Source organism: Rhinoderma darwinii, chromosome 2 (assembly GCF_050947455.1).
Source record: "Rhinoderma darwinii isolate aRhiDar2 chromosome 2, aRhiDar2.hap1, whole genome shotgun sequence".
Classification (NCBI taxonomy): domain Eukaryota; kingdom Metazoa; phylum Chordata; class Amphibia; order Anura; family Rhinodermatidae; genus Rhinoderma; species Rhinoderma darwinii.
In genome coordinates this window covers 208,630,893-208,772,457 of record NC_134688.1, presented here as the reverse complement: position 1 = coordinate 208,772,457, position 141,565 = coordinate 208,630,893, and the positions used below count along the sequence as shown (strand labels likewise).

The window sequence follows — 141,565 nt, the reverse complement described above, 5'->3', positions numbered from 1 at the left end:
ACAGGAGCCTGTAAAAATGATATTCTACTGCAATACATTAGTACTGCAGTGTATTGTACCAGCGACCTAATGATCGCTCTTTCGAGTACCCTAAAGGGACTTTTGGGAGGTTTCCACTGTTTTGGTACCTCAGGGGCTTTGCAAATGCGACATGACACCCGAAAACCATTCCAGCTAAATTTGAGCTCCAAAAGCCAAATATTGTTCCTTCCCCTCTGAGTCTTGCCGTGGGTCCAAACAGCAGTTTATTACCACATATGGCGTATTGCTGTAATCAGGACAAATTGCTTTACAAATTTTGGGGTGATTTTTCTCCTTTATTCATTGTAAAAATTAAACATTTATATGTTTTTTCAGAAAAAAAGTAGATTTTCATTTTCACGGCCTAATTTCACTAAATTCAGAAAAAAAATGTGGGGTCAAAATGCGAACTATACACCTAGAAAAATTCCTTGAGGGGTGTAGTCTACAAAATGGGGTCACTTTTCGGGGGTTTCCACCGTTTTGCTCCCTCCAGGGCGTTGCAAACGCGACATGGCACTGAAAACCAATCCAGCAAAATCTGCGCTTCAAAATCCAAATGGCGCTCCTTCCCTTCTGAGCTCTGCCGTGGGTCCAAACAGCAGTTTAGTACCACATATGGGGTATTGCTCTAATCGGGAGAAGTAGCTTTACAAGTTTTGGGGTGCTTTTTATTCTTTATTCCTTGCAAATATCTTATTTTTTTATATTTTTTCAGAAAAAAAGTAGATTTTCACTTTCACAGGCAAACTCCAGTAAATATAGCAGAAGACCTGTGGGGTCAAGATGCTAACTATACCCCTATATAAATTCCTTGAGGGGTGCAGTTTCCAAAACCGTGTCACTTTTGGGGGATTTCCACTGTTTTGGCACTACAAGACCTCTTCAAACCCGACATGGTTTCCACTAGGTGCTCCTTTTGCTTCTGAGGCCGGAATTTCAGTCCATTATTGCACTAGGGCCACATGTGGGATATTTCTAAAAACTGCAGAATCTGGGCAATAAATATTGAGTTGCGTTTCTCTGGTAAAACCTTCTGTGTTACAGAAAAAAATGGATTGCAAATGAATTGCAGCAAAAAAAAAAAAAAAATTGTCAATTTCCCCTCTACATTGCTTTAATTCCTGTGAAACGCCTAAAGGGTTAAGAAACTTTCTGAATGCTGTTTTGAATACTTTGAGGGGTGCAGTTTTTAATATGGGGTGATTTATGGGGTCTATCTAGTATATAAGGCCCTCAAAGCCGCTTTAGAACTGAACTGGTCCCTGTAAAAATCGCCTTTTGAAATTTTCTTGAAAATATGAGAAATTGCTGGTAAAGTACTAAGCCTTGTAACGTCCTAGAAAAATAAAAGAATGTTCAAAAAACAATGCAAATATAAAGTAGACATATGGAATATGTGCAATAGTAACTATTTTGTGTGGTATTACTATCTGTTTTACAAGCAGATACATTTAAAATTAGAAAAATCATAATTTTTGCACATTTTCTCTTAATTTTGGTGTTTTTCACAAATAAGCAATGAATTTATTGACCAAATTTTTCCACTAATATAAAGTACAATATGTCACGAGAAAACAATCTCAGAATCTCTTGGATAGGCAAAAGCATTCCGGAGTTATTACCACATAAAGTAACACATGTCAGATTTGAAAAAATGGGGCTGGTCCTGAAGGCCAAAATGAGCTCGGTCTTGAAAGGGTTAATAAAAAAATTCTTACAATAGTCTGGCCATGTTAAAGGTCCATTTACATGTTGCGGTTAGTACCGCATCGAAAACCTGCATCTGAAAAACGCATTAATCTTATCGCAATTTGCTAAGTTGTTTTTTTTTTCTACCACAACTGCATTGAAAAACGCACCAAAGCGCAGGGGAAAAAAAACATGTGGTTTTCAGATGCAGTACTAACCACAATGCGTAAGTGGACCCTAAGGCTCTGTTCACACCTCTGTTAGGTTTCTGTCAGGCTTCAGTTGCTTATTGACAATTTAGAAAAGCAGCGTACTGCAGTAATGTATTCCGCATCAAAAACTGATACCTGACAGAAACATGACTGATCCATTATAAGTCAACAAGAGGAAGTAAAAAATAAATTTGTCTATCGAGATTTGTGAAATATATCATGCTACACGCGTCATTATGAGAAAACTTTAGTCTCATAAAGTGATACATCCCGGGCTTGGCCAGCAGACTTGATGGCCGCATAGATCTTGTGCTCCTGTAAACCGGAGCTCACTCACGACCTTTAAAGCGCCTGCCAGTGACTTTAAAGCTATCCTCGACAAGGGGAATGTTATTAGCAGCAATGGGCAGGAAAAAACCTGGGAAGGCTAAGTCCAGCAAGCCGCTGGAACACGTTTTTCTTCGACGGAGAAAACAAAGATGGTGCCGGCTCCGTGCCGACAGAGAAGAGGCCGCCTCTCCAGTGCCAGCTGTGCTGTGAGCAGGTATGGATACACCCTGCATCCCAGACTCAGAAGCTGACAGATGGAGCCAGTTCTCCTTGAATGGAGACTGGAACTTATCCTTGCCACATCTCCCATACAAGAGGGGGATTCCTCATCTCCCATGCAGGAGGTGGTAACCTCTTCGCCGATCCAACCAGTGCCCACGAGCATACCTCTGTCTCCCTTAGAGACCCCTCATCAACCTTCTCCCTTAGTTGTCAGCCCTGCCAAACAGCGGCAGCGATTCACTGATGCACTGGATGAAGATGGCCACGCTACAGTGTCTGACACTCAAGATATCTTCATGGCTTTTCAGACAAGATGGTGTCTGAAACGACACTTAAAGCTATGCTTCTGGCACTCAGGGGCTCTCTACATGTGGACTTTACAAACATCATTGCAGCTCTTCAATCCTCTTTACACAGTCTGGGTTGACTCTCATAATTCCCGGAAGAGAAGATTTCCTCAGTGCAGGCAAAACTGATAGACAGTGAGGATAGGAATCGCAGAAATAATATCACATTCAGAAGGATCCCGGAATCTGTACCTAATGTGGAACTTAAAAGCTATCTACAGCTATTCACCAAACGCATGCTACCGAATAGCGCTGAGTACGAACTTTGCATTGATAGAGCAAATAGGGTCCCGAAGCCAAAAATCCTCCCTGACTCTGTTCCTAGAGATGTTCTTGCCTGATATACTTTCTTCCATGGCCAGGAGGGCCTGATGGAGAAGGCGAGGAAACAACAACCGCTTCCACCACCATTTACCGCATTGAAGCTGTTCACTGATCTGTCGACGGCTACTTTGCAGGCCAGGAGGAATTTTGCAAATATCACTTAGTCTCTGAGGAAACACTCCATACCTTACCGCTGGGGCTTCCCGACCAAGCTACTGATTAACCGGGCCGGCGCCATAAGTGTCGTTCCTACACCAGAAGAAGACATCTCTCTCTTGGCAAGTTGGAATATTCAAGCAGAACAGTCCTCCACGTCCGTTCCAGCAAAGCGATATCCTCCACGTCACCTACACAAAGAATGGACTGTGGCGGACTGAAGCTCATTCTAAGTCGCTACTGTAATCCTATCTGAGTGAGTACCGGTTGTAGAATTTCTGAGTTATTCTCACTTTTGCCCCGTACCAGTGATCTTCATTGATACCACTTCACGTCAGTGCGGACATTTCTTTTGACCTTACAGCCTTAAATCGATGTTTGTTGATTTCTTGTTTTACAATGATTTCACAAAATTTTTATGTTTCTGTTCATATTTCACTTCTCTATCTTGCGCTCACTATTCACCAAACTGTGATACACTCAAAGCAGATATATTATTATTCACTGTAACATCAATAATATGCAATATACAATTGTTAAATTATACGCCCCGAACCATAAGCAACAAGCTTTTATGAAGAAACTTCTCAAAAAGATTAACAGTTGTAGATTATTTGTGGGGATTTCAATGCGGTATGTGACTTCTCTCTTGACTCTTCTTCTTCCATCACACCCACAGACGTTCTAGTGTAGGTGCTTTGAGATGGGACGAAAACCTTCATGCTATCTGGCGACTTTTGCATGGGAAGGGGATTATACCCACTATTCACCTAGACACAAAACATATTCCTGAATCGATATGTTCTGGATTGATCAACACCTGATAGATAGGATATCCTCGGCAGAAATCTGTTTGATACATTGGTTGGATCATGCCCCTATACTGCTGTCTGTTAGAGAACAATACCCTAGGTTCTCTGATATGTTTGGTGGGCTAACTCTTATATTATTTCTCATTCTAACCTTTCTAAGGAAATTCGTAAGTCGCTTTCTGAGTATTTCACCCTCAATAACACACCTGACGTAGATGCCTTCACGCTTTGGTCAGCTCACAAAGCCTACATTAGAGGGGTTTTTATACAAATGGGCAGCAGACTTAAAAAAACAGAGAGAGAGAAGGAAATGCAGGCCACTTTGACCAAGATTCATGACTTGGAACTACTGAACAAACGACATCACTCAATCCATACTTCCATACTAAACACGATAAAGCCAAGAGATGGTTTAAAACACATTATTATTCCCAAGATAATAAATCTGGTGCTCGCTTAGCTAAACGACTTAGGCCTCATGCACACGACCGTAGCCATGTGCACTGCCGTGATTTCCGGGTCGGTCGGCCATGCATTGACAGCCGCTAGGCGCCCACAAATCATGGGCTGTGCACATGGCCGCGGCCATTATTTTCAATGAGCCCAGACCGCAGAACATGGCCGTAATAAGGCTTGCCCATTCTTTCTGCGGTCCGGGCTCCGGGGCCATGCACGGACCGTGAAAACCACGGTCGTGTGCATAGCTCCATAGGAATGAATGGGGCCGTAATTCTCCCGTGGATTTTCAGGGGAATTGCGGCCGCAAAAGCACGTTCATGTGCATGGGCCTTAAACGTATGACACAGAAATCTAGAATAGTAACTGTAAAACACCCTTTCACACAGCATTCTGTAGCCACTCCCAGAGGTATTGCGAATGTGTTTAGAGATTATTATGAACACCTCTATAATTTACGTCTAGATTCTGCTACAACTTATCGAAGCCGATATCCACTCCTTTTTAGATCAAGTCCATTTACCCAAACTGACCATAGACCAACTTACCTTATTAAGGGTGAGTTCACACTGAGATTTTTGCAGAAGGAAAATCTGCCTCAAAATTCAGTTTGGAATTTTTAAAGCAATTTTCCACTGCCTGCACGCCGATTTTCGCAGCGTTTTTCGCCCGTAGCCATTGAGCGCCGCAGGCATAAAATGCTGCAAAATACGCTTTTTCTGCCTCCCATTGATGTCAATGGGAGGTCAGAGGCGTAAACGCCCGAAGATATGGCATGTCCCTTCTTTTTCCCGCGAGCCGGTTTTTCCGCTCATGGGAAAAAAACACCTCCCGACGTGGTTTCCGCATAAAAAAAACTCTGTGTGAACTGGCCCTTAATGCGCCTATTACTCCAGAAGAGATTCGTAAAACTATCATAGCAGTACCGCTCCCAGGTTCCGATGGACTCACAAATGAGTACTATAAAACCTTTAATGATATTTTAGTGGAGTCTATGAAGTCTACATTCGATCTAACTATGTCCACAAGACAATTTCCTAAGGAGATGCTTACAGCTCTAGTGGTAACGATACCTAAACCAGTAAAACAGTTGGACTCTACCTCTAATTACTGATTGTTGGGGATCGTTCCCTCGTTGGTTCATCGAGGCCAGACAGGTTTTACAGCAGGGAGACAAGCCCCGAACAATACTAGGAGATTGTTTTCTCTTCTACAGATTGCGTAAAAATCGAACCTTCCGTCTCTCTTTTTATCACTTGATGCCGAAAAGGCATTCGATAGAGTTAATTGGGATTATGCCTTTTCGGTTCTTTCTAAATTTGGATTTGAGGGACCCATATACTCAGCCATTCAAGCACTCTACTCTAGTCCAGCAGCCATGACTTATGTGAATGGGGCCCTTTCATGTCAATTCACTTTAACGGAACCTGACAGGGATGCCCTCTCTCCCCCATCTTCTTTAACCTCTCCATTGAACCCCTTGCGGAAATGCTATGCTCCAATCCCGCTATCTCTGGCATTCAGGTAGGAAAATTTACCCATAAAGTAGCGCTTTTCACTTATGATTTGATATTAATGTATACAGACCCAGTACACTCTTTAGCGGCTACGTTTGGCGTACTCGAGAGATTTAGTCAGGTCTCTTTTTATAAACTGAAAAAAGATAAGTCCCAAATCCTCCCCCTCAACATCCCCCCACGTCCTTGCAGGATTTGAAACTACGATATCTGCTTGATTGGCAGACAGGAGAAATATCCCATCTAGGAATTAATCTAACAACTCCGTCCACTAAAACCTATGAACGAAGCTTCCCCCCCTATCCTCGATACTCTACGAGAAGACATTACACACTTCTCTAAATATACTGTGTCCTGGTTGGGAAGAGCGGGTGCTTACAAAATGATGCTTCTCCCGAAGCTTCTATACCTTTTTCGGACTCTACCAATTCGTTTGCCAAATTCTTTCTTTTCGGCTGCACAAAAGATGTTAATGAATTTTGTGTGGAATAATAAACATCCCCGTATATCTACTTCAACTCTCACCAGACACAGAGAGGTGGGGGGGATATAGGGGTCCCGAACATTCGAGACTATTATAGAGCGTGTGTTTTAGATCAACTAACCCATTGGTTGCAAAACAATACGGACAAACATTGGGTAGATATTGAAACTCAACTAAGTGGGAATAAGACTCTGTAAACGGACCTTATAAACGCGATATGGCAACTCCATAATCGTCCTGTGTACTTAACCTCCATTTCTACCTCTCGTTTGGTGTGGTCTCGATTTCTTTCCTCTGTTCCTCATACTTGTACTATCCCTCTGCAGAAGCTCCCTCTCTTACTAATTGAAGACCATATCCCTTCCATTGATTTGTCAGTGTGGCAAGCTAATGGCATACTCTCCATTAATGACCTATGTGACCAAGGGGGCACCCTATCATTCCAACATATCTTCGAAAAGTTTCAAATTTCTAATAAAGATTTCTATAAGTTTCTTCAAATACGACATTTCTTACAACACAAAGTACCTACCTCTAATTGTATCACGAAGGAGATTGTACAACATGTCTCAAACAAATCTCCGAAACGTAAAGGTATATCCTTTTTCTACAACTTGTTAATGGGGAAAAACACATTTATAAAGACTCCCCCCTTGCTCAGGTGGGAAGGAGAGCTTGCCTCCACATTTTCTGTGGATCAATGGGAAACTGCATTTCACCTTGTACACAAGATTTTCCGAAGCACCTCATATCAGGAAGCAGTTTCAAAAACCAGTTTGAGATGGTACGTTTACTCTTCTAGATTGCATTTCATATTCTCTACATCTTCACCCTTATGCTGGAGAATTTGTGGGTCCGCAGGTACCCTCTTACACATTATGGAGTTGCTCTAAGATCCAACCCTTATGGAAAGATGCCCACAATATAATTCAGAACATTACTGATATGGAGTTCTCACTAAATCCTGAACTAGCCCTACTATTCATTGGCCTGGAAAGGTTCCCAGCTCCCTATACCACAGTAGTCATCCATGTACTCATTGCCACTAAATTGGTGATTACAAGACATTGGCAGAAACTGTCCCCTCCCCTTATCCAAGAAGTAGTGACTCTGGTCAATACTACTTATATGTATGAACAATTGCTGGCCAATCAGGATCTGCAACAATCAAAATTCAGGAACAAATGGGAGTGTTGGTTGTATAGTTCATACTTACAGAGCTAATCCTAAATGATTACCTCTCTGGTCCTGTTATGGGCCTGTAGTCCCTCTATGGGGTGCTGACTGTCTTCTGGAGGTTTGCTTGATTTGGAATGGTTTATAAAATTGCTGTTTACCAGTCGCAGCACAAGCTGAGCGCAGCTGGCTCCCCCTGCTGATTGACGGCTTTCTCCCCATTTCCATTCATAGAGAACAAAGCTGTCAATCAGTGGCGGTGGGTGGGATTAGCCCGCATCTAATGAATATGGAGGACTCCAGAATTAGCGCGTGCACATCATCGAGAGGACTCCTGGCTCGGCTTGCGCTGCACCTGATAAAGTGTGATTTTATGACAACTACACCTTATTGTAGGGATGTCACGATACCAGAATTTTGACTTTGATACCGATACTTCGTGTAGTATTGCGATTTTGATTCCAAAACGATACTTTACCACCAGTAATAAAAATAAAAAAAATCTTCCATTTTCTGATGTGAGGCGTGATGAATTTTGAATGTGCCTCACATTAATTGTAATTAACCCAATCATGTTTCTCAGTCATAATGGGTTAATGTGTGAGGTACATAATGGGGTTAATTACTATTAATGCGAGGCACATGGAGGTTTAATTCATCACACCTTGTGCCCCACAATAAGTGAAAGAAAGCAGTTTTTATTTTATTTTTTTATAGCGTACAGCCGTACACATCATAAATGACGCAAAAAAATTGTTGCAGGTTATTACGGCCGCCCCAATACTGAATATGTGTATTTTATGTATTGAGACTTATTTTAATGTTTATTGTAAAAAATGTATGTGTGTATTGTTTTATTTAATATTACTTTGTTTTTACTTTATTTTTAAACTTTAATGTACTGGCATATATCCTATATGCCAATACATTATCCTGTGTACGAATAGTACACAGACAATTGTTAGGCCTCATGCACACGAACTTATTTTTGTCCTCGCTTAAATACGGGTCCTTGGTCACACGTATTCAACCAGTATTTACGGACACGGGTCCGGTGTCACCAGTATTCCACCCGTATTTACAGGCACGTTTTCGCTGCAAAATTGCACTGCAGTAATCGGCAGCCCTTCTCTCTATCAGTGCAGGATCGAGAGAAGGGACAGCCCTTTCCGCAGAAAAAGTAAAAGAAATTCATACTTACCCCGGCCGCTGTCTTGGTGACGCGTCCCTCTTTCGACATCCAGCCCGACCTCCCTGGATGACGCGGCAGTCCATGAGACCGCTGCAGCCTGTGATTGGCTGCAGCGGTCACATGGGCTGAAACGTCATTCCAGGAGGCCGGACTGGAGGAAGAAGCAGGAAGTTCTGGGTAAGTATGAACTTCTATTTTTTTTTTTACAGGTTGATCTATATTGTGATCGGTAGCCACTGTCCAGGGTGCTGAAACAGTTACTGCCGATCGTTTAACTCTTTCAGCACCCTGGACAGTGACTATTCCCTGACATCGCCTAGCAACGCTCCCGTAATCACGGGTGCACACACGATGTCACCCGTAATTACGGGAGCCCCATAGACTTTTATGGGCCTGCCCGTGCCGTAATTACGGCCTGAAATAGGACATGTTCTATATTTTTCAACGGCACGGGCACCTTCCCCTTCCCGTAAGCATACGGGGAGGTACCCGTGGCCAATAGAAGTCCATGGGCCCGTAAAAATGTGCCGTAATTACGGGCGTATTTACTTTTGTGTGCATGGGGCCTTAGGGAATGCTTAGGTATGTCCAAACAGGAAATCTGGTCAGACAGCCCTGGGGTCCTTCAATGGACCCTGGGCTTTCTGCCCATATATGGTATGTCCCTCAATCGTGTCACAGGAATTACTGCGATGCGATTGAAGGGGCATCCCCCTCTTCTCATTTTCTCCTGAATGCTGCAGTCAGCTTTGATCGCAGCATTCAGGGGAATAGCGGCGGAGATGAGGTTTCTCTGATCTCCGCCGTTATAGAGCGGGGCTGCGGTTGTGTAATACAGCCATTGCCATTAAGTGCGTGCGCGGTCAGCATCAGGTGATGCGGCCGGCACTGCACTAATGAGCGGCGGTTCAGGCACTGAGGACAGAACATGGGGGTGTTTTGCAGTGCGCCCGCCATGTTCTGTCTTCAGTGCCGCCGCTCATTAGTGCAGCGCTGGCTGCATCACATCATCCTGACAGCGCACACTTGTCAGGACTCCGGAGCGGGGCAACAGCCGCAGCCCCGCTGTCATACATTTGTGTGTTACAATACTGAGCTGTGCGGCCGCACAGCTAAGTATCGAAATACATGAAATAACGGTATCGAACCATTTGGGGATGCACAGTATCGAAGTTTCAATGCATTGTGCATCCCTACCTTATTGACAAGTGACATCACAGAAATCAGGGTTGCTGGCACTACTTTATGCTACCCTCATATAGGGCAGTGTAAACCTGGTGACAGATTCCATTTAAAATTAGGTTTAATAGGGCTAGAACTTTAAAAATAAACCTAATTGTATTTATGTAAATGTGCCGTTCCCACATCACCAGAACCCTTACTTAATACGGCAGTGAATGGCTGCCACAATAATGTCATTGTGTAAGCAAGGTAAACAGGGGTACAGGCTGTGCGGGAATGGCGTCGTGTTATTAACCCCTTTGCGCACCCTTACGTGCCATTACGTCCGGGGGTGATGTTTGGAGCTCCATCTGCTGCAGGTGTTGGCTGTATTTGACAGCGGACACCAGGGACTAACATTTGGGAGCAGCGATCGCGATGCTCCTGGCTGTTCAACCACTCAAATTCTGCGATCAATCACTACCGCAGCATCTGAAGGCGTTGAAAAGAGGGGATGGCCCCCTCCAACAGCGCATCGCGCCCCCCCCCCCCCCCCCGAGTGAGATCGGGGGGTGACGACCCAGTGATGCCTTCACTCTGCCTCTGCCAAGACCTGCATGTGGCAGGGCTTAACAGATGCCTGTAAGAATGAAAATATACTGTAATACGTTAGTTGACTGCCCTGCCTCTACTTACACGAACAGTGATGTCAGGAGATTCCACAGGGTCGGAGTCCCTGCCAAGAGACAGCATCAAGAATCGCTCTGCCTGGGGAAGCTCCTAAAGTCACTGTCCATATAGCACCAGTCACATGGGACAAAAATCATCACATGAGACCGGCTGCACATAGACCAGCCGAGGAAATAGGAACACCTCGCTAAAGAACGATAACCGACTGAAAATGTGCACCAAAATAAAGACAATATGGTGTGGACTTTCGGATGGAATTTGGTGCGGAATTATGATCAACGAGAGTGTGCCGCAGTAAAAATTTTAAAAAACCCACATCAGACAACAGTCACCTCAAGACACAATGGTTGTATTGCATGGATAAAATGTTTAACCCCTTCCCGTCGTAAGAAACTTTAATTTTTTCCTCCCCACATTCCAAAAGCCATAACTTTATCATTTTTCCGTCTATATAGCCCTATATATTTATTGTTCCATATAATGTACTAGGAAACGGGGGAAAAAAAACAGGTGTTTTAGAAAACGAAAAAAAAACAGTGATTGTTCTGTTTTTTGAGCTTTGTTTTTACGGAATTCACCGGGCAATTAAGACACGTTAACTTTATCCTGTGGGTCAATATGATTACGGCGATACCATATATATATATATATACATTTTTTCCGTTTTACTACTTTTACAAGGAAAAAAAACAAGTTGTAAAAAATGTAATTTATTTTGCGTCGCCAAATTCTGAGAGCCATAACTTTTTTATTTTTCCATCGATTAAGTGGTAAGAGGGCTTATTTTTTGTGGGATAAGCTGTAGTTTTTAAGGATACCATTTTGGGGTACATGCGAGGTTGATAACTTTATTCCACTTTTTGTGGGAGTTGGTGACCAAAAATAGCAGCGATTCTGGCGTTTTTTTGTCTTTTTTTTTTTTTTACGGGGTAAACCGTGTGGGTTAAATAACGATATAATGGAATAGTTCAGACTTTTACGGATGCGGCGATACCAACTATGTTTGTTTATGTATTTTTTTACAATGCTTTAGGGGGAAAAATGTTTTGGTTTTTTTAGCTTTTAATTTTTGTTTTTATAAAATAAACTATTTTCCGAATTTTCACTTTTTATTTTTTTAATTAGTCCCTCCTAGGGCGCTGTAATGTAGATTACAGCAGTGTTTTTATTTAGAAAAACGATCATTTTTGACGGAGTTATAACCTATTTTAGCCAGAGGCAGGGCTTAATAGGAGCATAAAGATGGCAAATCTTCATTAGGCCCCCAGGCTACCATACCAACAATCGCCACCCCACGATTGCATTGTGGGGGGCGCAATGAGCTGCTAGAGGGGGGTCGCCCCCCTCATTCTAACAATTTAAATGCTGTGGTCGCTATTGACCGTGGCATTTAACAGGTTAAACTGGCAAAATCGCACTAGAGCATGATCCCGCTCGTTACTGTGAAGTGTCTGCTGTAAAGTACAGCCGACACCCGCATCGTATGGAGCGGGCTCACTCCGTGACCCTGCTCCGTACTTTCCCTTACCCAGCTATGACTTAGCCATACATCAAATGTCGGGAAGGGGTTAATCATGTAATGGTAAACAATGACCAGGCAGAATGTTCTTACACTGTCAAAGAGGCTATTCTAGCAAATGCAGATAGTCGTAAGAATGTGGAGGTACAGACGACGTATACATAGGGGGGGGGGGTGATTTGATACATCTCTCAGCATCGATTCAGACGCGGTTTCAGCATAACAAAAAACACTGAACAGACCCTTCACTCACGCACTATGACGCAAGTGCGCATCATGGTGCAGGGGGAGAAGTACGGAGAGGGCTCACGCACTGAGTAGTACACAGCTGACACCTGGCACTAACCGTTGAACCACTCAAACGCTGCGGTCAATCAGGACCACAGCATCTAAAGCATGCCCCCCACTACACGATCACGGGGTGTGTGTGTGTGTGTGTGTGTGTGTGTGTGTGTGTGTGTGTGTGTGTGTGTGTGTGTGTGTGTGTGTGTGTATATATATATATATATATACACACACACACACCAGAAAAGCTGTTTTTTTTTTGTCAACTTAGGTGGAAAAAAAATTAATAAAGTGATAAAAAAATGGTACAGAAAAAAACCCCTCTCAATCAATGAAAAAATAAAACGTTATGCCACAGAATGGAAAAAAAAGTTTATTCCATTAAAATAGCATTCTGTAAAAAGAGTAAACCATTAAAATACCTACCGTATAACATTTGGTAGACGTAATCGTATTAAACAGCCGAATAAAGTTCATTTGTCGTTTCTACAGCGCCATGAAAGACGCAAAAACTAAGCCCGAAAGAAAAATCGGTTTTTTTTAAATTCCACCCCTCATAGAATTTCTATTCAGTTTCCCAGAACATTATATGGTGTCAATAGAAATTACAACTCCTCCTGCAAAAAACAATCCTTCACACCACTCCATGAACAGAAAAAAATAAATAAAAATGGCTTGGACTTTAAGGTTAACCTCTTGACGCATCATCATGTACGTGATCAGTGTCATATGGAAGTATAGAGTCTGCTCATGGGCTGAGTGCCCTCCATACCCTGCGGGCATCAGCTGTGTTTAACAGCCAACAGCCCAGACGAACGGCTGGGAACAGCGATCGTGCCGTTCCTGGCTGCTTAACCCCTCAAATGCTGCAGCCAATTGTGACTGCAGCATCTGAAGCGTTGAAAAGAGCGGGCGAAAGCTCATCGGCACAGAAAAAGGAAAAATTTTATGGCTCTTGGAACGCGGAGGAAAAAACAAACAAAAAAATGAGTGGCTCGGTCCTTAAGGGGTTAAAGACAGAGCTTGCAGAGGGATTTATGGAGGGAGTAGGGCTGGGTGATTTATTTGAATCTAGATTCTTATTTATATTAAATAAAACTGAAAAAGTTACCAAGACAGGGTATACATTGTGCATTACTAGTATACAATGTACCGTGTATATATAGTGTGGCACATGTCTGAGAACAGTGAGATCTGAGGTAATACAAACACAAGGCTCTATTCACATTTCCCTACGGTTAGAGTGCACGCCAGGAAAGCGCCAGACATACACACTTAACGTGTACTTTGTTGGGCTAATCGTAACCTGAGGCCAAACGAGTCCTTGTGTCCATTGGGCCAGTATATATTGGTGTAGCAAAAAAAATACAGACATCTTTAACCCCTTAAGGACACAGCCTATTTTGGCCTTGTGGACACAGACGATTTTTGCAAATCTGACGTGTCACTTTATGTGGTAATAACTCCAGAATGCTTTTGCCTATCCAAGCAATTCTGAGATTGTTTTCTCGTGACATATTGTACTTTATGATACTGAAAAAATTTAGTCGTTAAATTCAATATTTGTAAAAAACACAAATTTTGAGAAAATTTGCAAAAATCTGCATTTTTCAAAATTGTCAATTATCTGCTTGTAAAACAGATATTAATACCACACACACACAATAGTCACTAGTTAACATCCCCCATATGTCTACTTTGTTTGCATAGTTTTTTGAACGTCCTTTTATTTTTCTAGGACGTTACAAGGCTTAGAACTTTAGCTGCAATTTCTCGCATTTTCAAGAAAATTTCAAAAGGCTATTTTTTCAGGGACCAGTTCAGTTCTGAAGTGGCTTTGAGAGCCTTATATATTAGAAACCCCCTATAAAACACCCCATTTTAAAAACTGCACCCCTCAAAGTATTCAAAACCACATTCAGAAATTATTTTAACCCTTTAGGCATTTCACAGGAAATAAAGCAAAGTAGAGGTGAAATTTACAAATTTCAATTTTTTTTTTACGAAATTCATTTGTAATACAGTTTTTTCTGTAACACAGAAGGTTTTACCAGAGAAACGCAACTCAATATTTATTGCCCAGATTCTGCAATTTTTAGAAATATCCCACATGTGGCCCTAGTGTGGTAATGGACTGAAATACCGGCCTCAGAAGCAAAGGAGCACCTGGTGGATTTTGGGGCCTCTATTTTATTAGAATATATTTTAGGCACCATGTCAGGTTTGAAGAGGTCTTGTGTGCCAAAACAGTGGAAACCCCCCAAAAGTGACCCCATTTTGGAAACTACACCCCTCAAGGAATTTTTCAAGAGGTAGAGTTAGCATTTTTAGTCCACAGGTTCTTTGCTAAATTTATTGGAACTGGTCTGTGAAAATGAAAATCTACTTTTTTTCTGAAAAAACATATGATGTTTTCGATTTTACAAGGAATAAAGGAGAAAAAGCACCCCAACATTTGTAAAGCAATGTCTCCCGATTACGGCAATACCCCATATGTGGTAATAAACTGCTGTTTGGACCCACGGCAGGGCTCAGAAGGGACCGAGGGCCATTTGGATTTTGGAGCGCAGATTTTGCTGCATTGGTTTTCGGTGCCATGTCGTGTTTGCAAAGCCCTGGAGGGACCATAACAGTGGAAACTCCCCAAAAGTGACCCCATTTTGGAAACTACACCCCTCAAGGAATTTTTCTAGGGGTATAGTGTGCATTTTGACCCTACACGGTTTTTGTTGAATTTATGGGAATTATGCTGTGAAATTGAAAATCTAAATTTTTTTCTCATAAAATGTAGTTTTAGCTCAGATTTTTTCATTTTTACAACAGATAAGAGAAAAAACACCAATATTTGTAAAGCAAACTCTTCTGAGCACAGCAATACCCCATATGTGGTAATAAACTGCTGTTTGGACACATGGCGGAAGTTAGGAAGGACAGAGCGCCATTTGACTTTTGGAGCTCAAGTTTTGCTGGAATGGTTTGCGGCCTCATGTGACATTTGAAAAAAGCCAAAATAGTGCAAACCCGGCAAAAGTGACCCCATTTGGGAAACTATACCCCTCGTGGAATTTATCTAGCGGTTTAGTGAGCATTTTGACCCCACAGTTTTTTTGCTGAATTATTGGGATTATGCAGTGAAAATGAAAATCTACATTCTTTCCACTAAAATGTTGAATTGTTTTCATTTTCACAAGGAATAAAGGAGAAAAAGCGCCCCAACAATTGTAAAGCAATTTCTCCCGAGTACGGCAATACCACATATGTGGTTATAAACTGCTGCTTGGATACACCGCAGGGCTCAGAAAGGCAGGACTGCTACTTGGCATGTAGATTTTGGTTGATTGTTTTTTGGGCGCCATGTCGCATTTGCAGAGCCCCTGAGGTACCCATACAGTAGAAACCCCTGAGAAGTGACTCCATTCTGGATTACCCCTCAGGGTAATCATCTAGGGGTGTACTGAGCATTTTGATCGCACAGGTGTTTCATAAATTGTATTAGAATGAGGCAGTGAAAATGAAAAAAAAAAATTTTCCCCAAAAATATGTAGTTTTGCACCCAATTTTTTTTTCCCACAAGGGGTAATAGGAGAAAAAACAACACATAATTTGTTACCCAATTTCTCCCGAGTACGGCAATACCCCATGTGTGGTCCTAAACTGCTGTTTGGGCACATGGCACAGCTCAAAATGGAAGGAGTGCCATGTGGCTTTTAGAGCACAGATTTTGCTGGACTGGTGTAGGGGCGCCATGTCACATTTGCAGAGCGTTCTTAGGTACCAGAGTAGAGTGTAAAACCATGAGAAGTGACCACATTTTGTAAACTATACCCCTCAAGGCATTTATCATTTGCCTGGACATATGACAGGGCTTAGGAGTGAAAGGCGCATGTGAGACCTATTTTGGTGATTTTCGCAGCATTAGCCCACAACGGCAGGGCCCTGAGGTCAAATAGTAAAACAAACCCCCAAGTAGTGACCCCCATTTTGGAAACTGCACCCCTCAAGGCATTTTGACCACACAGGATTTTTTTTTTCTATTAGAAATGAATTCTCAGTGGATGGTACAAAGTGAAAATTGCAAATTTCCACAGGTATGTGCCATTTTAGTGCACAATATTTTGTGCCCAGTTCGTGCCACTGAAGACAAATACCTCAAACTTAAGCGGGTTCTCTTGGGTATGGCGATGCCATATATGTAGACGGACACTGCTGCTTGGGCACGCTGCAGGGCGCGCCATTCGGCTTTTGGAGCGTGGATTTTGCTTGCTAGTTTTGTTTGGGGTTTTGCTGGTATTTCAGTTATGATGTGGGGGCATATGTAAGCTGTGTGGAGAACATCAGGGTATAATAAGAGAATATAATAATGGGGTAAATAAATAATTATCCACAGATATGTGGCCAGTGTCGCACTGATAAATGGCACCCGATCTTATCCGCTTTTGGACACTTTGCATCGCCAAATCCTGAGAGCCAAAACGTCTTTTCTCCACCGGAGCCGTGTGAGGGCTTTTTTTTGTAGATTTCATTGGTACCATTTTGGGGTACATGCGATTTTTTTTGATCACTTTGTATTTCATTTTTTTGGCAAGCAAGGTGACCAAAAACCTGCAATACTGATGTTTATTTTTTTTTTACGGCATTCTCCATGCGCTATGAATGACAATTTTACGTTATTCTGCGGGTCGGTACGATTACGGTGATACCAGACGTATATAGTTTTTCTTATGCTTTGAAGCGTCTGCACGATAAAATCACTTGTTTCAAATAATTTCTTTTTGGTGTCACCATATTCTGAGAGCCATAACTTTTTTTTTTTTCCCGTCAAAAAAGCGGTGGGAGGGCTTGTTTTTTTGCGGGGCTGCGTTTTTTAATGGTATAATTTTGGGGTACATGCAACTTTTAGATCCCTTTTTTTATTCTGTTTTGCGAGGGGTAGTGACTAACAAACAGCGATTCTGGAATAGTTTGTTTTTATAAAAAAAATTTACGCCATTCACCGTACGGGTAAAATAGCGTGATATTTTTATAGTTGGGGTCGTTACGGACGCGGGGATACCACATGTGTACTTTTTTTCCTATAATAAGACTTATTATAGGAAAAAAGGCTGTTAGTGTTTCATGAAACATTTTTTTTTACAACGTTTTTGTTAACTTGTTTTACTTTTGTGTCCCACTAGGGAACTTGAAGGCATGAAGCCCTGAACGCTATTCTAATACACTGCACTACCTACATAGTGCAGTGTATTAGAGCTGTCAGCTATTCACTGACAGCAAGCCTATTAGGCTTCGCCTCCCGGCAGGGCCTAATAGGCTTCCGTACTAGGAAGCGATTGTTAGGCTATGGTTGTCATTAGCAACCATAGGGTACGATCTAATCACTTAGATGCAGCGATAGCTGCATCTAAGGGGTTAAATCGGCCAGATCGGAGCCTTGCTCCGGTACTGGCCGTTAGGGCACGATGTCAGCTGTGACAAACAGCCGACACCCGTGCCAACCATCGTGGTTGCCGACAGCCTACAAGACACTTCGATGCATCGATCATGCATGCAGCTCCGGTCCTGGCCGTTCCAGAGGGGCGTCGGACAGCTGATTCCCGGCGGTGATAGCGCTGGCTCAGCTTCTGAGCCAGCGCCATCACATACACACGTCATGGAGCTGTGATTGGCCAGTCTGCTTTGACTGACCAATCACAGCGATCACCGGCAGGAGACTGCTGTGAATGGTCGCCTGCCGTCTTACTGTGCCGGTCAACTGTCATAAACAGTTGACGGCACAGTTCTGTCACCTTGTCCATTGACAGTATGAGGGTTTTTAGCCAGGACGCGCCGGTACGTCCCTGTGCCTTAAAGCACTTCAATGCAGGACGTACCGGTGGGTCCTGGTGCGCTAAGGGGTTAACATTACTATCACAACAATGCCCCCATGCACAAGGGAGTTCTAGACATTATGTAACGGTTTCAAAGCAAAAGGGACGTAGCTATCCACACGAATATGTATATACCTCTATTATAATGCAGAAAAGTACAGTATATCCACTATATGGGCATATTCTGTATATGTGCATTATATAAAGCTATATACTTACCTGCGTGGAATATATATATATATATATATATATATATTATATATATGACAAATCAAGGGTAGGAGCAGCACTGATTCCTTGCCTGTTAAGGCTGGTGCTCAGCTTTCAAACAGGGAGTGACCTCTCCCTGCACAAACGTGTATCCAAAAAAGAGAGATAGAAGCAGCACTCAAAAAAACTCTGGTTTATTCATCCAACATACACTGCAATGCTTCACCTTCTCTAGGACTACTTTTTCAAGTGAAAAAGCCTTCATAGAGGTGAAACGTTGCAGTGTATGTTGGATGAATAAACCAGAGGTTTTTTTTAGTGCTGCTTCTCTTTTTTGGATATATATATATATATATATATATATATACACACACACATACACATACACACACACACACTTCAGAGGTACAGTATGCAAGTATATACAAAAGGTGGGTGCCCGGCCTCAGGTCCTTGTATGAGTGGCATTGGCATGATGAGGGAGCATGAGCAGAGTATAAAGGTTTTTTTTTTTTGTTTTATTTATTCAACTGTCCAATGGGAAGGGTGGGGGTTAATCTAGTCAGGGAGGGATGGCAAGGTAGGTGCCCAGCGCAGACCTCTAACTTACTACGCCCCATAGTGAAATCTACAGCAGCTAGGAGCAGGCGTAGATTCGCTAATTTAGGCTAGAACACTGGCGTAAAGTCTAATAAATTTGTTAGCCAGTGGTGACCACACCCCTTTTCACAAGGCCACGCACCCGGTTCACAAGAGGCTAGGGTGGCGCAAAGGCACCAAAAAAGTTGGAATTTGTATGCCAGACAACTAGTGTAGGAAGGTTGTTAAATTACCCCTAAAGTCTGCTTGTGATTTATAACTGCTCTTTGGATATAACCTGTGGCATATATTTTAAAGACACTGTTTTACAAGATTCCCAGCAGTACTACACCAAACTAGTGAACCCCCGCTGAATCATATATCACCAGCAGTAAGGCTCCTCCACTGACACCGCTGTCTGCTATGGCTTTATCATAACTGACGATAACAAACCCACTTCATTTACCATCCCACCCTATAGCTTAACCCCTTAGTGACCAGCCCATTTTAGGCCCTAATGACCAATCTATTTTATTCGTTTTTCTATAGTCGTATTCAAAGAGCTATAACGTTTTTATTTTTTCGTCTACATAGCTGTGTTTTTGGGGGGCAATGGAAAAAAATTGCAATTTCGCCATGGTTTTTTGCGTTTTTTTTTTACGGTGTTCACTTTGCGGTTTAAATTACATATTAACTTTATTAATGGAGTCATTACGGTCGTGGCGATACCACATATGTGTACTTTTTTTTTTTTTACATTTTTACTAAATAAAACCACTTTTTATGGAAAAAAAATGGATTTTTTTACTGTACTTTTTATTAATAATCTTTATTTCACTTTGATGACTTATTTTATTAGTCCCACTAGGGGACTTTACTGTGCGATATTCCGATCGCTGCTATAATGCTCTGGTATACTTCGTATACCAGAGCATTATTGCCTGTCAGTGTAAATCTGACAGGCAATCTGTTAGGACGTGCCTCCGGCGCGTCCTAACAGGAATATGTCCAGGGCAGACCTGGGGGCTTTTATCAAGCCCCCGGCTGCCATGACACCCCATCGGAGACCCGCGATTTAATTCGCGGGCCGCCAATGGGTGACAAAGGGAGCTCACTCCCTCTGTAAACAAAGTTAAATGCCGCGGTCGCTATTGACAGCGGCATTTAACGGGTTAAACAGCCGCGATCGAAGTAAACTTCGATCACGGGCGTTGGAGCAGGAGCTCAGCTGTCAGACAGCAGAGCCCCGGCTCCTGCCTGCATGGGAGACCCGTGCAGGACTTAGACTAGGCTGACGTGAAAAGGCGTCAGCCTAGCCTAAAGCCCATTAGTGACCGACGTAAAAAGGCGTATTAGTGGTCACTAAGGGGTTAAAGGGAAGGTGTCATGAATTTTTTTTTTTATATATCATATTGCTTTTAATATGGTAACAAATTTTATTTATTTATATTCTCATGTTGTACTTTTTACTTTGTTCTTATTTTTACTTCTCTATGGGGGCTGCCATTTTTTTTCCATCTCTGTAGGTGTCGATTAACAACACATGCAGAGATGGAATACGACACATACAACCCCATAGAGAATGCGAGCGGGAGCAGTTCCATTTTCTGCAGCGTACGCCGTCTGTGTGTGTGTGAACGGCGCATGCGCCGCTCCCACAGACCAAAACTAAGCTCGTTCGCAGAGCGAAATGCGGCACCATTTTCATGTGGACAGGAAGCTGCTGCCGGACAGTAATATGACAACTTCCGGCCGCAGCTTCCGGCCATATGTTCAAGGAAGCGAAGGCGCAAGGAATAGGAGCGGAGGCGGCCGGAGCAGGTAATTTATGTTCGTGTACGTGAGGTGTGTATTATGTTAGTGTTATACGGTCTGCTGAGCCCTGTATCTAATCCTCCTACACTGTGAAGTCGCTAAGAAAATGGCATCACACAGTGTAGGAGGTTTGAAGATTCAAACCCCTCCTTTTCCTGGCACTAGCCAGAATAAGGGAGGGGGGAATTGTGCGAGGACACTAGAGAGTGTGTGTCTATCCCAAATTTGCAGCATAAAGCAATGAGGTTGCTTTACCACATTGACCATGCTGCAATTTTGGGAACTGCTCCCTCTAGTGGCCAGCACATGGAAAGGTTATAAAATTAGTCTAATTTATAATATTTCCTGACTTGTGAAAAAATAAAAACAAATGTGTAATCACTTAAATAATATTTAACTAAAAAAAACAACAAAAACAATTCTAGCGACACATTCCCTTTAAAGGAACAGTGTCATCACAAATTATTTTTTTATATGTTAAAGATGTTAGTGCTTTATTAAAAACGTTTATATTCATTTGTGTGTTTGTGTTTTACTTTTTCTTATTTTTACACTTTTTCTTCCCTATGGGGGCTGCCATTTTTTGTTCCATTTCTGTCTGTGTCGATTAACGACACATACAGACATGGAATACGGCAGCCACAGTCCCATAGGGACTGCGGATGGCTCCCGTCCCATTGACTTCAGTGTACGGCGTTTGTGTGGGAACTGCGCATGCGCCGCTCCCACACAGTCCAATTCGAAATTGGCGCCGTCCGGCGCCATTTTCCTGTGGACCGGAAGTCGCGGCCGGACAGTAATATTACTACTTCCGGTCGCGGCTTCCGGATTTGTGCACTTGGACCAGCGGCAGCAAACGGAGCGGACGGGCCGGAGGGAGCCGCGGCGGCAGGAGCAGGTAAGAGATTTCAATGTATGTTCGTGTTTGTGTGTGTTTACTACTGTATGTAAACCTACTACACTGTGTGTTAGCTCAAAAAATGGCGACACACAGTGTAGGAGGTTACACCGTTCAAACCCCTCGTTTATCCCGGCACTAGCCAGGATAAAGGAGGGGGGGGATGCTGAGAGCTCACTAGAGCGAGGGCTTTTAACCCAATGTTGCAATGCTGCAATTTTGGGAATAGCTCCATCTAGTGACCAAAAATGGGTAGTATTATAAATTTTGAATTAATTTATAATATTTCCTGACTCGTGAAAAAAATAAAAAAAATTTGGACAATGTTTAATCACCCACACACTAAATGTTTAATTTAAAAAAAAACAAACATGTTTTTCTGGCAACACATTCCCTTTAAAGAGAACCTGTCACCTCCCCATACATGTGTAGCACGTAATGGGGAGGGCTGCACAAACCCTGGGGCACTTTAAATTTTGTTTTCTAGCTCGCTCCGTTATTTAGATATTTGGCACCCGATACTTAACCCCTTCCCGACAGAGAGAGTGTGTAGGCTGTGTGTTACAGCAGACACTTCCAGGTAACGAGCAGGATCCCGTTTAAAATACTAAAATCAGGGGGCGACCTCCTGTAACGTCCCAACGGCGCCCCCCCCTGCGGCGAGCGAGATCGGGGGGAGCCGTTGGTTGGCACAGCTGCCTGGGGGCCTGATGAAGTCCCCCAGGTCCGCCATTTTTGTACTCCATTTTGTACTCCTGCCTCTGGCAGGGCTTCATAGGAGACTGTCAGAAACTAGATATACTGCAATACATTAGTATTGCAGTATATCGTGCAAGCGATCTAATGATCGCTGGTTCAAGTCCCCTAGGGGGACAAGTTAAAAAAAAAAGTTCAAAAAAACAGTTTTTTTAACAAATAAAAAAAATTCAAAGCGCGAAAAACCCCGCTTTTCCCATTTTCCCTCAAGCACAACGTAAAAAAATTAAAAAGCTAACAACTGGTATCGACACGTCCGTAAAAGTCTGAACTCTTACAATATATCATTATTTAGTCCACACGGTGAACGCCGTAAAAGATTAAAAACATCAGAATTGCTGTTTTTTTTTGGTCCCTTCTCCTACAAAAATGATCAAAAAGTCTCACGTACCCTAAAATGGTACCAATATAAACTGCAGCTCGCCCCGCAAAAAATAAGCCCTCACACGGCTAAAATCGACAGAAAAAAAAAAAAAAAAAAGTTATGGCTCTCAGAATGTGGCGACAAAACTCATTTTATTTATCAGTTTTTTCCTTGTAAAAGTAGTAAAACAATGAAAACGATATAAATTTAGTATCACTAATCGTATTGACCCGCAGAATAATGTTAACATGCCGTTTTCACCGTACAGTGAACGCCGTAAAAACAAAACCACCCAAAAGGTTGAGGAAATCGCTGTGGGGATGGGGGGGGGGGGGGGTATAGGGCCTGTAGCAATTTTACTATTCTGGGCAAATACAGTATTCTGCAGACTTGAAACAGCCAATTAATTTGAATAATCACCCAGCCCTAAGAGAACTAGAGGTCAGATATAAAGTGTTACTCCACATAGTGACTTATTCTGAAGTTTGGCCAGAGACAATAAGAACACTTCAATCCCAGATAATACCATATACCAATACTAACCCAGAACCAATACTCCCAACCACATTTCACTGTGAGGTTCTCATATGTTAGAGATGCGGTGGGCAAAATGGACCTTATAAATCATATAAGTGTGGATATGCTTACCATAATTATAACGCCAACTGTGTAGCTATGCTAGGTTTGAGGTGTGATTACTATTCTGGTTTGCACTGCGTAATATCTCCTAACCGCCATTCTCGTGTGGTTTTTATAAGCGTTTAAAAAGGGTATGTTCACGCAGGTCAGATACGCTGCAGAAAAATATGCAGCATGCCTGGCCTAGAACCCGCAGGGAATTACGACCAAGAGAATGCACCAAATGGCGTTGCAGCATTTCAGCCAGTATCTGCGGAAAGAAAAATACACATCGCTGGCATTCCCATAGCAAGACATCCCTGCTCCCCACCTTTGGTCTCCGTGCAGCCCGGAGAGGACGCTGCAGCCCATGGGACGAAATGTCATCCCAGGAGGCAAACGGCGCAGAGAACAGTTGGGGAACAAGGTGCCTTTTTAGGGTTTCAGATTTGTGATGGATTTGCAGCTTTACTACCTCAACATTTGCCATTTGTTGCTGCTTTTGCCTCCTCAATGAACAGAATTGGGAAAACCATTCCACAGCATAAATCAACATGCTGCAGATTAAACATCTACATGTTCTCTGTGGATTTTCTCTGCAGCATGTGGATGAGACTTCTATTATGGGAGTACTCAGATGTACCCTAAAACTCATTCCAGTTTAGAACAAGGTTCGTCTAGTCATGTACAGACCTATTTAAGATAGTGTGCCTTGCTGTCCAGAATTTGGGGTACAGAACAAATGGGGCTGGAATACCCATCACCAAACTAAACCAAGAATTTGCTTAACAAAAAGACTGAAAAGACATGAAGTTTACCACATTCCAAAAGATATATTAAGATGGCAAACCAAATACACAAGTCTCAGATTTTTCAAGACTAATTTATTAGCATGTCCAAATGTAAACCATTGCTTAGCGTTTTCCACCAACACGGGGAGCCTGCATCTTCACAGGTTTGGAAATCTTTTGCTTGGGTGCAGCCTTCGTTGGTGCCTAGAAGAGACATGAATAGCTTTTTTAATAAATCGGTTGACTCAGACTAACTTTTTATTAAGACTCAAAATCTGCACATTGCTCACATGATCAGGTCTTATGTATTAGACACTAAGCGATTGTTCCGCATAAAACTTTCGACCCAAGTGTCTATAAATCAGTGTCGTGATGACTTACTGTGTAAAACTGGAGTAGCATAAAAGGCACTTTCCAACTAAAAAGTTAAAGGCGTTGCCCCAAGATTAAAGGTTATCCCCTAAACACACAATAGGTGATAACATGCTGATCCATAGGGGTCCAACTGCCAGAGCCCTTCTGATCATGAGAACGGGGGTCCCATGCCTCAAAATGAATGGAGCAGCAGGTGGAGCATGCACTCAGATATCCCCAGCAGTCCCATAGACCGTGAAAGGGGCAGCAGTGCGCATGCTCAACCTGCCACTCCAATCAGAGGATTGGGACCCGATTGGGGCCGTGTATACGAGTGATCAGCGCTTGTTCGCTCTTTTCACAAGGAGCCATGTGTGGGGACAAACACTCGTTACTCCGATCGCTCGTCCCCATACATTTCTATCATGTCGGCAGCATGTCTACCTGTTTACACGCCAAGATGTGCTGCCAACAAAGATATCTTATGCTGCCTAAACGATGCAATCAGCTGACGAACAAACGTTCATCGCCGGGCCGTCGCCCTGTTTACACAGGGCAATTATTGTGAAAGAGCCGGTGTAAAGAGGGCCCTAAAGACAACTTTCAGTCTGTTTTTTTGCGATACGTTTTTTTACAGAAAATGTGCCACAGGGCACGAACATATATTTTGCCTCCTGCAGATATAATCTACCCACCATACACACATCTGTAGCAGAGGATATCATAACCCACACTCCACCCCAGCAAGTATTATCCCATCGTGACGATAGTTGTTTTTAATGGTACTATTTAACGTACCATTTAATCTACTGGAGAAAAAAAATTGATAGGTGGAAAGGGAAAAAAAACAGACTCCCCTATTGTTCTTTGGGTCTTGTTTGTTTACATGGATTTTATTTTCGTTCATACTTGCACAGCGGCTGGCTAAGAACATTATGGCGTGTGCAAGGTATTGCAGCACTTTCCATTCAAGTAAATGGGGCAGTGCTGCAACACCTTACACAGATGTGGCCCCTTCAAACCACCACCGATCTAATACTGAATCCTGTGGATATGCTATAAAGTCTCAGGAGACAACCCATTGAGTCTTAATCTAGAATTTCATAGCTATTAGGTAGACCAGTGAATCAGGTATTTTCTAGATGGCTCTGAACACAATTACTATAAGCATCACAGCCCTTACCTTGGCAGGAACAGTCTTTTTGGTAGCCTGCTTAGCCTTTTTTACCTCTTTGGCAGCCCTGAAAATAGAGAATCAACATTATTCAGTCGGTTTAACACTAATTGACAAGTTACGTTAATGTTTAAAGGGGTATTCCGATTGTGAAGTTATAATTGGATCCACCTATCCAATGGATAGGTGATAACTTGTAGATCGACTGTACAAGGCTTCCTATTTCCCCAGTCTGAATGGGGCGGCGGTCGAGCATGCGCGCTACTGGCCCTCTTTTCAAAATCTATGGAACAGGCAGATACCCGAGGACTGTACTCGGCTATCTCAGTCAGTACCACGAAATCTGGAGGCTAGCAAACTGGACTGATCCTGGACATGACAGCATGTCCTTTTATGCATTGTATGCTAAATAAATAATTAATAATATTATAATCTGAAGGCCCCTGCTGATTTGCGGCAGTTACTATTGTTAGCAGTGAAACGTGTAGGGCACACCGAGTGACTGGCACGAGTCACTAGCCCTTATAAGGGCTCATCAGCTGGCAACTGAACCAGCAATTACATGCTGGTATACATAGATTTACAGCACAGCCAGCTCAACAACATATCACAGCATCCTCGAGGATTACGGTGACCAAAAAGAAGTTTAACCTCGCAGCCTGGCAATACAATTCAGGATATTTACCCTGATTTCACGGACGAGGATAAACTATTATACCAACGGGGTAACACATCCCCGATGGTAAGGGAGCCCAAGTCCAGACTGCAATAGTACTATAAATAACCATTAAAAAATTTTTTTACAAAACATCTATTGTTAAAAATCCAAAAAACATATTCTATAGGTACCAGTATCTGGATCAATTAATAATAAAAATAGGCTCGTCTTGTCATAGAAACTTGGATCACCACCAACTCACAGGGTTAAGAGTGGCAAAGTGCTGATAGCACTAGAAAAGGAAAAAATAAATTACACTCTGCATTGTTTATCAGACAGGCAGATTGTGTTTGAATTAAATACAGTTGATATCGCTACCTATTTGATTAATTTCTTTAGGGATATGAAAGGTAGCGATTAAAAGTACCATGAAATCTGAGTGAATATCCGTCGTGTACATGGATGGCCATATGGAATTTCCCGTGAATAGGCCATAAATGTGTAAGATTAAAAACACTGTTTTAAAGAGGATAATTCAGGTCTGACATCAGTTTTCAAAACTACTTTTATTTCCCATTCAACAATTCTGAAGTATATTTTCTTAGATGTCCAAGTTGTGCCATTCCTGTTATTCCTCCTGGAAACGTATGAAAACATTGAGAACTGAGCAATTCGCATTCCCATTGTGACTGAGCAGAGTCAGTGCGTAGGGACATTTTACTCAGTGGTTAATTCATACATCTCCAGGTATAACATCAGCACAATGCAGAGTACCAAGAAGATACTCCAGCATTGTTTTTCACAAGGAATACATTTATGAAGATAGACATCAGAAGAGCGGACAGGTCCTTACTGGATTATGAAATTATATACATTAAAGCATAAGTAACTTTTCAGGTGACTTTCCATAATAAGCTGTGTACATGAGGAAAAACTATTTATGGCCATTATACGACTTGTTGCCATACATAGCACACAAGAGGAGAAATCTGCTATATACTAGTCCTTCTCAATTAATTAGAATATCAAAAGGTTAATTTCAGTAATTCAATTCAAAAAGTCACTCATTCTTATAGATTCATTACACAGTGATCTATTTCCAGCATTTTATTTTTTTAAATGTTGATTATGGCTAACAGTTAAAATATACCCAAAATTTAGTATCTCAGAAAATTAGATTATATAAGCCCAATTTCAAAAATGATTTTTAATAACGAAATGTAGGCCTACTGAAATGTACAGTATATGCCCTCAATACTTGGTCGGGGCTCCTTTTGCATGAATTACTGCATCAATGCGGCGTGGCCAACTCAAAACCCTTCTATCACTCACCTGATTGCCTGTTCCCGTTGAGCCTTTCGCACTTCAGGCTTCTGGTTTCTCTTAGCCATAATTTCAGCCAGAGAGGCACCAGTGATAGCCCTCTGGAACTTTACAGCACGCCGGGAACGTTTCTTCTGGATCTCTTCCTAAAAGGGGAATAAATCACTAGATATAAAACAATGAAACAATTTGTCTGCTTTTACAGGCCAAATCAATCAGTCCGACAATCCAAAACCATTAAAAACTTCCCTTAACACATACCGCTTCCTTTATGGTACAATTTTTTTTTTCAGTTTTAATGCTACTAGCCTAACCTTAATATTGTGGCACAAACATGTACAACCGATTCAGACACGACTTAGTGACTCCAAAGAAACTACATATACCCTGATGCTCTATGCTCCTCTCCCCAGCCAATCCCTTGTCCACTCCTTGCTTGATGGGCTGCGCATGCGCTAAGCTTCTCCCTCAAGAGTCAGGACTAAGAAGGGGGGCTGGCTAAAGAATGATGCAGACAGAGCCAGCCCCTTTCGGCCTGATTGACATACTGACACCAATAGACAGGCAGGCAGAGCTGTGTCGGTGCGTCATCAAGTAGAAGAAAACTACAGAGCTTTCTGCATCACGTGAGCTAGTTAAAGAGGCTCTGTCACCAGATTTTGCAACCCCTATCTGCTATTGCAGCAGATAGGCGCTGCAATGTAGATTACAGTAACGTTTTTATTTTTAAAAAACAAGCATTTTTGGCCAAGTTATGACCATTTTCGTATTTATGCAAATGAGGCTTGCAAAAGTACAACTGGGCGTGTTGAAAAGTAAAAGTACAACTGGGCGTGTATTATGTGCGTACAACTGGGCGTGTATTATGTGCGTACATCGGGGCGTGTTCACTACTTTTACTAGCTGGGCGTTCTGACGAGAAGTATCATCCACTTCTCTTCAGAACGCCCAGCTTCTGGCAGTGCAGACACAGCCGTGTTCTCGAGAGATCACGCTGTGACGTCACTCACAGGTCCTGCATCGTGTCGGCACCAGAGGCTACAGTTGATTCTGCAGCAGCATCAGCATTTGTAGGTAAGTAGCTACATCGACTTACCTGCAAACGCTGATGCTGCTGCAGAATCATCTGTAGCCTCTGGTGCCGATGTGTCCTCGCTCGTCTGACACGATGCAGGACCTGCGAGTGACGACACAGCGTGATCTCTCGAGAACACGGCTGTGTCTGCACTGCCAGAAGCTGGGCGTTCTGAAGAGAAGTGGATGATACTTCTCGTCAGAAAGCCCAGCTAGTAAAAGTAGTAAACACGCCCCGATGTACGCACATAATACACGCCCAGTTGTACTTTTACTTTAAACACGCCCAGTTGTACTTTTGCAAGCCTCATTTGCATAAATACGAAAATGGTCATAACTTGGCCAAAAATGCTCGTTTTTTAAAAATAAAAACGTTACTGTAATCTACATTGCAGCGCCTATCTGCTGCAATAGCAGATAGGGGCTGCAAAATCTGGTGACAGAGCCTCTTTAACACAGCCAGTCTGCAAAGAATTTAAAATGAAAGTTTATCGGCAAGTCATTTGGATTCATTTTCTAAGAATAGTGAGCAGTTTTAGGTCTCCAGATAAATCTATTAAAGGGGGTTTTCCCATATTGGGCTATGTAGAACGGGGCGGCCCAAACCTCATTCTAGTTTACTCAGCTCCGCTGCCCCCTTCCTGGTTAGGTGTTCGGGAGTTACGGTAACCAGAGTGCTCACTGAGCTACGCTGTTACCACAACTCCCATAGGAGTGAGTGGGAGCTACGGAAACAGCGTAGCTCACCATGCTATGCTTTTTCCGTAACTTCAATTTACTTCTATAGGAGATCAGGAAACAGCATAGCCTATATTCTAAACAACCAATGAGTCCAGAGACGTTATCACTCCTATAGATGTAATAGTCAGTCTATGCGAACAGAAGTAAAATTAATATACTGGATGAAAGCGCCTGAAGACCTATTCCAGAATGGATGCCAAGTATGGTAAAAACATTCAAAGCCCCCACGACATGCTTTGCCGAGATGGCGTCTTCAGGGGAACAATGGGGCAATGACCATACTAGGGCCACATGTGGGATATTTCTAAACTGCAGAATTGGGGAATAAATATGGAGTTGTTTCTCTTAACTCTTTACAGTAAAAAATGGATCGAGTGATTTTCTGCAAAAAATGTAACTATTACCTCCACACTGCTTTAAAGTGGTTGTCCCAAGATTAAATGCTATCCCCCTAACCGCAGGTGTCTGACTTCTGGGACCTCCACGATCATTTACTGTCTATGGGGCTGTTGGAGATACAGCACTTGGCTATCTCTGGCAGTGCCATAGAGAATAAATGGGGTGCACGCTGGACCTGCCACTCCACTCATTAGTGATTGGTGAGGATCCCAGTGGTTTGACCCCCACATTCAGTTTTTATCACCTGTCACGCAGTTTGGGGGATAACATTTTCTTTTGACAACCGCTCTAAATCCTGTGAAATGCCTAAAGGATTAAGAAGCTTTCTAAATGCCGTTTTGAATACTTTGAGGGGTGTTTTTTTTTTTTTAAATACGCCAATTTATTGGGTGTTTGTAATATATAGGCCCCCTCAACGCCACTTAACTGGTCCCTAAAATCCTGTTCTAGCTTACTTGCCTCCCGCTGCCACGTCGTGGTCGGGAGTTATGAGAGTGAGCTCTGCACAGCTTCGTATCGAAATACATGAAACGGTATCGAACCGTTTGGGGATGCACAGTGTCGAAGTTTCGATGCATTGTGCATCCCTACTGAGAAGTGACTCCATTTGGGAAACTATGCCCCGTAAGGCATTTATCTAGAGGTGTAGTGAGCATTTTATCCCAAAGTTTTATTGTGGAATTTACTGGAATTAGCCTGTAAAAATGAAGATATGCATTTTTTTACAATATTCTTACAATGGATAAAGGAGAAAAACTGGTCACAACCTGCTGTTTGGGCACAGAGCACAACTCAGAAGGGAAGGCGTGCCATTTGTCATGCAGATTTTGCTGGATTGGTTTTCGGTGCCATGTTGCATTTGCGGAGCCCCTGAGGTACCAGTACAGTGGAAGGATACCCCTTTTGCCCTTGGACAACATTTTCTCGCTTCAGACTGCCCTGCTCTCACCCCTTCAGAGACTGGTCAAGCTGTGTTTCAGGGAGGCCTCTTGGGTTTTTTTTTGCGAACGGTGCCACACGCTGCAGTAATTCTGGTGGAGGCACTTTTAGCTGGATGCTGGTATAGATGTTATCCACGTAAAGGCGGGATTCCATAGTCCAGCAAATCCCACACTAATTTCCCACTAACCCCCAGGAAGGGTCAAGAGGTTGTGTCAATCCTGAAGTCCTTCCCTTCGTAAACCCGAAACACGTGGGTGTATCCTGAGCTACTTTCACAGCTTACACATTTTTGTTCCATACCTCACCCATAGACTGATGCTGCTGAAGTTTGTTTATGACGATTACGCTGAGTGACTACACCGCAGGATGCAGAAGACAATCGCCAGCACGGGAGGCCTAAACACAGGTCGGTTTGGGTCAGAGGCGTTATGCATCCACTCTGCACACCGTTCCTAGCCAAATTAAGGCAGGCAGACGGGATGAAACACCATCCATGGCTTCAACTGGTCAGTCTGTACAGAGCGACCAATTGCAGAGGTAGTATCACCACCCCATGAATACATGGCAGGGATTGGTGCTGTACTAGACTGCACCAATCACCATTTCACTGTGCCCTGTGGTGCAGTGATAGTTTTTTTTTTTTTGCCGCAAAATTGACTGCCCAATTGCAGTGATAACCAATGCAGGGTGGTGCACGATGGCAGGCATCTCTAATTAAAGAGAATGTCACCACATTATAACTGCCCTATCTTCTACATAAGGAGATCGGCGCTGTAATGTAGGTGACAGTAATGCTTTTTATTCAGAAAAACAACCTATTTTTACCACGTTAGGAGCGATTTTTGATTTATGCTAATTCGTTTCTTAATGCCCAAGTGGGCGTGTTTTTACTTTAGACCAAGTGGGCGTTGTACAGAGGAGTGTGTGACGCTGACCAATCAGCATCATGCACTTCTCCCCATTCATTTAGACAGCGCATAGTGACACTGCGTTGTTCGCTATGTGCTGTCTTATGCTGACATTTACGTTACTGAAGTGTTTAGACAGTAACTAGACATTCCTTCCAGCCAGGACGGGATGTCTATTCACAATCCCGATACTTTGTTAACCTTTCTGTGGTACTTACAGCAGATCAAAGTGTAATCTCGCTGTAAATTACAGGTTACAGCGAGATTACGCTTTGCTGTGCTGTAACTCCCACACAAACGTTAACGAAGTGTCGGGATTGTGAACAGACATCCCGTCCTGTCTAGAAAGAATGTCTAGTTACTGTCTAAACACTTCAGTAACGTAAATGTCAGCATAAGACAGCACATAGCGAACAACGCAGTGTCACTATGCGCTGTCTAAATGAAAGGGGAGAAGTGCATGACGCTGATTGGTCAGCGTCAAACTTCTCTGTACAACGCCCACTTGGACTAAAGTAAAAACACGCCCACTTGGGCATTAAGAAACTAATTAGAATAAAGCTAAAATTGCTCCTAACGTGGTAAAAAGAGATCGTTTTTCTAAATAAAAAACACTGCTGTCACCTACATTACAGCGCCCATCTCCTTATGTAGTAGATAGGGCACTTATAATGTGGTGACAGAGCCTCTTTAATCACCCTTTCATTAGTCATGGTGACCACGTAAAGCTCCAACAACCATACGACTGATAGCATTAAGTCCATGGCGACAGTCCAACAGTCGTAGGGGGAAAAAACCCCTCATAAACAGGATATAGTTATCTAATGTGATAATGCCTAAAACTCATAATGAATCTTACATTTTCACCCTTCACTTAGATTTGTTCCCTGCTCAGTTGGTGGCTTGTGGGCAGCCGCTCCGGTCACACTCGTTCCCAGGAGTTACTTGCAGTTCTACTATTGTAACTGCCCCTGAAGCCAGAGCTTTGTTCTAGAGAAGCCAAGTATATTCAATAGGCCGCATCACAGAAAAGATCACTGTGCCGAGTCGGATAAGGACAGCAACAACATATGTGTGTCCACCTCTGCCTTATGAAGGTGGTCACAGAAGAAAAACTTAGGGGCATTAGTTGCTGCTTACATAAGATATTGCTGCACAGAAAAAAATTTCTAACATTTCGATCGCAAAATCACTTAGTTTTACAGGTTCTATAACTTTATATATTATACTTTGTGGGATAACCACTTTAGGCTACATGCACATGTTGCAGAAAGTCCACATCGAATCTGCAGGTAAACTCTGCACCCAATTGGATTTCCTGGTGCGTTTTTAGCATCTTGTTGCAGAAATAGGTTGACTTTTTATGCTGCGGATTTTGGTGTTTTAAAAAAATAAAATAAAAAAATAAAAAGTCAGCAAGCGGAAGCACAAGATAAATTGACATGCTGCAGATTTTAAAAGTCACTGCAGATCAATTTACATGCAGAAATTAAAATCTCCAACGTGTAGGAGATTTCTTGAAATATCATTTACTTTGCTGGTAATGTATTACTCTGGGTGTTTTTTTTTGCTGCACTAAAACACACGCGGCAAATCTGCACGTAATACGCAGGAAACATGGAAAAGGAATACTCTCTCCCAACAGCTGATGCTAGGAATCATTAGTGTGACCCCATGTACATTATACAGAACCCATTACCTTCCATTAAGATGCAATGTAAATACTTGGTAATCACGTTGGCACCATAAAACTGCATATGGTAGGGGGCAACCAAAAGACCACAAACCTTAAGAAAAAGCAAGATGCTAATAAATAGTGACTGGCACCATGGCTGTTAGCTCCCCAGGATGTGGCCGGGAGACAAGTAAGCTAGAACAGAGTTTAGGGTGCCCCGTTCTAGAGATAGGTGGCCTGTGGAGATGCCATAAAAAGCCCAAGATGGAGAAACCCCTTTAAAAGATAACAGTGGCCACTTCAATAGGGAAGATAAGGTGCCCACTCTGTATGTATACATAAACAATGCACCCCTTTAGAAATCCATTCTAGAGCCATTCTAGAGCCTGCTGAACAATCATATCACTCCAAACTAGAATAGAGGCGCAGCACCGTACATACCGACTGGCCCTTCTTGTGTTTTCTCCTGTACAGGACAGTCCAGTTGATCTGACGAGGGTTCCTCTTGGAGAGAAATGCAGACTCACATTTTGCATTAAGGAACTGGAACACCTGATGAAAACAGAGTTGACATTATACAGAGGTCACAGCAACGATCACCCTGAAGGGAATCAGTCAGCAGATTTGATGCCTTGAGCCTGCTGACAAGAGGGATATGGGGGAAGGGCATTGTAAACAAGCGAGATGCATGGCCAAAAAAACGATGTTTGATTCCCCCATCGCAAGTGCCACTCTCTGCTTTGAGTGACCGCTCTAGCAGCCAGTCAGGAGACCACTAGAGGGGCAAGGCTGGCAGTGAGAAGCCAGTAGCAGTTCCAAATGAAGTGCCCACCTCAGTGGCACTTGCGACCGCGGTGTCGGCAGAATTAAACATCTATTTCTTGGTCATGCAACTGGCACAAACGATCCGATAGGTTTAAAACGATCCCACCTCCCCAATATTGCGGTCAGTAGTTTTGAGGTCTCAACACTGCTGACGGAATCCCTTTAAGCAGAAGTGAACACTGTATTGCTGCGGAGCGGGAGCCGTACCATAGCAACGTATACAGGCATACATATACCAGACTTCTATACTGGATGCTTCTGTATGGAATAGCTCAGACTGCGCTATCCCATACAGCACAATAGAAGGTATACCAGCAGGATAGATGCAGAAAGTACACTTGGCATTCGTTGGGTATATAGGGGCCTACGGCTATGTATGGCATCATCCTGGTACATATGTGGGACAGACACTATGAACAGTGGCAACAGGCCCCAAGACTGAGACGACAAACAGGGGACTCTGCTATCAGCCCGGTTACATATAGAGAATACAACCCCAGTCAGCTCTGCTACATATACACAAACCTCAGGTTACACAGCAGCCCCTCACATGTGACGTGATCAGCCCTCATCACAGCCACCTCTATGGAGGAGGCGGAAGTCACCAGCGGCCTACATCACAACACAGGCCTCCGGAACCGCACACAAACGTATACTTCATAGAGCGCCCACCTCCCTGACACAACACACAGTCCTCAGCGCCATACCTTCCCGTCAGTCCTGGCATACCGCCGCCCGTGCCCCGGGTAGATCTTGTAACCGCTGAAGCTGCACAGCTCGACCCTGCAAACACAAAATGAAGAGCGGTCAGCGACTGGAGGGACCGGCACCACCACCTCCCCATCGCGGCGGAGCGAGGAACGGGCGAGGGGTGCAGGATGGCGGCAGATTTACACAAGACACCATAAAAGACAGTCCAGGCTTACTTCATGGCGCCGGCTAAGATGGCGAAGAGAAAGAGAGGATTATGGGTAATCGGTTAAATATAGTGACGCCAGGAGGGGCGTGGCTCTGCTGTAACACCTTCACTGCCGCTTTGGAAGGCTTATTGTAAGGCCGGTTATGATCTCTGGATTTACTAACGATCATCGATCAAAAATAATTTGGAAATTTTGGAAAAAAAAAAAGGGGGGGGGAACACAGAAACTTACAGATGCATCTGTGACTGGCACTTTTAGGTGTATTTGTGGACGGCACTTATGGGGGCATCTGTGGCTGGCAGCAATGTGTCAGCCAAAGCAGTCAGTGCCAGTCACAGATGGTTTTATTCCCAATCACATGCCTGCATCTTTGTATTGGCTCGGGATACTCTGCTTAGACATACTAAGGGTATGTGCACACACACTAATTACGTCCGTAATGGCTCCCTGCAGTGTGTTCGGTCCGGTACTTGCGGCCGAAATACGTCCGTCAATTACGGACGTAATTAGTGTGTGTGCACATACCCTTACAATTGAGTGCAACTTGCAATATAACTATGTTATTATTATTATTATTATTATATATCAGAATAAAGGAGCCAAGTTGACTGACTTGTGTTTTTTAATTCAGCTAACTTTTTTTATTATTATTATTATTACAAGAGCAACTTAAGGCTATGTTCACACGGGGTATTTTGCAGAGTTTTTTGACGCGGAAACCGCGTCGCAAAACTCGGCAAAAACGGCCCGAGAACGCCTCCCATTGATTTAAATGGGAGGTGTCGGCGTCTTTTTCCCGCGAGCAGTAAAACTGCCTCGCGGGAAAAAGAAGCGACATGCCCTATCTTCGGGCGCCTCCGCCTCTGACCTCCCATTGACTTCAATGGGAGGCAGGAGAAAGCGTATTTCTCGCTGTTTTATGCCCGCGGCGCTCAATGGCCGCGGGCAAAAAACGGCGCGATAATTGCCGCGAAAATCAGCGTGCAGGGAGAGGAATATCTGCCTCAAAGTTCCAAACGGAATTTTGAGGCAGATATTCCTCCCCCAAAATACTCCGTGTGAACATAGCCTAAGACTGCTGCCAGGAGTGATATGGAGGAAGGGCAATGTAAACTCAACACAATCTCTGCTTTCTTTTGGATGGGACCTCCCAAACTCGAATGTATTATCCAAATTTTTTAATAGCCCCAGTTTGACACGTATACGGCTAATGTGCCATCCACATTAATGGCCCATGATTGGCGGCCGAAGTCACATGGTAATTACAAAACTTCATTGCTGCAACCTAGTAAAATAAGACCAGTGGGGGCATGAATTCAGGTGTTTCATTTAGTCCCATTGCCTCAGGTGTATAAAATCCAGTACCTGGCCATGCAGTTGCCTCTGGCATTAACATCTGCACAAAAACTGTGCCCCAGCAGCTTCATGGCATGGGTTTCCATGGCCGAGTGGCTGCATGCAAGCCTTACATCACCAAGTACAATGCCAAGCGTCGGATGGTGTGGTGTAATTTTGGTGTTTTTCACAAATAAACACTGAATGTATCAACCAAATGTTACCACTAACATAAAGTACAATGTGTCATGAGAAAACAGTCTCAGAATCGCTTGGATACATAAAAGTATTCCAAAGTTATTACCACATAAAATGACGTCAGATTTGAAAAAAATTGGCTGTGTCCTCAAGAGGTTAAAAATAAAAGTCCATATTCATCTCCATACTTGGGCGTACTTTTACTTTCGACCAATGGGGGCGTTGTACAGAGGAGTGCATGACGCTGACCAATCAGCATCATGCACTCCTCTCCATTCATTTACACTGCACTAGCGATATAGATATATCACTATGTGCAGCTACATACACAATCCCTAACATTACTACAGTGTCCTGATAATGAATATACATGACCATCCAGCCTGGACGTCATGTGTACTCAGAATCCTGACACTTCTGACTCTTTTTTGTGAGATTCCAGCAACGGATACGAAATCCTGCGAGATCTCGGAGCTAAACGAGATTTCGTATCCGTTGCTGGAATCTCACAGAAAAGAATCAGAAGTGTCAGGATTCTGAATACACATGACGCCCAGGCTGGATGGTCATGTGTATTCATTATCAGGACACTGTAGTAATGTTAGGGCTTGTGTATGAGGCTGCACATAGCGATATATCTATATCGCTAGTGCAGTGTAAATGAATGGAGAGGAGTGCATGATGCTGATTGGTCAGCGTCATGCACTCCTCTGTACAACGCCCCCATTGGTCGAAAGTAAAAGTACGCCCACTTGGCCATTAAGATAGTTCATTAGCATAAACTTAAATCGCTCCTAACTTTGTGAAAAAAGATAGTTTTTTTTAAATAAAAAGCATTACTGTCACCTACATTACAGCGCCGATCTCCTTATATAGGAGATAGGGCACTTATAATGTGGTGACAGAGTCTCTTTAAATACAAAATGACATGGGGCTGTGTTACCATGTGTCCCCCAAGCAATTGCTATGGGGGGTCCTGACATAGTAACACAAACCCCAACATAGAATAGCACAGAATAAATAACAACGACAATTTTAAAAAATTGGAAAATATAGGCCGCGATGTTTATTAAGGGTTACCAAAGAATAAATAATTAAATACAACATAACCATAAAATTATAGAAAATTCATTAATCATCATAAAATTATTGTACCAAGTCCCCCCGGCATTAGCAGGGAGACTAAACCCCACAAGCCATGAATCAGCAATAGACGACCCCCCAAAAAAAACATCTCAGCCATTTTTCAATGACATTTTGCAGCCCTAGATTAAAATATCAATCCCAACTTCAGAAAGATGAATACCATCTGACCTATAAAGGCCCGAGGTAAAACCCTCCAGATCAATATATCTGTATGAAAAACCCCCTAAAGAGAGTAAATACTTTTCCATTGCTCGATTGACTCTCTTCCTTATTTTTTCTAAGAATGAACATACATTACCTGTCCATAATAATCTAGGAACTATTTCAGAAAAAATTAAAACAGAACTGGGAAAGATGCATTTTATTATAGTGAAATCCCTTCTCATTTCCCAAATTAAATCTAATGTCCTAACTTTTCCAATGTCATTACCACCGATATGAATTATTAAAACTTCCGGACATGGCCAAGACGCATTCAGTTTCTTCAATTTAGCCATAACTCTCTTCCACTGTAAGGCTATGTTCACACGGGGTCTTTTGCCGAGTTTTTTGACGCGGAAACCGCGTCGCAAAACTCGGCAGAAACGGCCCGAGAACGCCTCCCATTGATTTCAATGGGAGGCATCGGCGTCTTTTTCCCGCGAGCAGTAAAACTGCCTCGCGGGAAAAAGAAGCGACATGCCCTATCTTCGGGCGCTTCCGCCTCCGACCTCCCATTGACTTCAATGGGAGGCAGGAGAAAGCGTGTTTTCTGCCCGCGGCGCTCAATGGCCGCGGGCGAAAAACGGCGCGATCATTGCTATTCACACGGAGTATTTTGGGGGAGGAATATCTGCCTCAAAATTCCGTTTGGAGCTTTGAGGCAGATATTCCTCCCCCAAAATACTCCGTGTGAACATAGCCTAATCCTCTTACACCCCACCAAAAAATATTAAAAACATTCAGATCAAAAGACGAATTTTCAGAATAACTTCATTTGCTTGCTCTCTTCTGCGCCCAAAAGATAAAAGAGTGGCCAACTATGCAGACCACTAACTTTTTACCTAAAGGAAATAATAATTAATCCATAATCAACAATTCAGGTCTAACATATAGTCTAAAGCTGCTTGATTCCCATCTACCTATACGTTTAATTCTAGACTCATCTAAACCTAATCTAGCTGCTTCAGTAGCAGCGCCTATTCTGAAAGAGTGGGATGAAAATTTCAAATTACCTAAATCTAATAAAACGAAACATTTTTTTAAGATTGAATTAAATTGGAACCTGGTTAATGGAGACATATTTTGGTGTAACAAAAAAGGACCTTCAACTGAAGGGCTAATTATAAACCATTCCTGAAGATTCAGTACGGGACAAATTACAGAACCTTCAAAATTATTTAATCTTATCCAGAAACCACGACCAGACTGATCTGTTTTTGACTTTCTTAAGAAAATAGATACAGATGAACCTCTCAACTGAACATCTTTACAATCTAAACCAGAACTAACTTTTTTATTGATCGATACTAATTCACCTATTCTTAGTGCTACAAAAAAGGCAACCACAAACACTGTATGAAATAAACATACTTCAAAACTATCAAAACAAATTTGCGCCAAAGCAGACCACAACTTACTTAAAAGATTAACAGAAATAGGTCTCCTACTGTCTAAGAAAGCCATGATTAAGGACGCTTGCAGCGTCTGAAATGCGTAGGCTTTCCATATCATCGATATTTTTCCTCACACTACAGGATTTCACACTTCAACCCATGTCCTGATTTTTAACCAACTATTTTTTGTTCATTAAACTTGGAACTTCGTTCTATTTTATCTACAATCCATGCTGGATCAAACCCTCCTTTTTTCTATTGTTATACTTCAAAACTATCAAAACAAATTTGCGCCAAAGCAGACCACAACTTACTTAAAAGATTAACAGAAATAGGTCTCCTACTGTCTAAGAAAGAAAAATTACTCCGATAGCCCTTTAAAGGAAGTGTCACCACAAAAAATTTTTTCATGTCAGTTTAATGTTAGTGTTTTATTAAAAACGTTTGTATTAATTTGTGTGTTTGTGTGTTACTTTTTTCTATTTTTTCACTTTTTCTTCCCTATGGGGGCTGCCATTTTTTTTCCATTTCTGTATGTGTCGATTAACGACACATACAGACATGGAATACGGCAGCCACAGTCCCATAGGGACTGCGAACGGGTCCCGTCCCATCCACTTCTGTGTACGCCGTCTGTGTGGGAACTGCGCATGCGCCGCTCCCACACAGTCCAATTTGAAATGCGCGCCGTCCGGCGCCATTTTCCTGTGGACCGGAAGTCGCGGCCGGACAGTAAGATTACTACTTCCGGTCGCGGCTTCCGGACTTGTGCACTTGGACCAGCGGCAGCAGACGGAGCGGACGGGCCGGAGGGAGCCGCGGCGGCAGGAGCAGGTAAGAGATTTCTATGTATGTTCGTGTTTGTGTGTGTTTACTACTGTATGTAAACCTACTACACTGTGTGTTAGCTCAAAAAATGGCGACACACAGTGTAGGAGGTTAGACCGTTCAATCCCCTCGTTTATCCCGGCACTAGCCAGGATAAAGGAGGGGGGGGATTCTCAGAGCTCACTAGAGCGAGTGCTTTTTTCCCAATTTTGCAGCAAAAAGCAATGTGGTTGCTTTACCACATGCAATGCTGCAATTTTGGGAATAGCTCCATCTAGTGACCAGCAATGGGAAATATTATAAATTAGAATCTAATTTATAATATTTCCTGACTCGTGAAAAAAATAAAAAAAATTTGAACAATGTTTAATCACCTACACACTAAATGTTTAATTTAAAAAAAAAAAAACATGTTTTGCTGGCAACACATTCCCTTTAACTGCTTGACTGTAAAATAATTGATTGGTTGTAATCCCATTAATTTAGTAAAAAAAGAGATTCTTGCTAGAATTTTTGAAATGTTGGACGCAGAAAGTTCCTTCTGAATTAAATCGCAGATAAATAATAAAAACAAGCTAACATCGTTATGCAAATAATAAACTTCTAGATTTGAACAAAAAGAAAGCCAATCACTCCATGCAGCTGAATAGTCAGCCCATGTTCTTGGCGCTAAGAAATTTTTAATTTTAGAAGAAATCAATCCAAAATCAAATCCCATAAATGAGTTGGGCATGAGATCCCTTCTTCCTCTGCTTCCGGAGCCAGCTCTCGAAACTGACAACGAGAAAGAGAATCTGCTAAATTATTACTTCTTCCTTCAATATAACTCGCTTTCAACCATATATTAAAAGATAAACAACACAATACAAAATGTCTTAACAGCTTAGTGGTAAGATCACATTATGATGACAACGTATTTATAGCAAGTACAACTCCTTCGTTGTCAGTAAACAAACGAATTCTTCTATTTTTAAATTCAATACCCCAAATTACAATAGCAACCAGCACAGGAAAAAGTTCAAGTAACACTATATTTTTGTTAACTTTATTCATTATCCAAGAATCCAGCCAAGTCTCTGCCGACCATCTGCCACACCAGTATGCTCCATAGCCAATACTACCTGCTGCATCCGTGAACAAACAAAGCGAATCGGAATCTTTGAAGTCTTGTTGCCAGCAACTATGTCCATTGAATTTGCTCAAAAATTCAAGCCAAATTCCTAAATCATCTTTCACGCTATAGGGAAAAAGGAAACAAAGCGCACATAGTGCATGAGCCTGTATTAGGTGAGAACAAAAGGAAAAAAGTGGTCAATTGTGCTGACCTGATGTTGTTATGCTCGGAGCATAACATCCCAAGGTGCGTGTCCAAGTTAGACTTAGGTAGAGACAGTTGCAGCCCAAATTCCGGTTTGAAGATTGGTCAAAATCCACTATGTAGATCCAGGAGATAGGGAGATAAAAAATGGAATATCCGAGGGCGCAGCTGTACTGGAAATGGCTTTTATTTGTACAACAACAACAACAATGTGTTTCAAGGCCGTACCGGCCTCTTCGTCAGGTTAGGTACAAGTGTTAGGTCTATTCATGATGACTGTGCATTTATAGCTGGCCTAGGAATCAGTACCGGGTTAAGTTACAGGTCAAAGGTCAAAGGTCAATTGTGTAAGCAAGGTACGGCAGTGAGGTATAAAAATAAAAATTATTCATTTAGAAACAAAACAGTTTTTCATTCATATTAAAGGTATAGACAAAGATACAAAACAAGGATCGTAGGTTCAAAAATATGAATAAGCATTTTTTTACAGAATGATAATAATATAAAAATAATAATATTAAATAAAACAATGATTAAAAAACATTAATGACAATATGTATAAAAGTATGTATAAAAAGATCATAGATGCATTTCAAGTGGAATGTCTCCGCAGTGTGTTTATTCGTTAGTTGTAGTATGAAGTTTTTTATTATTGTTTTGTATTTTCAATTTAAAACATCGTTTATTCCAAACTGTCAGTGGTGTGTATCATCGTCCTGGTGATATGACGCTCCTAGGTATGAGTCATATTAGCAAAGTGCGGTAATGAAGTGTGTAAGTTGTTCCCTATCAGAGAGCAGACCCGTTTTACATTAATATTCAAAATTAGTGCAAAAAGATAGAATAAGCATCTCATATATAATCATGGAAAAAGTGATTTAGAAACATGTAGAAATATATGTAGAAATATATACAAAAGCCTATTAGAGATGGAGCATCTTTGAAATGTGTATTTATTCAATGGGGGTGTTTATTTTTTGTTTATATGTACTTCAAATGTTTGGTGCTTATATTTTAGAGTATCGTTCTTTCAGAGCTGTCAGTGGTGTGTATCGTTGTCATGGTGATTTGACGCTCCTGGGTATGAGTCATTCATGCAGAGAGCGCTGCTGCCGACTCAGAGAAGGGAGCCGTGCGGTTCGAGGAAGATTGATCGGAACAAGAATACACAGCAGCCACGGGTGAGAGAATTGCCTGTATTATAGCGCACAAATGTTGGTATATTCGTTTGTATATATATATATAGGATGATTCCTATATATGTTGCTCTTAGGGTTGTGAAAACGGAGTTACATAATGGTCTCTGTTACTTCATTGAGACCTGTTGGTTTTAATGTCTTGAGTTTATACATCCAGAAGATTTCTCTTCTGCAAAGAATATTATAACGGTCTCTTTGGTTTTCCTTAATGTGATCGATCGGGGTGATGGTGAAGCAGTTAAAATCACTATCATGTGCTAGTGTGCAATGTCTGGATATACTGTGGAGTAAAAATTTCTTTTTGCAGTTGGATCTATGTTTGTTTAATCGACAATGTAAGGGTTGGATTGTTCTTCCCACGTATTGAACTCCACATTTACAGTTTATGAGATAAATCACGAATTTTGACTGACAGTTTAAGTTTTCATTGATGTTAAATACTTTTCCTGTTTGTTGAGACCGGAAAGTGTGTGTTTTATCAGTAATCGATTGACAGCACAGGCACCTAGTTGTTCCGCATTTAAAGCTGCCTATTTCAGATGATTGATTCTGTTGTTGTATTTTCCGTTTAGAATTGTCTTTTATTCCTGAGAGGTTCACTCTACTTGGGGCTAGGATGTTTTTAATAGTTCTCGCTCTTCTGAAAGTAGACCATTATGTAACTCCGTTTTCACAACCCTAAGAGCAACATATATAGGAATCATCCTATATATATATATACAAACGAATATACCAACATTTGTGCGCTATAATACAGGCAATTCTCTCACCCGTGGCTGCTGTGTATTCTTGTTCCGATCAATCTTCCTCGAACCGCACGGCTCCCTTCTCTGAGTCGGCAGCAGCGCTCTCTGCATGAATGACTCATACCCAGGAGCGTCAAATCACCATGACAACGATACACACCACTGACAGCTCTGAAAGAACGATACTCTAAAATATAAGCACCAAACATTTGAAGTACATATAAACAAAAAATAAACACCCCCATTGAATAAATACACATTTCAAAGATGCTCCATCTCTAATAGGCTTTTGTATATATTTCTACATATATTTCTACATGTTTCTAAATCACTTTTTCCATGATTATATATGAGATGCTTATTCTATCTTTTTGCACTAATTTTGAATATTAATGTAAAACGGGTCTGCTCTCTGATAGGGAACAACTTACACACTTCATTACCGCACTTTGCTAATATGACTCATACCTAGGAGCGTCATATCACCAGGACGATGATACACACCACTGACAGTTTGGAATAAACGATGTTTTAAATTGAAAATACAAAACAATAATAAAAAACTTCATACTACAACTAACGAATAAACACACTGCGGAGACATTCCACTTGAAATGCATCTATGATCTTTTTATACATACTTTTATACATATTGTCATTAATGTTTTTTAATCATTGTTTTATTTAATATTATTATTTTTATATTATTATCATTCTGTAAAAAAATGCTTATTCATATTTTTGAACCTACGATCCTTGTTTTGTATCTTTGTCTATACCTTTAATATGAATGAAAAACTGTTTTGTTTCTAAATGAATAATTTTTATTTTTATACCTCACTGCCGTACCTTGCTTACACAATTGACCTTTGACCTTTGACCTGTAACTTAACCCGGTACTGATTCCTAGGCCAGCTATAAATGCACAGTCATCATGAATAGACCTAACACTTGTACCTAACCTGACGAAGAGGCCGGTACGGCCTTGAAACACATTGTTGTTGTTGTTGTACAAATAAAAGCCATTTCCAGTACAGCTGCGCCCTCGGATATTCCATTTTTTATCTCCCTATCTCCTAAATCATCTTTCAAGCATCTAGTTAACCTGATATGAGCCCTAGGCAACTTCAAACCCCGCGTAGCAAAATAAAGTCTTTTAGAAAAAACGCATCCCATTGGAATAACTCTGGTAGCAAAATTGAATACACCAAGTAAAGATTGTAGTTCCCATAGAGTAGTTTTCTTTTTTGCTAGCAGCTCAATTAACAAAACACTAATTTTTAACAGCTTATCCACTGGTAATCTAAATTCCATATTAACCGATTCTATAACCATACCTAAAAACTCTAAACAATAACAGGGCAAAACCGTTTTTTCATTAGCAAGTGGAACTCCAAAATAACTAGCAACTTCAATAAATTTTTCTAATAGGTCAAAACATAAAACCAAATCAGTGTAACCAACAAATAAGAAATCATCCAAACAATGTAATATACCTCTATTTGACATCTGCTCCTGAACTACCCAATGCAGAAAGGTAGAAACAAGCTTCAAAATAATGACAGGATAAAGAGAATTCCACGGGGAGGCACTTTTCGAAATAAAATTTATTTTCAAATTGGAAACCTAAAGATTTAAATCCGCTAGGCTTAACCGGTAGTAATCTGAAAGCTGATTTTATGTCAGCCTTAGCTAAAAGAGCTCTGTGGCCGAACTGTCTTAATAAAGCCAATGCCTGATCAAAGGAAGCGTATTCAACTGACGCTCTTTCTTTATCTATTTCATCATTTAAAGAGGTCTTTTCTGGATAAGAAAGATGATGAATTAGTCTAAAAGACCCGGCCTCCTTTTTAGGAACTACACCTAAAGGTGATAACCTGAAATTAATAAATGGAGGAGTACTAAATGGGCCAGCGATCCTGCCTGACTAATTCTTTACACAACTTTTCCCTAACAATAGATTTATGCATAGCTACTGATTTTACATTTTCAACCCAGCAGCAGCCAAGACCAATAAACATCGGAATTTCAAAGCATTTATTGAAACCCTTAAAAATTAGCTCAGCTTTCTCCGTGTCTGGCTAACGCTCGAGCCATGGGAGTATTTTTATTAGAATCACTGGCGTCCACGCTTTTTGATAACAATTCCTTGGTACTTGGCTGCTGCTGATTTGATTGACTTGCTTTCTTAAAACATCTACACATGGGGTGAGCGCCCCCGCAAAAGGAACACTCGTGTTTATATCTACAATTATTAAACCATTTGCAAGTTGTTTCATTAAAAGCGAAACATACACCTTTCCTAAGGTTACCTTGAGCAGCATTTTGCTGTTTGACCGGAGCAGATCTTTGTGGTAAGATTAGATTGAGCCAAAGACCCACATCCTTAACCCCCCCATTTTATGGACGGGTAAACTGCTAGTTTCTGCCCAAACATTTCGTCGTAGTTGTACAATGCCACTCCGCTGAAATTGCGATAAGCCTCGAGTATAATATCAATATGTTGAAATAATCCACAACACTTATCCGGGTATTTCTCACCTAAAACTGCAGAATATATACAAAACGCCTGCAACCAATTATTAAAAGATCTTGGCATACTACGCTTCCTATCATCCTAATTTTTTTCATCTTTTTTATCACTACGAATAATATGTTCCTTAGCTGAAGGCAATAGTGATAAGACTTCAGTAAATTCATTACGCCAAATGCGCTCTTTAATATTCTTTTGAAAATGAAATCCTAAAAGGTGACACTTCACATGAAATCGCTTCTTTAACCCCTTAAGGACGCAGCCAGTACATATATACAACTCCAGAACCAAGCTCAGTACATATATACAGTGCCAGAACAAAGCTCAGTACATATATACAGCAACAGAACAAAGCTCAGTACATATATACAGCACCAGAACCAAGCTCAGTACATAAATACAAAGCCAGAACCAAGCTCAGTACATAAATACAAAGCCAGAACCAAGCTCAGTACATATATATCCAAGGGGAGAAAGAAAACCCGGACCGCACATCCACTTGCTATACTTGAGCTATTGCAGCTCAGCAACAAAAGATTACCACACAACATCACAAAAAAAATGAACAGATGGAAAAAGCTTACCTTTCCTTGTAGTCTCAGGGGCCAACTGAGAACAATTCGGTAGGAACACTTTTTATGCAGTTTCCTGCAAATAAAAACACCTGGGCCAAATTGGGGTGGAGTGCTGGTACCAGAAGAAAAAGACAGACTATGTATATATCCAAGGGGAGAAAGAAAACCTGGACCACACATCCACTTGCTATACTTGATCTATTGCGGCTCAGCAACATAAGGTTCTTGCAGCACCAGAATAAAGCACAGTACACATATACAACACCAAAACCAAGCTCAGTACATATATACAGCACCACAACAAAGCTCAGTACATATATATACAGCACCACAACAAAGCTCAGTACATAAATACAGCACCTGAACCAAGCTCAGAACATATATACAGCACCAGAACTAAGCTCAGTACATATATACAGCACCAGAATCAAGTTCAGTACATATATACAACTCCAGAACCAAGATCAGTACATATATACAACTCCAGAACCAAGCTCAGTACATATATACAGCACCACAACAATGCTTAGTACATAACTCAGGGGCGTAGCTAGGGGGGGCAAGCGGGCATGTGCCCCGGGCACAGTTCAGAGGGGGGCGCCAGCGCCACCTCCTCCTGCACTATAATTGTACCTGTGTCGCAAGGACACAGGTACAATTGGAAGAAATGAATGACCGGGCACGTTCCGTGCCCGGCCATCCAGCGCCTTTCCACGAATGAAGCGACTGGTACCTTTTGTACTAGTGACGCTTCCGTCGATGAAAGGCGCTGACTGACTGACAGGGAAAGTCATCCTGCCCTACCAATCAGTGCCTTTCATAGACGCTGTGTTCAACCCCCTGGAGACCTGCGCAGAAGAGAGCAGGTCTCCATGGCTGCCGGACGGCGTGGGAGCGGGAATAAGGTGAGTTTGAAATTTATTTTATTTATTTATTTTTAAATTGTAATATAAGTGTGGCTGTATCTGCGGGGGGGACTTTGTCTACATGGGGGACTTTATCTACGGGGGGTGTCTATCTACAGGGGGACTATATCTACAGGGCTGGGCTATATACAGGCGGACTATATCTACAGGGCTGGGCTATATACAGGGGAACTATATCTGCTGGGCTATATACAGGGGGACTATATCTACAGGGGGCTATATACAAGGGGACTATATCTACAGGGGGGCTATATACAGGGGGACTATACAGGGCTGGGCTATATACAGGGGGACTATATCTGCTGGGCTATATATAGGGGGACTATATCTACAGGGGGACTATATCTACCGGGGGCCCATATCTACAGGGGGCCCATATCTACAGGGGGACTATATCTACAGGGGGGCTATATACAGGGAGACTATATCTACAGGGCTGGGCTATACACAGGGGGACTATATCTGCTGGGCTATATACAGGGGGACTATATCTACAGGGGGGCTATATACAGGGGGACTATACAGGGCTGGGCTATATACAGGGGGACTATATCTGCTGGGCTATATACAGGGGGACTATATCTACAGGGGGGCTATCTACAGGGGGACTATATCTACAGGGGGACTATATCTACAGGGGGGCTATATACTGGAGTGGGCTGTCTATAGAGCACCATATACAGGGGTGGGCTATATAGTATATAGCCCCCTGTAGATATAGCCCACCCCTGTATATGGTGCTCCATAGATAGCCCACCCCAGTATATAGCCCCCTCTGTAGATATAGTCGCCCTGTATATAGCCCAGCCCTGTAGATATAGCCCCCTGTAGATATATTCCCCCTGTATATAGCCCACCCCTTTATATAGCCCACCCCTGTAGATATAGCCCCCCTGTGTATAGCCCCCCTCTGTAGATATAGCCCCCCTGTGTATAACCCAGCCCTGTAGATATAGCCCAGCCCTGTAGATATGGTCCCCCTGTAGATATGGTCCCCCTGTAGATATGGTCCCCCTGTAGATAGCCCACCCCTGTATATAGTCCCCCTGTAGATATAGCCCCCCTGTGTATATCCCAGCCCTGTAGATATAGCCCAGCCCTGTAGATATAGCCCAGCCCTGTAGATATGGTCCCCCTGTAGATATGGTCCCCCTGTAGATATGGTCCCCCTGTAGATATAGTCCCCCTGTAGATATAGTCCCCCTGTAGATATAGCCCACCCCTGTATATAGTCCCCCTGTAGATATAGCCCACCCCTGTATATAGTATCCCACAAATAGCTCCCCCTATAGTGCTCCACAGAAAGCCCACCCCTGTATATAGCCCCCTTGTACATATAGTCCACCCCTGTATATAGTGCTCCACAGATAGCCCACCCTTGGGCTATCTGTGGAGCACTATATACAGGGGTGGGCTATCTCTGGAGCACTATATACAGGGGTGGACTATATGTGGAGCACTATATACAGGGGTGGGCTATATCTACAGGGGGCTACATACATGGTTGGGCTATCTGTTGAGCTCTATATACAGGGGTGGGCTATATCTACAGGGGGCTATATACAGGGGTGGGCTATCTGTAGAGCACTATAGGGGGAGTTATTTGTGGGACACTATATACAGGGGTGGTCTATATGGGGGCACTATCTACAGGGGCTCTATGGCAGGCACTATCTACAGGGGGCTCTATGGCAGGCACTATCTACAGGGGGCACAGTGTGTGTGGGACACGGTGTATGGTGCTATTATAATTAGAGGTGCAGTGTTTGGCGCTATTATATTTAGGGGCGTAGTGTGTGGTATAATGATAACTTTATATTTATTTATAGGTGCAGAAATGTTGGAAAAGTGAGAAGCTGAAGACATGTGAGCGGCAAACTGCAGAAATGGACCGGGAGAATTCATCATAGAGGTCTGGACCAAATGGAGAAAAAGAACTAGAATCTGAGACGTCACCGGTGAGTCACTTAATGTAAATGTTCACTCTGCCTCTAATCAGCACTGTAGTCACTGTATGATCTGCAGCGAGATGATGGGTGGTATGATTATGATAGGATTTATTTTTCGTGAAACGGCATCTCCCAGCATATCCTTACCATTGTTCGGGCTATGCTGGGAGCTGTAGTTTTACGCCGTACACACCTATACGGCAGGGGTTGGACTAAATTGAGCTGTATTTGTTCTGGGGCTGTATATATGTACTGAGCTTGGTTCTGGTGTTGTGTATAGAACCATATTGCTTGTGAAATGTACAAATAATTGTATGCTTGTGTTACATAAAAAGAAATGACACGTCGATTGGTAGAGAAAACAAACACGGCGAGGGGGAAGGAGATGTCGGGAAAGAGGTTGGGGCGGGGCTGGGGGGGGGGCGCCAAACTGAATCTTTGCCCCGGCTGCTGGAGAACCTAGCTACGCCTCTGCATAACTACAGCACCAAATCCAAGTTCAGTACATGTATATATGTCTTTAGCTTGGTTGTTATGATGTATATCTGTACTGACAGGGGCCCCTGGAGCAGTATTGCTTTGGGGACACATGATGGTACAGGCATATTTAAATTAAATTTTTGCTATTGTATTGTCTATGTGGTTTATTTAATTAAATTCTGTTTTAGGTAGTTTGTTCTGGTTTACCCCCCCCTTTTTCCCCCTTTTTTATTAGTTCGATAATATACCCGGCACCAGGATTTGAATTTGATTGGCAGATAATTCGGCAGGATGATTCTCCTTTATAAATCCTTGGTTTCGGAGGTCCGGTGCCAGTTCCTGAGCGTTCCAGTGGCCAGTGCAGATGGAGGACCATCTTTGGCAGCTCATTGACCAGGCGGAGACAACAGGAGGAGAAGATTGGCTAAGAAGCTGCTTGAGCATCCCAGAGCCGCGACCTGCACTGGAGCAAAGAAGAAGTCCGGCGCCGGCGACGATGACTTCCGCCGGCGATGACTAAATCCGGAGAAGATGTCGCAGAAGAGTTTCATCACAGATGAGGGACTGCCAGATCTGCTGACCAAGCGAGCGAGGAGGAGCTGGGCTGTGTACACTCTGCCCCCGATGTCAGAAGACAGCGGAGCATTTCTCCTCATTCTCGGCACAGTGGAGCACTTCTGCCCAGGGACAGGAGCCGGCGTTCAGCCTCTTCAACTCAGCGGAGCCATCCTGAAGTTAGTCATTAACCCTTCAGCTGCTAGTTTTTCTTCAGTTCAGTCTCCGCAACATGGATTTTTTCATGCATTTGTAGATGGTCGTTCTCACCAATCTGGATTACAGTCTTCTGAAGTAAACCTCTCACCGTATCCAATTCAGCAGGAGCAGATTTTACATTTTCAAGGGAAGCAAGTATCCTCTGAATTACCCCAGGAGGTGTTGTCGAGGAGTGGTGAGATTTCAAATGTACCACAGCCTGTCATTAATGCTGATTTAATGTCTAATCTTCTTCATTTATTGAACGAGTTTAGGTTAAATTCTACGTCTGAAACCACTGGATGTGAACATACCCTAAGCGTTTGTTCAGACTCATTCTCTTCCTTTGTGGTAGGTAGATTGCTTCTGTCATTGCCTATTTTTTTTAGGGCTACATGACAGATCTGCGTCTGAAAATAAATTGTCTGTATAACTTGGAGAGTGGGCAATCGGTGATATTGGGCATTCAAAAGGTGGTACATATGTCTTTGGATAGTTGGATTGACCATGGGGAGAATTATTAGATTTACAAGGCATTGCTGTGTTTGTAAAGCGAGCCTCAGCCCGGTCCATGTTATCAACATCATCATCTCTGTGCTCTAAATACAATGGCGGCAACGTTGATTGGTTACATTGAATGCCAATGTTTTCAGTTACATTGGTTGAAAAAAATAAAAATAAAAGACACAGATCCATCAAGTTCAACCTCTCAATAAATTACCCGTCATTCATTTCTTGATTAATTGTAACCCTCAATGCCATTTGTCAGTAAAATCATCAAGCCTCTCTTTACATGCTGACATAGTATGTGCCACCACTACCTCTTGAGGTGGGGCATTCCATAGTTTGACCACTCTAAATGTAAAGAACCCTTTCCTATATTGAGGTCTAAAACATTTTTCTTCCACATGCAATAGGTGTCTCCTTGTCCTCTGTAGAGTCTTTGGAGAGAACAGATTATGTGCTAGTTCTTTGTATTGACCACACATTTATACATATTAACCCCTTAACGACCAAGGACGAAAATGTACGTCATGGTCGGCTGCTAGTTCCCGCACCATGACGTACATTTTCGTCCGCATTTCAAACTGTCACTCTGTGTAAACACGGAGTGACAGACCCGCGCTGACAGCTGTCTCCGACAGCTGAGACATCAGTCTTGCCGGACAGTGGACCATCGCCGCTGATTTCGGCAGTTAACCCCTTAAGTGCGGCGACGGATTGCCGTCGCCGCATTTAAGTGGTTTGAAGCACATCAGCAGCCCCCACGAAGTGATCGTGGGGGCTACCGATGCTTGTCACGGCAATCAGAGGTCAGATAATGACCTCCGGGTTGCCATGCACGGAAGCCTCGGCGGAACAGCCTCCGGCCGTTCCTCCTCTGCTTCCTGTCAGTGTGACAGTCACGTCACAATGACAGTTAGAGTACATTACACTACGTGTGTAGTGTAATGTACTCTAGCAGCGATCAAAGCTGCAAGACTAAGTGTCCCCTAGTGGGACAAGTTAAAAAAGTAAAAAAAAGTAATAAAAATGTTTTAAAAAAAGTGTAAAAATAAAAGTTATAAGTTCTATAAACACTAAATGCTTTTTTTCCTATAATAAGACTTTTATTATAGAAAAAAAATGAACACGTTAAAAAAGTACACATATCTGGTATCACCGCGTTCGTAACGAACCCAACTATAAAACTATAATGTTATTTTTCCCGCACGATGAACACCCCAAAAAAAATCAATAAAAAACGACGACAGAATCGCAATTTTTTGGGTCACCACCGCTCCCTAAATAAAGAATAAAAAGTGATCAAAAAGTCGCATGTACCCGAAAATAGTACCAATAAAAACTTCTATCCGTCCCGCAAAAAACAAGCCCTTACACAGCTTTTTTGACTAAAAAATTAAAAAATTATGGCTCTCAGAATATGGTGACACAGAATTTTTTTTTTTTTATAAATAAGTCATTTTATTGCGCAAACGCTAAAAAAAAGGACCAAACCTATATACATATGGTATCGCCGTAATCGTACCAACCCGCAGAATAAAGTAAAAATGTCATTTATTGCGTACGGTGAGCGCCGCAAAAAAAAAAAACTACAAAAACGGTGTCAGAATTCCTGTTTTTTGCTCAGGATTGCAAAAAAATTTAATAAAAAGTGATCAAAAAAAATCGCATGTACCCCAAAATGGTACCAATGAAAAACTACAGATTGTCCCGCAACAAATAAGCCTTCACACCACTCTATTGATGGAAAAATAAAAAAGTTATGGCTCTTGGAAAGCGGGGAGTGAAAATCTAAAATATGAAAGCAAAAAATGGATCAGTCCTGAAAGGGTTAATTCATTTCTAATGAAAAAACGTATGACCCCATGTGGGGTATTTCCGTACTCGGGAGAAATTGCTTTATAAAAAAATGGTTGTTTTTTTCCTCCTTTATCCCTTGTGAAAATGAGAAAATGCAACATTTTAGTGGAAAAAATTTTGATATTAATTTTCGCGCCCTAATTCTAATAAACTCTGCAAAAGACCCGTGGGGTGTAAATGCTCACTATACCCCTAGAAAAATTCCTTGAAGGTTTTTCCAAAATGGGGTCACTTTTGGTGGGTTTCCACTGTTTTGGTCCCTCCAGTGCATTGCAAATGCGACATGGCACCGAAAACCATTCCAGCAAAATCATAAATCCAAATGGCGCTCCTTCCATTCTGAGCCCTGCTGTGGGTCCAAACATCAGTTTATTACCACATATGGGGTATTGTCGTAATCGGGAGACATTGCTTTACAAATGTTGGGGTGCATTTTCTTCGTTATTCCTTGTAAATAATAAAAATTTCTATGTTGTTTCAGAAAAAAAGTACATTTTAATTCTTACAGACTAATTTCAATATATTTAGCGAAAAACCTGTGTGGTCAAAATGCTAACTATACCCCTAGATAAATACCTTAAGGGGTCTAGTTTTCGAAATGGGGTCGTTTATGGGGAGTTTCTATCATTCTGGCAGCTCAAAGCTTCTCCAAATGTACATTGGGGCCTAAAACATTTTCAAGCAAAATATGAGTCCTGAAAGCCTCCGGGTGTTCCCTTCCTTTGGGGCCCTGCCGTGTGTCCAAACAACGCATTAGGGCCACAATGTGGGTATTTTTGAAAACAGGAGAAAGAGGGTGATAGATTTTGGGGTGTGTTTCTTCATTTTCATGGTCGCTTTACAAAGAAATCGGTCTTCAAACAAATACTTTTATGAAAAAAGTGAAATTATTATTTTTTTCACCTGCTATGCATTAAATTTAGCAAAGAACTGTGGGGTCAAAATAATTACTATACACCTAAATAATTACGTTATGGGGTCTAGTTTTCTAAATGGGGTCGTTTATGGGGAGTTTCTATCGTTTTGGCAGCTCAAAGCCTCTCCAAATGTACAGTGGGGCCTAAAACATTTTCAAGCAAAATATGAGTCCTGAAAGCCTCCGGGTGCTCCCTTCATTTTGGGTCCTGCCGTGTGTCCAGGCAGCGCATTAGGGCCACAATGTTGGTATTTTTGAAAACAGGAGAAACAGGGTGATAGATTTTGTGGTGTGTTTCTTCATTCTCATGGTCGCTTTACAAAGAAATTGGTCTTCAAACTGTTACTTTTATGAAAAAAGTGAATTTTTTTTTTTTTTCACCTGCTATGTATTACATTTAGCAAAAAACTGTGGGGTCAAAATACTTACTATACCCTTAGGTAAATACCTTAAGGGGTCTAGTTTTCTAAATGGGGTCATTTGTGGGGGTTTCCATCACTCAGACCTATGAGCCTCTGAAAACCTGGCTTGGTGCCGGAAAACAAAATGTACTTCAAAATTTATAAAATTATTATTCAATTTGTAAGTCCTCTAAATTGCTGAAAATTTATTTTATTTTTTCAAAAGTGCTGCCAAAATGGAGTAAAGAGATAGAAATATATATTTAATTAAAAAAATTGTACAGTATGTGTGTACATATGTGACATATTGCAGTTAAAAATAGGGGAAAATGGTAATTTTTACAAAATTTCTTCCATTTTTCTATTTTTTAATTAATTTCCGCAAATCGTATCAGTCTACTTTTACCACTAAAATAAAGTACAACATGTGATGAAAAAAACAATGTCAGAATTACTTGGATATTCAAAACTTTCACAGAGTTATTCTCTGATAAAGTCAGACATACCAGATTTGACAAATCTGGCTTGGTCATGAAGGTACAAACATGCCCGGTCATTAAGGGGTTAATAAGATCACCTCTAAGATGTCTTTTTCCAAACTGTACAAGCCCAATTTCTCTAGCATTGTAAGCGACACCTCCCATCCCATTTAATAATCTCGTTGCCGCCTTTGAACCCTCTCCAGTTCTCCTATATCCTTTTTACAATGTGGAGCCCAAAACTGAATTCATGATGTAGCCTTACAAGGGATTTATAGAGGGGTAATATTACATTTTAATCACAGGTTTTTAGCTCTTTTTATGAATCCTAAACCCCTATTTGCTTTTGCAGCTGCTGCCTAACATTACGTGCTGCTGCTTAGCTTATTTCTTACCAGAATACCCAGGTCCTTCTCTTGTAATGTTATCCCTAGTTTTATTCCATTTAAAGTATACGCATTAATACTATTATTTTGTCCTAGGTGCATTACTTTACGTATATCAACATTAAATTTCATCTGCCATGACTTTGCCCATGCTGCCAGCTTATCTAGAACAACCACCTAAAAAATAGTCAAAACCGAATTATGACAATTTTTTATTTTTATTAATACATAACAAGACAACAATAAATATGATTGCTCACATGTTAAAATACAAGGATGACTACCACAGTGTGGAAGAAAGGGAGGCCAGACATGTATATAATGGGGCTAATAGTGTAGCATATGCATGAAATGGATAGTACCACAGTGCATAAATAAATAACTAACACCTGGAAACCATCAGAAGGTATATGCTATCAAAAGGACTATACAAGGTCCCAGTTAATAGTATATAGTTGTAACCATTGGTGCAGCTTGGCACCTAATTTGCATAAGTCATTAATATAAAGTACACATGCAGATAGATGTGAGTAGCTTACCCATATTATATGACACTTGTCTGGCGTCACACCCGACGCGCGTTTCCTTGCTGGTGGAATCTAAATCAGCTGCTTGCCTGACACAGGCTGCAGCTTCTAATTTTTTGTGTGAATTTATTAACTAAGTCACAATCACAACACAAACTTTTTGGAGTACTCCCTCCTTTTTCCCATTGATGGGGAATAGCCATACAATGGCCTCCTAAATCAATGGGATTTGAAATCCAAATAAAATATTTACAACAAATGAAGTAATAAAAATACTAAAAATTATAAAATAAAAATAAACAATTAATGGTTGTGAAAAAGGAAAAGGGGTCATTGCACAATAAATTCCTTTACCTATACCAGTCGGTATCAATTAAAAGAATTGAAGGCGACACTGACCAATCTTTCTTTATTTTCCTCTCTCCCCATACCTTCAATTTCTATGATTCAAATAGGTGGTGCACACCAGAGCAGGAAGGGTCATTATAATAATAATAATTTTAAACTTAAAATAAGGAAATAAAATAGGAGGTTCACCCTTTATAATCTTTCTAAAGGTATGTTCACACGCTGAGGCAAAAACGTCTGAAAATACGGAGCTGTTTTCAAGGGAAAACAGCACCTGATTTTCAGACGTTTTTTGAGCAACTCACGTTTTTAGCGCCGTTTTCGGCCGATTTTGGAGCTGTTTTCAATAGAGTCTATGAGAAAACGGCTCCAAAAACGTCCCAAGAAGTGTCCTGCACTTCTTTTGACGAGGCTGTAATTTTACACGTCGTTTTTTGACAGCTGTCAAACGACGACGCGTAAATGACATGTCGTCGGCACAGTACGTCGGCAAACCCATTCAAATGAATGGGCAGATGTTTGCCGACGTATTGGAGCCGTATTTTCAGGCGTAAATCGAGGCATAATACGCCTCGTTTACGCCTGAAAATAGGTCGTGTGAACCCAGCCTTATACTAGAGATGCTGCTGTGTGGAGCTGCTCTCCTTGACAATCCGGCGCCAAAACTCCTAAAAGCACACCAAATGTGGAGAGGGAGGAGAGCTTCGCAATATTGCTGTGTCTAATGTGACGATATCATAACTTTAGTAAATCCAGATAATGACTCACTCCATGTCTTTAATATGCTTACATATGACGTGAGCTTGAGTCACTTTACTTGGACCTATACCCTATAATTATAACCTGACAATATGGAAATATATTTAGTATGGAAGACTTGATTCATTCTAGATTGTGACACCCGGGAAAAAAAAAAAACACTAATTGACATTACACAAGTGTCGGTATCATGTTGCTGATTGGTCTCCCTCTACAGGGAAATCATATTATTAATAATTATTTTTTTTAACGTTAAATAAGATGGTTGGGTGATAAAATAGAAATCTAAACATTGAGGAAGACTATCTGTTAATGCTGGGTTACACAATGACCGGGACCACAATGCAACTTGATCTATTTCATGTGAGTGAAAAAAATGCAAAATTTCTGCCGGAATATTTGAAGCTGCATTGCGAGTTTACTGCGAATTGCTTATGACTAAGTCGTATTGTGGCCACAGTCTAAACGTGACTATATATAATGGACATACTTTAAGCTGTAGTAATGTAGATACAAGTGTAAAAAAAAAAAAAGCAGCACACCAATAATCCCTAAAATATAGAAATGTAGTTAGAAGTGGTGTGTAGGCACAGTGCAAGCGGTGTCGAGCTGTTGTCATTCCCCTCCACTATATCAATAAACCCAGGAAGAACTGTAGCACACGTTCGATATTCCAAAGCAAAAAAGCTTTATTTGACCACAACATAGCACCGTTTCGATCATAGCATGGGTCTTTCTCAAAAGCCCCCGGGATGGTTGTTATACCAGTGAAACGCTACCAAATGTATCGTGAAACAGTGTTGCCCTTGCTGTTGGAAGTATATAACGCATCTTTATATAAAGGAGAGCCACCAGAACCTATGGGGAGGGGGATCTAAAATCTTATGATGAGCTGTCTTTACACATTCCTGGCCAAAATATTTTAGACTGAAGGTTTGATGGTTGTGTCAACTAACACTCTTCAAGCCCTTGCCCAGATCCAAATCCATTATTTATATCGGAGAGGAGACACACACTTTTTATACCCAAAAAATTATTCTCTGGTTTATTGATAGAATGCAATTACAATAGTATCAAATGGGAGTAGGCTTGAGCTCAGCCAATCACGAGCAAGAAAAACATCTTATGGAAACTCCCTGTAAGACAGAATGCTTCATCTCACGAGAAATAATGAGTAAGACAAGGGTCAGGACAACCTTGCCAGTGCAAGGCCAATACGTACATTCTCCTAGCAGACCCAGATAAAGAATGATAAACATAACGAGGAACGTTTAACCTTCTGAGTGTCCAGACAATCCCAGCATAAAATTTAATTTTTACAGAGAAACAGATTATTCTTCAAAACACAAAACAAGATAGAGTCACAAACATATTTTGCTCATTTTTACAAGCTGAGAGTGTAGTTTCACCTAGGTAGTCAGGACCTATTATACAATTATCAATGGCGCCATGCAGCAGGTCAGAATTTGAGGGATTTGCGGTTTATAGAGAGGCACCTGATTCTGGAAGTCATGGACAATGTAGTCCAGTGAAGGGGGTTACTATCTAGAATCTAGAAAATCTTGGGCCACTCGAAGGCACAAGACTCTTGTTCGGTAAGTTATGAGAGATGGCGGAGAGAGCTGGATAATTCGTCTTTAGATAAATGGAAGGATGCAATAAAAATTTGTATAAAAATCTAATACAAAATATATTAAAAGCTTAAATAAAGAGCATTTTAAACATCTATAAAAAAAAAAAAAAACGATAAAGAAGGACAGGAAAATGTTCATATTACAAAAATAACCTTTAATCGTTTGTTGTAGACATAAGCTTTATTTACTGTTTAAAATGAAAACCAGATTTGCACGCTAAAAAAATACACACTATAGGTGATAAAATACGGTTTTAAATAATACATGCATTCAATGCACACTTTCTCAGCAATTTTTTACAAAATATTTTTCTAGAACGGAATGCATTAAAATATTATTCTGAAAGCCTCCTTTCCCATCCAATAAATATTATTCCTAGCACTATTTAGGCTCGGTTCACACTAGCGTCAGAACGTCTGTTTATAACAGAATCCATTATACTTTGTGGTATCCAGCGTACGACTGATCCAAAATATGACTGACAGAACACTGACTTATAATGGGGTCCATCAAGGTATCCGTCATTTTAATGGTTAGAATAGCGCTGCACTATCCTTACCATCAAAAGAGACAGAAAATCTCTATGGAACCGACAGCGTCTCTTAGTGCAGGTGTAAACAGAGCTTTACATTCTCATATTTATCCATGATAGGACTGATGCATGTATGGTGTAAGCCAGTGGTATGAAATCGGTGGACCTCCATCTGGTAGGAAAATCCAACCGTTACCTTTCCCTGACAAATCGAATGATGGGAGTTGCAGCTTCACCACTCATACACCGATATACATCAGTTCATGGATTCACAATAACATGGAACAAGCCAAACAACAGATTACTCAGAAATGAGGTGGAAGATGAACTTCACAAATACAATAATACAAATATGTGCTTTAAAAATAGGTATCTCAAACATTAAAAGTTAACATGTGAAAAGTTCACAGCAGCGCATCCAGAAACAGACAAGATCTCAAGCAATGAGGACAAAGTGCCAGGGTTTATGATAAATACACCCAAATTGTGCCTTCATGTTTTTGGGCTATGCTCTTCAATAGGATATTTTTATTGGAACCCTTACTAGTAATTGCAGGAAAAATATATGTTATTAATTCAACCAATTTCCTGCCATTACTGCTGCGATAGAGTATGGCCACCATAAACCTGGAGAACTAGGAGGTGTCTCATTGAAACTCCTGTCTGTAAGACATCTAATCCACCTTACAGTGCCGATAGCGAAGGTTTGATCCTTCCCTTTTCTATGAAGGAAGGATCAAATTGACATATCTATAGATTTCTCTATAAGTTGCAAAATAGAGAATTCATCAGGTCAAACACAGTACCAACCCAACAAGTCAGCTGAATGATGTTTACTTACTACATAACAGTCTAAGGACACGGGTGCTGCAGCAAAAATGTTAAAATAGAAAAACAAAAACAAATTCTGTTAAAAGGGCCAAATATGGCTATACTTTTCAGCCTGGCAAATGGCTGTGTATGCGGAGAAATCAACTGTTGAAGATCTAAAGAGCTGAACATCGTGCAAAGACAATGTAACATGTGAAACAAAGCCTTTGAGTTTATGTGATCCTTCTTTATCAAAGAAATGGAACGGATTGGTTCCTTGTGACTACAGAAGAACCTCAATGAGGACTAGGATACGGTTGACAAACCATCAGTGAAGCTTCATTATCTGTATAGCTGGAATAAGGATGGGGACATGCATTTATCCAATATGTACAGGCACATGACCGCTGCAGCCAATCACTATGCCTCAGTGGTCACGTGGCATACATACTGGCATCACCGCTGAGGCCAGTGATAAGTATGGCACGTCATAACTCCTGGAATGTAAACAAAGACCATAAGGGGCTCACTAGAGAATTGATGATGGATAGGTGAGAATTTAACAGTTGAGAACGATTATTTTATTTTTTAACATATGCTCCTGCTAGCTTATATATATATATAATTTTTTTTTTAACATATGTTATTTTTTTTAACGCCCAATCGTTTTTAGCACTAGATATTTACTCCTCGTAAATTACAAAAGGTTCAACAAGCATCTATTTGAGAATGTTACAACCATGGTATTTCGCGGCTATCAATACTACAATATGTGCCACGTGTGGAACCACTTACAAAACATGACAGAAATCAAGCAACAATAAACAATCATGCTGCAAATATATTCTGAGATAGTAGAAATAAGATGTGTCTCTATGGTTCAGACTATGGAATGTCTAATAATATTATAGTCTGTACCTTTAATGGTGCTGCACATTTCAGAAATGTATACAGTTCAGAAAACTTTACAACCTGAATCATTGGACAGCAACTTTATTGCATTGGATTATATAGTCAACTTGCTGTTACCTTTTCTACTCTTAAGTTGGCAATACACATTAGATGGTTACCGGTCGGGACCGGCCAACCATTTAGTGTGTATAGTGGCGTCCTGCAGATCTCAGGGGAGAGAAGGGTCGGGAATGTTGAACCTCAGCATGCCAAATTCTTTTGTTTATTTGTAAATAAGCCGCTGCCCGGAGTCGGGCGGCGGCTTTTCTCCTGTCTCCCCATTGAAAGCACACGCACACTCGACAGAGTGCATGTGTATGGAGAAGTCAAGAGAAATAGTTGTCGGCCGAATGATCGTTTGGCCGACAGCTGTCTAAAGGGTATGGCCAGCTTTAGACCTACGAAATCAAAACTTACTGATCACTCATCATAACCCCTGATCTGTATCTTGGCCTTTTACTGTAGGAGTACCCCAGCTATAGTTCTGCTTCTATCTGCTGTCCCTTTTCACAGAATGGAACATTTGCAGCAAATCCCATAATGGTAGCAGGACAAACCCTTCTTACTGCAGCAATCCTCCTCCTGGTGCCTCAGTACACGTGTCCGGTGATGCTAGCAGACTTTGTGCATCTTCAGAGGATTGACAGGGATCTTCATGTATTTTAAACCCTTCCTTCTTCCCATCCTCACAATCATGACTGAAGCTACCGGAGGAGAAATCAGAATTTACTGAACTAATAGTCATTTCAGGTCTACTTTCCTCAGTCACATCACTTTGACTTCGGTTTTGCTCCGCTAACTCTAGTTGCTCCACTTTATCCAGATATTGCTGCAGGAGACTGCTGTCTTGTTCTAGGCTGGAGTTTTCCCTGCTGCTTTCACTGTGATCTTGGGCTGTTGCCTCCTGGTCCTCGATGCAGTCAGGCAATGGTTGTTGATAATGCTTTACGGTTTCCAGGGATTGCTCTGAACATGCGCTTCCCTCAGTGGAGCTCTTTTCAGAACTGCTCATTGCCTGATGAGAAGTCTGCTCTATATTAATGGAGTGGAAGCCGGAATCTGGGATGTCAGGGGTGGTTTTCCTGCTTGCGGTTTCAGGAACAGGCTCATTTGAAGATGACAGCTGTGCCATTGCCTCAGATATAAGGACGTCAGATTTTGGAATATTACCCCTCTGACCATTTACTTTGATTTGCCATTCTTGAATGGAACGAACCTGAGTGGACAGAAAATTAAAAAAAATACACAGTAATCGTATTGTTCAATGGTGTATTTACTAATCAAAATAAAGTATACACAAATCAAGTATTGAAACACACACGGCTCACGAATCAAGGACATGAAGAAATCTGTTTTAGATATTTAAATCAGTTTTATTACAATTATTAGGATAATTGTATGTTGGTTGTGTGATATATACCACGATTCCATCATTTTCCTTAGACGTTCTGCATTATGTCATTTTTTTGTTACATTTTATAGCATTAGGTTTTCAGCGTCACAATATTGCCTTTAATAAACCTACCTGGTGCCATAAGTACTGGAGAGCTTCTTCTTGTACAAGCCTCTGCAACCGCTCCTCATCTCTTTCTTTCTTTAACCTAGAGACCAAAAAAAAAAAAAGTGATTGTGATGTATTGCCAAAAAACACAATCCACATAATTGTTAATAGCGGTTGAGCAGTGTCAGGGGATTAAATGCGACGCAGAACTGCAATGTCATCAGTGTTGCGTCGCATACAATGCCCTGACACTGCCTTGTGTCAGTACTTTGTATGAACCGCATCATGCGGAGGGGAGCCGGAGGTGAGAAGAGGAGAGGTAAGGGGAGAATTATTATTTTTTTAATTTAATTGTCCAAAATAGGGGTAACCGACCTGTTGTAGCCTTATCTCAGGGGTACAGTACAAGGCCCAGCACAGGCCTCTTCCTTGCTATGCCCCAGAGTGAAATCTACGCCAGCTGGGAGCTGGAGTAGAGTCCCACGATAATTTACCTATTTACGGCAGTTTTCTGTTGTAAATTATAATTTTTTTGTGCTGCAGTGGCCTTGACCCCTTCGCACAAAAGCGGCTAGTGGCGCAAAAAGGCCAAATGTCGCAATTTGCAACGCCATTTGCACCGCAAATTGATAAAAATCTGTTCTCTGAAAACAGTCAATAGGCAAATTATCTGCTGTTTACAGATCTTAGAATAAAAAGTTGTAACAGTGATGGCTTGTGTGAATACTCTATAGCACAAGAGTGCCTCATGTTAATTAAAGCGGATCTATCATATAGTTATGCTGCCCTGTCAACTATTCTGCCTATTAATTAATAGGTTTGCCACTTTCTACTAAAATGTGCATAATATATATAGTTATGCAGTTTAATGTTTATTTTCTATCTGGTGGCATTTCTGCAAATGAAGAAATACAGCTGCCCTAGTAAACAATGGAGACTTGACTTCTTGTCCAGGTCATGTTATATTGCCATGGGTCTTCAGTGTTTGCCTTTTTTTTTTATTATTCTTTATTTCTTTTAAATGCAGTGACACAAGAATATAAAACCAGTAAAATATATGTACAGATAACGTTTGTACACAATAAAAAGAATACAGTGAAACCCTAAAGAGCCACGCAGTCTATTCACAGCAGGACACCATAATGCACTCAAAGTCTAAGGCCTCATGCACGACGGTAGCCATGTGCACGGCCGTGATTTTCGGGTCGGCCAGCAGCGGAGTGTCACCCGCGAGCTGCCCGCAAATCGCTGGCCGTGTCCATTATTTGCTATGAGCCTGGAACGCAGAACACGGCCGTAATAAGACATGTCCTTTCTTTCTGCGGTCCAGGCTGCTGGGCCATGCACGGACTGTGAAAATCACGGTCGTGTGCATGGGCCCATAGAAATGAATGGGGCCGCAATTCTCCCGTGGATTTTCAGGGGAATTGCGGCTGCAAAAGCACGTTCGTGTGCATGGGGCCTAATATAGACATAAGAAACCAGATCCATAAACAGGAGCTTGTTGATAGTTTCAAGGTAGCCACATTTTTCCTACACTGCACAAAATTAAATAGATCTACACAAAAAAATGAAAGAAAATAAGATAAATGTAATGAAGATTTACACTAATTGGACAAAAGTACTGGGACGCCTACACATTACACCTATAGGAACATTGAGGTCATCCCATTCTAAATCCATAGGCATTAATATAGAGAGTTGCCCCCCTCCCCTTTGCTGCTAAAACAGCTTCCACTCCTCTGGGAGGGACTTCTTTAAGATTTTGGAGTGCGTCTGTGGAAATTATTGCCCATTCATCCAGAAGAGCATTTGTGAGGTCAGACACTGATGTTGGACGAGAGGACCTGACTTTCAATCTCCGTTCTAGTCCAAAGGTGTTCGTTGGGGTTGAGTTCTGGGCAAAAATGTCTTGGCATGCTGCAGCATTAAGATTTCTCTTCACTGGAACTAAGTAAACAAGGCCAACATCTGAAAAGACAAACCATTGCACTAAACTTTACAGTTGGCACATTGCAGTCAGGCAGGTAACGCTCTCCTGACATTCACCAACCCAGACTCGTCCATCAGACTGCTAGACAAAGAAGAGTGATTCGTAACTCCACAGAACACGTTTCCACTGCTCCAGAGTCTAGTAATGACGTGCTTTACACCACTCCATCCAACGCTTGGCATTGTGCTTGATCACCTAGGCTTGCATGCAGCTGCTCGGCCATGGAAACCTATGCCATGAAGCTCCCGGTGCACAGTTTTTGTGCGGATGTTAATGCCAGAAGAGGTTTGAAGCCCTGCAGTTAGAGTCAGCAAAGTGTTGCCGACTTTTATGCATTACGCGGCTCAGCGACCCGCTCTGTAACTTTACGTAATCTGGCACTTCGTGGCTGAGTTTCTGTGGTTCCTAAACGTTTCCACTTTGCAAAAATACCACTCACAGTTAATCGTGGAATATCTAGGAGGGAAGAAATTTCAGGAACTGACTTGCTACAATGGTGGCATCATATTACAGAACCCTGCCTGGAGACGCCAGCACACATGGCCGTACTGCCCTGCTGCCTCTCCTAGGGTCTGCGTAAAAAGTTCCCTAACCAATCCCCAGATCACCCTTGACTATAAAAAGGGCTCTGCCCTTCCACCCCTTGCGGAGCATTGTTGTTGTTTTATTCTCTAAGCAAATGGTCCCTTAGTTGTATCCTGCTCCCAGTGTTCCCTGAATCCTGGTGCGGTGTTTGTTCCTGAGTCGAAGTCTATTGTTGGAGTCATGTGTGTCTCATCTGCCACTTCCAGTTTCTTCTGCCACACCAAGCATCATCAATGCCAAGTGTCTGCTACTCAGCGTATCTGCCAGTTCATCTTCCCAGGTACTCCTACCTCAGAGACGGTTATTGACTGTTGTTTGGACAGCTGCTACGGCGGAGCGGCCTAGTGTGTCCACATACCCCACAGGCGTGACAGATAGACTTTGCCAGTAGTTATACTCTGCATGCTAGTGGCACATGCCCGCACAGCAGCTGTACTTTTACTTCCGTACAACAGAATTTTAAAAGTTTATATTCAGGTTTTGGGTTTTTTAAAGACTATATATAACAATTCTATTTTTGAATACACCTTGTTTTACATTTCAGAGAAATTCTTTTGCCGTCACCTGCTAGTTTTCGGTCATCAAATAGCCTTGGGCATTGTGTAAACAGGTAAAAGGTATCATAGAAGGACATATCCAGATTACATCTAAAACCATGTATTTAAAAGAGTTAGGGTATGTTCACACAGTTTTTTGCAGGCAAATTTTGATCTGCCTGCACGCCGTGTGTCACGTTTTTCGCCCGCGGCCATTGAGCGTTGCGGGCAAAAAAACGCTGCGAAATTAGCCTTCTCTGCCTCCCATTGATGTCAATGGGAGGTCAGAGACGTAAATGCCTGAAGATAGGGAATGTCGCTTCTTTTTCCCGCGAGGCGGTTTTTCCACTCGTGGGAAAAAACGCCTCCGCCTCCCATTGAAATCAATGAGAGGCATTTTTGGCTATCTTTTGGCGCGTTTTCCGCGTCAAAAAACTCTGTGAACTGGCCCTTAACCTTTTCAGATCTATATTTATATCTAATAAAAAGATATATATATTATAGCAGGAATTTAGTCATGTAAAACAACTTGTCAGTTTAGATAAAACACTCCAACAAATGAATCAGTGACTTGAGGAATGCAGAAACAGCTAAACTAGTCCTAGTGTGTGTACTACAGTTCTATATATAGCACTTATACTACAAAATAGAAATGTGTTACTCATTTGGAATAAAGCTCAAATTATTTTTAGGAATCTTGCTCGAATTTGGATTATGTCACTGAACTCCGATGAGCTGAATTGATGTTCTAATATCTGAATACAGGAAAAGGCGCAAAAGCAATACACGATAATAAACAATCTGTATGTGCAGTATCTCAATGTTGTCAATGCCCAATGCATGCAAAACCCAGGAGGACTGCTGACTACCAAAAAAAAGGTAGCACATGACTGCTAAACGGGCATGGCACTGCTAACAGTTGTCTAAGGCTAAATTCACATCACGTTCTGGCCATACATTTATCGTGACCGTCGGGAAAACTCCCAACGTATACGATAAACGCGTTCATAGGGGGGCGTGGCTAGCTATCGCCACGAGCAGTCGCATGCAGTAGGAGCTCCGTCCATATCTCAGCGTCTCCACTCATAATCCTGACATAATACTGCCGCAAAGATTTCCTGGACTAGGTATACAAGACGGAGGAACAGAGGAGCACTCACCATGAGTAAAACCCGAAACTCGACTGCAGCGGACAAGCTCCGGGAGTTTGCAAGGCCGGGAGGTCAGCATGGCGCCGAGATTCCTGAGGCGCGGCAAGAACAGTGTGAAGGTGAGGGGGAGAAGGAGCCAACGCTGAAAGAAGTCACAGCTCAGCTTTTAACAGCTATAAGGGAGTCAACTACCTCACTGACCACCAGAATAGAGGAAGTTAAAATTGATATTGGCTTGATATGCCCGGATATACATAACCTCCGAGACAGAGTGAAAGACACGGAAACTCGTATATCACAGATTGAGGACGACGCTGCACCTGTGGCTCGACAGATCGGGGCCCTGGAAAGGGCAGCAGAAATGTGGTCACAAAGATCCGATGATCTTGAAAACCGCTTAAGGCGGAACAATGTACGGGTTTTGGGGCTACCGGAGCGAGCTGAAGGATCGGACCCCAGCACATTCATGGAGCAGTGGATTAAGGATACTTTGCCGGATGCTAAATTATCTTTGGCATATGCTGTTGAGAGAGCACATCGAGTCCCCTCTCGCCCCCCCCCCCAGGGACTGCACCGAGACCCATGCTGGTTAAACTGCTAAGCAGTAAAGATAGAGATGCCATCTTGAGAGCCGCGCGCCAAAAAGGCCACATCACCTACAACACGGCATCCATAATGCTATTTCCGGATTTCTCTGCTGTACTTCAGAAAGCACGTGCCACGTTTGTGGGGATTAAAAAGCGCCTGAGAGATCTCCAGATTCCATATTCAATGGTTTTTCCTGCTAGACTGCGGGTCGTTTATCAGGACAGGTCTCTCTTCTTTAATACGCCGGCGGAGGCCGAAGACTGGCTGAATAGCCACAAGGCCACGGTGCCAAGATGTTTACCATAACACCACCTGCTGCGAAGCAGGGCATGGATCCTGCCAAGAATAAGAAAAGATGGACTGCTAGGCTGAGTACCGTTTTTTCAGACCAGAATGATTTATTCTTATATATGTATATCTAGAGGTGCACCATTGTGTAAAACACCTAGTAGTTCTAAACATGTTTCAAATAAGCACATAGCCCCCCCTGCTGTATATTTTAGGTATGGGCACATGCTCGTGCGGAATGAAGCAATTGATAACTGTATAAGGAAGAGTCTTCTGGTAGAAATGTAATGTACATGGCGGATAATACACAAAATATTAGAGGGGGCGGGAGAGATACTATATAATTACTGTCTGCAAATACAGGTATATCTTTATATTGAGGAACAAAATTGTCGGATACAGCCTGGGAGACGCTGATTGGGCGGGGCAATAGTCTGTGATAGGTAGATCGTTCTTCACAGACTACCCCCGTGAAAATCTTCTTAGTAGGATCTGACTAGCTCATATCAGATTCTGAGGAGGTTCTTCAGTTTTACTGTGTTAGTAAGTTCTGTTTTTTTTCTTTTCCTTTTCTTTTCTTTTGAGCTGTTTGTCATATATCTGCCAGTGAATGGTAGTCCTGAATGTACTATCCTGGAATGTTAGGGGATTGGGTACCCCAAGCAAGCGAACCCAAGTATTTTCCCAAATCCGGGCAAGTGGAGCACAGATGATATGTTTACAGGAGACGCATTTAATACCAGATACGGTTCGCTTTCTTAGGAGGTCATGGATACAATGGGCAGCACATGCCACATATTCCAACTATTCCAGAGGAGTCTCCCTACTAGTTCATAGGTCCCTCAGGTGGGAGCCTGGAGTAATTAAAAAAGATCCGGAGGGCCGATACATTTTTATACATGCGTGGATTGAATGTCAGCCTTATGTAATAATGTGTGTATATATACCCCCTACTCAGGCCTTAGCTGTTTTATACGAAGCAGCGGGCTTTGCAGCAGCCTATCACTCGGCCACACTTATTTGTATGGGTGACTTTAATTCTTTAGCCATTCCTGTTCTGGACAAGTTCAGAGGTGACGCTGCGCCGGATCCCTTGATGGGTAGCAGGCCGACGCCATTAGCATTGTTCTTGGAGGAAGTTGGGTGGCATGACCTCTGGAGACACATGTGGCCCGGGGTCCGGGAATTTACTTGCTTTACCCCTGGTAAGAATTCGATGTCTCGCATAGATTATATTTGTGGGAATGGGCAGACCTGCTTGGCCTTGCAGTCTGCAGAGCATCTACCGCGCTCGTTCTCAGACCACTATCCTATTGTGGTGCGTCTGAAGGTGGCCCAGGGGGGGACAAGATCGCTGAGTAGGAAGATACATTCCTTTTGGCTAACACAGTTTACCCACCAGGACCGTATACCGGATCAGTTACAGATCTATGTAGAGGAGAACTCGTTAACACCTAATCACTCAGCCTATTGGGATGCACAAAAAGCATACCTCAGGGGCTGCCTCCAATCTACCATCTCCTACATAAAGCGAGAGTCGATAAAAAAAGAGAAGGAATTAGCTGAGTCTTGTACACTGTTAGAAGCTACTTATATTTCTGACCCTTCGGAAGATAATAGGTTGACTTGGCTGCAGGCGGGTAGACAGTATCTTTTATATCTTACTGAAAAAAGCAAGCGCAGAATGTTTTTTAATAACCAGAAGAATTTTGAACAGGGTAACCAATCTAGTAGCATGCTAGCACACATTATCCACCAGAATAATGCGTCACCGGCCATACTGAAAATCAAAACTAGAGAGGGCACGGTTCTGACTTCCACAACTGATATATTAATGGAGTTTCATGCCTTTTACAAAGATTTGTATGTCTCTAGATCTCATAGAACAAAGGAGGAGTTGTATGACTACTGTGAACAAGTTAACTGTCCTAAAATAACAACTGACCAAAGACTGTATCTGGATAGCCCTATTACTATGGAGGAGATAGTGGAAGCAATATCATTCATGCCCAAGGGGAAGGCCTCGGGACCGGATGGTATCCCACTAGAAGTATATGTGAAATATCAGGATCAGTTAGCCCCTGAGCTGCTTAAAACGTATCATGCATCTCTAGATGCGGGGGCCCTACCGGACTCATTCTCTGATGCAACCATAGTGGTCATCTTAAAGCCAGATAAAGATCCCCTAGACTGTTCATCATATAGGCCTATAGCACTTCTTAACGTGGATTATAAAATATTGACGAAGGTATTGGCCAATAGGTTGAACGATATTATGCCATCTATCATAGGCCCGGATCAAACGGGGTTTATTAAAGGGAGAAGTACGTCAGACAATTTACGTAGGACCCAAATAGTGTCCCAGATAGCCACGCGACAAAAACAGGACTGGGCCTTGGCCTCCTTGGATGCGGCCAAGGCCTTTGACTCCATTGAAATGCCATACTTATTGCACACTCTCCAAAAATTTGGGCTAGGGCCAGTCTTTATACAATGGATAAGCCTTCTATATTTACATCCCAGAGCGGCCATATCCCTGAATGGGCAGTTGTCTTCATACTTCACTTTGGAAAGGGGAACCAGGCAGGGATGCCCAATATCTCCTTTATTGTTTGCTCTTGCCATAGAACCCCTTGCAATTTTGATACGACAGGATGAGATATTTCGGGGAACTTGCCTATACAAGGGGGAGGAAAGGATTGCCTTATATGCAGACGATATGCTATTATATATGTCGTACCCGGAGAAGTCGTTACACAGAGGAATGACGATTATTGATCTATTTGGGGATTTTTCTGGCTTACGTATTAACTGGGGCAAATCTTGTCTGATGTACCTCTCTCCGCGCCGGAACTCGGAGATGGCCCAGAAGGTTAGCGGGTTGCAAGTGGTATCTCAATTTAAATATTTGGGGATCCAGATAGCTAGATCAGACAATGACATGCTGAAGTTGAATGTAGACCCTTTGCTTACAATCTTCAAAGATAAATTCAAAATCTGGTCGGCTCTACCTATCTCGGTGGCGGGCCGAATTAACCTTATTAAGATGGTGGTTCAACCTAAGTGCTTATATGTACTACAGCATATATTTGTCCCCATTCCCATGATGTTCTTTAAAGAAATGGACTCTATGTTCAGAAGGTTTATTTGGGGGTCCTCTAGATCTAAGCTGCAATTAGCCAAATTACAACGGCCTAAAGACCTGGCAGGCATGGCTCTCACGGACCTATATGTATATTACCTAGCTGGCCAACTTAAATACTTGGGAGCCTGGGTGTCACATGAGGAACCAGTGGGATTGGAGAGCTGTCTGGCAAATTATCTAGGATCAAGGAAACTGTGGTCAACACTGGAACCTTTAGTACCGCTTGGCAGCAATGCCTTACCAATTCACAGAGTGGCAAAAAAGGCCTGGGCAGCCACGAGGCAGCTCTCATGGGATGGCCGGATAATGGCAGAGACCCCCTTGTGGCATAATGACATGATGGACCAGCTGAGTACAACACAGGACGCGGGATTTTGGTCTAATATAGGCATTAACATTGTTGGGGATGTGTTTGATAATAATTTATTACTTTCTTTTACCCAGATGGAAGAGACATATCAGGTTCCGAGACAGGCATTTTACAAATTTTTGCAATTAAGACATTCCTTACAGGCCCAGTTTAGAGGTAGGGACATAGAAATCTCCTCATATCCCCTAATAGGCATTGTACGATCCCAGGGACCGGGTGGACTGATCTCCTCGATATACTCTTATCTCATACATGCCAAAGCAAGCAGGGCAGCCTTACCGGCGCTGGACAAATGGCGGGAGCTAATTCCATCCCTGGATGAGGAGGCCAGAGCTAGCCTTTTGGAATCACATAGATTCGTATCCCCTGCCATTAATAACAAACTTATACAACTATATATAATTCATCAAAGTTACCTCACACCAATTCGATTATACAAAATGGGTAGAAGGCCCTCTCCCCATTGTCATAGATGCTTTTATAGCCCTGCCGATTTTCAGCATATGATATGGGATTGTCCAGACATTCGCCACTTCTGGACAGAAGTTACTGCCCTGCTTGCTAGGGCGCTGTCGATCCCTGTACTGGTAGAGCCGGTGGTCTGCTTATTCGGGCTGATGGAGGAAGATCTAATTTCGCCACACCTTCGCATATGTATTCGGGAGACGTTGTTTATGGCTCGTAAAAACAATAGCTCTCAGGTGGATGAACGTTCGACCACCAACCAAAGATATGTGGATACAACTGGTAAATGCGACTATACCTTTTGAGCGTATAATGTATCTTCATAGAAAACGACCTGAAAAATTTAATTGGATCTGGGATAGCTGGTGCAATTCGGATCTTACGTCCTACTCAGGGCCGGAGCTAGCGGTGGCTATTAGAGGGTTACACACATGAGCATTCATGACTTATGATCTAGATGGAATGGTGGACAGCTGATTGGTTGTCATGGTAGAGGGTGGTATCCTATATCACTGCTACCTTACTGGCTTATTTTGGGAAAACGCACAATATACTGGTACGGAAATGTAGCTGGCAAGAATTTGATAAAAGAGACATATTTTCTTTCCTTTTTTTTTTATTGTTTATGTGGTTCTTTTATTTTATAGGAGTGTTATGACTTTTGTTAAACATTTCACAGTGATAATGAACAGTATTGTATATGCATAAAATATGGACATGTCCGCTGTGCGGGGGTCCTGCTGTTTACTGTGTCAATGTGTTTATATGTCTCCTTCAATAAACTGAGTTTAAAAAACGTGTTCATAGGGCTCCATTATCCCGATGGAGACCAAGAGTGCCCTTTTGGCCTCCGTCAGACTGGTATACGTCGGTACACATTTTTTTTTTTTTTTAAGGATGAAATAGCGTAGAAGACTACACTATTCCATCCTGAGAGATCCCACAAAAACACCTATACCGCACTATATACGTTCTTTAACATGGGAGCCTATGGTTGTCGGATACCACTGTATGGCATCCGTCAAAGATAAACGCATACCTCGGGAAGCTCCAGACATATATTTAAAGTAAAAAATTTTTTGAGGGAAAAAGGAATAAGGAGGAAACCTCCAGCTCACCAATCAAACCACTCCAGTGTTTGTAATCGCCCGGATCGACCGCGACGGCACACGGCAGCAATCGAAGAAAAAACCAGAGGGGATCCAGCGATAAAGATATTAATAGGAAAAACTAGGTTTCCATTTATTGGAATGCAAGAACAATACTTGAAAAACACCAGGAGGAAAAGACAAGGTGGTGATATGCGGCAATAGATAGCCTACGCGTTTCAGGCACTGGCTGTGCCCTTAATCATGGCTAAGTCGAGTGAGCTCCAGCAAGCACACGGAGTGAATAAATACTAACTGAATGGGAGGTTCGACCTAGAACGAGGCGGCGCTCGCAGGTGAGTTGATTAGCTATAACAGAATCAATCTTCCATCGTTATTAAGTTACGAAATTATATGATGACTGTAATTATAAGCAATGAACTAATGCATATGATAAAATTTGGAATTGAAATAAATGAAGTAAAGCAGAAACTAATTGTATGTAAAACTATATGTATAATACGAGATTTCATAGAATTGTTAGAGGATCACATCCCCGAAGCTTGCGGAGCGTCACCCGACATATATTGATACACGGAAAACATGTGAACAGAGAAAACCACAGAGAAAACACAGATTCATATGCGTTATGTGAAGAGAAACAAACAACCGCATAAAGATATATATAAATGTGAACACAGGGAATAAGAAAAAGCATATATATAATGAAATAACATTGCTAATAAGACTGACATGCAAATAATGACTATAGAGAATGCCTGGTATTCCACCTAACGTATATGTCCAGGAGATAATACATCTTACATGGCAAAAAGCTAATAAATAATCCTAATACAGCTGGACAATATATAAAGGCATCTTGATTGTAATAAGGCTATGTAGATAAAAACATAGCAGCCAGAAAACATCTTTATATACATGCATGAACATTAACAGAGTTGAAATAAATATTGAATAGTCAATAAATAATACTAGAATAATATTTGTAAGCTCCACTGGTTTGCCTAAACAGATATATTAAGATTAAAGCAAAAGGAGCTGGATCCCTATGTGAAGAACTGAGTGTGAAAGATAAAAAATCATAAAAACGAAACAATCTTGGTGAAAGGATGTCAGAGTGAGAATATCACATTTGAGGCAGATGAAAGGCTCTGTTATATTGTCATATTCGCAACCATCCAATATTAGTGAGCATGAGTTAGAGTCCTCGTGGGTGTCTGTTTAATATGTTTGATGGAATATTAATTTAATAATTGAAAACATGAGAACCCACGAGGGTAACACAATTATATCGGACCACTCGGAATTACCACAAGTGGGCACGAGAGAACCAACTAGAGCAAGACAAAAGCCACAATAACACAGAGGCAAAAATTCTATATATATGTTTTTCCCAGTATCAAACCGGCAAGAAGTCGTGCCCTTTCCAGAACAGCTTGACGGAAATGCAGACAAAGGTAAGTAACATAAAGGCACACATGCTAACTCAAACTAATATGAGTACATATGGCGAAATAATGACAGTGTGAGATAAAAATTAGCATGATATAGTGTGTCTAACACAACACTAGGAGATCGCTATATTGTCCCAATCTAGATGGGATATAAAGACTATATGGTAAAAGGGACATTTGATTAATATGTATATGTCACAATAATAAATACCAACTAGTGGGCACAATTATAATGAAAAGACACAAATGCCACAATATTGTTGAAAACGAATGGCCTTATTACATACTATATATGGTTGACACAAGAATTCGCAACAGGATCAATATAATTGTCAGTGTCACAAAACGGATGGTCCCGGAAAAAGTAGAACCAGAGTGAGTCAGAATAGAAGCCCACACAATAGGATATAATAAAGGCCAGACTGAAAACTTTCTCTGCAAGTATAATGAAAATGATGAGAATGCTGTACACCAAATCACATGGGAGGAAAAAAGGAGGGGAAGAGACAAATTTAAAAAAAAAATAAATTAATTATTAGATACAGCTGATCTGACAAGAAAAAAAGCTAATTTAATGGTATCAATAGTGAAACATTAGATCCTTGCGGAGATTAAGACCGCTTGGAAATCTAGTATTCAAATGGTAGATCCAGAAAGCTTCCCGTGTATGTAATCTATGTTTGAGATCGCCCCCTCTGCTAGTTTTAATCATTTTTTCTATGCCGTAGATTTTGAGGGAGTTGATATTTCTGTTATGGCAAGTAATAAAGTGTTTACTGGCATTTGAGATGTTAACCATTGCTGGGTTTCGAATATAGCTAAGGTGTTCGAGGATTCTAATCTTTAATTTCCTAGTAGTGCAGCCTACATATTTGAGCTTGCACTGTGAACATTCCACTATGTAGATCACATGGTCACTGTTACAATTAATATGAGTTTTGATTGGAAAGTTGGTAGTGTCATTAAAATTAGAGAAGGTTTTTGTGGTTTTGCTGACCATGCAAACCTTACAGGGATGAGACCCACATTTGTAATAGCCTGTGTAATGCAACCATGTTGGAGACTTGGCTTTTGATGGTAGACAAGAAGGGGAAAGGATGTTTCCCAGAGTGGGTGCCCGACGGGAGACTATTCTAAAGCCATTTGCTAGAATGGATTCGAGTTTGGCATCTTCAAACAGTATGGGGATATAACGTTGGACCATGGCACGAATTTCAGAGAACTGGTTGCTGTACTGTAATACAAGTGTAGGTTTTGATGTATTACTTGTTGTAGGAGTAACTTTATTTGTCTTAATCCTGTTGAGAGAGAGTAGATCTTTCCTATCCTTCTGGTTCACTATTGCTTGTGCTCGATCCAGTGTCCATTTTTTATAGCCCCTATTACTTAGTTTGTTATATATTTTTTGCTGTTCTGATAGAAAACCCTGTTGGTTGGTGCAATTTCTTTTTGCCCTAGTTAGTTCTCCTACAGGAATGGACATGATGGTGTGTCTGGGGTGGCTGCTAGTGGCATGAAGGATTGTATTGCCTGAAATGGGTTTGTGAAAAATCTCAGTATGTATGCTCTTGCCTGCAAACCCCGTAAGTGTCAAATCTAAGAAATGAATAATGGTGGAATGACACGTGTGCGTAAATTTCAAGTTGAATGCATTCAGGTTGAGGAATTCCAAAAATTCAGGTATGGCAGATACATCGCCCTCCCATATGATCAAGAGGTCGTCAATGTATCTGCCATACCAATGTAAATGATGAAAAAAAGGATTGCGGGCGGAGAAAATCGTTGTTTCCTCCCACCAAGCCATAACCAAATTGGCAATGGAGGGGGAAAACTTAGCCCCCATGGATACTCCTCTGTTTTGGAGGAAAAAAGTGCCCTCGTAGTAGAAAAAATTGTGTGTTAACAAGAACAACAAAACCTCTGACATAAAAACTTGTAACATCTCATCATATGCGCTGTATTTGGATATGTGATGTTGTAGCGCTTGAATTGCTAGATGATGTGGAATCGATGTATATAATGCCACAACATCACAGCATAGCCACGAGAATCCGGACTCCCATATTTTTTCATCAAAGATGTGAAGCACATCTTTGGTGTCTCTAAGATGTCCTGGAGTTCTTTGAACAAGGGGCTGCAACAAATAATCGAGCCACTCAGAGAGCTTTTCTGTGAGTGACCCGATGCCCGACACGATGGGACGCATAGGTGGAGGAATAATGCCCTTGTGGGTCTTGGGTAAGGCATATAAAATCGGAGTAATGGGGTTCTTAATTAGCAGATAGTCATATTGTTTTTTAGTTATAATGCCACCGTCTAGACCTTTTATTAAGTAGCTTGGTTAAGCGCTGTTGGAAAGTTATAGTGGGGTTGGAGTCTAATTTGATGTAAGTTTCTATGTCATGTAGCATTTTTGTTATTTGTTCATTATACATACATCGATCCATGACGGTTACACTCCCCCCTTTGTCCGACATGCGTATCACTATGTCTAGGTTGTTTTTCAAAGATTTTATCGCATCTTTCTGTTCATTTGTAAGATTATTTTGTGATGAAGTTTTATAGCTATTGTTGGCAATTTTGTGTAACTCTCTCTCCATAATGGCCTGGAATTTATCCATTGAGTCAGTTCTAGACTGAGTGGGATAATATGTAGGATTGGATGTTGGAAATTTGCTCACTAATATGTCAGAAGGTGATGCATTCTGTTCTGCAAGATCAACTAAGTTAGATAGAGTGACTTGTTCTTGAAACATGAGTGAACGAAAAATGTTGTTGTCACATGGTACGCATTTCTGAGGTGACAAAAACATTTTCCAGGGATGTGTCACTATCTGGGGAAAAGTGCCTCTTGATGGTCAAGTTGCGTATAAATTTGTTAATATCTAACAATGCTACCACGCCGACTGCGCAATCAGAGACTGTAAAGGAGTCCATGGATGTCATTAACTTGTCCCAGTTCCCTCTTTCCCCTTCTCATATAGAAGTACTGGCCTTAGGTCTGAATTTTGCTCCCAATAAAGATTTTGACGTTTTTCACACATTGTTAGATATTAACAAATTTATACGCAACTTGACCATCAAGAGGCACTTTTCCCCAGATAGTGACACATCCCTGGAAAATGTTTTTGTCACCTCAGAAATGCGTACCATGTGACAACAACATTTTTCGTTCACTCATGTTTCAAGAACAAGTCACTCTATCTAACTTAGTTGATCTTGCAGAACAGAATGCATCACCTTCTGACATATTAGTGAGCAAATTTCCAACATCCAATCCTACATATTATCCCACTCAGTCTAGAACTGACTCAATGGATAAATTCCAGGCCATTATGGAGAGAGAGTTACACAAAATTGCCAACAATAGCTATAAAACTTCATCACAAAATAATCTTACAAATGAACAGAAAGATGCGATAAAATCTTTGAAAAACAACCTAGACATAGTGATACGCATGTCGGACAAAGGGGGGAGTGTAACCGTCATGGATCGATGTATGTATAATGAACAAATAACAAAAATGCTACATGACATAGAAACTTACATCAAATTAGACTCCAACCCCACTATAACTTTCCAACAGCGCTTAACCAAGCTACTTAATAAAAGGTCTAGACGGTGGCATTATAACTAAAAAACAATATGACTATCTGCTAATTAAGAACCCCATTACTCCGATTTTATATGCCTTACCCAAGACCCACAAGGGCATTATTCCTCCACCTATGCGTCCCATCGTGTCGGGCATCGGGTCACTCACAGAAAAGCTCTCTGAGTGGCTCGATTATTTGTTGCAGCCCCTTGTTCAAAGAACTCCAGGACATCTTAGAGACACCAAAGATGTGCTTCACATCTTTGATGAAAAAATATGGGAGTCCGGATTCTCGTGGCTATGCTGTGATGTTGTGGCATTATATACATCGATTCCACATCATCTAGCAATTCAAGCGCTACAACATCACATATCCAAATACAGCGCATATGATGAGATGTTACAAGTTTTTATGTCAGAGGTTTTGTTGTTCTTGTTAACACACAATTTTTTCTACTACGAGGGCACTTTTTTCCTCCAAAACAGAGGAGTATCCATGGGGGCTAAGTTTTCCCCCTCCATTGCCAATTTGGTTATGGCTTGGTGGGAGGAAACAACGATTTTCTCCGCCCGCAATCCTTTTTTTCATCATTTACATTGGTATGGCAGATACATTGACGACCTCTTGATCATATGGGAGGGCGATGTATCTGCCATACCTGAATTTTTGGAATTCCTCAACCTGAATGCATTCAACTTGAAATTTACGCACACGTGTCATTCCACCATTATTCATTTCTTAGATTTGACACTTACGGGGTTTGCAGGCAAGAGCATACATACTGAGATTTTTCACAAACCCATTTCAGGCAATACAATCCTTCATGCCACTAGCAGCCACCCCAGACACACCATCATGTCCATTCCTGTAGGAGAACTAACTAGGGCAAAAAGAAATTGCACCAACCAACAGGGTTTTCTATCAGAACAGCAAAAAATATATAACAAACTAAGTAATAGGGGCTATAAAAAATGGACACTGGATCGAGCACAAGCAATAGTGAACCAGAAGGATAGGAAAGATCTACTCTCTCTCAACAGGATTAAGACAAATAAAGTTACTCCTACAACAAGTAATACATCAAAACCTACACTTGTATTACAGTACAGCAACCAGTTCTCTGAAATTCGTGCCATGGTCCAACGTTATATCCCCATACTGTTTGAAGATGCCAAACTCGAATCCATTCTAGCAAATGGCTTTAGAATAGTCTCCCGTCGGGCACCCACTCTGGGAAACATCCTTTCCCCTTCTTGTCTACCATCAAAAGCCAAGTCTCCAACATGGTTGCATTACACAGGCTATTACAAATGTGGGTCTCATCCCTGTAAGGTTTGCATGGTCAGCAAAACCACAAAAACCTTCTCTAATTTTAATGACACTACCAACTTTCCAATCAAAACTCATATTAATTGTAACAGTGACCATGTGATCTACATAGTGGAATGTTCACAGTGCAAGCTCAAATATGTAGGCTGCACTACTAGGAAATTAAAGATTAGAATCCTCGAACACCTTAGCTATATTCGAAACCCAGCAATGGTTAACATCTCAAATGCCAGTAAACACTTTATTACTTGCCATAACAGAAATATCAACTCCCTCAAAATCTACGGCATAGAAAAAATGATTAAAACTAGCAGAGGGGGCGATCTCAAACATAGATTACATACACGGGAAGCTTTCTGGATCTACCATTTGAATACTAGATTTCCAAGCGGTCTTAATCTCCGCAAGGATCTAATGTTTCACTATTGATACCATTAAATTAGCTTTTTTTCTTGTCAGATCAGCTGTATCTAATAATTAATTTATTTTTTTTTTAAATTTGTCTCTTCCCCTCCTTTTTTCCTCCCATGTGATTTGGTGTACAGCATTCTCATCATTTTCATTATACTTGCAGAGAAAGTTTTCAGTCTGGCCTTTATTATATCCTATTGTGTGGGCTTCTATTCTGACTCACTCTGGTTCTACTTTTTCCGGGACCATCCGTTTTGTGACACTGACAATTATATTGATCCTGTTGCGAATTCTTGTGTCAACCATATATAGTATGTAATAAGGCCATTCGTTTTCAACAATATTGTGGCATTTGTGTCTTTTCATTATAATTGTGCCCACTAGTTGGTATTTATTATTGTGACATATACATATTAATCAAATGTCCCTTTTACCATATAGTCTTTATATCCCATCTAGATTGGGACAATATAGCGATCTCCTAGTGTTGTGTTAGACACACTATATCATGCTAATTTTTATCTCACACTGTCATTATTTCGCCATATGTACTCATATTAGTTTGAGTTAGCATGTGTGCCTTTATGTTACTTACCTTTGTCTGCATTTCCGTCAAGCTGTTCTGGAAAGGGCACGACTTCTTGCCGGTTTGATACTGGGAAAAACATATATATAGAATTTTTGCCTCTGTGTTATTGTGGCTTTTGTCTTGCTCTAGTTGGTTCTCTCGTGCCCACTTGTGGTAATTCCGAGTGGTCCGATATAATTGTGTTACCCTCGTGGGTTCTCATGTTTTCAATTATTAAATTAATATTCCATCAAACATATTAAACAGACACCCACGAGGACTCTAACTCATGCTCACTAATATTGGATGGTTGCGAATATGACAATATAACAGAGCCTTTCATCTGCCTCAAATGTGATATTCTCACTCTGACATCCTTTCACCAAGATTGTTTCGTTTTTATGATTTTTTATCTTTCACACTCAGTTCTTCACATAGGGATCCAGCTCCTTTTGCTTTAATCTTAATATATCTGTTTAGGCAAACCAGTGGAGCTTACAAATATTATTCTAGTATTATTTATTGACTATTCAATATTTATTTCAACTCTGTTAATGTTCATGCATGTATATAAAGATGTTTTCTGGCTGCTATGTTTTTATCTACATAGCCTTATTACAATCAAGATGCCTTTATATATTGTCCAGCTGTATTAGGATTATTTATTAGCTTTTTGCCATGTAAGATGTATTATCTCCTGGACATATACGTTAGGTGGAATACCAGGCATTCTCTATAGTCATTATTTGCATGTCAGTCTTATTAGCAATGTTATTTCATTATATATATGCTTTTTCTTATTCCCTGTGTTCACATTTATATATATCTTTATGCGGTTGTTTGTTTCTCTTCACATAACGCATATGAATCTGTGTTTTCTCTGTGGTTTTCTCTGTTCACATGTTTTCCGTGTATCAATATATGTCGGGTGACGCTCCGCAAGCTTCGGGGATGTGATCCTCTAACAATTCTATGAAATCTCGTATTATACATATAGTTTTACATACAATTAGTTTCTGCTTTACTTCATTTATTTCAATTCCAAATTTTATCATATGCATTAGTTCATTGCTTATAATTACAGTCATCATATAATTTCGTAACTTAATAACGATGGAAGATTGATTCTGTTATAGCTAATCAACTCACCTGCGAGCGCCGCCTCGTTCTAGGTCGAACCTCCCATTCAGTTAGTATTTATTCACTCCGTGTGCTTGCTGGAGCTCACTCGACTTAGCCATGATTAAGGGCACAGCCAGTGCCTGAAACGCGTAGGCTATCTATTGCCGCATATCACCACCTTGTCTTTTCCTCCTGGTGTTTTTCAAGTATTGTTCTTGCATTCCAATAAATGGAAACCTAGTTTTTCCTATTAATATCTTTATCGCTGGATCCCCTCTGGTTTTTTCTTATATATTTAAAGTGTCGTCAGGAGCAGTGCTGGAGTCCCCGGGCAGAGCGCTATATGGACAGTGACGTCATGTATTTTCTATCGCTGGAGTCCCTGAGCGGAGCATCGGTTAGCTCTCTGCCCGGGAACTCCAGTACTGCTCCTGACGTCATTATACTTTACATTGGAATACATTTGGGCCTTTCGTCGGAGGTATACGTCGAGGGTCTTCCCGACGTATACTTCTGACGGAAGGCCTAAGCGTGAGGTGAATAGGGCCTTAGACTGGAGTCTGGACAGGTGTGTAATGCACCAGGCATGAAGTGATTAACCTCTTCAGAACACCAAGGCCACCAGGGAGATTCAAATTAACCCCTGGCAAAACCATCAATGTTATTACCATTAACCGCTCCCCAGCAAAAACCACAACGGCTCTTAACCCCTTCAGCACCCTAGGTCAAAGATATTACAATTAATCCCCTCACCACCTTTCATCAGGAATAAAATGTTTAGCCTCTAAACCAACAGAAATACCACTATTAACCCTTATTCTCCCAGAACTAAATTTTAACACCAATAGCACCCTAGGCCATAATTTATATTACACAATTATATTAACCAATATAAAATGTACCCTAAGCCACCATAGACCACTAGAGATATTACCAGAAACATTTAGTGTTAACCTTTATGCCAACATGAACTGAAAGGAATATTAGTAATTAACCACTAAGGGCTGATGTCACTAAGACATCAAACATGGTGGCACAACACACTTGGGAAACTTGAAGGTAGGGGGGGGGGGCAAATTTGCCTGGACAAGGGAGCCAGAAATTTCATGAACTGTTCTGTCTGTCCTATTATCCACCAAGAGAACATTCACAGGAACACAATGCCAAAAGAACAAGTGGGAAAGATTTCAGCGCCATCTACTGTCCACTAGCAGTGTAACACCATGTAGAGAACTATAAGGCTCCATGTACAAGACCATTGTTTTATGTCCGTGTGCTATCCGTTGTTCAACAGATAGAACCCGGACTTATTCATTTCTAATTGCCCCATGCACACGATAGTCTGCGGGCTGTGGGACAGTGGCTCAGTCTCACCCACCACGTGCAAACCTATGGAACATACGGAACGGATGCGGAGGACACACTGATGACACGCGGACCGCAAACAACGGTTGTCGGCATTAAGCATTAGTACCATGTTCTTTCCGAAGCTAATATAACTAGCATATTTTCAACCACATCAGGTTGCCTGCTTTCAGGAAATTTGTAGGGTGTGGGGATGCATTCACTTCTCAAGGTATGTATGTAAAGAATCTGCCAGACACAGCTTCTGTGTCGACGCCCGTGGTTACTCACTCTGCACCTGCTCCTAAGTCTGGTCGAGTGACCCCTTCTTCCACCAATCAGCCTGGGAGGCTGAGGAGTGGGAGAGCCTATCACAGCCTGGCCAGACGGAGCTAGCTCCCGCCCTCTGTCTATTTATACCTTCTCTTCCTGCTCCTCCTTTGCCTGTGATTCTTTCAGTCTGTTTCCTGGCTCTGCTGCTGCTGCTTACTACTTGTCTTCTGCTTCATATTGACCCTGGCCTGACTGACTATTCTCCTGCTCTGCGTTTTGTACCTTGTCCACTCCTGGTTTGACTCGGCTCGTTCACTATTCTCCTGCTCTGCGTTTTGTACCTCGTCCACTCCTGGTTTGACTCGGCTCGTTCACTATTCTTGTTGCTCACGGGGTTGCCGTGAGCAACAGCCCCATTTCCCTTAGCTTCTGTGTACCCTTGTCTGTTTGTCTGTCGTGCACTTAGTGAGCGTAGGGACCGTCGCCCAGTTGTACGCCGTCGCTTAGGACGGGCCGTTGCAAGTAGGCAGGGACTGAGTGGCGGGTAGATTAGGGCTCACCTGTCTGTCTCCCTACGCCGCCATTACAATGTAATCCTTGTTTGTTTTATAAATTGTTACCTTTTGTTTTAGATTTCCAGCTTAAAAACAGATTTTTGGCCTCTTTAATTCTGATGATTTTGTGAAGATATTTATATGTAGACATAGTGGTATGTACGCACTTGAACTTATGTTTAGGCGGTGTTGTTCATCGAATTGTCTTTTTGGGTCAGACTTTTAGCCACAAACATGAATTTCTTATGCATTTTTTATTTATTTTTTTACAAAAAATTACATTTTGACAATGTGTTGGGATTTTACGTTCAGAAAATACATGGGTATGTGGGATTAGTATTAATTTTGTCATTTAGATTTTATTTGTACAGGTGAAGAGAGTGAAAATTGTCCCGACTATCAGAGGTATAAAATGTCCAGAAACCCCTGTGAAGGATGGTTTATTTGCTTATATTAATCGGTATGAAATTACATTATGAATTATCAAGCAGGATGCCGAATTACTAAAATATGTATCCTCCATTTTGTAATGAACATTCCTCTATATAATGCAAAGAAACATCTTATCTTCAGGTGTTCATAATATGGCCTTCATACCCCATTCTAGCAGGTTGGCTGAATGCCCAGACATAAAGTGCAACTATTTCTCAATATCGCAACAAATTCCCCCATCAGAACAAACTCCCCCCATGGGATAGATCAGTTAACAACTGCCCATTATGGTGTTACCTTATGTTAGCATTTTAATGAAAAATTATAATTATGCACTTGAAATATTCTCATGGTCTGCTATTGGCTGAATAAGAATTATTGTCACATTGCCTCTGATTGGTTAACCTCAAGTCTGCACCCCATTTGAATGATATTATTATAGTTGAGTTTGGCAATAAACCTCCAGAGGAGTATTTTGAGCATATCAGCAGCGTCTGTGTGTTATTTCTCCTCTCTCTATATATATCGGTATGAAATCTCCTGCTTAGGATGCTGGATAAAGTACCTGGCGTGAGTGTCTGTTGGAACACTCGTCTAAATTTCAGTCTAATATATTTTGCGCCATTGACTTCCACAATACCCCTGACAGCGAAAAGGTTAAAGGTGTAGTACACTTTGCAAAATCTCTGTAAGAAGGGTCCCTCAAATAAGTGCTGATTGCAGAGTGTCCCACTGCTTTAATCTGTGGCAGAACCTAGCAGAAAGTGTTAAATATCTCTGCAGAGCCACTGCAGAAGAAAGGAAAGTTTACACAGTTCCCATTGAAATGATTAAAGCACTGAGGTACATGGTCCTCCAGTGTGAAAGACGCTCTTTGTAGCCACTCAGCCTTTGGTCAATAGATGAGTTGTGAATAGGGTAACCCCTCCTCTACTAACTCCGAATTCCCTAATATGATATTTGATTAAAACAAGTTTTCTAAACCAGACAACCCCTTTCGACAGGCACTGTTACCCTCAAGATCAGTGAGATGAGACAAAACATGAAACCATTCGGCTCAGATGGTTAATGAAATATATCGAAGCTGCCTGCTTGTAAATTACCGTATTTTTCGGACTGTAAGACGCACATGACTATAAGACGCACCCATGTTTTAGAAAACAGAAAATATGAATAAATTTCATATTTTACAAAGAAAAACTATTGGTTAAAAAAAAATTATTTGTTCAGTTTCACCACATTCTGAAAGCCATAATTTATATTTTTCCAACATTGGAGCGGTGTGAGGGCTTATTTTTTGCAGGACGAGCTGTAGTTTTTATTAGCACCATTTATTTGGTACATACAATTTTTTTATTACTTTTTATTTCATTCTTTTTAGCGCTATGGTGACCAAAAGACAACGATTCTGGGGTTTTACATTTATTTATTTTTACGTCGTTCACTGTGTGAGTCAAATAATGATATATTGTAATAGTTTCAGGATTTTACGGACGTAGCAATACCAATTTATTTATTTTTACATTGTGCTTGGGGAAAAATGGGAAATGTTTTTTTGTTTTTTTTAACTTTTACATTTGTTTTACACTTTTTTTTTTTACACATTTTATTAGTTCCCCTAGGGGACTTGAACCAGCATCATTAGATCGCTGGTACAATACACTGCAATAAATGGATGAGTTACGAACACAGCGTAACTCGCTGAGCTACGCTATTTCCGTAACTCCCATAGTAGTGAATGGAAGTTACAGAAGCAGCGTAGGATGTTATGCTGTTTCCGTAACTGCTATTCAGTTGTATGGGAGTTATGGAAACAGCGTAGCTCAGCGAGTTACGCTGTTTCCGTAACTCGACCATGTAAGCAGGAAGTGGCCGGAAGACAGCGGAGCCGGGTAAGATAGAACGGGGCTTAGGGGGCCCCGTTCTAGAGATAGATGTGGGTCCAAGAGGTGGGACCCGCAACTATCGGACATTTATGACATATCCTGTGGAAAGGTCATAAATATCCTTCATGGGAAAACCACCATAAGTGCCGCAGTCGCTATTCACCGCGGCATTTAACTAAACCGCCAGGAACAGCGCCATCACTGTTCCTAGCCGTTAGTGCAGCGTGTCAGAAGCTGACACCTGCAGTGTATGGAGCGGGCTCAGTGCATGAGCCCGCTCCATACATCATCCCCTCCCCGCTTGATGATATGCTGGCACATCACGGGTCGGTAAGGGGTTAAGTAAGGAGCGGTCAGGGGGCTCGGCACTGCCGGGTCCCTTGACTGCCGACTATAAGACGCAGGGAGTTTTTAGCAAGATTTATTCTTGCCAAAAACTGCACCTTATAGTCCGAAAAATACGGTATATCTAAAATAGATGCCATGCTGGTATTTAAAAGGAGAACACTATAATTCCAGGAGAACCCTTTAAATAATGCCATGTTTATTAGAATTATGGAAGAAATAATGAATATTTACTGGGATTTTAGCAAGTTATAGCAATTTCCTTTTTATTTATTTTTTATCCCAGCCTTCCTAGAGACACAACTTTTTTTTTTCCATTCACGTAGCTAAATGAGGGGTTGTTTTTAGCGGGACAGGTTGTATTTTTTTATAGCACCATTTTGCAGTACGTATAAGGTCATAAGGGTCAGATAGATGCGGGTCCCACCTCTGGGACCTGCACCTGTCTCTAGATCGGGGCCCCTAAACCCCCGTTCTACCTCTGTGTGTGTCGGCTGATTTCCGACCATGAAGGTGAAAACAGCGTAGCTCGCATGCTACGCGGCTTCCGTAACTGCTATTCACTGCTATAGGTGTTACGGAAACAGTGTAGCTCAGCGAGTTACTGTTTTCGTAACTCCAAACCATAAAGTCAGGAAGTGGCCGGGAGTTTGCGGTATGGACAAGCTTAACATGAAGTAATCGTATGTCCAAGGGGTTAATATTCTTTGAGTTATCAGTTTAAGGTTCTGTTCACACTGGCTCCACGTCTCCTCTCTTTACAGGAGCCGTGATGGATAGAACGCTACATTTTGTAAAGGATTTTAGCGGATCCCATTGATAGGACCTGACAAGTTTCCATTCTTTTTCCTTCACTGAACGTCAAAGAGCAATGGAAACCTAATGGAAATGTGAACAGAACATTAAAACTAGTTTTAACTGGTTCTCGACAGCTGGCTGTGTTTTTACGGCCAGCGGTCAGGGTCCTTAAAACCCGAGCCATAGACTTTTTATGGCTCGGGTTTTAACTTGCTGCCCGCGCGATCGGGCAGCTGAATGTCGGGTCTCCGGCTGTCAGTGACTGCCGGGGACCCTGAGGAGAGGATAGAAGCAGCTTTCGCTGCTTCTGTCTTCTCTGATGATTTGTACACAGCGCTGAATGAACGCTGTGTATAGGAATAGAGGCAGCAGCAGCGGCGCTGTCTCTATTCCTCCCGGTGATCATGTGACTGGTCACATGATCGCCGGGTGCCGCTTGTGACAGACTGCTGCTGGGTCTTACTAGACCCAACATCCCTATTAGTGACAATCGTCACTATGACAGAGCTGATTTCCCCTGTAACTGGGGCTGCTGTGCAGCTCCAGTTACAGTGGAAAAACATGGTGTAAAATAAAGAAAAAATATATATAAAGTTCCCCAAAGGTCTTTTTTGACCTTTGGGGGGCAGACCACAGTAATAAAAAAATAGTAAAGTAAAGTGCAAAAAAAAATTAAATAATAAATATACACAAAATACCCACCTCAAAAAAAACATGTTCCCCCCTGCCAATCATTGTTGTAACGCTAGCGCTGACCCAATTACCCTAATATAGACATGTAATATATTAACATTTACGGTAGACAATGACGATCACAAATAAAAGGTCTATTTTAGGTTAAAACTATGTTATTACCCCAAAAAAATAGCTGAAACGTAAAAAAGCTTATTTTTTTACTATTATTTTTAAACTTTATGAATAAAAATTCTAAAATCGCAAAAAAGGTGTGTATAAAAACGATAAAAAATGAAACCTGCATTGTCTACGGAAAAAACGTCGCAAAAATCACGTCGTTAGCCCAACAAATAAAAAGTTATAGCCATTTAACTAACACGTGCTAAAAATGGCTAAACGGTGTCTGGTCCTGAAGGCGCAAAATAGCCCCGTCCTGAACTGGTTAAAGAATACTTCTGGAAGAAGTCATCAACAGCAACCCAAACAGTGTCAGTCAGTTAATAAATAGCAAGACATACCTAGAGACTTCGTGACTAAGGAAGACGATGTGCTCCTGCATCCTGCTTAGTCGGATTTCATACTGGATCTGTTTAACTTTGGGGTTATGTTTTCTGGCATGAAAGCCTCTCCAGCAGGACTGCAGTTTTGTCGCTGCTTTGTTCACACTATTTAAGTGGTCTGTGTCTTTTAACTGCAACAATTTGCCATCCACGCTGTCATTGTAAGAACTTGACGGCTGGATGAACTCTGTAACAGCGTCACAAAAGGTTTGAGAATTATTGCCACGTTGTTTCAGACCCTCAGTGGATTTTACTGGAACAATGCATCTGCCAACTGTTGTGCCAACTTCAGCATTTTTTACCTTCTCCTCAGTTATTAAAGTCTCAGAAAATTCTTTTCTCATTTCTGTCACTGTGTTATTGGCACTTAATTCACCTGTTATGCCAGGAACCCTTAGCTCTACAGTGGGAGACACAGGGGATAAACCCATAGCAACGGGCATAAACGTGGACTCAGAGGAAAGAAGGCTGCAATTCAGTTTGTCCTCATCAGTTTGGATGTCTTCAAGATACAGATGGTTATAATGTGATGGCCCAGAATGAACAGGACTGGAGGACACATTTCTTGACATGTAGGAATGGTCTTCTGTGGTACTTGTACCAAGCCATGCGTCGACCTTGATGATTGGTTCTAGGGAAAGTAAAGTAAGTGGCATATTAATGAAAAAATACGTCTGCATATTGCAATTAGTCACTTTAAATATGGCCACATCATAACCATCATATACATATAAATACATATAGGTTTCGACATTTTTCTCTATCTTTCATTGTAAACGTTAAAGAGGACCGGTCAGCAGGTCATATAAGTTGAACTGGTTATCTGACCTGAATAGCGCTGTTTCTCTGATTCCACCACCGTTTTTTTTCCGGACCACCCCGTTGTGTTGGATTTCATATGCTATTTGCTGTAGTTTGCCAATGGGGCGTGTACTACCCTCTACTCCTGAGGTGGAGCTAGCTTCCCTGCCACTGAACAATCAGCGAGAGGCAGCTTCACAGTGGCCAGGCACAGTGTGATCTTGCCAGACAACCATATTGCAAGAGATCACCCTGTGGCGGGCACTCTGAAGCTGCCTTGCACAGATTGGTCAGAGGTAGGGAAGCTAGTTCCCCCTCTGGAGAATGAGGAAAGTTCACGCCCTGTTGGCTAACTACAGCAAATCAGCATATAAGGAACACAACAGTGGGTCATATCTCTGGAATGGGGGAAGGGTCCAGGAAGAAAGAAAAACGCTGCTGGAAACAGAGAGTCAGTGCTTTTCATGTCAGTTTACCAGTTCAACATATAGCTTGACTTAGCGACAGTTCCTGTAAGTTTAGGGTTAAGTTTACCAACGCATGAGAAAGATGCATGTGAGGCGCAGCAAATACACAATGCTCAAATAATACAAGTGATTTTCTATGGGAAAAAATAATGTGTATTGTGGGAAATATCTTTTGTGTATGTCCTCTTCCCATGGAGCACCGTGCTTTGAAAAAAAAATTGGATACTCCTTTTATGTTTGCCCAAACTTGACTTCTACAGCCAGCTTTAGAAGTAGAGATGAAAAAGTAAGCTAAATCTATAAAGGTCAAATCTTGACTCTACTGAATATACATTTAGCAGTCTTTTTTGTTATAAAACTATACAAGTATTTTCAAAGAAACTTGCCTAAAAAGAAAAATTAGATGCCTACTTACCAATATTATTGGATCGATGAAGGGCTCTGGTCGGGCTTTGCTGCTCAGCAGAAGTATAAGATCTTTTATTGGGAGTTGAGCAGAGATGAGTCTCATTACGAATCTGGTGCATTAATTGCCTCTGATGTAACCTGGCCAAAGACATGGATTTTGATATTATAGTTTGAAGAAAATGCTATAAGCGTAATACAGATTTTTAAGAGAGCACAAAATACTACCAAATCAAACTGCTACTGCATCAAATCATCACTAGGTTCCCTGTGAAATTAAAGGGGATTTCCGGGACACAAAAAACAATAGCAAAGAGCAGGAAAGTGTATAAAATAAAATAAAAACTATCCTCACCTGTTTAATCCCACGCCAATACAGCGCCGCATTTCCGGAGTTTCCCCGCCAGTCTCTGTTGACTTCCCTTCAGCGATGACATGCCGTACTTACAAGTGACCACTGCAACCAATTCCTAACCTCAGCTGTGACGCTAGCAAGAATGGCACGTTTTTGCTGCATGGAAGTAAACAGAGAACAGCAGGGACCACCAGAGCGGCAGAGGATTAAACAGGTGAGTATAGGTTTTTTTTATTTTATACACTTTCCTGCTCTTTGATATTTTTTTTTTTTTTTAGGTACCGGAAAACCCCTTTGAGGCCAAATATGAATATATATTTCAGGTGATATAATATGAAACATGGACTGAAGCAAAAAACAGACAACACATTGTAACGCATGACTGGCCATTACTACGTTTTCCTTTTGAAACATTTAAGACAATTATGAGAGATAAGAATGTTGCTGTGGCTCAATAACATTCTAACCTATGCTTCATATATAATCCTTAGCTTCTTAAGGATAAATGAGCCATAAATAAAAGGTATTTGTCCCTTAGGATAAGCCCATATGGACATTATATGAGCCAGAGCCACTAACAAGCAGTAGCTCTGGTGGACTTGAGCTATTCATGTATGACATGGACGACAATTCATTTCAATGTCATACTACTGTACATTATCCCTGTTGACAGCTCTCATTCTAAGGCTGGGTTCACACGACCTATTTTCAGACGTATTGGAGGCGTTTTACACCTCGAATTACGTCTGAAAAAACGCCTCCAATACGGTCGGCAAACATCTGCCCATCACTTTCAATGGGTCTTACGATGTACTGTGCTGACGACCTGTCATTTTACGCATCGCTGTCAAAAGACGGCTCGTAAAATTACAGCCTCGTCAAAAGAAGTGCAGGACACTTCTTGGGACGTTTTTGGAGCCGTTTTCTCAGACTCCAATGAAAACAGCTCCAAAAACGGCCGTAAAAAACGCTGCGAAAACGCCGCGAAAAACGCCAGTTGCTCAAAAAACTTCGGAAAATCAGGGGCTGTTTTCCCTTGAAAACAGCTCCGTATTTTCAGACGTTTTTGACTCTACGTGTGAACATACCCTAAAGGGCTGTATGTGATGAGACAACCCATTTAAGTATTACATTTAGTGGCACTAAGATATATTGCTCAAGAAAAATAGTGATGTTGATCAGAGGAATTAATACTTCAGATAGACACATGAGACAGGATAGATGTTGAAAAGCATACAATTCTAGCTATGTAAACCCTTAATACATTGTTTTATTAAAAAAAAAAAAATGTGCTCAGAGGCTGTTAGACAACGTTTTAATAGTTTTTTTTCACGCAGGATCAAGATGCTATCGATCACATCTAAGTTCATGACTTAGATGTGATCGATAACAGGTGGATCCTGCATGCCTCTGACCCGCTGTTACCAAATCCGTCAGTCCCGCTGACCTGACGGATTCGAGTTTGAACGCAAGATACAGCTTCTATGTATCCAGGATACATCAAAGCTGTATAACAAATATAAAAAAATGTTTTAATAAAAAACAATTAAAAAGTCACAGTCCAATCAGAGCAGACAGCCTCACAATGATGCAGGAGGCAATGACTAATGAAGAGAAATGGTCTCCTTCATCCTGTTCCTTTACTCAAAATTAGCATATTAGGAACCAAGCGGAGTAGGGGCAGGGGAACCGGATGGGACAGCGCTGGAATCTAAAGGGTGCCAGGAATAAGGGAAGGTCTGTGGTTTAAAAAAGAAAAATCATGACAGGCCATCTTTAAGTTTGACAAAACACATATAGTAGATACCTTTGTTTACATAATATTTTCTCCAACTTGGCATCCTCCTCCGTTTGAAGACCATGTGCAGATGTCAGGGGACATACAGACGCCAAGTACTGCACAAGTGGAACATGTTGACCTGGCCGGTATGATCTACCTTTACCTTGGCTATAAAGCCATTCTGCTTTCAAGCTACGATGACAAGAGAAGATGTTAACACTTAAATAAAAGAACTGCTTCTAAAATTCAACATAAAACACTAATACAAACACTTATGGCTGAATCAACTGCTCTGTTATTAAAGTGGAGAGAAAAAGTTATTATGAAAAATATTATAATAAAATAATAAATTTCCTGGTTCTGTGGAGCCAGATGGTATATGACATGATCCCTCAACATATGAGCAGCTCTGAGTCACAGACTGCATCACATGATTATTTTCAGAATTACTGACTGGCTGAGGGGACCCATGTGATATAACCAGAAAGCGCTTTCTTAAGAGCCCCCTTGTTTAGCACTTTAGAGGGCAATCTAGTGGCTGCATTAACTGGTATAGATCTATTAGGGCATCACATTGATGCTTTCATTTAAAAATGTCTGTCACAATGACCGGTTCTCTTCAAGAACTTTCCATAATTCCCATTAATTTCAATTGAGAGTGACCAGGCATACGTAGCCTCCTCTACATTAATAGAGAAAATAAACCCCTTGTTCATGTGATATGTAGGGCGATACCTTCTTTAAACATTTACGATTGTACCTGTACTTTCATAAAACTATTGACATGTCATAGTGACATGTCAGAAGTTTTCATTGGTAGGGGTCCGAGCACTGAGACCTCCCTCTGATCACTAAAACGAAACGGCAGAAGCGTTCAGGCGAGTGCTGAACCGCTTCGGTTTTGATCGGCTCTGCTCGGCTTTCAGTGGAAAGCTGATCAGAAACAAAACGCTTCAGCGCTCACTTTGAATGCTACGGACGCTTCGTTGTAGCAATTGGAGGGGGTTTCGGTATTCGGACCCCCACCAATCAAAACTTCTGACATGTCACTATGACACGTCAATAGTTTTATGAAAGTACAGGTACACTTTATTCATTAAAATGTGTAAGGACAATAGATTTCAACCTTACAATTTGCTAAGCTTGAGTGCAAGCAATGGAGGTCAATGACATAATGCGTGTAGTATTTTACCTTTCTTTTTGAGAAACTATATACCCATCTAAAACTTTAAGGTTCAAGCACCAGCTGACAATATAAGGTCTGTAGTCGAAACCAGGTATAGATGGAGTGGCCATCACACAAGGATTGTTCATGATTGATAATTGTTCTAGATCAGCGAGGCCGGCAAGGAATGACACCTGGAAAAAAGGACAAATGTCTACATGTTAATTCCAGCATTCTGATCCCGATCTCCGCTAGAAGGTGCTGGACAATCTATTCATCCAAGGTTAGGTTTTACTTTATGTTTTTAATTGACAACAAAGGGATTTTGAGTTCCTGTTCTCAAGGTTTAACGTTTCGTAAATAAGCAAAGCAAAGTTCAAGTTGTGTGTGCCGCATTGATGACGGCAGGAATTTTGCCAGTAAACATGCTAACAATTTTCTTTTCTTTTAAACAGGTAGTTATTTCTTGTAACACAATGGTTATTTTAGAGAAGAAATATTCCAGTAGAACCCGTTCCGTTCTCTCTCTTGATTGTTAATGTTAAAAACAAAAATTGTACAAACGGAAGCTTAAAGTGAATCTGCACCTTTTACCACCAAGCCGTTTTTAAGGCCAAAATTCTGTGTTAATTAATTTTTTTAAATATTTTTATAGTGGTTATGTTTTTTACATAGTTTTAAAAGATAACATGCATTCGCAAAAATAAGAACAAAATAAAAAGTCATGTATTGAATATAGCAACTGTGTTTAAAGTGCGTTTCATCCCCTTTTGTCAAGTGGTTGAAAATTTCATATAGCGGTTTATTAGGCATTATTCACATGAGCGTTGAGTATGTTCGTGTGACGGCCGTCACACGGACCTATGTAATTCAATGGGGCTGATCACACGGCCTTTGTTTCAACGGAGCGTGTGGAGGGTCCGTGAGAAAATAGGACATGTCCTATTTTTTTGCGCTTCACGTATCCCTCCATAGACTCTAGTCTATGGGGATGCATGATAACGCGTCCCGCAGGGGTACGGCACGGATGCACCTCGGACGTGAAAAACTGAAGTTTTTCATGTCCGAGTTTTGCAACGTTCGTCTGAATCTAGCCTCAGTCTGTTTCTGGAAAAGTTGGTTGACAACCCATATAGCCACCATTACAGCTCCTATATGGAATATCAATTAGCTTTCCCAGAATAGCAAAACGGTTTAGTTCTAAAGTGATAAATCTCTGCTCCCCTGTTACTGCAAAACGAATAAAATTTGCCATTCAGGATAATAAAAAAACGTTGGGTATCACTACCTGTTTGAGCAGGAATAACGGCCATATTGTTTCTGGATATAGTTTTACCAGAAACACCAGGGAGACTTGTGCAAGATGTAGATACGACTTAAGTATTTTAATGGGAACATAAGGGGGGGGGGTAAGCGGGGACACTAGAGAGTCTGTCCAACCCAAATTTGCAGCATAAATCAATGAGGTTGCTTTACCACAGTGACCATGCTGCAATTTTGGGAACTGCTCCCTCTAGTGGCCAGCACATGGAAATGTTATAAATTAGAATCTAATTTATAATTCCTGACTTGTGAAAAAATGTAAAAAATTATAACAATGTGTAATCACGGAAATAATCATTGGTTAACTGAAAAAAAAATAAAAAAATTTATAGTTACACAAAATTAATAAAAACACCTTGACTTACACACCCACAGATGGATTTTAGCAGAAAAGATTTAAATAGAATTGGGTATGTGCACATATTTACAGCATGTCAGTAAAATAATTGCTGTATTTGCAGCGTTAGACATAATGTTGGTCAATAATCTTTCCATCCCGATCCTGCCCAAATGTACTTTTTCTACTTAGAATAAAAAGACTTACCTCATTTAGGTCTCTGATTTCATTTTCTGCTAAAGACAATATAGACAAATTCTGAGGCAGGCTGGTGGAAGCGGCGCGTAAAGACGTGATATTGTTGCCGTGCAGGAGAAAGGTCTGTGAAACAAACAGTTAACTTCAATGACTAAACAACCTGCTATAAGAATAATGTACACAAAAAAGATCACAGAACCTTCTATTTGTTAACATTTCCACTAGACACAACTATTGAAGTAAAGCCTGTTCACACAAAGTGGTTGCCAATAAGTCATCAAGTGTCGATATTGTTCCATGTATTAGGATGTCTGTTTACACCGGATGAGTGGAGTGATGCATGCATGGAAAATTATACTGTTCGATCCTCAACCTCATTTACATAAAGCAACTACTGTACTTTATTATAAAATCTGCTATGTGAAGTGACGCTGCGGAGGAATCTTGAATTACACGACGTCCATTCAAATGAATAAGCAACCATGCAATATTGATTATCCTACCTTCAGAGACAATAACTTTGAGAGATCACCAATCTGAGATATGTTATTGTCTGATAAATCCAGATGTTGAAGAGGAGTGCAATTGTTTATCTGATCAATAACCTTGAGGATAACAATAAAACACATTAGAATATCCTGACACAATAGTAGTAGAAATCAGTAATCGGTCAGCACCGAACCTCAGATATCTGCCAACCACCATCTAACATTAAAGTGGTTTTACCATAATCGATATTTATCACCTGTCTACAGAAAAGGTGATAAATATCTGATTAGTGGTGGTCCGACCGCTGGGACTGCCGGAGATAGTGTTCATCTATCCGGAAACTCCATTGAAATTGAATGGAGCACTGGCCGAAGATGCACAGTACCGCTCCATTCATATGGGGCGCACAGTGACAACCACGTTAGTTCGTTGTCGGGATCGGTGGGTGTCCCAGCGGTCGGACCTTACGATCAGATATTTATCCCTATCCCTTGGACAGGTGATGAATATTAATTATGGGAATACCCCTTTAAGTCAGTTGCTCCTTAGTTCAGTTTTTTTTCAAAAGTGTCAGTCTGTTGCAAATGAGACAGAGAAGCATATGACAGAAATACAGCAGCGGACCGGACTCCTCTTCTCTCTTACTTACAAGTTTCAACCCTTAAAAAGGTAACCGGTCACTAGATTTAAAATAACCACAAGATACGACGCCATAAATGTCAGATAGACGCTATCTCTTGAACGGGGCCTCCAAATCCTGTTCTATCTTTCTGTGTTCCCGCCACCACTTGTAATTTCCAACAATGTAAGTAGAAAACAGCGTAACTCGCTGAGCTATGCTGTTTCCGTAACTCCCATAGAAGTGAATGGCAGTTACAGAAGCAGCGTAGCATGCGAGCTACGCTGTTTTCTACTTACATAGTCGGAAATTACAAATGGCAGCGGGAACACAGAAAGGTAGCACGGGGTTTAGGGGACCACGTTCTAGAGATAGGTGCGGGTCCCAGAAGGACCCGCATCTGACATATCGACGGGATATGCAATGAATGTCCCTGAAGGGAAAACCCCTTTAAGGACACTAAACCACTAGCATGTGTGGAGTTACTGCTGAGAAAACAAATGTATCCCTAATACTATGCATAGGGAAAAATCTTTCAATCAGCGGCAAGTAGGCGGAGGGAGTAGTAGCTTATGAATAATGGTGACTCCTCTCTCAGGTTTGTCGCAGGCTGCATGCAAGTTCTCCAAAACAATAATCAGTGTGTCGGTTACCACTTTATGCTGCCCTCAGTGAGGGTAATAGAATATAGATGACAGGCTCCCTTTAACATTTTGGATAATGGTTTCTATTAATAATGAATTCTAGGGGTAATGCGTAGCGGGCAGTGTGTGGCAATGTATGACCACACTGGGGTAAAAGACCACAATAGCATGCAGTTTTAGCGTGAGTGGTCTGCGTGGACATAAACGAGCATTGCAAAACCGGGACTATTCACACTTGTATGTTATACTTTTTCCTACTCAGATGGTACTTGTATTTCTTGTCACATTTTAAAAAAATATTAGAGATATACCTTCAGATTGTTTCCCGCAAGATTAAGCCATTCTAAATGCACTAAGTCTTTGAGTCCTTCCACATATCCTATACTGTTGTGAGGTAAATTCAGTACTCGCAAATGGACCAATTTTGAGACCCCCATCATTCGAACAAGACGGTTGTTGGCAACAGAGAGCTGAAATAAGGCAGAGACAAAAGATAGGTAAATAAGCAACATTATACAGTAACGAATGGAGCATTCACGTGGTCACTACACTCACAGAACTGGGATAGAAAAGGGTCAATTAAGTGCAACCGGTCATCAGAAAATAAGCTGGTGCAATGCCTTTATACCTTCTAAATGGCAAATTTGGGGCCAAAAAAAGCACCAAGAGGGCTCATGTGACATCCTTAGACTCTTCTGAAGAACATCCTGCTTCAAATGAGTCTAAGGTAAAGCAGAGACACTCTGGCATCTGATCATCAAAGAGGGCTGAAAGTGAGGCGGAAAATGTGCCTATGTTTTGTATTAACCCCCAATCTGCACTTCTGGATCAAACAATGGGTTCAATCCCGACAGAATGTCATTATAAGGGTATGTTCACACAGCAGCGTCCGTTACGGCTGAAATTACGGGGCTGTTTTCAGGAGAAAACAGCACCGTAATTTCAGCCGTAATGGCATGTTGAGGCGCTTTTTGCTGCGTCCATTACGGACGTTAAATGGAGCTGTTTTTCCATGGAGTCCATGGAAAACGGCTCCATTTACGTCTGAGGAAGTGACAGGCACTTCTCTGACGCGGGCGTCTTTTTTACGCCCCGCCTTTTGACAGCGGGGCGTAAAAAAAAATGACCATCTGCACAGAACATCATAAGACCCATTCAAATGAATGGGCAGATGTTTGCCAACGCTATCGAGCCGCATTTTTGGACGTAAATCGAGGCGTAAAACGCCAGAATTACGTCCGTAAATAAGCCGTGTGAACATACCCTGAGGGTATTCTACAGGAGCTCTTAACATTAATCTAGTAGGAATGCCTTATCTGGAAATACAGTATGTTACAATCTTAAAAAATATATCTAAAATTAAAAACACAAAAGGGAAATGTCACTAATCCTGATACTCACCATTAAGACCATTTAAAGGGAATGTGTTGCTAGCAAAAAAATGTATCTTTTTTTTTAGTTAAACAATTAGTGTGTGGGTGATTAAACATTGTTCTAATTTTTTTCACGAGTCAGGAAATATTATAAATTAGATTCTAATTTATAACATTTCCCAGTGCTGGTCACTAGATGGAGCAATTCCCAAAATTGCGGCATTGGCATGTGGTAAAGCAACCACATTGCTTTATGCTGCAAAATTGGAAAAACCTCACTCGCTCTAGTGAGCTCTCAGAATCCCCCCTCCTTTATCCTGGCTAGTGCCAGGAGAAACGAGGGGATTGAACGGTCTAACCTCCTACACTGTGTGTCGCCATTTTTTGAGCTAACACACAGTGTAGTAGGTTTACATATACTAGTAAACACACAGTAAAACACGAACATACACAGACCTAACTTACCTGCTCCTGCCGCCGCTGTTCCCTCCGGTCCGTCCGCTCCCGCTGCTCCATGTGCACAAGTCCGGAAGCCGCGACCGGAAGTAGTAATCTTACTGTCCGGCCGCGACTTCCGGTCTACAGGAAAATGGCGCCGGACGGCGCAAAGTTCAACTTGGACTGTGTGGGAGCGGCGCATGCGCCGTTCCCACACAGACGGCGTACACCATAGTGGATGGAACGGGCCCCGTTCGCATTCACTATGGGACTGTAGCTGCCGTATTCCATGTCTGTATGGGTCGTTAATCGACACATACAGACATGGAAAAAAAAAATGGCAGCCCCCATAGGGAAGAAAAAGTGTAAAAATAAAAAAAAGTAAAACACAAACACAAATAAATATAAAAGTTTTTAATAAAAGACTAAAATCAAACGGATGTTAAAAAATTTATTTTCGTGACACTGTTCCTTTAAGTCTATAGGACCACAATTTCAAGTTCAATGGGATCAGTAAAAATGTATTTTTACTTCACAGGAACCATCTGCTAGAATCTTTATTTATCACAGCAGCATATCGAGCAAGGAATTTACAGCTCTTTAAACACTCATCTGATTTACTAACCTGTGTGAGATTTTTGCATTTCTCTAGGTGTTCCAATTTGATGATCTGATTCTTGTCCAAAATTAGGGTTCGAGTGTCAACACCACATGGTAGCGTGGGGCTCAGTTTCTGCAGACCTTGCCCGGACAGATCCACTACAGTGACTGAAACAAAAGAAAATCAGTAAAAGCTCATATGGATGTAAGTGCACATGCAGGTTTTGATCAGGTTTCTTTATGCAGCCAAAACTGGGAGTGGATTCAAATAAGAGAAGGCTATGTCCTCAAGAACACATTCCCACATTGCAGCGGCCAAAACTACGCACACGCGGTGAGGGTGGTTTTCCAATAGCCTGTTAATTGGCCGCACGATTTTGCTGATAACGCTGCAGATTTTCCCACAGTGAACAATTTTCAACTTGTCTGCACCCCATAACCCACAACTTTGGTACAAGTTTAACAGGTTAATGTTACTCCATTCCCAGTAAGACTTTGTTCACACTTGCGTAGTCCTCTTTTTGTTTGGGGTTTCAGTATTTTTGATTGCAAGAATAGCAAAGGTTGCAGCGCTATTCTGGTCATAAAAAAAATCATCAGAACCCCACAAAGAAATCTTATAGACCTCATTAGACGTTACTTGGATTCATCAGGATTAGTTAAGATCCAGTCAAAAATGGATTTGTGAACGCTGCAATGGCTCCACTATGAATAGGAGCCATGACACTAGTGTGAACAGAGCCTAGCACCCTTGAACAACTCCTATATTCTTCCTATTACATTATGTTTATTGCCATTTTACAATTGCTGCCCAACCTATGGGTGAGATATATGGAGCTGGATGCACAGGGGCAAAGTAATGTTGGTACAGGGAAGGGTCTTCCCCAAACTATTGCCAGTCTTATTAACATTACCCTTTACTCGAATAAGAGGCCTAACGGAAACTCTGAAAAACAGCCTACTCCAAATTTGACAGTAGGCACTATGCATTTTGGTAGGTAGTGTTCTCTTTCAGTGGTAGAACGATTTACACGACTTTAGCCAACACTGGGCATTGCACATGGCAATCTTGGGCTTGCGTGCAGCTGCTCGACCATGGAAACCCATTTCATGAATCTTCTGACGCACCGTTCTGATGTTACTTTTAGAGACAGGATGAAACTCTGTAGTGAGTGATGCGTCACACGCGTTTCAGCTTTTCATGGTCTACTGCTTCATGGAGAAGATGCTGTTACTTCTAGATGCTTCCACTTCACAATAATAGCACTTACAGTTCACTGTGGCAGATCAGAAATTTCACAAACTGACAATCTGATACAGTCACTGAGCTCTTCCGCACGCTACCCATACTACTAACAATAGTCTATGGAGATTGTACGGCTGTGAGCTTGATTTTATGCAACTGCTTGCAATGGTTGTGGCTGAAACACCTGAACTCAATAATTAGGAGCGGTTTCAAAATACTTTTTTGGCATAGGGTATGGTGCCACATAGCAGCGGCATCAAACATGTCTAGACGCAGTGGACAACAGGCGCATGATTTTGCCAGTAATACCCAGTCAAATCGTGTGGCCATTTGCCCCGCTGCTACGAGGGACGGTACCCATATAGTGCATATATGTTGCGGTTGCTTTATACTTGTTTAACGCAGTTAACCCCTTGGCAACATCCACTATGTAGTTAGCATCGAGCGCAGTAAATGTACAGCGCAGGCACCGGAGCTGTGCGCGCACCATCTACAGTGGACGTTAGATGTATATACGCTGCAACTGCCGGGATCCTGGATGTTTAACCCTTCAGGGTTAGACAGAGGGAGGGAGCGACCTTACTTGAAATATCAGAACAGTTGGGTAGCAAAATCTAACAGTGTAGGTCTTCCAGTATGTCAAAAGCTGACCTATGGCTCTGTTCACATCTGCGTTGGGCTCCCGTTCTGACGTTCCGTCTGAGCTTTCCGTCAGTGCGGGGCACTGAACAGACACAAACTGACACGAACAGAAACCAGAGGTTTCCGTTTCCATCACCATTGATTTCAATGGTAACGGATCCGGTGCACATGGTTTCTGTTTGTCTGTGTTGTGCACCGGACCCGTCGTTTTGCCGGAAGCAATAGCGCAGTCGACTATTCACGTGTATGAGGTTTAGAGGCCACAGTTCCAATATGGAGGCAAGTACACTTATGTGGCGTAAATACAGCCAGCATAACACACAACAATGTGAGGACATATACAGAGTGTGCATGCGTTGGCTTATTTTACCACAAAATGGTACAATTTCATAGGAACACATTTTAGCACAGGTGACCAGTGCTCCAGGAGGAATTCATACAAACAGAATAAATAATAGGAAGTCTGGGGAAAAGAGGGTCCATATAAAGAGATGGTAGTGACCAGATAAATGAGACGTAGAAGACAACAACCATTGTATATATTAGCTTATAGTTCTGCTTTGTCTCCGCCTCTCCGTCAGTTTAACCGTCACTATGCCACCGAATTGAATGACGGGAAATGTAGTCTTGTCACAGGCAAAAACCATTCAAGTGTGGAACTGGAAAAACCACAACTCCCAGGAATCCACGCGGCAGTACCGAGCCCGCTATTGTCCCCGCGTCAAAACACTAATGAACACGATCAGTAGAGTGCAGACCAGCAATTCGATACAACCATCCTACAGACTAGATCCCGCTGCCGCCAACATTGCTGAGTGCGTTTCATTTACCTAACCCGTTAGCAGACTCTTCTGGAGACGCTGTCACCTCCTCCCCCGCCATGTTACACGCAGCTTCTCAGCTCCCCGGCAACCGAAAAGTGTCACTGCATCACTTCCGCACCGCAATTTGCGCCTGCGCGTTGTAAGTTTACTACTCCACATTACCACCTTGTGGATTATTAAGGAATTGCATATTCCTTTTGTTATTACACAAATTACATACAGTATCTAATTATCTATCTAAATTTTAAGACAAATAGAATATCTCTGAAAAAACACAACAATTTAATATCAAGTGGGGACATGGATCAATTACAGAGTCCACATATTCAGGTTACTGTCCTCTTAAGTCACTGTAAACCTGGCCCTATAGTCTACCCTGGAAAGGGGGGGGGGGGGGGGGGGGAGAGGGGAGCTAATAGGGAACCCTCATACATGGCTACCTTTCCACTGAGAATGAGGAATAGGGTGCGTTGTCATTTTGCAGCATAATATAGTGTTGTACTTAAAAGGGGTTGTCCAGGAATAGAAAAACCTGTCTGTTTTCTTCCGAAGACAGCGCCACACCTGTCTACATGTTGTGTATGGTATTGCAGCTTAGCCCTGTTCACTTCCTTTGGAGCTGTAATACCACACAAACCATTGACAGGTGTGGCGCTGCTTTTGGAAGAGAGCAGCCATGTTTTTTGAATCCTGGACAACTCCTTTAAGGCTGGGTTCACACAACCTATTTTCAGACGTAAACGAGGCGTATTATGCCTCGTTTTACATCTGAAAATAGGGCTCCAATACGTCGGCAAACATCTGCCCATTCATTTGAATGGGTTTGCCGACGTATTGTGCAGACGACCTGTCATTTACGCGTCGTCGTTTGACAGCCGTCAAACGACGACGCGTAAATTGACTGCCTAGGCAAAGAAGTGCAGGACACTTCTTTGCTACGTAATTTCAGCCGTTCTTCATTGAAGTCAATGAAGAGCAGCTCAAGATTTACGAGCGTCAAAGACGCCTCGCATAATACGAGGAGCTTTTACGTCTGAAACGACGTAGCTGTTTTCTCCTGAAAACAGTCTGTATTTTCAGACGTAAAAGCCTCTCATCGTGCGCACATACCCTAATGCTCACTCCTGCGTTCTTTGCCATGTTCTACACTTGTATCTTACGGTCACAGAAGGACAGTCGTGTGTCCATAAACATCAACTGCCGTAGATCAACTTTGGTGAACGGAATAATAAAGCCGACAACGTGTAGGGTATAATTATAGTATGCGGATACCAATTTTGTCAAGTAGTTGAAAAAAATATATTGTGGTACAAGGTGAACCAATGTAGATGGATGGCATGTTGGACTCGTGAATAATAAAGCCATAATGTACTTGTGTATACACCATTTACAGTTTCTGTGCAAGGTTTATTTATCCTACCAAAAGAATTCAAACCAAGCAAAACAGAAGAGAACATGTACTTGTGCAGCATTTTCAAGACTTACACAAGCAGACTAAAAAATGGTTTAAACTGTATCTAATGGAGATCCCAAAAAATGCAGTAAATATACGGCACGTTGCAGTTTCAGGAAAGAGTGAAAATTATAGATAAAAAGAAAAAGAATACAGAAACAGAACAGGCGCTCTTTGGAATGATAAATAATTGATTATTTCAATTAAATATAAATTTATAGAAAAAAAAAAATTTAGAAATACTTTTCCAAACATTATACACAATTTTGAAAAAAAAAAAACACCACCTGACCAGGGTCCATAAAGGATAAACAAACTCTATTCCGATTACAACATTCCAGTATATCCCCCACCTATTAGGTATTGGCTATACAATTCTATGAATCGTATTAAATATCAAAAAAGTATGTCAAAAACCCACCAGATAGTATAAAACCAATACCGTGGAGGGAATAATGTAAACTAATGAGTGGAACCTAGAAAATCTTTGCCTTTTATTCGAATAACCGCTTGACTTAGTTCACACCTGCAGTCTTTGCATGTCGATTTTTAACGCATCGGTCAGCACAGTTTGTCCATTAAATGCAATGATTTGTAGAAACAGATTTGTTAAAAAGTGACCATATCATACTAATCAGTGATTTCAGAGTGCAAACATCAAGACTGCAAGGGAGCACTTTTATTTATTCCTCAGCTTGGATCCTAGTTCCAAAAGCGCATAGGAAACAGTGAGAGCAGACGAGTCATTCAGGCCTTGACCAGGCCCAGTCTAAGGATATGTCCACACGCTTACAAAAAAAAAACGGAGCTGTTTTCAAGGAAGATTTTTAAGCCACTCGCGATTTTCGTGGCGTTTTTTTACGGCCGTTTTTTTTATAGTCAATGAAAAACTACTCCAAAAATGTCCCAAGAAGTGACATGCACTTTTCCGCAGGCGTCCTTTTACGTGCCGTTTTTGGAAAACAAGGCATAAAAAAAAAAACACCCCGTCGGAACAGAACACAGTATTTCCCATTGAAATTATTGGGCAGATGTTTGTAGGCGTTCTGCTTCAGTTTTTTCTGGCATTTTTCGAGGCATAAACACCCGAAATACACCTGAAACCACTACATGTGCACATACCCTAATGCATCACCACCTAATAGTCCCATCTAATGAAGGAGACTGCCACAAGGATATACTTGCGTATCAATCCAGTCGATCATTTCATGCTACATCTGGGTATCACCTCAAGGTATTTTGGGTGATCCATATAAGAAGACAGTCCTCCTCTGACGAGAATAAAGGTCTAAAAACGGTACGCAGCCAAGGCGGTGAAGTATTGTGTCATTTCCCATATGGCGTTTGAGACCGCCTGGAATTACAAGGCATGGTTGACATCACTACCTGCCATAAGCACCTTGATGTTTTCAGCTGACGCGTTTCATCCCTGTTCAGGATTTCCTCTGAGCTATGCAAGATAATACAGGGCATCTTTATAATGCCGTGCCGTGCTGATAGGGAAACGGTCCCAAATTTTTTTTGTATACAGCAAATTTACTTTTCGCATATTTAAAAATAATTAATAGAATTGTACAGCAAATACATAGATGGGGGATATACTGGAATGTTGCAATAGGAATAGTCTATGTGTATCCTTTATGAAACTTGGCCAGGTGGTGTTTTTAATCAAAATTATGTGTACAATGTTTGGAAAAGTATTTCTACAAATATTTATTCATTTAAATAAATTAATAATCATTCCAAAGAGCGCCTGTTATGTTTGTGATTCTTCTATAAACTTACCTTAAAGAGGCTCTGTCACCAGATTCTCAAATCCCTATCTCCTATTGCATGTGATCGGCGCTGCAATGTAGATAGCAGTAACGTTTTTTTTTTGTTTTTTTTGTTAAAACGTTAATTTTTGGCCAAGTTATGAGCTATTATGTGTGTGTGTGTGACACACACACACTTTGAAATGGACAATTGGGCGTTTTTTTTTTCATTATGTCCAACTGGGCGTGTATTGTTTTTAACTGGGCGTGTATTGTTTTTAACTGGGCGTGTTTACGTGTATGACGCTGACCAATCGGTGACCAGTCAGCGTCATAAACTCCTCTCCATTCATTTACACAGCACATAGTGTTCTTACTAGAACGATGTGCAGCCACATACACAAGTGTCCCGATAATGAATACACATGACCATCCAGCCTGGACGTCATGTGTATTCAGAATCCAGACACTTCTGATTCTTTTCTGTGAGATTCCAGCAAGGGAAACGAAATCTCGTTTACATCGTAATCTCGTGAGATTACGCGTGGCTTGCTGGAATCTCACAGAAAAGAGTCAGAAGTGTCAGGATTCTGAATACACATGACGTCCAGGTTGGATGGTCATGTGTATTCATTATCAGGACACTGGATTAACGTTAATCTCTGTGTATGTGGCTGCACATCGCTGCTGTATAAATGAATGATGTGTATGACGCTGACTGGTCACTGATTGGTCAGCGTCATACACGTAAACACGCCCAGTTAAAAACACAATACACGCCCAGTTGGACATAACGAAAAAAAAAAAAAACGCCCAGTTGTCCATTTCAAAGCTCATTTGTGTATAATATATATATATATATATACATATATATATATATAAAATAGCTCATAACTTGGCCAAAAATGAACGTTTTTAAAAAGAAACAAAAACGTTACCGTTATCTACATTACAGCGCCGACCACATGCAATAGGAGATAGGGATTTCAGAATCTGGTGACAGAGCCTCTTTAAGGTGCTTGTGTATGTTCACACAAAGTTTTTTTGCAGGCAGAAAATGCTGCCTCAAAATTCCGTCTGGAATTTCAAGGCAGATTTTGATCTGCCTGCGCACCGTTTGCCGCGTTTTTTGCCCGCGGCCATTGAGTGTCAGGGGCAAAAACGCAGTGAAAAATGCTTTCTCTGCCTCCCATTGATGTCAATGGGAGGTCAGAGATGAAAACGCCCAAAGATAAGAGACATGCCCTCTTTCGCCCGCAAGATTGTTTTACTGCTAACGGGGGAAGGAAAAAAAAAAAACACACACACACCTCCACCTCCCATTGAAATCTATGGCAAGCATTTTGGGACATTTTTTGGCGCAGTTTCCGCGTCAAACAAACTCTGAACAGGGCCTTTGAGAGAACCAGCCTGGCACCTCTCCTCTTCCTGGGCCAGGAACACAAATACAGTTTTGACTTTATCGAAAGCTAGAAGTGAAACTAAGGACCTGTTCACATCAGCGTCGGCATTCCGTTCATGGGTTCCGTTAGACCTTTCCGTCAGAGGAACCCATGAATGGAAACCATAGATTCCATTGCAAATGGTTTCCGTTCCGTAAGGCTTCCGTTTTACTTGCGGAAACAATAGCGTAGCCAACCACGAACTTAAACCTTTACGGAATGGAAACCATTTGCAATGGAAGAATTACCATTGAAATCAATAGTAATGGAAGCTATTGTTTCCGTTCGGCTTTTCGTTCATGGGTTCCTCCAAGGGAAAGATCTAACGGAATCCATTAACAGAAGGCTGACGCGGATGTGAACACACCCTATTGCTTTTGGGGCAATTCAGAGGGGGACAAATTGGTGTGAGACATATACAATAAAACAATTGGCATAGAGTTGTCAAAGTTTATTTTGGCAGATATTACGACCATCAGCAATATAAAAAAAACCTGCTTTTTGGAGGAAGAGACAAAAATAAAATAGATATATATTGCCTGTTCATAGTAGACAAGGGTCTTCCTTAATTGGAACTGTTGAGGTTTTCCTGAATAACGATATTTCATCCATCTCTAACATAAAGAACTAGTTGAAGGAAACAGCGCAAGTTGAGCAACAACAACCAGATTCCGCTTGTAATTTTGCAAGTGACGGTTAGAAAACGAAAGCAAGCATTTGGCTGGTTGCTGTTGGTGATATTGCGCTTTTTCCTTGCACTAGTTTTTATACATTACCTCAAATGTCCTACTTCACTTCAATAAAGAAAATGAGCTGCAAGCCTATATAAAGGCCGTCGTACAGCCGAACATAATAAATTAGGCGCATCTTACTCCACCTCTGTTTAGATTTAAGTGGTGAATGCTTCTTAATAAATGAAGCAGATTTCTGGATGGCATGAGTGGCACAAATGCAGTAAGAGTCACATTTTTGTGCAAGCTGCGACTTTTTTACGCCGTTCAATGTATTCCAAAGTGTCAGCCATAGAACGATTAGCATCCTGTAACATTTTATGACACCATCTTGTTAGTATTTTCTGTTTTAGAAGAAGATCCTCTCTCTTTTGGCAAGTTTTGCTGCGATCCAGAATGTGTATCTAGGCACAAAAGGATTAAAAGATCAAACTATAGTATAAAAAAAAAAAATAAAATAAGTCTAGAAAGACTACATTTTCGGGAAAAAAAAAAAATAAACCTATTTTTGAAAAGCACAATCTATAAAATCCCATTAGGGTCACCAGACCAAGAGTTGGTTTTCGCCTTGGATCTCTTCTCTGGCAAATAGAAGGGACCCCGATTGGGTGAAAACCCCCTTTCCACTCCATAACAGAGAATATAAAAATGGGTATCTAAAAAGTGGACATTAATGAAAATATCAAAAATAAATAAGTACTTATTGTGGTCTAAAAACGCTGACCAGTTAACAGAAAAACTTTGGGCCTAGTATATAAAAACTAATGCAGAGCAGTTGCATGTAGCAACCAATCAGATCCCCTGATCTAGCGACTGGCACCCACTAATTAAAAAGGAACCACACTTCAAAACTTCTGATGTCTCTACGACATATCAAACGCTTTTGGATCGGTGTGGGTCCTGGTGCTGTGACCCCCACTGTCGCGGACAAGAAGGTGCAGTATCCTTCAGCTGAGCACGCTGCACCATCAGCGGTGATCAGCGCTCCTGCTTAGGTTGAAGACTTCTCACAGATTGTCTATTAGCCCGTCTTCAGACTGAAAACTAGCGCCTATACACAGCCAATGGTGCAGGGTGTTAAGCGGAGTGCTCTTTCACCTTCGTTTCAGCAATAATGGGGGGGGGGGGGGGTCACAGAACCTGGTCCCAAATCAATCAAAATTTCTGATATCTCTATGACATATCAAAAGTTTTTTAAAGTACTGTTGCTCTTGAACATATCACCCATCTATTAAATAGGTGAGGGGTCTCTGGCTGGAACATCCCTAGAATTTCTAACCTATACAGGACAAACTTAAATATGAAGTGGGCAAGTGCTTTATATTTTTCTCATGTGACCCCAATAGCAATCAACATAGTAATTCTTTATGAGCACTCCCATTGGGATGGTCTTCTCCAATGAAAACCATAATGCAATCAGATGACAGTTGCAGGGTATCTAAATATGCAAATTGATTTTAATCATGGAACACCCCTTTAAGTAAAGACTCAGAAAGTGATTGTACCTGGTTTTGGTTGGTTCTCCAATAGTGCCTCTGGCTGCTCACTCCACAGTTTGTGGTTGGGATTATTTAGAAAACGTTTAGTATGGCCGCAGCTGAGACATCTAACTAAAGTCAACCTTTGTCCTCGACGTTCTGTTTGGAAAAACAATTTTACTTGTTAGTATTTTCTTTTTATTAAAACATCACATTTGGGTAATGGACACCAGGTTTTGCCCCCTATAAACCGTTCCAACAAAAATTAAAAACCTAAAAACACACCATCCACGTGACCGTAAGTACCGGAAAAAAATCAAAGTAATTTATATATACCCCGAACTGCTTGGAATAAAATCAAATCTATTTCTACCGCATAAAATAAGGCCTCATACGTTACATTTTATTTCTTTATTTTTTTTTTTATTAGCTGCTGAAATGCAAAGAGGTAAAAAAAACAAACCCCAAAACATGCCTGGTCATTAAGGGTTTAAAGAGGACCCGTCAATAGGTCATAGAAAGTGAACTAGCAGTCTCACCCTACTACCGCTGTCTCCTGGACTTTCCTTGTGTTTCTACACACCCACCACTGCCGGAGATATGGCCCCCGGTTGTTTTGATGCCAAATATGGTAATGAATCGCTTACTAACCAAGTGAACGACAGCGATTCTCCTGAGCTGGAGCTACCTCACAGCCTCTGACGCTGTCCTATCAGCATGAAGCTGCTTCACACACAGTGCTAGCTCAGCTTGATCCTGCTTTCAAAATAGTTTTTTTGAGTAAAAAAAAACAAAACCACGAACATGGGATGCAACTGTATACATTTGACAAACCCATCTCAAAATTATACAGTTGGCTTCTGTTTGACCAAAAAAAAAAATAATCTCTCCAGACGGATTGATATGTGTACTGTGCAAACATATCCATGCGTTTAGATTAGTCAGTCTTTGACCTCAATTAGAATTTAAAAAAAACAAAAAAAAAAACTATATACATGCGGTCCGGTGTTTTTTGTTTTTTTTAAAGCTTACCTTCCGCTGTTCCAGATGGAAGCAAAGAGTAAAACAGCTTTAGCACGTCTGCCCCATAGCAGCCTATGGGCGATGAACAGTATACTATTTTTGCTACTTCAAATTGATATGGTTACCTAGATGACCAAACGTGACGTGGATAAAGCCTTAGTGTCACCATGCCATGTATCAGGTCAATCCATTTCTAACAATAGTTTTCAGCAGCTATATGAAGGACAACTTATATTTCATTTTTGATACAATTAGTTTCTATGTGAATATTTAGAGTAATTTGGGAAGGGTAGCATAGTCCTCACCAATGTAATGAACGGTTATTAGAAAGTAAAAAGATTTCAATGTCTTACTTCTTAGCCTGACAGTGCACGTGACTCCAGAAAGTAGAAGAGAGCTGCATCTCTTGCAAATAGTCCTTTTTATAGATGGATCCCTAGAAAAATATAAACAGGTCAGTATTATAAAACGTTCAAATTAGTAGTCCCCATCTGCAGTGTGGCCTCATATGCACAGCCGGCGTTTTTTTTTTATCTGCAAATACGGATAAAATACTAACCCATTCACTTCCATCGGCGACTGACACCTTCCCATATATTTACGGGTGTGCCGAGCCGTAGAAACGAACGGCACAAAAAAAAGACATGTCCCATTTTTTGTATTTACGGGCCGTGCTCCTATACTTATTACGGTGAGCACGGTCCACAAACGCGGGTGATACTCCGCGGCCTGTCCGTGAAGTAGTTACTGACCGTAAATACTGCGCGGTCGTGTGCATGAAGCCTTAATAAAACACCCCCCTCCCCTAGATGCTGCAGCAAAGATCAGCTACAACCACCACCCTGGTAAAGAAGAAAAACATTAGAACTTTGGCTGAAGAGCGAAACCGAGCAGGAGGTGTCCACTGGGTCAACTACAACTGTATGGCTTTATGTATGGATTTTATTGTGAATTGGAGAAGACGTGACAAGTTCCTTTAAAAACTGTAGCTTAGGCTAAAAACCATAAAGTTCTCAGCCACTAAGTATGAACTGAATTTTCCAGAAATACTTCATTTTAATATTTTGTTCTTTATTTCTGGTGTGGCTTATTATTTGGGAACAAAAAAAAAAAATCACATTGGAAAGAAATAAAAAGTGGGGTCTCATTACAAACAAATTTCAGAACTCCGTAAACTTACTGTCTTAAAACTAAACGTTTGCCAATTGTTTTTTCTGTATGACAATAAAATCGAGCGAGTTCCACATTCTCAGGGTTTGCAGCTAAAACACAATGCGCAGCCTAGAGGAAGGAAAAAAAAATTATATAATAATTGTGAGGCTATACAGTCGACTCATGAAAACACCTGCCGAAAGGCCCAGATCTGGGGAGAAGGAGCTGCTGATATTCATATATGTAAAATGTACACCGTATAGTCAAAAGTATGTGGACGCCCCTCCTAATTATGGAGTTCATGTGTTTCAGCCACACCTACTGCAAACAGGTGGATAAAATCAAGCACACAGCAATACAATCTCCATAGACAAACATTGTATGTCAAATTGAAGAGCTCAGTTGCTTTAAACTTGGCACCATCCTGGGATACCACAAGTCAGTTTGTAAAATTATTGATCTGCCCCAGTCAACTTTAAGTTTTAGTATTGTGAAATGAAAGCATCCAGGAGCTCAGCTACAAAGCGGTAGACCAATGAAATTCATAGAGCGGTGTTGCAAAGTGCAGCGACATAAAAAAAAAAAACAAAAAAAAAAAAAAAACGCCTATCCTTTGTTGCGTCACACACTACAGAATTCCAAACTGCCTCTGGAAGAACTGTGCGTCAGGAGCTTCATGAAATGGGTTTCCATGGACAAGAAGCTAAACACGACCACCATGTGCAATGTAAGGCATCCGCTGGACTGGTACAAAGCATGCCACTACTTGGCTCTGGAGTTATCACGTTTTAATACATTGTAGTCCGATGGCTTGGCAGCTGCCAGCCAAAACGCCTTTTGAACAAGGTGTCAGACAAGCTCATAAGTTTGATGTTTATAGATAAATAATTTGGAAACCTGTAAAGGCTGGATTCACACTGGACAGAAATGCTGCAGATTTTCCTCCTACATTGAAAAGGGCAAAATCTGCAGTGAAAATCCAGAGCGGAATGAGAGGATTTGAAGATTTGCAGCGTGCTTTCATTTCTATCCGGATAATGTTCAGCAGCAAGTGGATAAGATTTGTTCCGCCCCGCGTAAATCCTGCCTAATACAAGTGTGCTGCTCTACATCCATAGCTTAGAGATGCCCTTTTTCAATAGAATAGAGAAGAGAGAAGAGAACACACATTGCACAACATTACTAGATTTAGGAGGACAGATGTACTATGCAAAGAATTTAAGAACCTAAAAAGACGACAGGACAGATGGACGATCAAATGAGATTTATCGGAAGATCTCCTCTGGTCAAGCAGGAACAATTACAATGCTAAGCTTAAAATACTGCGGAGAACTTGAAATCCTTACTGCCACCGTGGATGCCACTTAAAACCCTATTAAAAATGTATTGATTGCCAACTGCACCTTTTAAGTGATCAGGTCACATGAATTGGTTAAAGAGTCTATCAGACAGATCAATAGTGAGTTTTTCCAGACTGGATAATGAACAATTTATGCAACAGCAGCAGCAAGGATCTCCAAACTAGCACATGCACCTCCTAGGTTACTGAAGAGCACATATTGCTGGTACGTCACAGCATTTATGCACCCTGCATTTTACATGAGGACTGCCAGCCCCCAGTTCAAGGGTAGGGAGCACTGTGCAAGGTTTTTTTGGCGGGTATTTAACCTAAACACAGTAGGATTTGATACGTAGACCATAAGCAGGAAAGGGAACAAAACACTGGCCAATCACAGTGCAGCTTTTTTATTCTTCAAGAGCAGTTTCAGAAATAAAAGCTAAACTCTTATTGGTTGTTATGGGCGATTTTCCATTGCCAGTTTCTATGAATGAGGCTAAAAACTCTCACTCATTCTCAGATCTCTCTGTCATCCTGTAATGCCAAGAAAGGTCACCCGACAGCTTTCCATACTCTGTAGTTAGTAAAGTCATCAGAACAGTCAATCGATCCCACTAGATAGTTATATGCAAATTAGCCTGTGTAACCTTCCGTACACCATCCAGTTAATCCGTGGCTCCTCTCTGTCAGTCCCTTAACTGGCTACTGATTGCCCAACAAACTCATTTAAAAATATGAGACACATACAAGACAGCCCACCTGCTCCAGAACACTCCCCACAAAGTCTCCAGTCAAGACCTTCTCTGCTCCTCTCATCATCATCTCCAAGAGATCTCCTGTGCATTCCCCTATATTCTGGAACTCGCTGCCCCAACACATCAGACTCTCTCCCACCATGAGATGCTATGATGCTGAAACATTTTTTAAAACAAATCACACTAGTTATTATTTGCAAAGTTATGAGCATTTTTCTAAATATGCTAATGTGGCTTTAATAGCCAAATAGGAGGTGGTGGTGTAATGTTTTCTGTAGGACGCTGTCCAATCAGCTTACAGCTTCTCCCCTACCCCGTCCAGCAACACCGTGTGATCATATAGTATACAGCTTCCATTCCAGACTGTGTATTCAACTGGTGATAACTCCGGTTGCGTCACAGCTAGAACTGCGATCCTGGTGTCATGAAAGATTAGAATCTTCTCTTTCATATGACACCAGAAGATATGGCTGTTTTAAGTGATCCCCCTTCCCTCCAGCTTTAGGCCCGATTCACATGAACGCTGCACATCTCGGACGTTAAAAACTGCAGTTTTTCACGTCCGAGGTGCATCCGTGCTCAGCGCTGCGGGACGCGATGTCACGCATCCCCCATAGTTGAGAGTCTATGGAGGGATGTGTGAAAAGATAGGACATATCCTATTTTCCCACGGACCCTTCACACGGTCCGTTGAAACAACGGCCGTGTGAACAGCCACATTGAATTATAGGTCCGTGGGACGGCCGCTGTTTCAACGGCCATCTCACGGACGTTTAACACGTTCGTGTGAATAAGGCCTTAGTCTCACACTGTGTGAAGCAGCTTCATGCTGATAGGACAGCGTCAGTGGCTGCGAGGTAGCTCCACCTGAATCACTGCAGTTGACATCCATTTGTCAAGTATAGGCTCAATTGCATATTTTTTTTAAAAAAAAGCACATAATATTATTTTAAAATAAGCATTTTAGGACACAATTTTCACTAGCATTATCAGCGGGACAGCGCTTATTAGATTAGTTTAGCAATGCCCCATCTCCTAGCTAGGGACAGATCCCATTTAAAATGCAACTTGAAACCCACCTCTCCGAAAAAAAGCTTACAAGGATTTTCCCATCTTGGATACTTAGGACATACACACACTATATATCATAAGGGTATGTTCACACGCTTAGCAAAAAAACATCTGAAAATAGGGAGCTGTTTCAAAGTGGAAACAGCTCCTGATCGTCAGCTGTTTTTTTTAATCAAACTAGTGTTTTTCCGCTGCATTTTTTACGGCCGTTTTTGGAGCTGTTTTTCTATTGAGTCCTGAAAAACGGCTCAAGTAGTGACACGCACTTTTTTTGTAAAAAAAAAACAAAAAAACAGAACGCTGTTTTTCCCATTGAAAATAATGGGCAGATGTTTAGAGGCATTCTGCTTCCGATTTTTCAGCCGTTTACGGCCCTAAAACCGGTTGAAAATAAGCCGTGTGAACATACTCTAAATGTTCAATAGATGCGGGTACCACCTATCTCTAGAACAGGGCTCTGACCCCAACCCTACCACTAGGCTGCTTTACTAACGGACTCGTTTTTCAAAAAACAACCAAAAGTATTTTGCTGTGCTGTTTCCAGAACTCCCATAGAGGTGAGTGGGAGTTACGAAAACAGCGTAGCACAGCAAGTTAAGATGTTTCTGGAACTTAGCAGCTACAGAAACAGCGTAGCTCGCTGTGCTACGCAGTTCAGTATCTCCTATGGGAGTTCCAGAAACATCATAGCTAAAAAGCACTCGGCTGTTTCCGGACAATCCACCCACCTTTTCAGTCAGTGGCTGAACCACAGAGGCAAATGGCAGGACAGGGTCACGGGGTGCCCGTTCTAGAAATAGGTGTGTGTTCCAGAAGTGGGACCCGCATTGAACATTAAAGGCATATCCAATGGATATGCCTTAAATGCCCAAGATAGGAATACCACTTTAAAACCTGCAGCAACCCTGTCTCCACTACATAACAGTAAAAGCAGACTCTACCCTCTACTGTATCTGTATCTTCCCCTCGTAGATTGTAGGTACTTGCAGACAGGACCCCCCCAGCCTCACGTCTTCTAATGTATTTTGGTTTTGATTCCACTCTTCCGGATTCTTTAGTTGACCAGAGAGAGGGACATTTATACAGGAAAGCTGGTTATGCCCACTTATAAACGTGGCTTGTGTGGAGAGAACAAAACAATGTGCCGTGCTTTTACCTGGTAAAGAAAGTTGAGTCTCTGCAAAGCTTCTTTGTCTTTAATCTGATTTGTCATCTTCTGCAATAATAAGAGGGCATCATTTATCAAATTCATACATAACGTGCGGTGCGAAACATGTCATACATTTACATTTCAGCATTTATAGCAGGTACATTTTAGGCCTCATGCACACGACCGTAGCCATGTGCACGGCTGTGATTTTCGGGTCGGCCGGCGAGTGTCACTTGCAAGTCGTGAACGTGGCCTCATCCATTATTTTCTACGAGCCTGGACCGCAGAACACGGCCGTAATAAGACATGTCCGTTCTTCCTGCAGTCCATGCACGGACCGTGGAAACCACAGTCATGTGCATGGGCCCATAGAAATGAATGGGGCCGCAATTCTCCCATGGATTTTCGAGGGAATTGTGGCTGCAAAAGCACGTTCCGTATCGCTACAGATAGGTGTTCGTGCCGTAGAACCGTGGTGGGAAATATGGAGCATGTCCTACTTTTCAGATTTTACAGGCCGTGCTCCCAAACTTTGTATAGGAGCACGGCACGAAAATGGGGCCCACAGGCACAGCCGTGTGCATGAGGTAAGTTCTAGGAACATTATGAATCACAGTGGTGGGGTCCCAAATTAATCAAAACAGTTACACAAAGTATCAACTATACAACTATTTACAACTATACAACTATTTCTGCAGATTAAAACATAACTGTCTAATATCATACAACATAAGTTTTATGCACAAGCCCATTCATTAGAGTGATCTCATCTGACACACTCTTAAAGATAATTCCAACTATACCTTGCCCTCACCATCATTCCTTACCCAATAATAGAGACAACTGCAAGCTCCTCGATGGATCTGTGCACTTGCCCCACTTTCATATAGACAGTCCGTAACATAAGAGATCAGGCAGGAACGCTCATTGTAGGACACAGCCAAGGAGACATGATGTGGGAGCCACGCTCGTTCAAATAAGGCAATCGGTCTCCAGTAAAATGGCCGCCGCAGTACAATTTGGCACCTTCTGCTGGAGACACTTTGAAATCTCAAACTATGTAAATAAATATCCTGCAAGTAAAAGCGTTGATAGATACAACAACGCCCATGGTTGTTACGTCACTTCCGGTGGTGCAGCAGCCATTTTGACTTTCCGTGAGAAGTGCCTTCGCCAGACGTTCCGATATCTGCAGTTCCTCGTGGAACTGTCAGTGGTCGCGGCTCGCTGAGTAGTCGTGCACCCGAGTTCCGGCGGCTGGAGGATGTCGAGCGAGGAGAGCTACCTTGCTATCTTACGCTATCTAACTAACGAGCGGGAGCCTTACGCTCCGGGTACCGAGGGCAATGTCAAGCGCAAGATCCGCAAGGCGGCAGCCTGCTATGTGGTGCGATCGGGCACGCTGTATTATCAGCGCAGGCACCGCGACAAGGAACGCTTTACCGAGCTGGAGGTTGTGTTGCAGCAGGAGCGAAGGAAGGGGCTGCTAGAGATGGCGCACGTCGGGGCGGGAGGGGAACACCTGACCCGGCACCAGACATGGCACATTCTGTCCCAGCGCTACTGGTGGAGAGGTGAGGGATGGTCTGCGGGAACGACTGCCCAACATATTGCTGCATGGCTGCATATGTAACTATAGAACGGGAGCCAATCATTTTCAAGCTTTCATGTTAATTGTCTACACAATGAAAGCCGCTATCCGATTGGTTGCTGGAAACCACAACATTTGTTTTTTTTTTACAAAGTTACACGTGGTGAGATATTCCATTCACCCGACGTCAATTTATTTCTAGTGCTTTCTCCATGACTGACCTAATTTATGTGTTCATTGTCTATAGTTATCTGTAAGCTGGCTATTAGTAGAAAACTATGTGTGTGTGTCTATCTCACGGACATAGATGGTGGCTGGACATGCAGGAAATGTATGACTGGTTGTAATTGTGATAATTAGTGATGTGAACATAAAGAGGTTGACCAGGATTAGAAAAACTTTGCTGCTTTGTTTAAAAAAAAAACAAAAACGTGCTGCATCGGTCCATGGATCCGAGCTGCAATACCAAATACAATACATGGATGTGTGGTGCACTTTCTGGATGAAAGCTGCCATGTTTTTCCAATCCTGTCAATCCCCTTTAGGGCCAGTTCACACAGTTTTGTTTTTTCTACGCGGAAACCGCGCCAAAAAACGTCCGAAAATGTCTCCCATTGATTTCAATGGGAGGCGGAGGCATTTTTTTTCCCCACGAGCGGAAAAACCGTATTGCGGGAAAAAGAAGCGACATGCCCTATCTTCGGGCATTTACGTCTCTGACCTCCCATTGACATCAATGGGAGGCAGAGAAAGGGTATTTCGGGTTGTTTTTTGCCCGCGGCGATCAGTGGCCACGGGCAAACGGCGTGCAGGCAGATCAAAATTACAGACGGAATTTTGAGGCAGAGTTTTCTGCCTGCAAAAAACTCAGTGTGAACATAGCCAACGTTTGGTACGTTGTGTCAAATCCGCAGCAAAGTGGATGAGATGAAACAAATCTCATCCACACACTGCGTAAATACTGAGCGGGAAAAAACACTATTTGACCTGCGATGCGGAATTGTATTTTGCAGCATGTCAATTTGTATGTGTTACTTATTTGTTGTGGGTTTTCCCCATTGATGAGGTAAAACATGCATCAAATAGCAGTTTTTGTTTTTTTTGTGGTGATGCTGCCGCAAAAAAACGCAACTGAGGAAAAAAAATAATCTTGTACTTACCCAGAAGACTTTTTCTTCGTCCAGGCCGGCCTCCTGGGATAATGTTTTTTCCCATGTGACCGCTGCAGCCAATCACAGGCTGTAGCGGCTGTCACATGGGATGAAACAACATGGCAAGAGGCCAACCTGTATGACATCAGAGAACCGGCCTCCTGGGCTGACTCTTCACCCCATGTGACTGCCGCTGCATCTAATCACAGACTGCTACGGTCTCCTGGGATGAAACGTCATCCCAGGGGGCCGGCCGGCTAAGTGCTGCAGTTTCCCGCAGCGGACATTCCGGGCAAAAAAACTTCACCACAGTTTGGTGCGGTTTCTCGTTGGAATTCCCTGTGGCACACAGGGCGTATACGCTGCATGCTTTTACAGTGGCTTATGGGTCTGTGAGTTGTTTCAACGAATAGCACACGGATGAGATTCAAGCTGAGCCCTCAAGGTAGTCGGGGGGGAAAAAAAAAAGATCTCTAGTCCTATCAAAGTGCAATTCTTCCCTAGTGTCACCAGCTTAAACTGGTTTTCCAGTACTGAAACATTGATAATGGTCTGGGATCCCTGCGGACTACAATAAAATGGACTCTATTTTGTTTACACAGGAACAATAGTCCGTTCATATGGACGACTGCCTGGTAATGCAGTTTGTCCTGTTCATTACTGTTCCAATGAATTGGTCGAGTTGCAGTGCCAGTCACTGTACATCCGTAAACCAAGAGCAGTCAAGGGAAGTGTCCAGACTAGCACATCGTGCCCATACAGGGAAGCAGTAGTCATGGTGACATTTGTCGAGACTACTACAATGACGGCTCTTAGCTGCTAATACAGACCTATTAATAAAACAATGTCAGGACTGAATATTACTTCTCAGCCCTGAAGTTATCAGTAAAGTGACTGCTTGACCAGACCTGTAGGAAGTCCTTGACCGCTAGGATAAGAGGGGAAATGCAAAGCATGTTGGAAGAAAAAGTTGTTTGGCAAGTATTGGGCTTTAATGAGCAACATCTCAGAATCTTCAATCTTCATCCTCTACAGGTATTTTAAAGCAAATGAAGGATTACATCAAGCAGTGCGGTAAATGCCAGGAAAAGGTGGACCGCTCCCGTTCTTCTAATGACCCCTCAGAAATGCTGGAGGAGTTAGGACTTGAAGTGCGTTCAGACAGCAATGAAACTGATGACGAACTCGGCAACTCGGCATCTGGTGCAGATCCTAAACCTTCAAGAAAGAAGCCCGTAGCAAAGCATGAACTGGTCTTTGTATGTGTTCTCATTTTGTTACATTGCTTGTGTGGTCGGCGCTCTGTTTTTAACACCTTAACAGTAGGAACACACTGGGCAGCATATCCGCCGTGGTAGCCAATTGGAATTCCGTCCGAAAAACCGCACCAAATTGTGGTGCAGTTTTTGGGGGGCATTTCCGCTGCGGGAATCCCGCAGCAATAATAACAAAAAAAGTTCAAACATACCCTCCCGTAGTCATGGAGACACATCTCTCTTTTGAGCGCCGCCCGGCTTCTTGTGATGATGCTGTAGTCCATGTGGCTGCTGCATCCTTTGATTGTCTGCAGGGGTCACCTGGGACGAGATGTCATCCCATGAGGCCGAGCTGCGCTCAGAGGAGAAGATCGCGCTGCTAGGACTACTGCAGGGGGTAAGTGTGAGCTTTATTTATTCATTTCAAATTAAAAATATTTATTTGTTTTTTATTGCAGCGTTTCCATCGCAACGCATAGCTCTTCGTTGCTGGTTTTACAACCCCATTGAATTCAATGTGGAAAACCCACAACAGAAGAGCAGCGATTCCGCAGCATTAATTGACGTGCTGCGGCATCAAGAAACGCTGATTATTTTTTCCAGCACATTTTTCTGCTGTGGGGATGAGATTTGTTCATAACTCACCCACCCCGCTGCTACTGTATTACACTGAAGATTTTCTGTTACGGAAAATCTGCACTATTTACGCTGTGTTCCTACCCTAAAACTGGATTTACAGCTGCGTTGTGATTTTTGCTTTTCTGCTGTGCCAAAAGAATTGGAAAAAAAACACCCATTGACTTCAGTAAGGCTGGGTTCACACACACTATTTACGGACGTAATTCGGGCATTTTAGCCCCGAATTCCGTCCGAAAATGCGGCTCCAAAGAGTCGGCAAACATATGCCCATTCATTTGAATGGCTCTTACGATGTTCTGTGCCGACGGTCATTTTTTCTACGCGCCGCTGTCTAAAGCCGGCGCGTAAAAAAGACGCCCGCGTCAAAGAAGTGCCTGTCACTTCTTCAGACGTAAATGGAGCCGTTTTCCATGGACTCCATAGAAAAACAGCTCCAATTACGTCCGTAATCGATGCAGCGAAATAGCGCCTCAACGTGCCATTACGGCTGAAATTCCGGAGCGGTTTTCTCCTGAAAACAGCACCGTAATTTCAGCCGTAACAGACGCTGCCGTGTGAACATACCCTAAGTGTTGTGTAATCTTGGTTTGCTTCAGTTCCATTCCCTCAGGTTTTTGGCGAAATCCATAGCGCAGACTGCAGCGCTATTTTTGCTGTTAAACTAAATGGAAACTTACCGGAACAAACGTTCCGTTTTTTTTGTAACATGGGATTTTAATGTTTGATACAAACTGAAGACATTCGGTTTAAATCCATCAGTCATTTATGCCATTTGATGGAACCATCAAAATCCTCTGCACATGGCGCAGAAGAAAAATCTGTGCAGAGCAGTGACCAACTAGAGCTTGAGAAATCCCCTCCAGTGCCGCAGGATGTCAAAAACTGAGCATAATGGATTTCAAACGGAGACAAAATTTTTTTTATTCATTACCCGTCAAATAGAATAAGGATCTGTTTAAAACGGAATCCAGATGCACGTGTGAACCCAGCCTTACACTACAGTATTTTAAAGCCCTGTAATATACAGACTTCCTGAATTTGAAGTAGTATTTATTTATTTTTTATTTTTCTTCAGGTTGACAGTAAAGGCACAGTGAAACAGTCTTCACTTAAGCATGGCCAGGCAGTCCTGTCCCAGCTGAACCAGCAGAGGCTTGCTAACCAGTTCTGTGATGTGACCCTGCTGATAGAAGGAGAGGAATACAAGGCCCATAAGTCGGTTCTGGCTGCCAACAGCGAGTACTTCAGAGAGCTCTTTATTGAGAAAGGAGCAGTTTCAAGCCATGAAGCTTTTGTGGATCTTTCAGGTAAAGAGTAAAATCTCTTATTTCGTTTTCAGAAAAACTTGTTGGTTTTAGTCTAGAGACACTTTGGTGAAATGATAATAGTGTTATCCCCCCGCAGTAAATGTCATTCTGCAAGAATATGTCACCCCTTACTGATTGGTGGAGGCCTGACCCCCGGTATCCCCCATTAATTCCTAGCACATGTTTTCTCTGCACAGCGCTACATTTTAACCAGTTCTGTTTCACTACCTGCACTATGCCAGTGTACAGCGGAAAATTCAAAAGTGACCACTGTGGTACATTTGTTCTAGTGAATGGTGGGGGTTCCCTCAGTTTGTTTTCAAATTCTGTTTAAGAGAGGTGGTCCCCTCAAAGATGACCCAGTTATACATAAAGGAATTGAAAATGCACCTAAAAAAATGAGTTCTAGATCAGGAGGTCCTTTCAACGAGGTGGTCTTTTGAAGCTGTTTCACTGTATGCAGATGCCAAACCTGTCCTCCACTAATACTTTACTTTGATATGGTCGTATTACTATTTATTTAGTTTTTTCTTCATTTTTAGGATTTTGCAAGGCCAGTTTCCTGCCACTGCTAGAATTTGCTTACACCTCGGAACTCTGCTTTGACTTCTGCAGCATGGCTGAGCTTGTAATGCTGGCAAGACACCTCTACATGCAAGAAGTGTTAGAAATCTGTGAATCCGTGCATAAACAAATGGAAGAAAAGCAGCTCACATTATATCAGAAAGGGGATATTCAGACTGTGGCTTCAGAAGCAAACGTGCATGTTGCCCCCATGGAAGAGACAGGGGATGTAGGCACTCCAAAATTGTCTGTAGTTAAAGAGGTGGCCAGTGGGCAACAGATTGTAACCCTGGAGAATGCTAAATGTCAAGCTACAGAAGAAATAATAGAAAGTGCAGATTCTCAGCCAAATACTATTGCAACCCCATTGACTGTGGAGGCCACAATACAACTGACAAGTGACAGTGACATTCCAGTTGGCGCTGCAATTGAGGGCACTGCAGCAATTTACATATCAAATTCCGCTTCAGACCTGCAGCCTACAGTTCTTATCCCTACAGTCATTGAAGTGTCATCAGTTGAACAAGAACCACCGCAAACCGTAGAAATAATTCAAGAGGTTATTACATCTGAAGTGCAGCTCCGGTCCGAATCCCCAGATACTCCGTCGTCTTTCATTAACATCCGTGCTTCTGAGTCACAGGAGATGCCCAACCAGGAAAGTGTTGCTGAGGAACAGACTGATGTAAGTAGAAATAACTCGCCTACAGAAGTGACACATCCTGTTGATGCACAAGGCTCGCCTTGTGTGGATATGGATGCAGATGTTGATATTAAAGAGGAAAATGAACTCCAGTCAAAGCCGAAAGAAACTTTGAAGCGGAAGCGCGGTAAGTCGCCCAAGTCTCCAAAGTCACCAGGTGTGGAAGAAAGTGCCTCCGTCCCAGCAATCCCAGATGTAGTTGATCACGTATCTAGTGAAGGTACTGCTGTTGATGGAGCTAGCTCTACAAAAGTGGACAGTCCATCTTCTGGAACAGATACTGCAACATTGGAGAGTCCAGGGTCTTCAGAGATGGACCCTTATAAAAGCAAGCTACGAGAGCGTTCTGTAGGAGAAGGCGGATACATACAGATGCACAGAGGCAAAGAAAAGAGCTTCAACCGAAAAACAATCCCCAAGTCTGCAGTTCAACAGGTACATATATGAAAGCACACGGCTAAACTATTTTAATTGGCTTTTTATTTGTGGAAGGTATTAAAATCCGTTTGTGAACCTGACTGTGGACAGGGACTTGTGAGTGAATCTATTCTGTGTACAGCTCTGTGCTCTTTGCACAGAATGGGCTGCTAATGTTTTATACTGATCCGGAGTTACAAAATAAAGGCATGTATTTGCAGAGTTGTTAAGAATATTATGTATGTTACATCCGTATGTAAAATACTGCTCAAAGGTGAACGAACGCTTTCGTAGTTTGTGTTTTAATAGGGCTAAAAATTCTAGTAATCTAATAAAGTCTAACTGATGCCCAAGTACTGAAGGCGCGCAATTTTATTTTTTTTTGTCTTTTCCTCCCAGGCTGCTAGGAAATTGGTGCAGATAGGTAAAAAAAGAATGTTGCCATCCAAAAAAGAAGCCCCAAAAGTAGAAGAAGAGCACAAGTGTAAGGAATGTGGAATGGTGTTTGAGCGCAAGTATGCCCTGATCTTGCACAGTGTGAAGCATGACCGCGTTATAGAATTCAAATGCCCGGTAAGTCACATAAAATATATTATATCATTGGAATTACTAGGGTTGTCACGATACCAGAATTTGGACTTCGATACCGATACTTTGTGTAGTATTGCTATACTCTATACCAAAACAATACTTTGTCAACAATAATAAAAAATGAAGAAAAAAGTTTTTCTGTTTTTTGATTTGAGGAATAGTAATTAACCCCATCATGTTCCTCAGTCATAATGGACAACATTGGGTTAATGTGTGAGGTACATGATGTGGTTAAATACTATATGTGAGGCACATGGGGGTTCACAATTCACAATACCTTGTGCCTGACATTAATAAGTGAAAGAAAGCAGCAGATTTTATCTTATAACTGCATAAACGGTCGCGATGATACCAAATGTGTAATTTATGTATTGAGGCTTATTTTAATGTTTTATTGTAAAAAAAAAAAGTGTTTTTTTTTTAACATTTTAGTTTTATTTTTTTTCCTTTCATTTTTAAACTTTAATGTACTGGCCTATATTTATATGCCAGTACATTAGCCTGAGTACGGATAGTACACAGGCAGTTGTTAGGACATACCTAAGTATTCCGTAACCGGAAGTGTGGTCAAAGCCCTGGGTCCTTCAATGGACCCTGGGCTGTCTGCCCATATATGGTATGTCCCTCGATCGTGTCACAGTGATTCCCTGTGACGCGATCCAAAGGGCATCCCCCTACTCGTTTTCCCCTTAAATGCTGTGGTCAGCTTTGATCGCAGCATTCAAGGGAATAGCGGCGGAGATGAGAGGTCTCTCTGATCTCCACCGTTAGAGCGGGGCTGCGGCTGTGTAATTCAGCCGTTGCCCACCTCCTGACAATAAGTGCGCGCGATCAGCATGAGGTGATGCTGTCGGTGCTGCACTAATGACTGCCGGCGCTCATTAGTGCACCGCTGGTCGCATCACATCATTCTGATAATACCAAAAAGGGTCTCAATAGAATAATTTGGTCAAACACCAAAGTCATAGTTTAAACACACATGCAGAAAATAAGTGTTAAATGACCCAAACATTTTCAAAATAAAAGTTTTTATTGAGACCTGATAAAAATACAATAGCATCAAAAATTTATTAAAATAGAAGTCCTCACAGTAAAGAAAGTACTGAGTGGGCTACTGGCCATAACATCTATACCATACAGAAGTACATTGTAAATAAACAGCCATGGTGAGTCACATAACAAAAATAAACCACTGTGAAATAGACCATCAGAATCGATAGATAGAACTGGCAAGGTAGCCAAAAAAGAATAAAAGAGAAGTTGACAGACCATGCAGATATACAATGGGTTAAAGAGTAGCGATGTGCCAGGAGCCCACTCACACCCAACGCGTTTCGCCACCAACTTCGTCAGGGGGAAAAGGATCAATTCTGACGGCGCACGCACGCTTGTCAGAAGCTGGACAATGGCTGTATCACACAGCCGCAGCCCCGCTCTAACAACGTTCATGTGTTACTATACTTAGCTGTGCGGCTGCACGGCTTCGCACCGTTTAGAGGGTGCACGGTATCGAAACCGTATAGAAATTTCTATGCATCGTGCAACTCTAGTAATTACACAGATTACTTCATAATACTTAGCCTATCGTTTATTTAGCTTAAGTGGTAGTGATATGTTGCACTGATGTCCTGAGTTGTCTTGTTCAGTCAATTTCTATTTGGCTAATTCTTAGGAAATCTGCATGATAACTTAGATGATCGCCATTACAGCACCCACTGGGGATTTGCCCAGCTTTCCAGCCGCCAACTTATGCAGCGATAGTCTCCCCCCTTCCCTCTTGCTTTAACCCCTTAACGACCAAGGACGAAAATGAACGTCATGGTCGGCTGCTAGTTCCCGCACCATGACGTTAATTTTCGTCCGCATTTCAAACTGTCACTCTGTAAACACAGTGACAGACCCGCGCTGACAGTTGTCCCCGACAGCTGAGACATCAGTCTTGCCGGACAGCGGACCATCGCCGCTGATTTCGGCAGTTAACCCCTTAAGTGCGGCGACGGATTGCCGTCGCCGCATTTAAGTGGTTTGAAGCACATCAGCAGCCCCCACGAAGTGATCGTGGGGGCTACCGATGCTTGTCACGGCAATCGGAGGTCAGATAATGACCTCCGGGTTGCCATGCACGGAAGCCTCGGAGGAACAGCCTCCGGCCGTTCCTCCTCTGCTTCCTGTCAGTGTGACAGTTACGTCACAATGACAGTTAGAGTACATTACACTACGTGTGTAGTGTAATGTACTCTAGCAGCGATCAAAGCTGCAAGACTAAGTGTCCCCTAGTGGGACAAGTGAAAAAAGTAATAAAAATGTTTTAAAAAAAGTGTCAAAATAAAAGTTATAAGTTCTATAAACACTAAATGCTTTTTTTCCTATAATAAGACTTTTATTATAGAAAAAAAATGAACACGTTAAAAAAGTACACATTTTGTATCACCGCGTTCGTAACGACCCCATCTATAAAACTGTAATGTTGTTTTTCCCGCACGATGAACACCCCAAAAAAAATCAATAAACAACTACGACAGAATCGCAATTTTTTGGGTCACCACCGCTCCCTAAATAAAGAATAAAAAGTGATCAAAAAGTCGCATGTACCCGAAAATAGTACCAATAAAAACTTCTATCCGTCCAGCAAAAAACAAGCTCTTACACAGCTTTTTTGACTAAAAAATTAAAAAAATTATGGCTCTCAGAATATGGTGACACAGAATTTTTTTTTTTATAAATAAGTCATTTTATTGCGCAAACGCTAAAAAAAAGGACCAAACCTATATACATATGGTATCGCCGTAATCGTACCAACCTGCAGAATAAAGTAAAAATGTCATTTATAGCGTACGGTGAACGCCGCAAAAAGAAAACCTAAAAAACTGTGTCAGAATTCCTGTTTTTTGCTCAGGATTGCAAAAAAAATGAATAAAAAGTGATCAAAAAAAATCGCATGTACCCCAAAATGGTACCAATGAAAACTACTCATTGTCCCGCAACAAATAAGCCCTCACACCGCTCTATTGATGGAAAAATAAAAAAGTTATGGCTCTTGGAAAGCGGGGAGTGAAAATCTAAAATATGAAAGCAAAAACTGGATCAGTCCTGAAAGGGTTAATTCATTTCTAATGAAAAACCGTATGACCCCATGTGGGGTATTTCCGTACTCGGGAGAAATTGCTTTATAAAAAATGGTTGTTTTTTTCCTCCTTTATCCCTTGTGAAAATGAGAAAATGCAACATTTTAGTGGAAAAAATGTTGATATTAATTTTCGCGCCCTAATTCTAATAAACTCTGCAAAAGACCCGTGGGGTCTAAATGCTCACTATACCCCTAGAAAAATTCCTTTAAGGTTTTTCCAAAATGGGGTCACTTTTGGTGGGTTTCCACTGTTTTGGTCCCTCCAGTGCATTGCAAATGCGACATGGCACCGAAAACCATTCCAGCAAAATCATAAATCCAAATGGCGCTCTGAGCCCTGCTGTGGGTCCAAACAGCAGTTTATTACCACATATGGGGTATTGTCGTAATCGGGAGACATTGCTTTACAAATGTTGGGGTGCATTTTCTTCGTTATTCCTTGTAAATAATAAAAATTTATATGTTGTTTCAGAAAAAAAGTACATTTTAATTCTTACAGACTAATTTCAATATATTTAGCGAAAAACCTGTGTGGTCAAAATGCTAACTATACCCCTAGATAAATACCTTAAGGGGTCTAGTTTTCGAAATGGGGTCGTTTATGGGGAGTTTCTATCGTTCTGGCAGTTCAAAGCTTCTCCAAATGTACATTGGGGCCTAAAACATTTTCAAGCAAAATATGAGTCCTGAAAGCCTCCGGGTGTTCCCTTCCTTTGGGGCCCTGCCGTGTGTCCAAACAACGCATTAGGGCCACAATGTGGCTATTTTTGAAAACAGGAGAAAGAGGGTGATAGATTTTGGGGTGTGTTTCTTCATTTTCATGGTCGCTTTACAAAGAAATCGGTCTTCAAACAAATACTTTTATGAAAAAAGTGAAGTTATTATTTTTTTCACCTGATATGCATTAAATTTAGCAAAGAACTGTGGGGTCAAAATAATTACTATACCCCTAAATAAATACCTTATGGGGTCTAGTTTTCTAAATGGGGTCGTTTATGGGGAGTTTCTATCGTTCTGACACCTATGAGCCTCTGAAAACCTGGCTTGGTGCAGGAAAACAAAATGTACTTCAAAATGTATAAAATTATTATTCAATTTGTAAGTCCTCTAAATTGCTGAAAATTTATTTTATTTTTTCAAAAGTGCTGCCAAAATGGAGTAAAGAGATAGAAATATATATTTAATTTAAAAAATTGTACTGTATGTGTGTACATATGTGACATATTGCAGTTAAAAATAGGGGAAAATGGTAATTTTTACAAAATTTCTTCCATTTTTCTATTTTTTAATTAATTTCCGCAAATCGTATCAGTCTACTTTTACCACTAAAATAAAGTACAACATGTGACGAAAAAACAATGTCAGAATTACTTGGATATTCAAAACTTTCACAGAGTTATTCTCTGATAAAGTCAGACATACCAGATTTGACAAATCTGGCTTGGTCATTAAGGTACAAACATGCCCGGTCATTAAGGGGTTAAGTCTATGTAAACCCTTTGCAGCCTTTTGGTTTTTTTTGTTTTGTTTTTTTAAATCAATACATTTTTATTGAAAATTTTTTACAATTTTTTCAAACAGTATAAACCATCCTTGGTCCCAGAACATGGACCTGCATACAATAATACAAACATGTGATATGTCATTGAAGGATATACATAATCATAAACAAAAAACAACAAACAACTTTGCTATGCCATTTTCAAACCAATGTTAACCCCTTCCCTCTTTGGCCACTTTTGACCTTCCTGACAGAGCCTCATTTTTCAAATCTGACATGTTTCAATTTATGTGGTAATAACTCCGGAATGCTTTTACCTATCCAAGCGATTCTGAGATTGTTTTCTCGTGACACATTGGACTTTATGTTACTGGCAAAATTTGCCCGATACATTCAGTATTTATTGTGAAAAACACCAAAATTTAGCGAAAAATTGCAAAAATTAACATTTTTCTCAATTTAAATGCATCTGCTTGTAAGACAGGCAGTTATACCACACAAAAATGTTGCTAACTAACATCCCCCATATGTCTACTTTAGATTGGCATCGTTTTTTGATCATCATTTTATTTTTCTAGGACGTTACAAGGCTTAGAACTTTAGCAGCAATTTCTCACATTTTCAAGAAAATTTCAAAATGCTATTTTTACAGGGGCCAGTTCAGTTGTGAAGTGGCTTTGAGGTCCTTAGATATTAGAAACCGCCAATAAGTCACCCCATTTTAAAAACTGCACCCCTCAAAGTATTCAAAACAGCATTTAGAAAGATTCTTAACCCTTTAGACATTGCGCAGGAATTAAGGCAAAGTAGAGGTGAAATTTACAAAGTTCATTATTTTTTCCAGAAATTCATTTTGAATCCATTTTTTTTGTACCACAGAAGGTTTTACCCAAGAAATGCAACTCAATATTTATTGCCCAGGTTCTGCAGTTTTAGGAAATATCCCACATGTGGCTGTAGCGTGCTACTGGACTGAAGCACCGGCCTCAGAAGCAAAGGTGCACCTAGTGGATTTTGGGCCTCCTTTTTATTAGATTATATTTTAGGCACCATGTCAGCTTTGAACAGGTCTAGGGGAACTAAAACAGTGGAAACCCCCCAAAAGTGACCCCATTTGGGAAACTACACCCCTCGAAGAATTTATCTAGGGGTGTAGCAAGCATTTTGACCGGCCAGTTTTTTTGCAAAAATTTTTGGAACTAGGCCATGAAAATGAAAATCTACATTTTTTCAAATAAAATGTAGGTTTAGCTAATTTTTTTTCATTTCCAAAAGAACTAAAGTAGAAAAAGCACCACAGCATTTGTAGAGCAATTTCTCCCGAGTAAAACAGTACCCCACATGTGGTAATAAACGGTTGTTTGGACACACGGCAGGGCTTAGAATGGAAAGTGCGCCATTTGGCTCTTGGAGCTCAAATTTAGCAGAAATGGTTTGCGGAGGCCATGTCACATTTGCAAAGCCCCTGAGGTGACAAAACAGTGGAAACCCCCAACAAGTGACCCCATTTTGGAAACTATACCCCTCGAGGAATTTATCTAGGGGTGTAGCAAGCATTTTGACCGGCCAGTTTTTTTGCAAAAATTTTTGGAACTAGGTCATGAAAATGATAATCTACATTTTTTTCAAATAAAATGTAGGTTTAGCTAATTTTTTTTCATTTCCACAAGGACTAAAGGAGAAAAAGCACCATAAAATTTGTAAAGAAATTTCTCCCGAGTAAAACAATACCCCACATGTGGTAATAAACGGCTGTTTGGACACACGGCGAGGCTGAGAAGGGAAAGTGCGCCATTTGGCTTTTGGAACTCAAATTTAGCAGGAATGGTTTGCGGAGGCCATGTCGCATTTGCAAAGCTCCTGAGGGGACAAAACAGTGGAAACCCCCAACAAGTGACCCCATTTTGGAAACTACACCCCATGAGGGAATTATCTAGGGGTAGAGTGAGCAGTTTTACCCCACAGGTTTTTTACAGAACTTATTGTAACTAGGCCGTAAAAATGAAAATCTACATTTTTTCAAAGAAAATGTAGGTTTAGGTATTTTTTTTTCATTTCCACAAGGACTGAAGGAGAAAAAGCACCACAACATTTGTAAAGCAACTTCTCCCGAGTAAAATAATACCCCACATGTGGTCACAAACATCTGTTTGGACACACGGTAGGGCTCAGAATGGAAGGAGCACCATTTGGATTTTGGAATGGTTTCTGGGTGTCATGTCATATTTGCTGAGCCCCTGTAGTACTAGTACAGTGGAAACACCCCAAAAGTGACACCATTTGGGAAACTGCACCCCCTGAGGAATCATCTAGGGGTATAGTGAAAATTTTGATCCCAAAGGTTTTTTGATGAATTAATTAGAATTAAGCCATGAAAATGAAAAATATTTTTTTTTTCCAACAAGATGTAGTTTTAGATACACATTTTTCATTTTTACAAGGAATAGAGAAGAAAAAGCACCCCAACATTTGTAAAGTAATTTCTCCCGAGTACGGTAACACCCCATATGTGGTTATAATCGACTGTTTACATATATGGGAGCATTCAGAAGAAAAGGAGCGGTATTTATCTTTTGGAGCGTAGATTTTGCTGGAATGGGTTGCGGATGCCATGTTGCATTTGCAAAACCCCTGATGTACCAAACAAAAGTGACCCCGTTTTAGAAACTACACCCCTAAAGGCATTTATCAAGGGATGTAGTGACAATTTAGACTCCACAGGTGTTTTTCAGAAATGAATACGCAGTGGATGGTGCAAAGTGAAAATTGCAATTTCTCCACTGATCTGCCCATTCACCGCACAAGATGTTGTGCCCCTAGAGAATCTTACCCCATAAATTGTTAAGCGGGTTCTCCCGGGCATGGTAATGCCTTACTTGTGGCCATAAATTGCTGTTTGGGCACACTGTAGGGCTAAGAAGGGAAAGACCGCCATTTTGAGCATGGATTTTGCTTGGTAATAGTTCTGTTTGGGGTTTTGCTGGTATTTCAGCTTATAATGTGGTGGCATATGTAATCTGTGCGGAGTACATCAGGGTATATGTAATCTGTGCGGAGTATATCAGGGCATAATAGGAGGGTATAATCATGGGGTAAATAATACAATTATCCATAGATGTGTGTTACGCTGTGAAGCGATCCGTTATGCACAGGCCGGCGTCACACTGATAAACGGTTTTCTTTCTTATCCCCCTTTTGTAAGGCTCTGCACCTTTTGGGGACATTTTCTCCTTCGTAGTTTGGGAAATATTGCTGGGAAAGTTTTGCGCTGGTATAATACGGGCGCCCTCGCTTCCAGCGGATGTGCTATGTCCATTCCCTTTCCTAGTTCCTAAATACTAGGGCCCTAAAACTGCAGGAATGTTCCCCTCCGGCCTGCGCATTGAGATGTTTTTTCATCACCGCATTACTAGTGCCGTAACTTTTTTATTTTTCAGTTGATTGAGCGGTGTGCGGGCTTGTTTTTTGCGAGACGGGCTGTAGATTTTATTGGTACCATTTTAGAACACATACGACTTTTTGATCACTTTTTATTTCATTTTTTGGTAAAGGAAATTACCAAAAACAAGCAATTCTGGAATAGTTTTTTATTGGTTTTTTTTCTCTGCATCCACAGTGCGCCCTAAATTACATGTTAGCTTTATTCTGCGGGTCGATACGATTACGGCGATACCAAATTTATATAGTTTTTTTTATGTATTGCAGCTTTTGCACAATAAAATCACTTTTTTTATAAAATCATTTGTTTTCTCTGTCGACATTCTAAGACCCATAACTTTATTATTTTTGCGTGCACAAAGCGGTGTCAGGGATTATTTTTTGCGGCACGGATTGGCGTTTTTTATTAGTACTATTTTGGAGTAAATGTGACTTTTTGATCACTTTTTATAGCATTTTTTGGAAGGAGATGTGACCTAAAAACAAAGATTCTGGCGCTGTTTTTCATGTTTTTTTTTTACCACGTTCACCGTGCGGGATAAATTACATAATAGTTTTGTAGTTTGGGTCGTTACGGACGCGGCGATACCAATTATGTATAGTTTTTTTTATTTTTACGGTTTTTCCCATAATAAAAGACTTACTATGGGAAAAAAGTCAGTTTAGCTTTATTTTTATTTGAAATGTGTGTGTTTTTATTGTTTTACCACATTTTTATTTACTTTTTTTTACTTTTTTTACTTGTCCCACTAGGGGACATGAGGGCCTGATGCCCCGATCGCTACTCTAGTACACTGCACTACATACGTAGTGCAGTGTATTAGCGCTGTCAGTTATTCACTGACAGCAAGCCTATGAGGACTCGCCGCAGGCGGGTCCTCATCGGCTCCCGTACAAGGCAGACTCGGACGCCATTTTCTGGCGTCCGATTGCCACAGCAACCCAGCGATTGCATCACTGGGTTGCCGATCGGGTGAAAACCTATCAGATGCTGCGCTCTATTGAGCGCAGCATCTGAGGGGTTAATCTGCCGGATCGGAGAGTAGCTCCGGTCCTGGCAGTTACAGGAGGGTGCCAGCTGTATAATACAGCTGTCACCCCGCGGTGATGGTGCCGGCTCTGCTTCTGAGCCCGCACCATCACTGCGCCGTATATATACGGCGCTTTGCGGGAACCACCTCCCGACAGCGCCGTATATATACGGCGTATGTCGGGAAGGGGTTAATACTAATTGTCATGTTACCAGATACATTTTTATTTTTTTAAATGTATGTTTTATACACACTTTTTCAAATTGTCATTTAATAAAAATTTTATTTACTCCATAGCGCCGCTGTAAGCCGAATTTATCAGCTGAATCGCTGACAACGGCTTCTGTGTGCCTCTTACACTCAGAGTAACCCGAATGCCAATCACATCTAAATTTATGAAACCCATTTACCCCATTAGGGAATCCTGAGTTAATAAATGGGGACTACGTGATCCTCATCTATTGGCCAGAGTGGACAATGGTTGCGAGGACTTATTTTGTCCTGCATTACAAAGACAACCCATTGATTTACATGAGATCTGTGTAATGTTTAAAGGGAATGTGTTGCCAGAAAAACATGTTTTTTTTAAAAAAATTAAACATTTAGTGTGTGGGTGATTAAACATTGTTCCAATTTTTTTTATTTTTTTGCACGAGTCCAGGAAATATTATAAATTATTTCTAATTTATAATACTACCCATTTTTGGTCACTAGATGGAGCTGTTCCCAAAATTGCAGCATTGCAACATTGGGTTAAAAGCCCTCGCTCTAGTGAGCTCTCGGCATCCCCCCCCCTCCTTTATCCTGGCTAGTGCCGGGATAAACGAGGGGTTTGAACGGTGTAACCTCCTACACTGTGTGTCGCCATTTTTTGAGCTAACCCACAGTGTAGTAGGTTTACATACAGTAGTAAACACACACAAACACGAACATACATTGAAATCTCTTACCTGCTCCTGCCGCCGCGGCTCCCTCCGGCCCGTCCGCTCCGTTTGCTTCCGCTGGTGCAAGTGCACAAATCCGGAAGCCGCGACCGGAAGTAGTAATATTACTGTCCGGCCGCGACTTCCGGTCCACAGGAAAATGGCGCCGGACGGCGCCAATTTCGAATAGGACTGTGTGGGAGCGGCGCATGCGCAGTTCCCACACAGACGCCGTACACTGCAGACAATGGGACGGGAGCCGTTCGCAGTCCCTATGGGACTGTGGCTGCCGTATTCCATGTCTGTATGTGTCGTTAATCGACACACACAGAAATGGAACAAAAAATGGCAGCCCCCATAGGGAAGAAAAAGTGTAAAAATAAGAAAAAGTAAAACACAAACACACAAATGAATATAAACGTTTTTAATAAAGCACTAACATCTTTAACATATAAAAAAATAATTTGTGATGACACTGTTCCTTTAATTTCCCCTGTGGTGGCACTGCAGCGAGATCTAACTCTTGCTACCAGGTTTACACACAGATTATAGCTGATTGCTGGAGGTCTCCGCAGGGGAACACTTTGTGATCAGTTGATTGTCAATGGACCATTCTAACATGTTGGTTTTGTTCAAAGCAGACTATCCCTTTAGTAGATTGCATTCTGTGCTGTAACAAGTGAGTGAAAAATCTTGCAGGAGCATGGGTGATCTAATGCAGAGAACCCTTGACTGTATGATTTATAAGGTCATATGGACATCATTGAGAGGGCCCATCGCTTGGGGGCCCATTTTATGTGCACAACCGTCTGACGGATCTAACCTTTTCATTTGAATGACCACCATTCAATGCTTAATTTCTGGTGCTGCGGCCAGAGGGTTAGAGAAGTAGGACCTGTGTGTAGATTAATAAAATAGAAATATAGACAAAAAGGAAAAAAAAACAATGTACAGTTGGTTCATATCTTTCGTCCAAATGCTCAATATTTGTATTTTTTTTTGTCTTGTAGTTGTGCAAGAAGGAGTTCCAGTACAGAGCCTCATTACGTGCCCATTTGATCAGGCACTCTCGTAAGACAGAGCCAGCTGCTGCTGAGACCGAAGCGACCAAAGGAAGGACCAAACGACAATATATATGTGACATTTGTGGAAGAACCCTCCCGAAAATGTGCTCTTTGAGGTTACATATGCTCAAACATACTGGTGTCAAGCCACATGCATGCCATGTAAGTTTGGGGCAGTCCTTTAAAATTCAGTTGATGATGTATTGGCAGAGTGCAAAGGTGAATTGTGAAGAACAGTCAATTTATTTTAATGCCCATTATTGTTTTCATATTTTGTCTGTTTTTTTTTTTTTCAAAGATTTGTCAGAAGACCTTTACTCACAAGCACGGTTTAAAGATGCACCAGGCTTTACATGAAACTCACAAACCATTCAAATGCGATATGTGTGACAAGTCTTTTGTGACCAACCGCAGTCTGCAGGAACATGTGAGCACACATACAGGTAATTCATGACTACCACTTATCCACCATTGATGTGTATTTCTATGCTTTTGAATATTATTTGATACCTCTGGTAAATGCCTGACGTATTGTTGCTGTCTTATGCTTCCCTTCAGTTGATATTACTTTAAAGAGGCTGTCACCAGATTCTCAAATCCCTATCTCCTATTGCATGTGATAGGCGCTGCAATGTAGATAACAGTAAAGTTTTTTTTTTTTTGTTAAACGTTCATTTTTGGCCAAGTTATGAGCTATTTTATTTATATATATATATATATATATATATATATATATATATACATATATATATATATATATATATGTGCAAATGAGCTTTGAAATGGACAACTGGGCGTGTATAGTGTTTTTAAGAGGGCGTGTTTATGTGTATGACGCTGACCAATCAGTGACCAGTCAGCATCATGCACTCCTCTCCATTCATTTACACAGCACATAGTGTTCTTACTAGAACGATGTGCAGCCACATACACAAGAGTCCTGATAATGAATACACATGACCTCCAGCCTGGACGTCATGTGTACTCAGAATCCTGACACTTCTGACTCTTTTCTTTGAGATTGCAGCAAGCCACTCGTAATCTCGCGAGATTACGAGGTAAACGAGGTTTCGTTTCTATTGCGAGTCAGAAGTGTCAGGATTCTGAAATACACATGACGTCCAGGCTGGATTTCATGTGTATTCATTATCAGGACACTTGTGTATGTGGCTGCACATCGTTCTAGTAAGAACACTATGTGCTGTGTAAATGAATGGAGAGGAGTGTATGACACTGACTGGTCACGGATTGGTCAGCGTCATACACATAAACACGCCCAGTTAAAAACACAATACACGCCCAGTTGGACATAACAAAAAAAAAACGCCCAGTTGTCCATTTCAAAGCTCATTTGCATATATATATAAAATAGCTCATAACTTGGCCAAAAATGAACGTTTTTTTAAAAAAAAAAACGTTACTGTTATCTACATTGCAGCGCCGATCACATGCAATAGTGATAATCTGGTGACAGAGCCTCTTTAATTATTTTCACTGACTTTTGTAGGTGAAACAAAGTATCTTTGCACAATGTGTGGGAAAACCTTTCATCGAGCATCTGGCCTTAGTAAGCATCTGAAGAAGCACAGACCCAAACCTGACGTTCGGCAATATCACTGCACACAGTAAGTGTTCAAATAGTTTTTATTCACATTAATTGCTGCATAAAAAGGTGAGTTTTGTGAAGGGCATTTGCTTGGTTTTCATGTTAGTAAACTGAGATTAGAAATGCACTTGTTGCAGCTGTTATGCAGTGGTTGTGTAACAGGCTGTTTTATTTTGGCATTTGTGGGCCGCCAATTGGTTACAGAGGCAGCCCCTCTCCCTCTGTCAAATCTCTTACATGCTGCTGTCGCTATTGCAGAATTTAAGGGGTTTAACAGCTGGGATCCGTTATTTCCAGGAGCTTGGCAGTCAGCGCGCTCACCATCACATACATGGGTGTTAGAATGTAGGAAGAGGACCCTTCGGCCTAATTCACACGAGCGTGTCAGTTTTGCGTGTGTAAAAAAAAAAAAAAAAAACTCAGCGTTTTTCCTGCGTTGAAGTTCTGTGTTCAGTGCGGGTCTGCGGTTTTTAGACGCGTATGTCACTTGTTTTTTAAGTCTGCAAAAAAGCAACTGAAGGAGGTTTCTTTTTTCCTAATTTCTTTAGCAACTGGTGTGTAAAAAACAGACAGCACATGGATGACGTCCGTGTTCTGTCCGTTTTGTTTTCACACACGCTTTGACTTCACTGGGTGCGTTATGCGCCAAAAAAAACCACAAGAATATGACATTCAGCAAGTTTTACGCAGCTGACACGCTGCGTGAAAAACACTGAATGGCCCCATTGAATTGCATAAGTCCGTGTGACGTCCGTTGTTTTAACGCGCATAATACGTGAGATACGCTCGCGTGAATAAGGCCTTACCGTGACGTGCGTTAAGGTGTTACAGAGACGTATAAGTCTGCATAAGGCTTATATGAAAGGTATTTGTAGTATCTGACATTTTCTATTGGATATAGGTGTGAAAGAAGTTTCTCTGAAGCAAGGGATCTGCAGCAGCACATGAATAAGCACCTAGGTGTGAAGCCCTTTGAGTGTGAAGTTTGTGGAAAGTGTTACAGCTGGAAGAAAGATTGGTACTCGCATGTAAAGTCCCATTCTGTTACAGAACCATATAGGTGAGATATCCTCTTATTACTCCAAGCTAATATTGGCTGCTACATAATTGGTCCTAAATAGATAGATGCCTTCATACAACTTATCTATCTGCCTATCCCTCTAGGTGTGCGTGCGTGCATGCGTGCGTGCGTGCGTGCGTGCGTGCCATATTAACTACTGCATATTACCATTTTTAACTCTTTCAGGTGTAATATTTGCGGAAAGGAGTTCTTTGAGAAGTCCTTATTTAGGAGACATGTCAATAAAGCAACCCATGGCAAGAAGGGAAGAATCAAGAGGAATGTTGAGCGAGTTTGTAACCATTGTGGAAAAACATTTACCCAGTTAAGAGAGTTCAGAAGACATGTGAACAATCATGAAGGTAAAGCCAACAATTGGTTAGACTGGAACTATGAAATCATTTAACATTGTTTTGTAGCTACTTGGAAAATTTCAAGAAGTTAGTAGAAAAGTTGATCAGACCCGTCCAAGTTAATTTTGTTCAACCAATTATAGTTTTGTCCTACAGTGTTCGTCCAGAAGGCATGCAAGCCCTATGAAGTAGTTGCTAGTTGTCCTCTTGGGGAGGAAAGCATAAATCCTTGGACCTACGGCCAATCTCAAGCATTCTACCACAGATAACTTGTGATGTACAGGTCCATCTTTGCAACATTGAGGTTTTTTTCTAAGTCCCAATGTATCTAAAATAAAGTAACTTTGCAAACAGGCTTAAAGAGACTCTGTCACCACATTATAAGTGCCCTGTCTCCTACATAAGGAGATTGGCGCTATAATGTAGGTGACAGCAGTGCTTTTTATTTAATAAAACTATTTATTTTCACCACGTTATTAGCGATTTTAGCTTTATGCTAATGAGTTTCTCAATGGACAACTGGGCATGTTTTACTATTGACCAAGTGGGCGTTGTACAGAGGAGTGTGTGATGCTGACCAATCAGTGTCATGCACTCCTCTCCATTCATTTAGACAGCGCACAGGGATCCTGCTAGATCCTTATGTGCTGTCTTATACGAACACCATAACAATACTGAAGTGTTTAGACAGTGAATAGACATTCCACGGGATGTCTATTCACAATCTCTGCACTTCGTTAATGTTTCTGTGGTAGTTACAGCTGCGTCGTTTCAGCCGTCGTTTCAGCCGTAAATGCTCCTCCTCGTAATATACGAGGCGTCTGTGACGCTCGTAAATCTTGAGCTGTTCATTGAGTTCAATGAAGAACGGCTCAAATTACGTTGCAAAGAAGTGCCCTGCACTTCTTTGCCGAGGCAGTCAATTTACGTGTCATCGTTTGACAGCTGTCAAACGACGACGCGTAAATTACAGGTCGTCTGCACAATACGTCGGCAAACCCATTCAAATGAATGGGCAGATGTTTGCCGACGTATTGTAGCCCTATTTTCAGACGTAAAACGAGGCATAATACGCCTCGTTTACGTCTGAAAATAGGTCGTGTGAACCCAGCCTAAAGGAGTTGTCTGAGAGTATAAGAAACCAGCTGCAGGAAATATGATAAAACAACAAATCAAACATTACTCCCCTATTAAATCCCCCGCCACTCCAGCGATGCTACTACGGTGGTTCCCGCTGGTCTTTGTTTACTTATACTGCAGCCATGACATGCTGGACATTCACATGACCGCTGGAGCCAATCACTGGCCTCAGCCATGTGCCGTACATGTTGGCATCACCGCTGAGGCAAATTAACTTCAGAGGTCACGTGATTGCATGGTATATCATTACTGCAGGAATAGAAGGCAAAGACAACACTGGGGGATTTAATAGGGGAGTGCTGTTTTGATTTCATTTTTTAATCCCATTTCCCTAGTTTCTTTTCTTATGTTCTCGGATAAATCCTTTTAATAATTAAAAAAATAAATTAAAAACAATCTCCCAACAGTTTTCGGTCTACAGCTCCTGGTACATGTCTTCAAACACACCCTGTGTACTCTGACGTGATACTTTTTCCATCTGATCCCTACTTCTTAAAAAACATTTGGATGGTTCGCAAAAAGTAGAGGACAGATGTAATGGAGTATGACTTCACAGTCAAGCTACAGTTTGTTGTCTGTTCCAATGGAGACACATAGGTCTGCATAGGAGCTGTATACAAAACTATAGCAGATTTTTGATTGACTATTTGCAAAGTTACCTAATTTTTCACCCCCTACCAGCAGCGCACGTAATATTATGAATTGCTGCAGATTTCGGCTGTGCAAAACTGGCAATTAACTGTAAAACCTAGCACCGCACCGTTGGGGATTCAGGTGTTAATTGGTAGGTTGCCTGTGGTTAATAAGCTAATCAGACTCTCATCCAATTCACAGCAGATACAGTTAGGCCTGATTCAGACGAATGTGTCGGCAAAAAACAGACCGTATTTCATGCATTTCATTTCCATGAGGTATCAGTGTGGCATCAGTGTTCCTGCTTTTACTTTTGTTTTTTTTGTTTCTTTAGTGGTGCGTGTGCTCCCCGTGTTTTTCACGCGTGCAGTGAGTTTCATGCAACAGACGCACGCTGCGTGAAAACACAGACGTGTGAATAGCCCCAATGAATTGCATGGCTCCGTGTGCTGTCCGTTGTTTTTTTAACAGCACACAAACGTATAATGCGCTTGTCTGAATCAGGCCTAAAAATAATAGCTGTCAACTGCAGCCTGTGGATGGTTCTAAAAATAAATTCCAATGATTTTAGGGTAACAATGATGCCTGGAAATGTACATGTGGTCGCATTTTGCTTGTTTTCCTTGCCGCCAAGGATTACACTGATAATGTGCGATTTGTTCAAATGTGAATAATGATCAACGTTGTCTAAGATAATAATTTTTCACGATCTTTAGGAGAAAATTAAAGCATTTTACCTGGTTTACTGTGCCCAGCCGCATTCGTTTTTTTTTATAAATTCAACCCAATTGAAAAAAAAAAATTGCTTTTGTGATGCACTGTCCTTTTTTTTTTTTTTTTTAAAGGGGTAAAACCATTCGAGTGCCTAACATGTGGTGTAGCCTGGGCCGATGCCCGTTCCCTAAAACGCCATGTGAGGACACACACAGGAGAAAGGCCGTATGTTTGCCCTGTGTGCAATGAAGCCTACATAGATGCCCGCAATCTACGAAAACACATGACCAAGTATCATAATAACTATATTCCTTGCAAAATTATGTTGGAGAAGGACAGTTTACAGTTTCACCATCAAGGAACCCAAGTTGAGCATGCGGTCAGCTTTCTGCCAAATGACATTGTAGAGTCACAGTCTGAGATTGTTTCTGAGGAGATTGAGACGGTTATCGTAGCTGGAGATGTGGTGGAATCAGTTGAAGATGTTTCCAGTACCCAAGATTGCTCTGCCGTGTCTTCTCTTTCTGACCAAAGCATCATGCAAGTGGTTAACTATGTATTATCCCAACAAGGGGGGAAGCTTCCTGACGTGACTGATAACATGGAGACTGTGGAAGTGGAGGTTGACCAGGCGCCAGAGGTCCTATGACCTAAATAATAATAAATGTGTAATTATCTGTACATAATGTAGCACTTACCGGTTACACAATGCCAATAAAGTATGTGACCCCCATGTGTAAAGAAATATTTAAATAGTTTGCTTACTTGTGAGTTTGCACAGATTGGATTTGAATGCCATTATTAAATCTATGGTGATTAAAACGAACCGTACATTGGTGTAATTTGTGTGTGTGTATATACATATATACATACATACATTTAGGTTGTTTTTTTTGTTGTTTTTTTAACCTATGTTCGTTGAAATGGATTAAATGTAATTTCCACATTTCCTTGTCTATTTACTTGTGTTCTAGTGGTATCTCCCTTCCCTTCCCACTGCTTTTGACCTTCCTGACAGAACCTAATTTTTTTAATCTGACACGTGTTACTTTGTGGTAATAACTTTGGAATGCTTTTACTAATCCAAGTGATCCTGAGGTTGTTTTCTCGTGACACATTGTACTTGGTCAGAAGTAAAATTTGGGCGATGCATTCGTTGCTTAGTTGTGAGAACACATTTTAGAGAATTTTGAAAAAATTAGCATTTTTCAAAATGTAAATGTATCTGCTTGTAAGACCGTAATACCACACAAAGTTGTTACTAGTTAACATTTCCTGTCTACTTTATGTTGGCATCGTTTTTTTTTTACATTTTTATTTTTCTAGAACATAACAAGGTTTGTAAGTGTTAGGCCTCATTTACACGAGCGTATTATACGCGCGTGCGACGCGCGTGCTTTTCACGCGTGTCGTACGCACCTATAATAGTCTATGGGGCTGTTTAGACGATG

General features: G+C 41.5%; 4 protein-coding genes across 6 annotated transcripts; 1 reads left to right on the top strand and 3 right to left on the bottom strand.

Annotated features, from left to right (window-relative positions):
- Positions 1–24,567: 24,567 nt before the first annotated feature.
- Positions 24,568–35,576, bottom strand: RPL24 (ribosomal protein L24). Its single transcript, XM_075852800.1, has 6 exons — positions 35,491–35,576; positions 35,272–35,347; positions 34,181–34,291; positions 28,010–28,146; positions 26,029–26,086; positions 24,568–24,695 (listed from the first exon to the last, which is right to left on the bottom strand). The coding sequence occupies exons 1-6, from the start codon at positions 35,493–35,495 to the stop codon at positions 24,615–24,617; spliced, it is 468 nt and encodes a 155-aa protein (XP_075708915.1). The 5' UTR covers positions 35,496–35,576; the 3' UTR covers positions 24,568–24,614.
- A 23,463-nt stretch (positions 35,577–59,039) lies between these two features.
- CEP97 (centrosomal protein 97) lies at positions 59,040–102,098 on the bottom strand. 2 transcript variants are annotated; one of them, XM_075852798.1, is made up of 11 exons: positions 101,964–102,098; positions 99,271–99,413; positions 97,146–97,304; positions 95,586–95,687; positions 95,092–95,205; positions 93,252–93,418; positions 92,087–92,251; positions 89,935–90,065; positions 88,210–88,882; positions 62,698–62,773; positions 59,040–62,388 (listed from the first exon to the last, which is right to left on the bottom strand). In XM_075852798.1, exons 1-11 carry the CDS (start codon positions 102,013–102,015, stop codon positions 61,735–61,737), a joined length of 2,436 nt encoding a protein of 811 aa, XP_075708913.1. In that variant the 5' UTR covers positions 102,016–102,098; the 3' UTR covers positions 59,040–61,734. The 2 variants fall into 2 exon arrangements, with proteins under 2 accessions (XP_075708913.1, XP_075708914.1); XM_075852799.1 differs by lacking the exon at positions 101,964–102,098 and adding an exon at positions 101,665–101,736.
- Positions 102,099–107,042: 4,944 nt separating this feature from the next.
- RPP21 (ribonuclease P subunit p21) lies at positions 107,043–116,884 on the bottom strand. 2 transcript variants are annotated; one of them, XM_075852796.1, is made up of 7 exons: positions 116,133–116,884; positions 115,312–115,371; positions 113,089–113,240; positions 111,019–111,119; positions 110,192–110,274; positions 108,843–108,974; positions 107,043–107,741 (listed from the first exon to the last, which is right to left on the bottom strand). In XM_075852796.1, exons 3-7 carry the CDS (start codon positions 113,224–113,226, stop codon positions 107,656–107,658), a joined length of 540 nt encoding a protein of 179 aa, XP_075708911.1. In that variant the 5' UTR covers positions 113,227–113,240; positions 115,312–115,371; positions 116,133–116,884; the 3' UTR covers positions 107,043–107,655. The 2 variants fall into 2 exon arrangements, with proteins under 2 accessions (XP_075708911.1, XP_075708912.1); XM_075852797.1 differs by lacking the exon at positions 113,089–113,240 and having other exon boundaries at positions 116,133–116,880.
- Positions 116,437–140,861, top strand: ZBTB11 (zinc finger and BTB domain containing 11). The gene is made up of 11 exons (XM_075852795.1): positions 116,437–116,879; positions 119,083–119,306; positions 121,018–121,249; positions 121,792–122,951; positions 123,333–123,506; positions 134,555–134,770; positions 134,907–135,051; positions 136,116–136,233; positions 137,116–137,274; positions 137,461–137,636; positions 140,246–140,861. Exons 1-11 carry the CDS (start codon positions 116,570–116,572, stop codon positions 140,761–140,763), a joined length of 3,432 nt encoding a protein of 1,143 aa, XP_075708910.1. The 5' UTR covers positions 116,437–116,569; the 3' UTR covers positions 140,764–140,861.
- The last annotated feature ends 704 nt before the right edge of the window (positions 140,862–141,565 follow it).

Coding starts and splice junctions, on each gene's coding strand:
- ZBTB11 (XM_075852795.1), top strand. CDS start 116,570: ATGTCGAGCGAGGAGAGCTACCTTGCTATCTTACGCTATCTAACTAAC. Junction 123,507..134,554: donor TTATAGAATTCAAATGCCCG/GTAAGTCACATA, acceptor TTTGTCTTGTAG/TTGTGCAAGAAGGAGTTCCA. Junction 135,052..136,115: donor ACATGTGAGCACACATACAG/GTAATTCATGAC, acceptor TGACTTTTGTAG/GTGAAACAAAGTATCTTTGC.
- RPP21 (XM_075852796.1), bottom strand. CDS start 113,226: ATGGTGGGAGAGAGTCTGATGTGTTGGGGCAGCGAGTTCCAGAATATA. Junction 110,275..111,018: donor AAACGTTTAGTTTTAAGACA/GTAAGTTTACGG, acceptor ATATTTTTCTAG/GGATCCATCTATAAAAAGGA. Junction 108,975..110,191: donor GTGCACTGTCAGGCTAAGAA/GTAAGACATTGA, acceptor TTTTCCAAACAG/AACGTCGAGGACAAAGGTTG.
- CEP97 (XM_075852798.1), bottom strand. CDS start 102,015: ATGGCGGGGGAGGAGGTGACAGCGTCTCCAGAAGAGTCTGCTAACGGG. Junction 88,883..89,934: donor TCATCGATCCAATAATATTG/GTAAGTAGGCAT, acceptor TACTTTCCCTAG/AACCAATCATCAAGGTCGAC. Junction 62,774..88,209: donor CTTAGTCACGAAGTCTCTAG/GTATGTCTTGCT, acceptor TTTGGTCTCTAG/GTTAAAGAAAGAAAGAGATG.
- RPL24 (XM_075852800.1), bottom strand. Junction 34,292..35,271: donor ATGCCAGGACTGACGGGAAG/GTATGGCGCTGA, acceptor TGTTTTCATCAG/GTGTTCCAGTTCCTTAATGC. Junction 26,087..28,009: donor CAACGGGAACAGGCAATCAG/GTGAGTGATAGA, acceptor CTCTATTTTCAG/GGCTGCCAAAGAGGTAAAAA.